The 137,337-nt window shown below is 49.8% G+C and overlaps 9 protein-coding genes and 1 long non-coding RNA gene across 29 annotated transcripts in view; 5 read left to right on the plus strand and 5 right to left on the minus strand.

The window, feature by feature from the left end:
• Positions 1-709: 709 nt before the first annotated feature.
• PMVK (phosphomevalonate kinase) lies at positions 710-10,739 on the minus strand. Of its 2 annotated transcripts, XM_007525344.3 has the most exons (5): positions 10,484-10,739; positions 8,606-8,669; positions 8,178-8,330; positions 3,611-3,740; positions 710-1,141 (listed from the first exon to the last, which is right to left on the minus strand). In XM_007525344.3, exons 1-5 carry the CDS (start codon positions 10,576-10,578, stop codon positions 1,005-1,007), a joined length of 579 nt encoding a protein of 192 aa, XP_007525406.1. In that variant the 5' UTR covers positions 10,579-10,739; the 3' UTR covers positions 710-1,004. The 2 variants fall into 2 exon arrangements, with proteins under 2 accessions (XP_007525406.1, XP_060057523.1); XM_060201540.1 differs by lacking the exon at positions 10,484-10,739 and having other exon boundaries at positions 8,178-8,211; positions 8,606-8,658.
• Positions 10,740-16,115: 5,376 nt separating this feature from the next.
• LOC132541211 (uncharacterized) lies at positions 16,116-23,047 on the plus strand. The gene is made up of 3 exons (XR_009552380.1): positions 16,116-16,380; positions 21,806-21,911; positions 22,184-23,047. It is a non-coding gene; the product is annotated as an uncharacterized LOC132541211 (long non-coding RNA).
• A 15,391-nt stretch (positions 23,048-38,438) lies between these two features.
• On the minus strand, positions 38,439-54,041 carry PBXIP1 (PBX homeobox interacting protein 1). 8 transcript variants are annotated; one of them, XM_060201543.1, is made up of 12 exons: positions 53,891-54,040; positions 48,922-49,020; positions 46,479-46,572; positions 46,257-46,321; positions 46,037-46,187; positions 44,522-44,746; positions 44,412-44,435; positions 42,689-42,771; positions 42,463-42,594; positions 41,983-42,045; positions 39,868-41,045; positions 38,439-39,168 (listed from the first exon to the last, which is right to left on the minus strand). In XM_060201543.1, exons 2-12 carry the CDS (start codon positions 48,970-48,972, stop codon positions 39,075-39,077), a joined length of 2,160 nt encoding a protein of 719 aa, XP_060057526.1. In that variant the 5' UTR covers positions 48,973-49,020; positions 53,891-54,040; the 3' UTR covers positions 38,439-39,074. The 8 variants fall into 8 exon arrangements, with proteins under 8 accessions (XP_060057526.1, XP_060057524.1, XP_060057525.1 ...); XM_060201541.1 differs by having other exon boundaries at positions 44,522-44,779; XM_060201542.1 differs by lacking the exon at positions 44,412-44,435 and having other exon boundaries at positions 44,522-44,779; positions 53,891-54,041.
• A 558-nt stretch (positions 54,042-54,599) lies between these two features.
• PYGO2 (pygopus family PHD finger 2) lies at positions 54,600-58,646 on the minus strand. 3 transcript variants are annotated; one of them, XM_007525343.3, is made up of 3 exons: positions 58,302-58,646; positions 57,780-57,829; positions 54,600-57,129 (listed from the first exon to the last, which is right to left on the minus strand). In XM_007525343.3, exons 1-3 carry the CDS (start codon positions 58,402-58,404, stop codon positions 56,062-56,064), a joined length of 1,221 nt encoding a protein of 406 aa, XP_007525405.2. In that variant the 5' UTR covers positions 58,405-58,646; the 3' UTR covers positions 54,600-56,061. The 3 variants fall into 3 exon arrangements, with proteins under 3 accessions (XP_007525405.2, XP_016044724.2, XP_060057530.1); XM_016189238.2 differs by lacking the exon at positions 58,302-58,646 and adding an exon at positions 58,180-58,284; XM_060201547.1 differs by lacking the exon at positions 58,302-58,646 and adding an exon at positions 58,159-58,273.
• Positions 58,647-59,048: 402 nt separating this feature from the next.
• On the minus strand, positions 59,049-74,413 carry SHC1 (SHC adaptor protein 1). Of its 4 annotated transcripts, none has more exons than XM_007525342.3 (13): positions 74,200-74,413; positions 65,777-65,944; positions 65,330-65,400; positions 64,845-64,908; positions 64,646-64,765; positions 64,249-64,302; positions 64,074-64,125; positions 63,835-63,961; positions 61,858-62,059; positions 61,706-61,775; positions 61,498-61,632; positions 61,137-61,375; positions 59,049-60,103 (listed from the first exon to the last, which is right to left on the minus strand). In XM_007525342.3, exons 2-13 carry the CDS (start codon positions 65,939-65,941, stop codon positions 59,975-59,977), a joined length of 1,428 nt encoding a protein of 475 aa, XP_007525404.1. In that variant the 5' UTR covers positions 65,942-65,944; positions 74,200-74,413; the 3' UTR covers positions 59,049-59,974. The 4 variants fall into 4 exon arrangements, with proteins under 4 accessions (XP_007525404.1, XP_016044723.1, XP_007525403.2 ...); XM_016189237.2 differs by having other exon boundaries at positions 61,498-61,629; positions 74,200-74,354; XM_007525341.3 differs by lacking the exon at positions 74,200-74,413 and having other exon boundaries at positions 61,498-61,629; positions 65,777-66,527.
• A 60-nt stretch (positions 74,414-74,473) lies between these two features.
• CKS1B (CDC28 protein kinase regulatory subunit 1B) lies at positions 74,474-79,689 on the plus strand. The gene is made up of 3 exons (XM_007525408.3): positions 74,474-74,755; positions 77,484-77,611; positions 79,177-79,689. Exons 1-3 carry the CDS (start codon positions 74,697-74,699, stop codon positions 79,227-79,229), a joined length of 240 nt encoding a protein of 79 aa, XP_007525470.1. The 5' UTR covers positions 74,474-74,696; the 3' UTR covers positions 79,230-79,689.
• A 2,697-nt stretch (positions 79,690-82,386) lies between these two features.
• On the plus strand, positions 82,387-101,326 carry FLAD1 (flavin adenine dinucleotide synthetase 1). Of its 6 annotated transcripts, XR_009552519.1 has the most exons (10): positions 82,589-82,679; positions 82,872-83,094; positions 87,237-87,981; positions 97,366-97,513; positions 97,839-97,937; positions 98,235-98,424; positions 99,547-99,620; positions 99,719-99,886; positions 100,975-101,027; positions 101,103-101,326. XR_009552519.1 is itself a non-coding variant. In XM_016189233.2 (9 exons), the coding sequence occupies exons 2-8, from the start codon at positions 83,014-83,016 to the stop codon at positions 99,852-99,854; spliced, it is 1,473 nt and encodes a 490-aa protein (XP_016044719.2). In that variant the 5' UTR covers positions 82,589-82,679; positions 82,872-83,013; the 3' UTR covers positions 99,855-99,886; positions 101,103-101,326. The 6 variants fall into 6 exon arrangements, 5 of the variants coding, with proteins under 5 accessions (XP_016044720.2, XP_060057532.1, XP_016044719.2 ...); XM_016189233.2 differs by lacking the exon at positions 100,975-101,027; XM_016189234.2 differs by lacking the exons at positions 82,589-82,679; positions 100,975-101,027; positions 101,103-101,326 and adding an exon at positions 82,387-82,542 and having other exon boundaries at positions 99,719-99,922.
• LENEP (lens epithelial protein) lies at positions 100,054-101,326 on the plus strand. Its single transcript, XM_060201551.1, has 2 exons — positions 100,054-101,027; positions 101,103-101,326. Exon 1 carries the CDS (start codon positions 100,804-100,806, stop codon positions 100,987-100,989), a length of 186 nt encoding a protein of 61 aa, XP_060057534.1. The 5' UTR covers positions 100,054-100,803; the 3' UTR covers positions 100,990-101,027; positions 101,103-101,326.
• Positions 101,327-116,010: 14,684 nt separating this feature from the next.
• ZBTB7B (zinc finger and BTB domain containing 7B) lies at positions 116,011-131,002 on the plus strand. 2 transcript variants are annotated; one of them, XM_007525338.3, is made up of 3 exons: positions 116,011-116,331; positions 127,483-128,642; positions 128,864-131,002. In XM_007525338.3, exons 2-3 carry the CDS (start codon positions 127,489-127,491, stop codon positions 129,327-129,329), a joined length of 1,620 nt encoding a protein of 539 aa, XP_007525400.1. In that variant the 5' UTR covers positions 116,011-116,331; positions 127,483-127,488; the 3' UTR covers positions 129,330-131,002. The 2 variants fall into 2 exon arrangements, with proteins under 2 accessions (XP_007525400.1, XP_060057535.1); XM_060201552.1 differs by lacking the exon at positions 116,011-116,331 and adding an exon at positions 121,537-122,174.
• A 14-nt stretch (positions 131,003-131,016) lies between these two features.
• Positions 131,017-137,337, minus strand: part of DCST2 (DC-STAMP domain containing 2) — a 22,610-nt gene continuing 16,289 nt past the window's right edge. Inside the window, exon 15 of the mRNA XM_007525407.2 lies at positions 131,017-131,215. Within this exon, the coding sequence (XP_007525469.2) occupies positions 131,161-131,215 (55 nt within the window). The 3' untranslated portion in view covers positions 131,017-131,160. The remainder of the gene's footprint in view (positions 131,216-137,337) is intronic.

The raw sequence follows: 137,337 nt of genomic DNA on the forward strand, positions 1-137,337 counted from the left end.
CATGGTGTTTTAGCACCAGTGGTACTAAAAATGGAAACCTTTTCCTTAATGGCTTCCAGGGGAGTGGGGGTGGGGAAGGTGACGCAGGGCAAAAAGTTCATTTTAGACAAGCCACCAGCAGATACCAAAGTGCAGAGGAGAAAACATCTGTGAGAAAGTCCTAACAATGGCTATCCTCCTCCAGGGGTTTTAAGTATCGGTCACATTGTTGGGATCCATCCTTCGCTCTGACCCCTTTCTCAGAACTTACCAGAGGATGAGATACCAGAGGATATCAGAGGATGAGATACCAGAGGATGAGACCCTCAATTACACACACATCTGCTACCTGTATGGCACAGGCCAAGGTTAGCCTCAGAGAATGTGTCCCAGGGAGGTGGGGAATTAAGGGGTTAGTTAGGGAAGCTCAGCAGGACTCCCAGTCTTTCCTCAGCCCCAGGCAGACTAGGTAGCAACTGTTAATGACAATGTCAGCTCTGGGGCCAGATGGTGACACACCTGGTTGAACAGTGCACAAGGACCCAGGTTCAAGCCCCCAGTTCCCATTTGCAGGGGGAAAGCTTCATGAGTGGTGAAGCAGGGATGCAGGTGTCTCTCTGTCTCTCTCCCTCCCCCTCCCCTCTCAATTTCTGGCTGTCTCTATCCAGTAAAGATAATTTAAAAAAAAAACTTTTTAAAAAAAAAATGAAAAAAAAAAAACAGTGCCAGCTTTGAGTGGGAACCCCAAGATTTATTCACATCCAGTTGGGGGACACAGGCTCCAGCCAGAACAAAGAGGATGGACACATCTGGAGTAGGGGAGTACTACCAGAGAGAGGGGCTTTCCGTTTCCCCCAAAGCCAGCCCAGGCCCATGTCCTTGACCTCCTTGAAGGAGCAGAGCTGTGGGCCCTCATACAAATGAGGTGCCCACACAGCACTAGAAGCCAGGCACAGGCTCTGCCTGCTGCCCCTTGGCCAGTGTCCAAGGCCACATGTCCACAGTGGGCACCCCTTCTCCCCCCACTACAGCCTGGAGCGGATGAACCCCAGCAGGTTCTGCAGCTGTTCCTCCAGGAGTTGCTCCTCCCCGTGGTTCTCGATGACCCAGTTGAAGTCTTCGAAGTCATCCAGGCCACACTCTGACTCGGCATCATCCACCCCTGCCAAAGAGGACTGGGGAGTCAGCTCCAGGCTACGCTGCCAACCTGGCCCATAGCCACCGGGCCCCCAGAGTCCAGCTGGCCAGACTCTTCACTCCCCGACACCCCACTAAGGTTTGCAGTTTAGGGGAGGCTGACTGTGTCTACCTCTCTCCCTCAGACTCCAATTCATCACCCCCAGGAGGCAGTAAACCGTACTTTCCCCACAAGAAATATCCACCTGGGTGGCTCAACAGGTAAGCATTGAACTACCATGCCTGAGCTTCCTGGTTTGATCCCCGGCACTACATGTACTCTGGCTTTCTGTAGTGCAGTGGCTAAAGCACTGGACCCTCAAGCATAAATAAAGAAATAATAACAGACTGGTTAAATAGTTCACTAAGCTAGTATGCTGCTTTGCCATATGTGCAACTCAGGTTCAAGCCTGACCCTTACTGCATTGACAGAAGCTTATGTGCTGTGGTATCTCTCTCTTTCTTCAGTCTAAAATAAGTATAAGTTAAAATATAAATCTTAAAAAAAAAAAAAGGTCATGCAAAGAGACTCTCATGACTGAGGGTCCAAAGACTCAGGTTCAATGCCCCATGCCACTCAGCCAGAACTGAGCATTGTTCTGGAAAAGAAAAGGAAAGGGAAAGGGTGAGGCAGTGGTGCACCTTGTTGAGTGCATATGTATGTTACACGCACGAGGACTGGGGTTCAAGGCCCCAGTCCCCACCTGCAGGGGGAAAGCTTTGCAAGTGGTAAAGCAGGGGTGCAGGTGTCTCTCTCCCTATCTCCCCTTCTCTTTCTATTTCTTTCTGTCTTTATCCAATAAATAAAGATTTAAAGAAAATTTAAAGGAAAAAATTAAATTAAATTAAAAAATAAAAGCGGGGGGGGTGGGGCCAGGCGGTGGCACACTGGGTTAAGCACACATAGTACAAAGTGCAAGGATCCCTGTTCAAGTCCCCTGCTCCCCATCTGCAGGGGGCAGGGGTGTTGCTTCACAAGTGGTGAAGCAGTTTTGCAGGTGTCTATCTTTCTTTCCCCCTCTCTATCTTCCCCTCCTCTTTCAATTTCTCTCTGTCCTATCCAATGAAAAAAAGAAAAAAAGGCTGCCAGAAGCAGTGGATTTGTAGTGCAGGGACCATGGGACCAAGCCCCAGCAATAACCCTGTAGGCAAAAAATAAAAAATAATTTTAAAATAAGTTATAAATAAATAAAAGCAGAAAATCAAACCTGCAGTCATGCTTTCACAGTAAAAAAGAAATATTGTTCTAAAAGCACTGAGCACAGGCCTGGCCTGCAAGAGACACCCAAGATGACTTAACTCTCTGCTCTGAACTTCCAAGTCACAAGAACTCAGGGCAGAAAAGAGTCCTAAACTCCGCTGCTTTTTTTTAGATTTATGAGGCCAAGTGGTGGTGCAACCAGTTGAACACACATATTACCATGTACAAGGACCAGGGTTCAAGTCCTTGGTCCCCACCTGCAGGGGAAAAGCTTCATGAGCAGTGATGCAGGTGTCTCTCTCTCCCTCCTTCTCTTATCTCCCCTTCCCTCTCAATTTCTGTCTCTATAAAAAAAAAAAAAAAAAAAAAAGAGTGGTCTGGGACATGGCACAGTGGATAAAGCACTGGATTCTCAGCCATGAGGTCTGAGTTAAATTCCCCAGCAACACATGTACCACAGTGATGTCTTTCTTTCTCTCATTCCTATCTTTCTTATGAATAAATAAATAAATTCTTTAAAAATAAAATGCCAGGAACAGTAGAGTCACTGAGTCCCAGCAATAACCCTGGTGTGAATTTTTTAAATAAAATAATAATAATTTATTTACTTAACATGGGGGGCCACAGCATCACCCTGGTACATGAAATGCTGGGGATTAAACTCAGGACCTTATACCTCAAAGTCCAGTGCTTTATCTAATGCACCACCTCCTGAAAAGTCAGGAGTCACTGCTTCTTTTCTACATTTTCTTCTTCTTAAAGGAAGAAACACCACACATGGAAGCTTCTCCTGACACAGGGTGACTCTCCTATGTGGTGTGCTGGAGACTGGAGTATGGGTCATATACATGACAAGGCAGGCACCTCCCCAGGTGAGCTGTCCTGCCATTCCCTGAGTTCTGTTTCGGCTTGGTTGGTGGCACTGAGGCTGAGTAGGGTGTCCTCTGCTGTGCCACTCTCCCCTACCACTGTACATTGATAATTAGAAGGGACCATTGGCAGGTCTGCCCTTTGATCTGCAAAGGAGAAAGACCTCAGACAGAGCCAGAAGGCACCAGGCCTAGGGAGATACTCTGGGGGACCTGGCCAGGTCTGGGGACCCTTTTACCTGAGGCTGGCCCCAACCCCACTTTCCAACCCAGAGTTGGGAGTTCCTTTCCATACCTTCCCACAGCCCCTCCCCCGAACCCCCAGAAGTGCCAGGAAACAGGAAGGGGCACTGAATCTTGGGCTCGGCTCTGCCTAGCTGCACACCTGGTGTGAATACCCAGCCCCGCTGCTGGCGGCTCTGCTCCAAGGCCACCACGCGCACCGTCTGCGTCACGGGCCCATAGGCCTCCTGGAACCACTGGATGTCGGATGGTCTTCGGGTGTCACTGACCAGCTGAGGGAAGGAACAGAGAAAAGGGACAAAAGGATCCCTGCTGGGAACAGAAGCAGAAACAGAGTGGGAAGAGAGGGCAAATCCTGTTCTCTCTGAAACAGGCCACATAGCCCAAATCCATCCTCAGGGAGTCTCCTCCTCTAGGTAACCCTCCGCCGATGGCCATATGAGTAACCTGTGGTTACCTGGATCACTGTGTGGTTGGGAGACCTGAGGCTGTACAATCATACCAGCTGCTCCCAGGTGCCATCTCTCAAACTTGCCACCTGTTTGCCATCACCAGCCCACCAATGGAGGCTTCAGGAGGGGGTTGGGGAGGCAGTGACACAGCAGCCCCACTATCAACCTCAGAGCCATGGTGCCCACCAGCAATCGCCTCAGCTTGACACAGCCCAGAGACCTGGCCTTCTCATCAAACCCACCTGTCTCAGAAGCTTTCTTTTCATCTTCTTTTTTTCATATTTATTTATTTATTCCCTTTTGTTGCCCTGGTTGTTTTATTGTTGTTGTTGTTGATGCCGTCGTTGTTGGATAGGACAGAGAGAAAATGGAGAGAGGAGGGGAAAACAGGGGGAAAGAAAGATAGACACCGCTTGTGAAGTGACTCCCCTGCAGGTTGGGAGCAGAGAGCTCGAGCCAGGATCCTTATGTGGGTCCTTGCGCTTTGTGCCACCTACACTTAACCCACAGTGCTACCGACCAACTCCCTCAAGTAAGACTTCTAACCTCAGGGGAGTAGGGCGGTAGCATAGCGAGTTAAGTGCAGGTGGCACAAAGCATACAGACTGGTTGAGGATCCCGGTTCGAGCCCCCAACTCCCCACCTGTAGGGGAGTCGCTTCACAAGCGGTGAAGCAGGTCTGCAGGTGTCTTTCTCTCCCTGTCTCTGTCTGCCCCTCCTCTCTCCATTTCTCTCTGTCCTATCCAACAACATCAATAGCAACAACAATAACTACAACAACAATTAAAAAAAAAAGAGCAGCAAAAGGGAAAATAAATAAATATAATTTAAAAAAAAAAAAAAGACTTCTAACCTCAGTTCACATGGTCCTAGAAGTGGTGTTGTTGGAAAAACATTGGACTCTAAAAACATGAGGTCCCAAGTTCAATCCTGGGCATCACATGTTCCAGAATGATGCTCTGGTTTGTGTTCTCTCTCTCATGTTAATAAATCACTTCACAGGCGGTGAAAGAGGTCTACAGGTGTCTTATCTATCTCTCACCCTCTCTGTCTTCTCGTCCTCTCTCCATTTCTCTCTGTCCTAACAATAACAACATCAACAACAAGAACAATAATTACTACAATAATAATAAAAAACAACAAGGGCAGCAAAAGGAAAAATAAATAAAATTTAGAAATATTTTTTAAAAATAAATTTTAAAATTAATTAATTAAATTTTTAAAATACATATTTTTGGAGGCCAGGCAGTGGCACACCTGGTTAAGCACGCACACTACAGTGCACAAGGACCCAGGTTCAAGCCCCTGGTCCCTAGCTACAGAGAAAAAGCTTCATGACTGGGGAAGCAGGCCTCTCTCTTCTCTTTCCCTCTCTATTTTTCCCACTACTCTAAATTTCTCTCTGTCTCAATCCAATAATAAATAAATAAATAAAATATTTTTAAAACATAATTTTTTAGAAGATTTTATTAATGAGGAAGGAGGAAAGGGAAAGAACTAGATATCACCCTGGTACATGAGCTGCTGGGGCTTGAACTCAGGACCTCATGCTTGAGAGTCCAGTGCTTTATCCACTGAGCCATCACCCAGACCACAAAAAAAAACATAATTTTTAAAAAGCAGAGAAGACTGCAGAAGGATGCTAAAAGTACAGCAGAAGGCAGACTATTCAAGGCCCAGGACTCTGGGTTAAGAATTCTGCTACAGGGAGTTGGGTGGTAGCTCAGCAGGTTAAGCGTTGGTGGCGCAAAGCGCAAAGACCGGCATAAAGATCCAGGTTTGAGCCCCGGGCTCCCCACCTGCAGGGGAGTCGCTTCACAGGCGGTGAAGCAGGTCTGCAGGTGTCTGTCTTTCTCTCCTCCTCTCTGTCTTCCCCTCCTCTCTCCATTTCTCTCTGTCCTATCCAATAATGACAACATCAATAACTACAACAATAAAACAATAAGAGCAACAAAAGGGAATAAATAAATGTTTAAAAAAAAAAAAGAACTCTGCTACAACCCTCCTCACCTACTTCCTATTACACTTCCCTCAGTCACTCCAAAGCTGACTACAAAAGCTGAATATGGGCAAGAGGTTAGCACGCTTTAATGATTACTCTTCAGTCACTATCAGGCCACCTTATCAGCTAGGGCCCTTGTCGGGGAGGCCTGGGATTCCCATACAGACGATGAGCCTAGACCTCAAATAGATCCCTCTCTCCATTATCACTGGTCATCTCCATCAGGAACGACATAACGGACCCCACCCCCTGCAGGTGGGGAGCCAGGGGCTCAAACTGGGATCCTTATCTTGTGCTTCGCACCATGTGCGCTTAACCCATTATTGAAGGACCACAAAAAAACACATAATTTTTAAAAAGCAGAGAAGACTGAAGAAGGATACTAAAAGGGCAGCAGAAGGCAGACTATTCAAGGCCCAGGACTCTGGATTAAGAATTCTGCTACAGGGAGTCGGGTGGTAGCTCAGCAGGTTAAGCGCAGGTGGCGCAAAGCACAAGGACCGGCATAAGGATCCAGGTTTGAGCCCTGGGCTCCCCACCTGCAGAGAGTCGCTTCACAGGTAGTGAAGCAGATGTGCAGGTGTCTGTCTTTCTCTTCCTCCTGTCTGTCTCCCCTCCTCTCTCCATTTCTCTCTGTCCTACCCAACAACAATGACATCAATAACAATGATAAAACAACAAGGGCAACAAAAGGGAAAAAGAAAAGAAAAAGAAAGAATAGGAAAGCTATCAGGGGAAGGGGTGAAATATGGAGTTCTGGTGGTGGGAACTGTACCCCTCTTATTCTTTTATTTATTTATTTAAAAAGGAGACATTAACAAAACCACAGGATAGGAGGGGTACAACCCCACACAATTCCCACCACCAGATCTCCATATCTCATCCCCTCCCCTGATAGCTTTCCTATCCCTTATCCCTCTGGAAGCATGGACCCAAGGTCATTGTGGGATGCAGAAGGTGGAAGGTCTGGCTTCTGTAATTGCTTCCCCGCTGAACATGGGCGTTGACAGGTCAATCCATACTCCCAGCTTGCCTCTCTCTTTCCCTAGTAGGGTGGAGCTCTGGGGAAACAGAGCTCCAGGACACACCAGTGGGGTCGTCTGTCCAGGGAAGTCTGGTCGGCATCATGCTGGCATCTAGAAACTGGTGGTTGTACCCCTCTTTTTCTATGGTCTTGTCAGTGTTTCTATTTTATAAATAAATTAATTAATAGGAGTAGCGCACCATGTTAAGCACACGTGGCGCTAAGTGCAAGGACCAGCGGCATAAGGATCCCAGCTTGAGCCCCCCGCTCCCCACCTGCAGGGGAGTCACTTCACAGGCAGTAAAACAGGTCTGCAGGTGTCTAGCTTTCTCTCTCCCTCTCTGTCTTCCCCTTCTCTCTCCATTTCTCTCTGTCTTATCTAACAACGATGACATCAATAACAACAACAATAATAACTATAACAACAATAAGAAACAAGGGCCATAAAAGGGAAAATAAATAAGTAAAAATAAAAACTAAAAAAAATAACAGTCCCCCTTACCACCATAAGCCATAGCTAAGCAGTGCTCTGGAAAAATAAATAAAATACCACCATAAGCCATAGCTAAGCAGTGCTCTGGAAAAATAAATAAAATAATTTTTTTTAAGTAAGTAAAAAAAAAAAGGACTCTGCTACAGAAGGCTGGATTGTGGAGCGCCAGTGGCACAATCAACGCGCGGTACTTATACAGAAGGCTGGGTTGTGACATACACAGTAGAGTGCACACATTACCATGTGTAAGAACCTGTCAAGCCCCTAGTCCCCACCTGCAGTGGCAGAAGCTTCAAGAGTGGTGAAACAGTGCTGCAGGTGTCTCTCTCTCCCTTCTAACTTGCCCTTTCCTCTCGATTTCTCTCTGTCTCTGTCCAATAAATAAATAAAGGACTTTTTTTCAGGACCTGAGAACACTGGGACAAAGCATCCTATCCCCAGAGCAGAACCAGTGCTGGCTTCTGTGTGCAGGTCACTCTGGCTGCCATGTGTGCTTCATCAGAGGGTGAGAAGCAGAGTCGGACCAGTGTGGACTGACCCACTGATTGGGTGGTGTGGGGTAAAGGTATGGGCTCTGGGGCCAGGGTGATGGTAATGGAGGGGAAGTCTGTGTGGAGAGAGTGAGAGGGAGGAGTGGAGAGAGTGTGTCTGCTAGAGTGTGTGTGTGTGTGTGTGTGTGTGTGTGTGTGTGTGTGTGTGTGTGCATGGGTGTTTCCCCAACCACCTGCCCCAGCTTACCCAGACAGGCTGGGAGACACCCTCCACCACTTTCCTGCAGAAAAATCCAGGGTCTGCACAGCGCTGCTCTTCACCCCAGCGGATCATGTCCTTCCGGAAAGCTTCCTTATAGGTACTGGCATCCAGGAGTCTCTGAAAGTCCAGGCCGTGCTCCTGCCCAAAGCATAGCATGTCAGGACCCCACCATCCTGCCCTCACTCGCCCAGCCCCAAGACATGCACAGAACAATGAGGTCTCCCCAGTTATCAGGCTTTCAGGGAGCAGGGCCCTGGAAGCAAGGGTAGAAATTTGAGCTGAAAATGCCCCCCAAAGAAGTCAACCCCCAGAGAACTGACAGCTGGTGGCCACCCTGCTAGAGATTCAATCATAACCAAAGGCCAGGAGCTAGCATCTGCCCAGCCACCCTCAGTCACAGCTCTGCCACTTACTTGAGCATACTGCTCCTTGAGGGGACCAGAGAGGCGGAGGATGGCACAGACATCGGCACCAAGCCTAGGGGACAAGAAGGGGACAACTCAGTTAACCTGGAGCCTTTAGGTGGCACCAAGGTGCCATCTGTGTCACTGTCTCACCTCCCACACCTTCCCTGGCCCTGCATGCACATCTCCACAGTGAGGGTCACAGTTGCTTCTCAGTCTCCCTCTGGATTATTATGGCACTCAGGAGTAAAAGAGCCCTGAAACAAATAGGCAGAACAAGTCGACATATAATGACAGTATGTCCCCTCAGCTGGGGCTCTTAGCTACCTGTCCCACAGCCCAGATTCTCTCAGGCCCTGTCAACTTGTCACCCTCTACAAAGTGAATATGTCACCCATCTACTCACCCAAGCACTTACTGGGATCATGGTGACACTGTGTGACTAAGAAGCCAGGGAGCAGGGCCAGCAGGGCGCACCCCATTAAGCTCAAAGAATAGTATGCACAAGCACCCGGGTTTGAGCCCCTGCTACCCACCTGAAATGGGGATACTTCATGAGTGGTGAAGCAGGTCTTCAAGTATCTCTCTGTCTTTCTCCCTCTCTAACTCCCCCCTTCTCAATTTCTCTGTCCTATCAAAAATAATAATTAATTAATTAAAATTAAATAAAAGGGGGCCGGTGGTAGCACAGTGGGTTAAGCACAAGAATCTCATTTAAAGCCCCCAGCACCCTACCTGCAGGGGGGGTCGCTTCACAAATGGTGAAGCAGGTCTGTAGGTGTCTATCTGTCTCTCTCCTTCTTCCCTGTCAAACAAAAAAAAAAAAAAAAGAAAGAAAGAAAGAAAGAAAGAAAGAAAGAAAGATGTCCCCTAGGAGCAGTGGGTTCATAATGCTGGCACCAAGCCCTAGCAATAACCCTGGAGGCAAAAAAAAAAGGGGGGGGTAGTTCTGCCACTTAAAACCTGACATAGACACAAGTGTTCTGATTTTTATGATTCAGATGATAAAACAGGTTTGGTGAGGAAAAGGGACAACCCCAAAGCCACACTGCAAGGGACAGAGCCAGCAAGGAAAGGACGAACTTGACCCACATTTAATCCCTGTGCCAAGAGCTCTTCTTAACCTTTCCCATGCATTATCTGATTTAATCCTTTCAGTCAACTGGTCACTCTGCCCATTTCAAAGATGGCAAAAGAAAGCACAGAGCAAAAAAAAAAAAAAAAAAAAAACACAGAACAGATAAGGGACTTGTGCATGATCTCACACACATAGGTGGGGAGCCAAGTTACTAGTCAAATTACAATTGAAATGGAGGCATTAATAATGCCACACTTTAGCCTGGGAGGTGGCACAGTGGATAAAGTGTCGGACTATCAAGCATGAGGTCCTGAGCTTGATCCCCAGCAAGGAAAGTGCCAAAGCGATGCTCCAGTTCTCTCTCTCCTAAATAGTAGGATTAATAATGATGATGATAGTAGTAACGATGACATTACTAATAAAGTAATTTAAAAATAAAATATTGTATTATTATTATTTCACTCTGCAGCAAACACAGGGGTTCCGAGATTGTCATGAAATAGTAGAAACAAATAGTGCCTGGCACAGTAAATCCAGCTCCCAGAATTTGTCTCAGGGGTCAGACACAGTGGGGACGTGCTCTGGGGACAATCTGGGCTCAGCCTCCCGAGAGTCCTGTCCTGTGGGCAGGAAGGGCTGCACAGGTGGTCACTGCCGTTGCCACCTTTCCCTGGAGAGAAGCTCCACAGCCAGGCATCTCAGTGCGGTGGGCTCTGTGCTTGGGGTGACATCCTGCACCCCGCCTCCCGCTGCCCGGAGCTCCTAGACACCCCGTCCCCCGTGTCCCTCGCGCTCCCGCCCCGCTACACCTGCTGTGCAGAGCGTCGGTCACGAAGTCTTTGCCGGATTTCCTCTTTCCGCTGAACAGCAGCACCAGGCGCGGGGCGCCTCCCAGCGGGGCCATGGGACCCTGGCCGCCAGCCCCTAGCCCCCAGCACAGGGCTTCTTGGAGACTCCGACCCCGCCTCGCGGGTGGACGCGCCCACTGAGAGGGGGAACCGGGACGGCAACGGAACCCCACTCCTGCACCCCAGAGTCACGGAGGGGCTTGTCAGTTTGTAGTGAACCCTTAGGCATCCCAGCCAGTGTCCGCAGGAACTGAACGCGCGGGAAGGGGCACGCCTCACCCCCCCCCGGACAGCCCCACTGGGGCTCCCCCTCCTCGCAGAACTGGAACAGTCCAGCCCGCCCAGAGCGGCCTCCGCAGCCCCGCCCCCAGGCGCAACTATTCAGCTCCTGGTGGGGAGATCCCGTCGCACCGCCCGCCGGGACAGTCCCTCCGGCCAGCACCGCTCTCCATCCCCAGTGTCGCCTTTAGCGGAGCGGCTGATTGGTACTGGGTGGCTCCCGGGCCGAGCTCCGAGCCACCTTGGTGGCGCTCCCTCGAGAAGGAACTGGCCAGCCGGTAGCAACCCCCCCCCCCCGCCGCGCTGACAGCTGATCTGCAGCCCCGGTGGAGCGAGGGCACCCGATGGGCAGGGCTGCCGTCACGGGGCGTGGTTGGACGAAGACACCGGGCGGGGGCACGGCCCGCCGGCCGTCTCGCGGGTTTTACCACCATCGAGACGTGGCTTTCGCCTCCCGGCAGGTTGCAGCCTTTTCTGCGGTTGGATCGGGGCCGGGGGAGCTTGCGGTGACACTGGTGAGAGTCACAGCACAGCCGTCGCTCATAGGGTACAGCGCACACTTTGCCACTTGTGAGGGGGGACCCGGATGCACCGTACAGGGGGAGTTCCACCAAGTGGGGAGAGGTGCTGTGGTGCCTCTCTCCTTATCTGACTCTTCCTCTCCCTGTCTCTCAGACTGGTGTTGACAGGAGGAAAAGAGTGACCCTGGAGCTGGCTCAGGGTCTAGAGCTTAGATTTGGAAGATGAGGTCCTGAGTTCGATCCCCAGCATTGCCTGTGCAGGTGTGATGTTCTGATTCTCTTTGGCTCTTACTCTTGTCTCTCACCTTCTCATCAGTAAATGAATCAAAATATAACAATAGTGATGGAATGAATCAGGTGGTGTGAAGTGGATAAAGCATTGGACTCTCAAGCTTGAAATTTAAGAGTTTTATCCCCAGCATCAAATGTGTCAGAATGATACTCTGGTTCTCTCGCTTTCTCTCTCTCTCCCCTTCCCTCTCCCTCTCCCTCTCTCCCCTCTTTCTCCTCTCTCTCATAAGTAAATAAAAATATTAAAAAATAAAACAGGCCAACGCCTATGTCCAGTGGAGAAGCAATTGCAGAAGCCAGACTTTCCACCTTCTGCACCCCATAACGATCCATACTCCCAAAAGGATAAAGAATAGGAAAGCTTCCGGAAGGGTGGTGGCACAACTGGTTGAGTGCACACACTACAATGCGCAAGAACCAGAGTTCAAGTCCCCGGCCCCCTCCTGCAGGGGGAAAGCTTCACAAGTGGTGTATCAGTGCTGCAGGTGTCTGTCTGTCTCTCTCCCTCTCTATATCTTCTCTCTAGATTTTTGGCTGTCTCTATTCAATAATAAAGATAATAAAAATACATTTAAAAAATAATAAGAAAGCTTCCAGTGGAGGGTAAGGGATGCAGAACTCTGGTGGTAGAATTATGTGGAATTGTACCCCTCTTATCCAACGGACTTGTTGTTCATAATTAAATCAATTTAAAAAACATTAAAAAAATAAAATAAAACAAGAGCTGGGAAGCTAGCATAATGGTTCGGCAAAAAGCCTTTCATACCTGAGGTCCCAGGTTAAATTCCCAGAACCAGCATAAGCCGGAACTGAGCAGTGCTCTGGAGAAGTAGAAGAAAAAAAAAAATCCTCTGTTATCTCTCTCTCAGGCCTGCATGTGCTTATGTATTTCCTCTCCTTTTGTTTTAAATTTTTTAAATCTTTATTTATTGGATAGAGACAGGCAGAAATCAGGAGGGAAGGGGGTGATAGAGAAGGAGAGAGACAGAGAGACACCTGCAGCCCTGCTTCACCATTCACATAGCTTTCCCCTTGCAGGTGGGGACCAGGGGCTCGAACCTGGGTCCTTGTGTATTGTAATACATGCACTCAACCAGGTGCACCACCACTTGGCCCCTTTCCTCTCTTTCCTATCTGTGCTTTGCTCCCTGAAAAAAATGATAAGTAAATTACAAACAAATAAAATGAAGCATGAACGACCTAATCCCAAAGATGGAGACAGAAAAATCATATGAATTTTGACATTTCCAGAAAGTTTCATACTAGTTCTGGCTGACTGTCCCGCTGCCCTAGAGAATCCTGCCTATCTTCTTTTTGTAGCAACACTGACTTGAGTTTCAGCACTTAGTTTTCCTTGCTCTACAGCCTAACCTCTTACCCAGTGTGACTCAGATTCTTATCCCTGTGCCTCTGATATGCCCCATGCCCTCCCATGGCATGACTTCTTACACCACAGTTAGCAACTTATTCACCCCCTCTCTGCCAGAGTGAACAGTTAACATTTACTGAGCATTTATTATGTGCCAGATCTTTTCTCAAGCATAGGTCATAAACACTATTATCCCTGCTTAAAGAAGAGACAATCAAGGATCATCATAATAAAAAGATTGGTTCAGGGAGTCGGGTGGTGGCGCAGTGGGTTAAGCATACGTGGCGCAAAGCGCAGGGACCGGCGTAAGGATCCCGGTTCGAGCCCCCGGCTCCCCACCTGCAGGGGAGTCGCTTCACAGGTGGTGAAGCAGGTCTGCAGGTGTCTATCTTTCTCTCCCCTCTCTCTCTGTCTTCCCCTCCTCTCTCCATTTCTCTCTGTCCTATCCAACAACAAAGCAATGTCAACAATGGCAATAATAACCGCAACGAGGCTGCAACAACTAGGGCAACAAAAAGGGGAAAAAATGGCCTCTAGGAGCGGTGGATTCATGGTGCAGGCACCAAGGCCAGCAATAACCCTGGAGGAAAAAAAAAAAAAAAAAAAAAGATTGGTTCAGACCTGACAAAATAGCTCACTTGCTTTGCCATATGCACCCAGATTCCAGTTTTGCCCCCACCACAGTGATGACAGCTTTGGTACTATAGCCTCTCTCTCTCTCTCTCTCTCTCTCTCTCTCTCTCTCCCTCCCTTCCTCCCTCCCTTCCTCCCTCCCTTGCTACCTCCTTTTCTCCTTCCCTCTCTGTCTCTGTCTGAAAAAGACATCCCAGAAGGGGAAGCCCCAGTGGTGACAAAAAGAAAATGAGATTACTCCAGACATTTTTCCATTCTCTCTTCTTTTTTTTTTAAGTTTATTTTTATTTGATAAGAAAGAGAAGTTAAGGGGCCACATGATGGTGCACCTGGTTAAGCGCACACAACTGTGCACAAAGACCCAGGTTCAAGCCCCTGGTACCCACCTGCAGGAGGAAAGCTTCACAAGTGGTGAAGCAGGGCAGCAGGTATCTCTCTGCCTCTATCTCTCTGTCTCCTCTCTCAGTTTCTGTCGCTATCCAATAATAAAATTAATAAAAAGTATTAAGAAATAGTTTTTAAAAAAAAAGAAAGAAAGAGAGATTGCGAGGGGAAGAGGAGATAGAGGGAGGCCTAGGGACTTGCATCCAAGCCTTTGTGCTTGATAACAAGAGCACGTAACCTGGCCTGCCACTACCCAGACCCTCTTTTCTCTTTTTTAATATTTTATTTATTTATTAATGAGAAACATAGAAGGAGAGAGAAAGAGCCAGAGGGCTAGACATCACTCTGGTACATGTGCTGCCAGGGATTGAACTCGGGACCTCATGCTTGAGAGTCCGATGCTTTATCCACTGTGCCACCTCCCGACCACTTTTCTCTTTCTTTCTCTCTTTCTTTCTCTAAATGATTTGTTGGGGGCTGGGCAGAGGTACACCCAGTAGAGATCACGCATTACCATACACAGGGACTCAGATTCAAGCCCCTACATTTGGGGAAAACCTCATGAACAGAGGAGCTGTGCTATAGGTGTCTGTGTGTCTATCAGAAAAGAAATTAAAAAAAAAAAGGAAGGGGGGTGGCTGCTAGGATTCGTGTAGTCATCATGCAAGCCCCAAGCCCTAGCTGTAATCCTGGTGAAAAAAAATTAAAGATTTATTTATAGGAAAGAGGGAGGGAGAACCAAAACACCATTCATGTGACATCAAGGATGGAATTCACGACCTCATGACTAAGTATCTAATATTTTATCCACTGTGCTACCTCCCAACCATAGCCCAAGCACTTTTTCAAATTGATTATTATTCAGACACCTCCACACCTCTACTAGAGAGAACAAAAGAAAGAAAAGAGAAAAAAAGAAGGAAAGAAAAGAGATCTCAGTGGTCCGGGAGGTGGCTTTGGACTCTCAAGCATGAGGCCCCGAGTTCAATCCCCGGCAGCACATATACCAGAGTGATATCTGGTTTTTTCTCATCCTATCTTTCTCATAAATAAATAAAATCTTTTTAAAAGAGAGAGAGAGAGATCTCAGCAGTGGCCCAGGAGGTGGTATAAGATTCTGAGTTCAATCCCCAGTATCACATGTGCCAGAATGACACTCTGATTCTCTATTTTGAAGATACTTAGGACGCTCTCCTTTCATGAACAACCTCCTTCACACCCCCTCCTCCAAATACTTAAGTGCCTGAGAAGGGCATAGCCAGAGAAAACAGAGCACTGGCCACATCTGATTTTACAGAATTATCTTTATTTTCAAAGTGTCCCAAATGTCCAGAAGGTGACTCAGTTGGTGAGGCTTATGCCTTTTATGTGTGAGGTCCCGGATTCAATCCCTGGCACCAGATGAGAGCACCAAAGAAAAAAGCAAATGGTGGGGGAGGGGGTGGGTTATGGGGATTGGGTGGTGTGGAGTTGTACCCCTCCTACCTTATGTTTTTGTTCATTAATCCTTTCTTAAATAAAAAATTAAAAAAAAAAAAAAGCAAATGGTGGAAGCTGGGTGGTGGCGCAGCAGGTTAAGCGCACATGGTGGAAAGCACATGGATGGACATCATGATCCCAGTTAGAGCCCCCAGCCCTCCACTTGCAGGGGAGTCGCTTCACAACCAGTGAAAGCAGGTTTGCAGATGTCTGTCTTTCTCTCCCCCTCTCTGTCTTCCCCTCCTCTCTCGATTTCTCTCTGTCCTATCCAACAACAATGACAGCAATAACAACAACAATGATAACAAAGGCAACAAAAGGGAAAAATAAAAAACAAAAGAAGGAAGAAAGAAAGAAGGAAAGAAAGAGAAAAAGAAAAAAGCAAATGGTGACTGGGAAGATGAGACAGTGGATAAAACATTGAATTTGTGACAGGCTAGGTGGTGGCACAGCGGGTTAAGCGCAAATGGTGCAAAGTGCAAGGACCCTGTCAGGATCCCAGTTGGAACCCCAGGCTCCTCAACTGCGGGGGGGGGGGGGGGGGGTCACTTCACAGGCAGTGAAGCAGGTCTTTAGGCATCTATCTTTCTCTCCCCTTCTCTATCTTCCGCTCCTCCCTCAATTTCTCTCCGTCCTATCCAGCAACAATGACAGCAATAACAACAACAACAAATAACAAGGGCAACAAAAAGGAAAAAAAAAGCCTCCAGGAGCAGTAGATTCATAGTGCAGGTAAAACATAAAAATTTAAAACTAAATAAAGAAAAACAGGCGGGGCCACGAGCAGCAGCAGATCTCTTTCTCTCCTCCCTCTCCCGAGTCAACTAGGAATACCAAAGGAGACCACCTGGGACCAAAACAAGACAGGACTAGAACGACTACAGGAACCCACCAAATCACCAGTGAGTGCAAACACGTGTGGCTCATGGACAGAGAGGAGCCTAGGGAGAGATTAAGTGGCTGGTAACATTCTGGCAGTTTATCAGTTGAGACACCACCTCCAGTCTGTTCCACCAACAAGGGGACAGCTGAAGGGAGGAGAGGACTCCCCAGAGACTCACCACGTGCAACTCTGAGTTTCCATTGCTACTGCCCTCAGAATCTGGAGCAGCAGCAGGGAGGGACACCAAGGGACAGAGATCTAACCAGGAAACTCAGGAGAACACCTATACGGCCATGGCCTAGCAGTGGGGCTGTGAGAGTCTTTGCATAACCACTGGGTTATCTCTGCCACACCCTGCTTTATCTCTTGGTCAAGGAATCAGTGACTAAGCTAAGAAGCCTACTTTTAGTTTAAAAGCCCTAAGGCTCCCATAGCCTACAGGGAAGAAAAAGCACAGAGGCTTTTAAGACACTGAGCTCCAAATCAGGGATTAAAATACTATTGAAATAACTGTTAACTTCCACCACTGTAAAACCTTTAACTTACTTAGACACAAGTCATTCCAGGCAATAGTGATCAGTAATTTGAAAAGTACTGAGAGAGGGAACTCATAATATATAAAATGGTTAAACCAACAAGAAGAAATGCTGCTATGCTTCACATTGGTTTGGTCTCACCCCCCCCCCACCCCCGCCTCTGGGAGATTGTGGTTTAGCCCCTGCTGGTTTCAAGCTTCCCCTTCTCCCCGCCCCCTACCCTACGTACTTCCTGAGTCTCTCTCTGCCTTGGGAGGAGAAAAACAGGAGAGCACATGTTTGCCCGCTCGTGAATAAGGATTAAACTGCGTTCTCAGCTCAGCCATGTGTCTCTGGTCGTCTCTGTTACCCGCCCATGAAGCCAGCCCGGCGATAACAACATATGGCGCCTACAATGTGGGACGTGACCTGCCCATCCCCCAGATAAGTGACAATTTGGCTACCTATACACTATGGCCTTCTCTTCTGCTTGTGAAGAGATCTCCAAAGGCCTCTGCCCTTTCTTCACAAGACTGCTTAGCTGTTTCTGGAACATTTATCTCTGGATCACTCTGTGGTTTCCGCCCAACGCCAGCCCGCATGAGCCAGCTTTCCACCGCATGGCACGGGGCAGTGGGCTCCCCCCACGCTGCTCGGCTGCCGAGAGCAGGGCAGCAGGCATGGCAGGTAGAGCTGCAGCCCATCCTGGCCGCCACCCCGGGGCACCTCAGTCCGCGCCTTCTGCACGGCCAGCCCGCCCGCCCTCCTGCTATGAAGTCTGGACAGATCCTAGAACACCCAGAGACCACTGGCTCCCTGCCAAAACTGGGCCTCCTGGCCAAGATCCCCAACTCAGCTCTGAAGTCAGAAAAGCTAAATACGCAGAGATCCCTGCAGAGATCCCTACAGAGATCGCAACCTGCAATTCCTGGAAGTGAAGCTGCCCAAGAAGCCACCACTGGACAATGCACTCCCCGAACGGCTAAGACAGTATAGATCTAAACTCGTGTTTAAAATGACATGTCTTTGTAACAAAGTTTTTTTCCTTGTGTGTTGAAGACCATGTTTACGTGTGTGTTTAAAGTTTTGTAAACATTAAGGTTAAAAATGTAACTTTAAGGCTATATTCTTACCAGACAGAGTTAAATGAAAAAGGTTTTCAACATAGTTCTCATAAAGGTAAAATTAACTTACATTTAAAGTCTGAGTTAAAAATTAGTTAAAAATCAATATATTTTAACTAAGTTAGTCTAAAAAAAAAAACCTGCGCACACCTAGGGTGTGTCTCCATCTTCAATGGGTGTAACAAAAGGTTAAATAGACTTGTTGATATGTAAAACTCTTGAATCCTTCTCAATTAGAAATGGTAGATTGCACAATGGTTATGCTAATGATTCTCATGCCTTAGGTTTTTTTTTTTCCCATGGTTCTTCTGTTTACCTTTCCACATTTTATTGTTTAAACTTTAAACAACCTTAAAACCATACTAAAAAAGACTTCCAATTGTAATAGAGTTATCAATTGTGGTAAACTTCTAACCTGCTACAAGTTTTGTTTCATAAGTAAGTGAATTGCAGCTGTCAAATTCTCTACAGAAAAGTAGAATTCCAACAGCTGACCTTCCTCATACAACATTCCACCCCTGGCATTCTTCAATGGACATCTGCTTTGTACTGACACTTCTATCGGACTCACTGGTACACCTCTTGGACACTTTACACAACTCTACAGCAGCTTCCCTTTATGCTGCTGGGTTTCTCAAAGACTGACTGCAGCCAGCTGCCTTGAGACTCTAAGCCATACACCCCCATGCTAGGTAATGCCCACAGAGAAAAAAAAAATGCCCATCAAGGCAAAAGCCCACAGAGGCAGCAAAGGTTCTTTAGTTGATAAAGCTTTGCCCACAGAGGCAAAAAATGGCCCCCTCAGGCCTTCCCTTTGTAGCACACTGGTTCTTGTTGCTCACTTACATGTTCCTCCATGTTTGTGCCAGTTTCTTTTTTAAAAGTGCCTGTATGATATAGGTTTCTGTTCACCCCACACTCCTGATACTATGGTCATTTAGTTAAAAAGAAAAGGGGGAATTGTTGCTATGCTTCACATTGGTTTGGTCTCAACCCCCACCTCTGGGAGATTGTGGTATAGCCCCTGCTAGTTTCACGCTTCCCCTTCTCCCCGCCCCCTACCCTACGTACTTCCTGAGTCTCTCTCTGCCACGGGAGGAGAAAGACAGGAGAGCACACATTTGCCCACTCGTGAATAAAGATTAAACTGCGTTCTCAGCTCAGCCGTGTGTCTCTGGTCGTCTCTGTTACCCACCCGTGAAGCCAGCCCGGCGATAACAACAAAGAAATATTGGAGAAATGAACCAGGACAAGAATCCAGCTAAAAGCCCCCCAAACGGTGAAGCACAAAATAATGAGGTCAACATCCAAACACTAGCTAAGGAAATAATCACAGGAGTGAGTAAAGAGTTTGAAAGAAGTGTCATCAGAAATGCAGAAACACTATGCAGCTATTAAGAACAATGAACCCACCTTATCTGACCCATCTTGGACAGAGCTAGAAGGAATTATGTTAAGTCAGCTAAGCCAAAAAGATAAAGATGAGTATGGGATGTCCCCACTCATCAACAGAAGTTGAGAAAGAAGAACAGAAAGGGAAACTACCCCCATATCTATGGACATCTAATCTTTGACAAAGGGACCCAGACTATTAAGTGGGGAAAGCAGAGTCTCTTCAACAAATGGTATTGGAATAAATGGGTTGAAACATGCAGAAGAATGAAAATGAACCACTATATTTCACCAAATACAAAAGTAAATTCTAAGTAGATCAAGGACTTGGATGTTAGACCAGAAACTATCAGATACTTAGAGGAAAATATTGGCAGAACTCTTTTCCGCATAAATTTTAAAGACATCTTGAATAAAATGAATCCAATTACAAAGAAGACTAAGGCAAGCATAAACCTATGGGACTACATCAAACTAAAAAGCTTCTTCACAGCAAAAGAAACCACTACCCAAACCAAGAGACCCCTCACAGAATGGGAGAAGATCTTTACATGCCATACATCAGACAAGAGTTTAATAACCAACATATATAAAGAACTTGCCAAACTCAACAACAAGACAACAAATAACCCCATCCAAAAATGGGGGGAGGACATGGACAGAAGAGATCCAAAAGGCTGAGAAACACATGAAAAAATGCTCCAAGTCTCTGATTGTCAGAGAAATGCAAATCAAGACAACAATGAGATACCACTTCACTCCTGTGAGAATGTCATACATCAGAAAAGGTAACAGCAGCAAATGCTGGAGAGGCTGTGGGGTCAAAGGAACCCTCCTACACTGCTGGTGAGAATGTCAATTGGTCCAACCTCTGTGGAGAACAGTCTGGAGAACTCTCAGAAGGCTAGAAATGGACCTACCCTATGATCCTGCAATTCTTCTCAGGGGATATATCCTAAGGAACCCAACATAACCATCCAAAAAGATCTGTGTACACATATGTTCTTGGCAGCACAATTTGTAATAGCCAAAACCTGGAAGCAACCCATGTGTCCAACAACAGATGAGTGGCTGAGCAAGTTGTGGTCTATATACACAGTGGAATACTACTCAGCTGTAAAAAAAAAATGGTGACTTCACCGTTTTCAGACGATCTTGGATGGACCTTGAAAAAATCACGTTGAGTGAAATAAGTCAGAAGCAGAAGGATGAATATGGGATGATCTCACTCTCAGGCAGAAGTTGAAAAACAAGATCAGAAAAGAAAACACAAGTAGAACCTGAAATGGAATTGGCATAACACACCAAAGTAAAAGACTCTGGGGTGTGTGGGTGGGTGGGGAGAATACAGGTCCAAGAGGATTCAGAGGAACTAGTGGGGGTTGTATTGTTATATGGGAAACTGGGGAATGTTATGCATGTACAAACTATTGTACTTACTGTTGAACGTAAAACATTAATTTCCCCCCAAAAAATAAATAAATAAAAAGACACCATAAAGTTAATTTAAAAAAAAAAGAAAGAAAGAAAGGGAAAATAAAAGCAGGACCTGATTAAATCTAGAGCAGGGGGATTCAGGCGGTAGCACAGCTGGTTAAGCACATGTGGCGCAAAGTGCAAGGACTGGAGTAAGGATCCCGGTTCAAGTCCCTGGCTCCCCACCTGCAGGGGAGTCGCTTTACAGGTGGTGAAGGAGGTCTGCAAGTGTCTATCTTTCTCTCCCTCTCTCTGTCTTCCCCTCCTCTCTCCATTTCTCTCTGTCCTATCCAACAATGATGACAACAACAATAACTATAACTATAAAAAAACAACAACAAGGGCAACAAAAGGGAATAAATAAATATTAAAAAAAAAAATCTAGAGCAGGGCACCAAAGGGAAAACCCTGTGGTGAAGGGGAGGGTGGCCATTGGGCTTCCCGGCAGGGCAGTGGGGGAGCAGGGGTGGGTGGTTGGGATGGGACACAGTCTTTTGGTGGTGGGAATGGTGTTTATGTACACTCCTATTAAATTATAGACATATAAACCACTATTTAATTAATATGAGAGGGGAAAAATTGATCATATGTCTAGAACTTCTTAAAACACAGACTGAGTCGTTACATAGGCTGTCTTTGATATGTTGTCTCTCTCAAAAGCCTAGACCAGGGAGAACAGAAGCAACTGGTGGCAGAGCTATATACAAGATGCTGGGTATTATACCCCAAACCCTAACAAAGGGACTTTTCAAAGTTAACCCAATCACCAAATAATGTGATGACAATAACTATCCATTGTCTTCTTGAACCCTAAGACAGCAGGAACCTCACATTTCCAGTATAGAGCCTATATTTCCCCCAGTCCGGGAACCTTAGGGTGGGGCCCACTTTCCTGCATGCTTCTCTCAATCCAAATAAAATAATATTGCATCCACAGATCGCAACCCAATCAACGCAACGAGTGCCACCCCAGCATGCTTCATTTCAGACTGTCTCCAGAGACTTCAGGTGTGGAATGACAACCCATCAGCTTCATCACTCGGGTGGGACCTTTCCTTTCATAGTATTCTCTAATTCCATTCCGGGTGGTCCACTCCCCAATAAAGTCCCCAAACCTAGATATAGTCCAGGTCCCCTGAGATAAAGCATAGGTTCACCCGTGCCCATAAACTAGGGGAAAAATATATACCTGAAAGCAGAAGTACACAAGAGCCTACAGGGAATACCTCCCAACACTTCATCTGCACTATTCCAGTCTTTAGGTCCATGATTGTTCAACAATTTGTTTGGCTTTGTATGTTAACTCTCTTTTCAGCCCCCAGGTTCTGGATGCCACACGATGCCGACAAGACTTCCCTGGACAGACAACCCCACCAATGTGTACTGGAGCTCCACTTCCCCAGAGACCCACCCTACTAGGTAAAGAGAGAGGCATACTGGGAGTATGGATCGACCAGTCAATGCCCATGTTCAGCAGGGAAGCAGTTACAGAAGCCAGACCTTCCACCTTCTGCAACCCACAATGACCTTGGGTCCATGCTCCCAGAGGGATAGAGAACTGGAAAGCTATCAGGGGAGGGGAGGGGATATGGAGATCAGGTGTTGGGAATTGTGTGGAACTGTACCCCTCTTATCCTATGGTTTTGTTAATGTCTCCTTTCTTAAATAAAAAAATAAATAAGTCAGAAACAGAAGGATGAATATGGGATGATCTCACTCTCAGGCAGAAGTTGAAAAACAAGATCAGAAAAGAAAACAGAAATAGAGCCCAAAATGGAATTGGCATATAGCAACAAAGTAAAAGACTCTGGGGTGGGTGGGTGGGGAGAATACAGGTCCATGAAGGATGATAGAGGACCTAGTGGGGGAAACTGGGAAACTGGGGAATGTTGTGCATGTACAAACTATTGTATTTACTGTTGAATGTAAAACATTAATTCCCCAATAAAGAAATAAAATAATAAAAAATAAAAAATAAAAATAAATTAAAAATTAAAAAATAATAAAATGAAAATAAAAGAAAAGAAATGCAGAAACAACCGATGAGACTCTGGAAGAAAACACTATCACAAGGTTATTAGAGAGCTCAAAGCTGAAATAGCTAAGGACACAACTAGCTGAACAAGCTAAAACAGTATCAGAACAGGGTAACAAAATAGATAAACTCCAGAAAACAGTAGAGGGAACAGAGAATAGAATCAATGAGGCTGAAGATAGAATTAGCAAGATCAAGGACAAATTACAGACTACTAGAAAAGAAGTAAGAGATCTCAAAAAGAGATTAAGAGATACTGAAAACAACAACAGAATCCAATGGGATGACTTCAAAAGAAATAATATACACATTATTGGCTTACCAGAGGAAGAAAGACAGGGAGAGGAAGACAGCATTCTTCAGGCCGTGATAGCTGAAAACTTCTCTAGTCTAGACAACATCAAAGACATAAAGATTCAAGAAGCCCAGAGGATCCCAAACAGATAACACAGACTTAAAGACACCAAGGCACATCATATTTAGAATGGAAAGGAATAAGGATAAAGAAAGGATCCTGAAGGCTGCAAGAGAAAAACAAAGAGTCACCTACAGAGGAAAACCCATAAGATTAGCAGCAGACTTCTCCACACAAACACTACAGGCCAGAAGAGAATGGCAAGATACCTATTGAGTACTCAATGAGAAATGCTTTCAAAGAAGAATACTGTATCCTGCTAGATGGTCATTCAGACTAGATGGAGGCATCAAAACTTTCTCAGACAAGCAACAATTGAAGGAATCAACTATCACTAAGCCTGCCCTGAAAGAAGTTCTGAAAGGTCTCCTATAAACAGTCAGACCACGATAAATAGGACATATATCAGAACACACTAAAACTCTACAAGAATGGCGTTAAAATATCTTCAATCGTTGATATCAATAAATGTCAGTGGCCTGAATTCACCTATTAAAAGGCACAGAGTAGGAAGATGGATCAGATAACACAACCCAACAATATGCTGTCTACAGGAAACCCACCCAACTCAACAAGACAAACACAGACTTAAAGTGAAAGGATGGAAAATTATCATACAAGCCAATGGCCCACAAAAAAGGGCAGGAACACCCTTCTTCTTCTAGCGTTTGCCCTTCTTCTGTAGCCAGTCAACAGGTCAGGTTGAAAGCTGTCAGGAGCTGCTTGTTGCTGGCTTTGAAAGTGACTGGGATCCATGTGGATTCAATCGGCTAGGAAGGATCGTCAGTTTCCCCAATGAATGGGTACTCACGGGATGCACCTGAGAAGGTCGATCCAATGCATCCCAGGAACACCCTAAAGCAACCAGAAGGACAGAAATAGCTAAAGTTAGGGCAGAAATCAATAACATTGAAAATAAGAAAACCATACAAAAGATCAACGAAAGTAAATGTTGGTTCTTCAAAAGAGTGAACAAAATCGACAAACCTTTACCTGACTCACAAAAAAAAAAAGGGAGAAGACCCAAACAAATCATATACTAAATGAAAGAGGTGATATCACAACAGACACCACAGAAATTCAACATATTATGTGAGGCTTCTATGAACAACTATATGCCACCAAGCTAGAGAACCTGGAAGAAATGGATGATTTCCTAGATACCTTCCAACTTCCAAAACTAAGTAAAGAGGAAGTAGATAAAATGAACAGGCCCATGACAGCTAATGAAATTCAAACAGTTATCAAAAACCTTCCCAAGAATAAAAATCCTGGACCAGATGGTTTTACAAATGAATTCTACAAAACCTTCAAAGAAGAACTAATACCTCTACTTTCTAAAGTCTTCCAGAAGATTGAAGACACTGGAATACTCCCTGCCAGCTTCTATGAAGCCAACATCACTCTGATACCAAAAGCAGACAGGGACACAACCAAAAAGAAAACTACAGACCAATATCTCTGATGAACATAGATGCTAAAATACTGAACAAAATTCTAGCTGACCAGATACAGCAGTATATTAAAAAGATTGTTCATCATGACCAAGTGGGGTTTATCCCAGGCATGCAAGGTTGGTTTAATATATGTAAATCAATCAATGTGATCCACCACATCAACAAAAGCAGACCAAAAACTACATGGTCATATCAACAGATGCAGAGAAAGCCTTTGACAAAATACAACATCGCTTTATGATCAAAATGCTACAAAAAATGGAAATAGGGTTAAGCGCAGGCATGGCGCAAAGCACAAGGACCGGCATAGGGATCCCGGTTCGAACCCCGGCTCCCCACCTGCAGGGGAGTCGCTTCACAGGTGGTGAAGCAGGTCTGCAGGTGTCTATCTTTCTCTCCTCCTCTCTGTCTTCCCCTCCTTCTCTCCATTTCTCTCTGTCCTATCCAACAACAACAATAAAACAACAAGGGCAACAAAAGGGAATAAATAAAATTAAATTTAAAAAAATGGAAATAGGTGGAAAATTCCTGAAGATAGTGGAGTCTATATATAGCAAATCTACAGCCAACATCATACTCAATGGTGATAAACTGTGAACATTTCCCCTCAGATCAGGTACTAGACAGGGTACTATCACACCACTATCACTATTGCTATTCAACATAGTGCTGGAAGTTCTTGCCATAGCAATCAGGCAGGAACAAGGAATTAAAGGGATACAGACTGGAAGAGAAGACGTCAAACTCTCCCTATTTGCAGATGACATGATAGTATACATAGAAAAACCTAAGGAATCCAGCAAGAAGCTTTTGGATATCATCAGGAAATACAGTAAGGTGTCAGGCTACAAAATTAACATTCAAAAGTCAGTGGCATTCCTCTATGCAAACACTAGTTAGAAGAAATTGAAATCCAGAAATCAATTCCTTTTACTATAGCAACAAAAACAATAAAATATCTAGGAGTAAACCTAACTAAAGAAGTGAAAGACTTGCATACTGAAAATTATGAGTCACTACTCAAGGAAATTGAAAAAGACACAAAGAAGTGGAAAGGTATTCCATGTTCATGGGTTGGCAGAATTAACATCATCAAAATGAATATACTACCCAGAGCCATCTACAAATTTAATGCTGTCCCCATCAAGATCCCAAGCACATTTTTAGGAGAATAGAACAAATGCTACAAATGTTTATCTGGAACCAGAAAAGATCTAGTATTGCCAAAACAATCTTGAGAAAAAAGAACAGAACCAGAGGCATCACTCTCAGATCACAAATTGTATTCTAGGGCCATTGTCATCAAAACTGCTTGGTACTGGAACATGAATAGACATACTGACCAGTAGAGTAGAACTGAGAGCCCAGAAGTGAGCCCCCACACCTATGGGCATCTCATCTTTGACAAAGGTGCCCAGATTATTAAACAGGGAAAGTAGAGTCTCTTCAACAAATGGTGTTGGAAACAATGGGTTGAAACATGCAGAAGAATGAAACTGAACCACTATATTTCACCAAATACAAAAGTTAATTCCAAGTAGATCAAGGACTTGGATGTTAGACCAGAAACTGTCAGATACTTAGAGGAAAATATTGGCAGAACTCTTTTCCGCATAAATTTTAAAGACATCTTCAATGAAATTAATCCAATTACAAAGAAGACTAAGGCAAGCATAAACTTATGGGACTACATCAAATTAAAAAGCTTCTGCACAGCAAAAGAAACCACTACCCAAACCAAGAGACCCCTCACAGAATGGGAGAAGATCTTTACATGCCATACATCAGACAAGAGTTTAATAACCAACATATATAAAGAGCTTGCCAAACTCAACAACAAGACAACAAATAACCCCATCCAAAAATGGGGGGAGGACATGGACAGAAGATTCACCACAGAAGAGATCCAAAAGCCCGAGAAACACGTGAAAAAATGCTCCAAATCTCTGATCGTCAGAGAAATGCAAATAAAGACAATAATGAGATACCACTTCACTCCTGTGAGAATGTCATACATCAGAAAAGGTAACAGCAGCAAATGCTGGAGAGGCTGTGGGGTCAAAGGAACCCTCCTGCACTGCTAGTGGGAATGTCAGTTGGTCCAACCTCTGTGGAGAACAGTCTGGAGAACTCTCAGAAGGCTAGAAATGGACCTACCATATGATCCTGCAATTCCTCTCCTGGGGATATATCCTAAGGAACCCAACATAACCATCCAAAAAGATCTGTGTACACATATGTTCTTGGCAGCACAATTTGTAATAGCCAAAAACTGGAGGCAACCCAGGTGTCCAACAACAGATGAGTGGCTGAGCAAGTTGTGGTATAAATATATTACTCAGCTTTTAAAAGTGGTGACTTCACTGTTTTCAGCCGATCTTGGATGGACCTTGAAAAATTCATATTAGTGGTCCAGGAGGTGGCATGGTGGATAAAGCAGCGGACTCTCAAGCATGAGGTCCTGAGTTCAATCCCGGCAGCAATTGTACCAGAGTGATGTCTGGCTCTTTCTCTCTCCTCCTATGTTTCTTATTAATAAATAAATAAAACCTTTAAAATAAAGAAAAGAAAAATTCATATTAAATGAAATAAGTCAGAAACAGACGGATGAATATGGGATGATCTCACTCTCAGGCAGAAGTTGAAAAACAAGATCAGAAAAGAAAACACAAGTAGAACCTGAACTGGAATTGGCGTATTGCACCAAAGTAAAAGACTCTGGGGTGGGTGGTGGGGAAAATACAGATTCTAGAAGGACGACAGAGGACCCAGTGGGGGTTGTATTGTTATATGGGACACTGGGGAATGTTATGCATGTACAAACTATTGTATTTATTGTTGAATGTAAAACATTAATTCCCTAATAAAGAAATTAAAAAAAAACAAACAACCCTGACATCAGTAAGAGAAAAAAAAGAAGAAAAACACCCCACAGAAGGGACTCAAGTGTCATTTCTATCCCGAGGCACAATTCCAGGGCTCATAGATATCCTGAGGGCTGCTAGGTCCAGTTTTCACCAAACACTCTTCTCCTTGTCAGTTTCTTTGCTTATGGATGACTGATGTCTGCCTTCTTCAAGCTTTATTTCTCAGGTGAGATAAAGGTATAAGTGGACTTAGAGAAATTAGCAGTCCAAGTGGAGAGAGGCTTTGTTGGCCTGACAAGATAGATCACCTGGACAAGGTGTCTGCTTTGCCATGCACCTGACCCAGGTTCAAGCCTGGCCCCCTTTGCACTTCTGTGCTTTGCACTTCTCTCTGTATATTTGGAAATGTTAGTTTAGAGCAGAAGGCTGGAGAGAGAGAGAGAGAGAGAGAGAGAGAAGGAAAGAAAGAAAGAGAAAGAAAGAAAGAAAGAAAGAAAGAAAGAAAGAAAGAAAGAAAGAAAGAAAGGAAGAAAGAAGAGGCCATTTCCTTTGCAGGTTCTTGCCTCTCTTCTCAACCCAGTGAGCACCCTGGCTCCAGGTAAGCCAGCATGCAGGGCCCGCATGTGACCAGCTAACCCCTTCTCTGGAGCAGGTGGCTTCAGGCTGCTGCCTGTCCTGCTCCTACCTCTACCCCCATGACCTGTCCCTTAAGCTCAGAAAGAGTTCGGGCAAGGGCCCATTAAGGATATCTCCAGGGGGCCAGGCAGTAGCACAGCCCCTAGTGCAAGGTCCTGCATAAGGATCCTGGTTCGAGCCTCTGGCTCCCCACCTGCAAGTGTTTACCTGTTTGTTTGTTTGTTTTTAAGTTTTTGTTTATAAAATGGAAACACTGAAAAGACCATAGGATAAGAGGGGTACAATTCCACGCAATTCCCGCCACCGGAACTCCATATCCCATCCCCTCCCGATAGCTTTCCTATTCTTTAACCCTCTGGGAGCATGGACTCAGGGACAATATGGGGTGCATAAGGTGGAAGGTCTGGCTTCTGTAATTGCATTCCCGCTGAACATGGGTGTTGACAGGTCGATCCATACTCCCAGCCTTGTAGATGTCTATCTTTGTCTTCCCCTCCTCTCTCAATTTCTCTCTGTCCTATCCAACAACACCAACAGCAATAACAACAACAACAAAGGCAATAAAAATGGGAAAAATGGTCTCCAGGAGCAGTGAAGTCATAGTACAGGCACCAAGCCCTAGCGATAACCCTGGGGGCAATAAATTAATAAATTAATAAAAATGAAAAAAATAATGCAAAAATAAATTCTCCAAGTGGCCAGCAGGGGGCGCAGCAGTAGTTGTACGCTGGGTTTACAAGTATGAAGGTCCTTTGTTCCATCTTCTGAGTTGCATGTGCCAAAGTGATGTTCTGGTTCTCTCACCAACAAATACATAAATCTTTAAAAATAAATAAATAAAAGTTATTAGGGGGTCTTGTGGTAGCGCAGTGGAGTCAAGTGCACAGGGCACAAAAGGCAAGGACCAGCACAAGGATCCCAGTTCGAGCCCCCAGCTCCCCAACTGCAGGGGGGTGGCTTCACAGCTCTGCAGGTGTTATCTTTCTCTCCCCCTCTTTGTCTTCCCCTTCTCTCTCCATTTCTCTCTGTCCTATTCAACAACAACTACATTAATAACAACAACAATAATAACCACAACTATAATAAAACAGAGGCAACAAAAATGTTAAAAAAAAAAAAATGCCTCCAGGAGCAGTGGATTTGTGGTGCCAGCACTGAGCTCCAGCAATAACCCTAGAGGCAAAAAACAAACAAAAAAAAGTTATTTAAAGGACAGTGGTTCTGCAAAAGATTTTCATACCTGAGACTAAGTTCAATCTCCAACACCACTGTGAGCCAGATAAAAAAGGGGTGGGGTGGGGGTGGAGGAAGAGGGTGAGCACAATAGCTCATTTGGATGGTGTGTTGCTGTGCTCACTTTGCTTCGGCAGCACATATACTCAAATTAGATAGTGTGTTGCTTTGCCATATGCATAACCTAGGTTTGAGCCTGGTCTATACCAACTGAAAGAAGCTTCAGTGCTGTGGCCTCTTTCAGTTCCTCTCTATCTAAAAGTAAATAAATACAATACCTAAAAGTAAAGAGAGCCTGAGTGGTAGCTCACCTAGTAGAGCACTCATGTTACTGTGTGCAAGGACTTGCGTTCCAGCCCCCTGTTCCCATCTGCAGGGGTCTTCACAGGTGGTGGTGTAGTGTTGCAGGGGGTCTTCACAAGTGGTGGTGTAGTGTCGCAGGTGTCTCTTTCCCTTCTCTGCCTTCACACTTGCATCTCAATTTCTCTCTGTCTGTATCCAAAATAAATTTAAAATCAATAAAATATTTAAAGTGGGGAGTTGGGCGGTAGCACAGCAGGTTAAGCGTAGGTGGCTAAAGCGCAAGGACTGGCTAAGGATCCCGGTTCAAGCCCCCGGCTCCCCACCTGCAGGGGAGTCACTTCACAAGTGGTGAGGCAGGTTTGCAGGTGTCTGTCTTTCTCTCCCTTTCTCTGTCTTCCCCTCCTCTCTCCATTTCTCTCTGTCCTGTCTAACAACGACGATATCAATAACTACAACAATAAAAAACAACAAGGGCAACAAAAGGGAATAAATAAATAAATATTTTAAAAAATAAATTTAAAGTGAAGGGAGTCGGGGGGTAGTGCAGAGGGTTAAGTGCATGTGGGGCAAAGCACAAAGACCGGCATAAGGATCCCATTCAAGCCCCTGGCTCCCCACCCACAGGGGAGTCTTCTCACAGGCGGTGAAGCAGGTCTGCAGGTGTCTGTCTTTCCTCGTTGTCTTCCCCTCCTCTCTCGATTTCTCTCTGTCCTATCCAACAATGACAATGACATCAGTTGCACAACAACAATAATAAAAAACAACAAGGGCAACAAAAGGGAAAATTTTTTTTAAGTTTAATATTTAAAGTGAAAAGAATTTTTTCTAGCCCTGGGAGGTGGCATGGTGGATAGAATCTTGGACTCAAAGGTCCTGAGTTTGAGCCCCAACATTTTGTATTCCAGAGTGATGCTCTGGTTCTCTCTCATTCTGTTTCCTTTTCTCCCCCTTTCTCATTTTTTTTTTCTTCCAGAGCATTGCTCAGGTTTGGCTTATGGTGGTGCTGGGATTGAACCTGGGACTTCAGAACCTCAGATATGAAAGTCTTTTGCATAATCATTAATTATGCTGTTTCCCCAGCCCATTAGCACTCTCTCTCTCTTTTATTTTTTTCACCAGAGCACTGCTCAGCTCTGGTTTATGGTGTGTGGGGGATTGAACCTGGGACTTTGGAGCCTCAGGCATGAAAGTCTCTTTGCATAACCCTATTATGCTATCTACCCCTGTCCCCCAGTAAATCTTTAAAATAAAATTTAACAAGAAATTTGCCCGAAGGTACTGCTGGGGTGATAGTTCAGCAGGTAGGGCACAGGACTTACATGCCTAAGGCTCCCAGTTCAATCCTCAACACCACATGTATTGTACTGGACTGTTGTTCTGGCCTATCCATCTGTCATCTGTCTCATATGATATAAAATAAATCTTGTGCTGGGGAGATAGCACAGTAGTTCTGCAAAAGACTTTCATGCCTGAGGTCCCAGTGTCTCAGGTTCAGTCCCCAGCACCACCATAAGCCAAAGTTGAGTAGTACTCTGGTGGTGGTGGTAATAATAATAAATCTTTTTTTTAATTCTTTTTTATATTTATTTATTTTCCCTTTTGTTGCCCTTGTTGTTTTCCATTGTTCTTGTAGTTATTGGTGTCGTCATTGCTGGATAGGACAGAGAGAAATGGAGAGGGGAGGGGAAGACAGAGAGGGGGAGAGAAAGATGGACACCTGCAGACCTGCTTCACCGCTTGTGAAGCGACTCCCCTGCAGGTGGGGAGCCAGGGACTTGAACCGGGATCCTTATGCCGAATAATAATAAATCTTAAACCCTAAGGAGGAAGGAGGGGACGTGGGGACATGGGGGGGGGGGGCATGCAACTTGGTGGCTCTGACATCAACTGCCCAGGACACTGCTCTGGTTTTAATGAATCCTACAGAATCCAAAACAGCCCATCCCCCTCATCTACCTTGGAGGACCAGCGCTAGCCTCTCCTCCTTCCTCCTCAGCTCCTCCACTACCCTGATGCTGGGAAGCAGATTGCATCGCTGCCCTGTCTGTCCTGTCCATCCTAACTCACTGCTCTGACCAGGCTGTGCCTTCTATCTCCTATCCCCAGGCAGCCTCAAGTTCACATCTCTGCCTTCTGCCCTTGGGCTGCCCAGGAGCACCTTCATGGGGCAGCCATGTTCCCAGTGCCTATAGTGGCACCCTTTCATCTATAAGGCCCCCACTTAGAACTTAAAGCAAGGGGGGTCGGGCGGTGGTGCAGTGGGTTAAGCGCACATGGCACAAAGCACAAGGACTGGCGTAAGGATCCCGGTTCAAGCCCCCAGCTCCCCACCTACAGGGGAGTTCCTTCATAGGCTGTGAAGCAGGTCTGTAGGTGTCCGTCTTTCTCTCCCCCTCTGTCTTCCCCTCCTCTCTCCATTTCTCTCTGTCCTATCCAACAATGAATGACATCAACAATAAACAATAATAACCACAACAAGGCTACAACAAGGGCAACAAAAAGGGGGGAAAATGGCCTCCAGGAGCAGTGGATTCATGGTGCAGGCACTGAACCCCAGCAATAACCCTGGAGGCAAAAAAAAAAAAAAGAACTTAAGGCAGGAAGGGAGCAGTTGGGAACTAAATCAGCAGGCAGAGCATAGGACTTGCATATGTGAGATATATGAGGCCAAGGTCAAATCCCCTGCCAGGCTAGCATGGGGGTGTCTCTTCCCGGACATGTACTCTCTGGGTTGGAGAGAACTCAACCAGAGCCAGCCTGGGCTGCTACTCACTCAGCGACCGCAAGGGAGATGACTCAGTAACAGACTCGTGGTGGCGAGACAATTCAATTCTTTATTGATCAGAGATCCAAGGCTTTTAAAAGGCAGACCCGGAAGTGGCAAGTTGGAAATGGAAATGGCTAGGAAAGGGGCAGAGAAAGGCAAAAGGGGCTGGAAAGGTAGGAACTTCCTTAGCAACTGTTGTGAGGGTTTTAACTAGTAGGATTAATAATATCCTGCAGGCAGGGAGGGTCTTGAGGGTAGAAAGAAGATAGATCAAAGGAATGGACTGGGTGGGGATCTTTCAGGCAAAACAATGATTATGTAGATAATAAATCTGATAAGACGAGAGGATGGATGTCCCCTCAAGTCAAGCCCTGCCAGGGTCAACCACATCCTCACAATTTTCTTACATCTTTTTACCTTTCTTTTTATCTAATGGTCATAGTATCAGGGATGCAGGGTGCTTTGTGAGGCAGGGAGTCTAATAAGATGGGGCAAACCTTTGGGGTTACTCCTGTCCCTCCTTGCTCAACCTCTCAGTAGAGAGAGAGACTGACAGGATAGACGCACTCCTCAGGTCAAGCCCTGCCAAGCTCTACCACATTCTCACAATTTCCTGACAATCCCCAGCACCACACAGGGTGCTTTGGTCCTTCTCTCTCATTATATAAATCTTTGAGAAGAAAAAAAATAGAGCAGGCCAGGTGATGGTGCAGCTAGCTTACATGAGGTCCTGAGTTAGATCTCTGGCATCAAAAAATGCCAGACTGATGCTGTGTTTTTCTCTCTCTTCCTTTTATCCTCTCTCTTCTATCATTAATTAATTTTTTTTTATTTTTACTTTTTTATTATTGGATAGAGACAGAGAGAAATTGAGAAGGGGGAGTTAGAGAGAGAGAGACAGAGAGACATCTTCAGCAGCTCTGCTTCACCACTTGTGAAGCTTTTCCCCTGCAGGTGGGGACCAGGGTCTTGAACCTGGGTCCTTGTTCATTGTAATGTGAGCACTTAACCAAGTGCACCACTGTCTAGTCCCACAAATAAATATTTCTTTCTTTTTTTTTTTTTTGCCTCCAGGGTTATTGCTGGGGCTCCGTGCCTGCACCACAAATCCACTGCTCCTGGGTTTTTTTTTCCTTTTGTTACCCTTGTTGTTTTATCATTGTTGTGCTTATTATTATTGTTGTTATTTATGTCATTGTTGTTGGATAAGAAGGGCAGAGAGAAATCGAGAGAGGAGGGGAAGACAGAGAGAGGGAGAGAAAGATAGACACCTGCAGACCTACTTCACTACTAGTGAGGCAACCCCCCAGCAGGTGGGGAGCCGAGGAAACCCAGATCCTTACACTGGTCCTTGGGCTTTGTGCCATGTGCGTTTAACCTGCTGCTCTACCACCTGGCTCCCAAATAAATATTTCTTAAAAGAATTGAGGGGCCAAGTGGTTGCACAAATGGTTGAGCACACATATTACAGTATGCAAGGACCTGGGTTCAAGCCCCTGGTCCCCACTTGCAGACAGAAAGGTTTGCAAGTGGTAAAACTGTGCTGCAGGTATCTTTCTCTTTCCTTCTCTGTCTCTTCCTTCCCTCTGGATTTCCGGCTGTCTCTATCCAATAATAAAGATACTTCAAAAAATGATAGGAGTCAAGCAGTAGTGCAGCAGGTTAAGTACACGTGGCACAAAGCACAAGGACCGGCATAAGGGTACCAGTTCGAGCCCCCGGATCTCCACCTGCAGGGGAGTCGCTTCACAGGCGGTGAAGCAGGTCTGCAGGTCTGCAGGAGTCTATCTTTCTCTTCCCCTCTCTGTCTTCCATCTCTCTCCATTTCTCTCTGTCCTATCCAACAATGATGACATCAATAACAACAAAAATAACTACAACAATAAAAAACAACAAGGGCAACAAAAGGGAAAATCAATCAATAAATAAATAATAACATTAAAAAAAAAGAAGAACTGACTGGGGACTGGTTGGTGGTTCCCCTGGTTGAGTGCACATGTTACAAAGCACAACCCCCTGTCCCCATCTGCAGGGGAGTAGATTTGCAAGCAGCGAAGCAGTACTGCAGATCTCAGCTTCTCTCTCTCTCTCCCCCCTGCCTCCCTCCCTCCCTCTTATCTTCCCTCTTCCCAGTCAATTTCTCTCAGTCACTACCCAAAACAAACAAATCAACTTGGTACTTCAGAGCCTTAGGAAAGAAAAAATTGGGAGTCGGATGGTAGCTCAGTGGGTTAAGCGCAGGTGGCGCAAAGTGCAAGGACTGGTGTAAGGATCCTAGTTCGAGCCCCAGTTCCCCATCTGCAGGGGAGTTGCTTCACAGGCGGTGAAGCAGGTCTGCAGATGTCTTTCTCTCCCCTCTCTGTCTTCCCCTCCTCTCTCCATTTCTCTCTGTCCTATCTAACAATGATGACATCAATAACAACAGCAATAAAAACCACAACAATAAAATAAGGGCAACAAAAGGGAAAATAAATAAATAAATATTAAAAAATTTGAAAGAAAAAAAAAAGGAAAGAAAAAATTGGTATCAAGGGGCTTCCATGATCTAGGTGGTAGGAATAACGATGTGAAGGGTAGGGATAGATAGCATAATAGCTATGCACGGGGACTTTCATGCCTGAGGCTCCAAAGTCCCAGGTTCAATCCTCTGCACCACCATAAGCCAGAGCTGAGCAGTGCTCTAATAAAAAAATATAAATAAATAAATAAATAAATAAATAAATAAATAAATAAATAAAAGCTATAGGAATAGTGATGTGAAAGGGGAGGAACCATTGTCTGGGTCTAGGACAGCAGCCCCATCCCCCCATTCCTTGTGGCTGTATAATGTGTGACATGCCAGGAACATGTCCCTGCATGGAGGTGACCCTAGGAGGTTTCCATGACAACAGTCAGCCAGCCCAGGGCAGGAAGTGTATCTCAAACACCACACCCTCCTCTGATCCTCCAGGAGCTTATGGGGGTGGCAGGACTGAAGGCGACTCCCTGCTCCCAACTTTGTCCTCCCAAAATGGGGAGAGGCTAGGGTCTGGAGGACCTGGGAAGATGGGGAGGCAGAGATGGTCCTGAAGGGGGTGACAGGGCCAAGAGCCACAAGAGCCTGGTCTTCAGTTCCTCTAGCAGAGCCCTGGCTGGACTGGCTGGACTGGGGGGCGGGAGTATGTAAGTGGGTACAGAGGGTGCCGCTATGCGCAGAGGTTGCAGCCGCCTGTCAGTCCATCTGTGGGAAATCCCACGCAGTGTCCCTGCCCAGCCTCCTTGGGTCCCCTCCACTCTCCAGGTCGGCTCTGAAGGCTCTGAACAGAGCCCTGGAGGCCCCCTCGCTGTCACACCGCTGTGGGGGTGGGGACATCCGGGCGAACCCCAACATATTCTTGGGTTCCAGGCTCTTCCACCGACTCAGCAGTTTCAGAAACCTCCAGTGCTCGGTGCTTACTAAGGAGGGGAGCTGGTGTGCGGACTGTGAGCCTCCCCCGAGTTCGTTATGCAAACAAAGGAAACAGGGGCGTGCCCAGAAATAAAACCAAGAGGTCCCCAGCGGCCCATAGCTTCTGGGAACCTAGGGCAGGGTTGTGTCCCCACCCCAGCCCCCCCCCAGAGTCCTTCTAGCCCAGCCTTCTCCTTGAGGACTGCCAGGCCCTGGCCACACCCAGCGGCCCTGGGGAATAGCAGGCCCTTCCTGCAGCACCCAGTCCACTGCCGCCTGCAGGAAAGTCTCCTTAATTCTAATTCCAGTCCCCCGCTGCTGCAGGAAACCCCTGAAACCCCCAGCGCACGCTGTGTGAATGTTGCTTGGTCAGAGGTCCCCACTGCCCCACACCCGCACCCGAATTGAGTGACACGAGGCATTCGAAGGTCTTTATCTGCAGTGCCCAGATGTCTAATTTTTTAATGTTTATTTATTTATATATTTATTCCCTTTTGTTGCCCTTGATTTTTTACTGTTATAGTTATTATTGTTGTTATTGATGTCATCGTTGTTGGATAGGACAGAGAGAAATGGAGAGAGGAGGGGAAGACAGAGAGGGGGAGAGAAAGATAAGACACCTGCAGACCTGCTTCAGGGCTTGTGAAGCGACGCCCCTGCAGGTGGGGAGACCAGGGCTCGAACTGGGATCCTTATGCTGGTCCTTGCGCTTCCTGCCACGTGCGCTTAACCCGCTGCACTACCTCCTGACTCCCCTAATATTTTTTTTAAGATTTGTTTTGTTTATTACATATTAGAGAATTTCATATGGGCCAGAGAGGAGGAGAGAGAAACCACAACACTAGTCCAGTACATGTGGTGCCAGGAATTGGACTGGGAACCTTGGGCGTTAACAGTCTGATGCTCTACCAGTTGTTTTTGTCTTTTACCTTTTATTTTTTTATTATATATATTTTTTTGTTTTTTACCTTTTAAATTTATTGAAAAAAAAAAAACAGAAACCGAGGAAGGGGGGGATCGAGAGGGAGGAGAGAGGACGGTAGCATTGCTTCACTGCTCCTTAAACTCCTACAGATGAAGAGTAGGGGGGGTCCTCATACGGAGATCTGGTGGTGGGAATTGTTTGGAGTTGTAGCCCTCTTATCCTATGGTTTTGTCAACGTTTCCTTTTTTATAAAAAAAAAAAAAAAAAAAACTCCTACAGATGGGGACCAGTGGTTTGAACCCCAGTCCTTGTGCACTGTAAATGTGTGAGCTCAACCAGGTGCACCACCACCCAACCCTGACACTAATTTTGTTATTTTAACTTTTCTTTTTTACAATGATGGTAGTGTTGCAATTTTTTTCACTGATTTCCTTTTTCGTATTTTGTTCTATTGTATTTTATTACTTATTTATTGCAGCTCTATGCCAGCAATACGAATGCATTACTCTGGTGGCCATTTTTCCTTTTATTTATTTTTATTTTTAATGTGATAGGACAGAGGGGAGAAGATAGACACTTGCAGATCTGCCCCACTGCTTGTGAAGCTTCTTTGTGGAGGTGGGGAGTGGGGGCTCAAACCCAGGTCCTTGCACATGGTAACCTGTGCATTCAACTACGTGTGCCACCACCCAGCCCCTTGTTTTACTCTAATGAAGGAGATATAGAGATCAGAGCACTATTTAGCTCTAGCTTATTATGGAGGTACTGACATTGAACCTAGGACCTTGAACCTCAGAGCCTTAGCAATGAATCCTTTTGCATAACCATGATGCTGTCCCTCTAGCCCTATTTTATTTTATTTTTTAAAAGATTTTTTTATTTATGAGAAAGATAGGAGAAAGAACCAGACATCACTCTGGCACATGTGCTGCTGGGGATCGAACTCGGGACCTCATGCTTGAGAGTCCAAAGTTTTATCACTGCGCCACCTCCCAGACCACTAGCCCTATTTTATTTTTATTGCCATCGGTGTTATCACTGGGTTTTGGTGTTTGCACAACAAACCCACCGCTCCCAATAACTTCTCCCTTCCCTCCCCACCCCCTTTTCTTTTGATAGGAGAGAAACTGAAAGAAGGGGAGACAGAGAGACACCTGCAGCACTGCTTTCTTTCTGCTTTACAGCTCAAAGCTTCCCTGCTGCAGGTAGGGGCCAGGGCTTGAACCCAGGTCCTATGCATGGTAATGTATACTCTCAAGTAGAAGCTAAATGACCTGCATCTCCCCCCGCCACATTTTTCAGGTGATGAGTAACACAGACCCCCCCCCCAAAGGTTCCTGGGACCTGGCACCAGCACCAAGACAATCAGGAAGTGCACCCTGGAAATTGGGGTGGGGGGGACAAGCCCAAACTCAGGGCCACAGCCCCACCTAGTGGCATTTCCCTCCCCAACCCCAGAACCATGGTGAAGGAAGGGAAAAAACTAAGGCCACCAGAGGTAGATCCACAGTTCTACATGGCATATCCAAGGTTTATTCACCTGCCCTCCAGCCCTGGGTACCCTGGGCACACTCATCCACATTCACTTGGCCTGGATTTGCACCCAAGGCTCCCTACACAACCCAAGCAACACGATGTCTGTCTACACCAGGGAGGTAGCAAAACAGGGAGTGGGGAGGAGGGTAGGTTTGCTGGGGAGTTAGAGGGTTATGTGAGTGGCAGTGCCTAGGATAAGTTTGGGGACTCCTCAAAGCTTAGAACCTCTCATGTCACAACTCCAAAAGCATGGTATAGCGAACTGCACAGAAAGTCCTGTGGGGTGCCTAGTCACAGTGTGAGGTGAGGGTTGCCAATTTTAGGAGAGCCCAAGGGAGAGGCCTGGTGCTGGGCCTCCCACCTGGTCTCAGGCAGGTGGAAACACACACACACACACACACACACACACACACACACACACACACGAAGGCTTCATGCTCAGAGGGCCAAACTCCTCTCCTCCACGACACGCAGAGCTTCTCTCCCACAGCCTGCACAGTCAGCTGGCCACAGGCCTGAGTAGAGAAAGGCAGTGGCTCTTTCTGGTGAACCAGCAGCATCCTTCGGGCAGACTGGCAGCCCCCAGGCCAGGGAGGCGCCTCAGCTCAGTCCCGGTGCCGAGGGCCATGCTCCTCCCAGGGCCTTGCCACTTTGGAGCTCCATGTGTGCTTGTGCTTGTGCTTATCCTTCTTCCCTGACCTGTGTGGAGACAGGAGGAGGCCTTCAGGACCAGCCTAAACAGGGCAGCCAGGCACCAGGGCAGACTCAATCCCAGGTGGAGGGCCCCTCTGGGGATATAGGTGGCAGCAGGGTTGGGCAACCCAGGGGGAAACTCCCTCCAGCCCACAAGGGGACTCCCCAGGACTTCGGTGGGGGTGACTTGTGCAGCTTCTTGCCCTCCAGGGAGGACTAGGTTATCTCTAGACAAGGGAAAGGTAGAGCGGGGAGAGAGGCTGAAAATGGAGACTCAAGGGGATGGGGAGGAGACAGCTCACTGGATAGGGACCCAGTACCACATAGGTGTGCCAAGGTACCGTGGGAAGCTGGGGTATCTCCCATCACTTTTTTTTTCAGAATTAGGGCCTCACATGTGCAGATTTCACCAATGCTTCCTCTGGTGCCATGGGACTTCCCTAGGTGGCACCAGGGCTCAAACCTATCAAGCCCCCGACCTAGTGAGCTGTCTCTCCAGCTTTGTCTAATACAAGTCCAAGACAGGTCTGAGGTACTGGCTCTTCTCTGTCCCTCTCTCCACCCCCTCCTCTTTCATAAACATACACATACACATCATACACAGAAGAGACAAGCCATTTTCAGGGCCCCCACTTGACCCTTATCTCTGTCTCCTCCCCCTCCTCCTCCTTTGTCCCAAGCTCCACCCTCCTGGCCCCTTCCCACCTCTTCTTCTGTGCTCTCTCTCCAAAGAAGTGCCTGTAGATGAAGTCCTCAAAGTCATCCACCTCATCATCATCACCAGTCTGCTGCACAGCCACCTCCTCCAGGCTGTCCTCCAGGGCATCCACAAAGTCCCGGAAGTGGAGGCGGTCATGGCGGAAGAACCCATCCTCCCCGAAGTAAGTAGGTGACAGGGGCAGCTCCTTGCTTAATGGCCTGGCCCAGGGCAGCCGGGCCAAGTAAGTTGTCAGCAGGGAGGCCAGCTCCTGCTGCTTCACGGGGGCCAGCTCAGTGCCAAAAAAGGTCAGGCCCTCCTGCCTTGCACACTCCCACACCCCCGAGCAGCCCTGGGGCGCTCGGTACTTGTGCCTAGACAGCTCGGCCCAGAGTGACAGTGCCTCCCTGTCTTTGGGACCTTCCTTCCACCGGGGATGTTCATGTTTCTCTCCAGAATGGGGGCCCCGGCTTTTCCAAGGGTGCTCCTGGGAACCCTGCCACTTGCCCTCCTTCCTCTCACCTCCCTTCTGCCCCTGGGGCTCCCTGGCCTCATCGCCCCAGTTCTTCTTGCTCTCCTCCTTCTTTGACTTCCAGTGCTCATGCCTCTGGTTTCTCTGGTCGCCTGGCTTGCCATCGTGCCACATCTCCCTCCTACCCCTCTCTCGGGGTCTTGCAGTGCGGGGTTCCTGCTGCCAGGCCCCTGAAGCATTGGTGGAGACCCCAGCCTCCCCTGGACCCCTGTGCTGGAGGGCCTCCAGCTTCTGGGCTAGCCTGCGGCCCAGCTCAGCCAGACCAACCCGAGTCAGGTCCCCTTGGCCGGCGTGCCTCAGGCCCTGCTCCAGGTCCTGCTGTACTGCCCCCAGCAGCTGCCGCTGCCGCTCCAGCTCTCGCCTCAGGGCCTGCGCCTCATTCTCCAGCCGCTGCTGTGCCAAGCTGGGGCCCTGCTGCTGCCCTGGGCTCCCTGGGTTGCTCCGAGGCTGGGAGCCCCAGCTGAGACACACGCCATCAGGGCCCCGGGTACAGTCAGCTTCCAGCCCTTGCAGCCTCGCCCGCAACTGCTGCAGCTCCAATTCCAGGGCCCGCTGAGAGGCCTCACCCTGCAGCAGCGCACCCCGCAGCTGGGCATTCTCCTCTTCCAGCCCTTTGGGTTCCAGCATCAGGCTCTGCAGCTCTTCCTTCTGGGTCTGGGATGGGGGTGGAGGGGATACTGGAGGAAGGATCCTTGTCAAGAAAGACCCAGATTCTTCCACCCCAATGGCATTCTAACATTATTTTAATGGGGGGGGGGAGAGGATAGAGATAGAGAGAGCTGAGTCCTACTCAACTTTAGCTGATGGTGGTGCTGGGGATTAAACCTGGGGCCTCACAGTCTTACAGCAGTCTTTTTGCAGAACCACTATGCTGTCTCCTCAGCCCTAGGTTTTAGTTTCTTTTTTTTTAATTAATTAATTAATTTCCTTTTTGTTGCCCTTGTTTTTATTATTGTTGTAGTTACTACTGTTGTTGTTATTGATGTCATCGTTGTTGGATAGAACAGAGAGAAATGGAGAGAGGAGGGGAAGACAGAGAGGGGAGAGAAAGACAGACACCTGCAGACCTGCTTCACCGCCTGTGAAGCGACTCCCCTGCAGGTGGGGAGCCGGGGGCTCGAACCAGGATCCTTATGCCGGTCCTTGCCCTTTGCACCACGTGCACTTAACCCACTGCGCTACCGCCCAACTCCCTAGGTTTTAGTTTCTAGGTCTCTACAAAGCACACACTTCTTAGACCCACCAAAGGATAGCTAAGGGGTTCTGGACCCTGTTTCCACCTCCCCTTCACAAAGCAGACATGACTAATTAATCAAAGTACATCTTTCCCACCTAGCGGCTGCAGACTATACAACCAAGGCTCGTATGTCCTATGCAGCACATAGGCTAGAAGTACATAGGCACCAAGGTGGAAACCTCAGTCTGAGGAACACTACAGAGAAGAGAGGACTAAGGGCAGTGACACACTGAGTAGAGAATGAGGGAGATGACCAGACTTGAACATGGAAGGCACAGGTTTAAGGTATGTGAACAGAAGGAACTTTGATGAAAGGGGGAAGACAGCATAATGGTTTTGCAAAGACTTTCCTACCTGAGGCTCCAAAGTGCCAGGTTCAATCCCCAGCACCACCACCAGACAGAGCTGAGTAGTGCTCTGGGGAAAAAAATAAAAATAAAACAAGACCGCTTCCCCAGAGACTCACCCTACTAGGGAAAGAGAGAGGCAGGGTGGGAGTATGGATTGACCTGTCAACGCCCATGTTCAGCGGGGAAGCAATTACAGAAGCCAGACCTTCCACCTTCTGCAACCCACAATGACCTTGGGTCCCTACTCCCAGAGGGATAAAGAATAGGAAAGCTATCAGGGGAGGGGATGGGATACGGAAATCTGGTGGTGGGAATTGTGTGGAGTTGTACCCCTCCTATCCTGTGGTTTTGTTAATGTCTCCTTTTTAAAATAAATTAAAAAAATAAAAAATAAAAAACCAAGATAGGACATGGCTTGGGGGAGGTACACAGACAAGAGTCTGGCCCGGGAGGGCTGTCTAGCCTGGCCCTGTGCTCTGCCCACCTGTAGCTGGGCCTGTAGCAACCGGATGTCCTGGTTCTCCTTGGCCAGCTTGTCCAGCAGAAGCACCATGCTCTGCAGGCTGGGGACACTGTTGGGGGCTGCCGCAGCTAGTGGCTGCTGTGATGCTCCATTCTGAGGGCATAGGAAGCATCAGGTCACCCTGCCACACAGCCCTGTCTCTCCCCACTGCCCCCCCATACGCCCATGCAGGGGGGTTCACTCAGACCTGCTGTTTGTGGACGGCATCAGGCAGTTCGGTGTCAGAGCCAGAATCTGGAAAGACCTGCAAATCTACTTCCTCCCCAGGTCCTGGGGAAACAAGAGGCCTGAGGTGGGCCAGGACACACAGAGCTACCTCCAACCACATGCCTGTCCTGGACCCACCCTGCCACTGAGGTATAGGAAAGCAAAGGGCCAAGGGCCACGGCTAGGCAAGATGGCTTAACTGATAGAATAGTGGACTCTCATGCCTGAGGTTCCTGCTTTAACCCCCAGCACCTCATGTACCAGAATAGTGCTCTGACTTCTCTCTAGTCTCCTCTCAGAGAAACTCTCTCATGCATGTCTTTATTTTTAGATAAAGTTAAAAAGACAAAGAGAAGAGTCAAAAAATTACAGCATCAAAGCTTCCTTTAATGCAGTGGGGCCACACTTGAACCTGAGTCACATACATGGCAAAGCATTGTACTACCCAAGTGAACTATTTCACTGACCCTGTTTTATGTTGTTTAAAGATTTTATTAATTAATGAGGTGGGGGGGAGAACCAAAGCATCACTCTGGCACATGTGATGCTGGGGACCAAACTGGGTATGCCATGCTTGAGATTCCAATGCTTTATCTACTGCACAACTTCCTGGGCCACCATAAAGTAAGTCTTTAAGAAAATGTTTTCATTTTTATTATTTATTTATTCCCTTTTGTTGTCCTTGTTGTTTTATTGTTGTAGTTATTGTTGTTGTTGGACAGGAGAGAATTGGAGAGAGGAGGGGAAGGCAGAGGGGGGAGAGAAAGACACTGCAGATTTGTTTCACCACCTGTGAAGTGACTTCCCTGCAGGTGGGGAGCCGGGGGGCTTGAACTGGGATCCTTACACTGGTCCTTGTGCTTTGTGCCACCTGCGCTTAACCCGCTGCGCTACCACCCGACTCCTGGTTTTTTGTTTTTTTTTTTATATTATCTCTCTCTCTCTTTTTTTTTTTTTTTTTTTTTTGCCTCCAGGGTTATTGCTGGGGCTCGGTGCCTCCATGCTCTTGGAGGCTTTTTTCCCATTTTGTTGCCCTTGTTTGTTCTTGTTATTGTTATGGCTGTTGTTGTTGTTGGATAGGACAGAGAGAAATCGAGAGAGGATGACAGGGAGATGGAGAGAGGGAGAGAAAGATACACCAGACCTGCTTCACCACTTGTGAAGTGACCTCCCTGCAGGTGGGGAGCCGGGGACTCAAACCCGGATCCTTGCACCAGTCCTTGTGCTTTGCACCATGTGTGCTTAACCCAGCCTCCTATTATTATTATTTTTAAATGTTTTACTTATTTATTTTCCTTTTTGTTGCCCTTGTTTTTATCATTGTTGTGGTTATTTTATTGTTATTATTGATGTCATTGTTGTTGGATAGGACAGAGAGAAATTGCGAGAGGAGGGGAAGACAGAGAGGGGGAGAGAAAGACACCTGCAGACCTGCTTCACTGGCCTGTGAAGCGACTCCCCTGCAGATGGGGAGCTGGGGGCTTGAACCGGGATCCTTACGCTGGTCCTTGGGCTTTGCGCCATGTGTGCTTAACCTGCTGTGCTACCATCCAACCCCTTATTATTTTTTTTAAAAGGCATAGGGGTCCCCTGAATATGTGACAAGGCCACTGAGGGGTTAGCAGTGCTGCCTAGCCTCTCTCCTCCCAGCCCACACCACTCACTGCTGCCTGCCTCCCTCAGGGCCCTGCCCACTCACTCACCATTCTCAGATTCTGACAGGCCACCTGAGGAGACAGAGGCATCAGATAAATGCTACTCACCCCTCCCAAGGATGGGACAGAGTGAGGAGGGCAGGAGAGGAAGCACTCACCAGAGAAGAGAAGGATCCCTAGGCCCAGCAGAAGCAGGGCCCCAAGAAGGCACATGTTGAGGGAGATGCCCAGCTCCCAGCTTGCACCCTCGTCCCCGGCCTGCTCCTCCACACCCAGGGATGCCACAGGCTGATGCTCCCGGCCCCGCCGTCTCCGAAGGCCCTCCACATCCACATCGGTGTCGTCCTCACTGCTGGTACACCGGCCCTCTGTCTTCGGCCACACTGGAGGGAGCGGTGGGGACAGGGCTGTGAGGCCTTGGGGAGACAGGACACGGAAAATGGGGAGGGAGGACAAGTCACAGGAGCTGTTCCCACTGCACCAGAGGAAGCTTTAGGACGGGGTTTCTGTGTTTCTGCCTCTCCTTCTATCTAAAGAACTCAGAGGGGGCTAGCTGGTGGCACACCTGGTTAAGTGCACACATTATAGTGTGTAAGGACCCAGGTTCAAGCCCACAGTCTCTCCCTTTAGGGGAAAGCCTCACAAGTGGTGAAGCGGGCTGCAGGTGTCTCTCTACGTTTCCCTCCACTCTTTATTTCTCTGTCTCTAATGATAAATAATTAATATTTTTTAAAAAGTCAGAGGAGAGCTGGGGAGACAGCATAATAGTTCTACAGGTTCAATCCCCTGCACCACCATAAACCACAGCTGAAAAGTGCTCTGGTCTCTCTATATCTTTGTCTCTCTGTGAATCTCTCTCATTAACATGAAATAAATAAGACAATAATAATAATAAAGTCAGGGGCTGGGTGGTGGCACCCAGGTTGAGAGCACATATTACAGTGTGCAAGGACCTGAGTTCAAGCCCCTGGTCCCCACCTACAGGGGGAAAGTTTTGCAAGTGGTAAAGCAGGGCTACAGGTGTGTCTCTGTCTCTCCCTCTCTATCTCCCCCTTACTTCTGGATTTATGACTGTCTCTATCCAATAAATAAAAATAATTTTTTTAAAGTTTAAGTGAAAAACAATAATAAAGTCAAAAGGGGCTGAGCAGTGGCACATCCAACAGAGTGCACACGTTACCATGTCCAAAAACCCAGGTCTTGCAGGGGGGGAGTTTCATAAGCAGTGAAGCAGTATTCAGGTGTCTGTCTTTCTCTTTGGGTCCCTATTTTCTCTATGAGAAATAATAAGTAAATATAAAAGAAAAGAAAAGAAACACAAGCAGTGACTAAAATAGCAATGATGATGATGGTAGCAGTAATAATAATGGTGGTGATACACATGTTACCATGCATAAGCACCTGGGCTCAAGTCTGCAGGGAGGAAGCTTCACAAGTGGTGAAGCAGGTCTGCAGGTGTCTCTCTTTCTCCCTCTCTATCTCTCCTTCCCTCTCAATTTCTCTCTCCTATAAAATAAAAGAAATAAGAAAGAAGAAGAAAGTAGTCACTGGGAGCAGTGGATTTGTGGTGCAGGCACCAAGCCCCAGCAATAACCCTGGTGGCAAAAAAAAAAAAAAAAAAATAGAAAGAAAAATATATAATAGTAACAACAGAAGCCAAGGAGGCAGCTCACCTGTTTTAGGGGAGGAGGGCAGGCTTGGTGAGGTACTCTGACCCTCTGGGTCCTGTGTATCCAACTCTGCCTCCAGTGGGGTCTTCTCCAAATCACCTTGGGTCACTGTGTTCTCAAGGCCAGGGGATTCCACAGCAGTATCTGGGGTTCCCTGAAACAGACTTGGCTGTGAGCTAGAAAACTCCCTCCCAATCCCACCTTCCCTGATGGTAGGCCTCACCTTGGCCTTCTCCTCCTTGGGTGGAGTTGGGTCAGCCTGGACACTGTCACGCTGAAGGGTGGGCTCTGGCAGAGAAAAGGCCCAGGAAGCACTGGCCCCCGCAACTTCCTCCACAGTCCTGTACATGCCAGGGGCCTCTCCAAGGTTCCCACAGGTAGGAAAAGCCAGCCACCCCCCCCAAAAAAAAAAAAAAGAAAGAAAAAGAAACAACAGAGCTGTTACCTTCTCCAGCTGAGGGCCCATCAGCCACAGGAGAAGCTCTCTCTGCTTCTGGGTCCATCCTAGACTCTGGGCCCAGGGTCTCCACAGGCAGGCTCTGGGGAGAAGCACAAGCAGAAGTCCAGAGTGTGGGGGAACAGCAAGACCAGACCAGGGGCACAGGCTAATTAACTGACCAGGGGCACAGGCTAATTAACTGGGGACCCCAGGGCCAGCTGCATGTATCAGAGACCACAGGACAGCTCTACGGCTGAGGTCTTGGCCTTTCCCCACCTCAGTGGCTGCTCTGGGAGCTCTCAGAAGACCAGCTCCTACTGATAGAAGTGCCACACTCTGCCTGACAGCCTGGCACCACCCCCACCCCCCATTTTCCCCTATTTCCCAGACCCCCAGGCTTCCCAACAGCTGTCAGCCAGATCATCAGTGTTTCCCTACTCCATCCCCACATGTGACTAACCCGGTTTCTGGTCAGAGTGAAAGGATAACAGGAGGGCACCAGTCCCCTGCATGCCCAGGGTGCAGAGTCATGCCCCTAACAGCTGCCCTGTCTGCCCTACCTCTTCTTCCAAGCTTTCCAGGTTCTTCCCGCTGTCCCCCACATGGTCCTGCTCACACACACCCCAAACCAGCCTGTCTGCCAGGGTGCTATCCACCTGCCCCCTCCTCAGCCCCATCTGTCCTGTGTCCCATAAGAATAATAAAGGGTTCTGCTGAGTTGGTGCCTCATGGCTTTTTTCAGTAAGTCAGACAGACAGACAGAAAGACCACAGCACTGGAGCTTCCTCTGGTAAGCACATAGCACCTGCCATGTGGTGCCAAGACTCAGATATGGGCTGAGCACATAGGAAAGCACACACCCTACCTGGTGAGTCTTTTTTTCTGGCCCCCTAAGAATGACCTTTTTTGGGCTCTCTCCAGGGCTTCACTGCTCCAGGCTGATTTTTTTTTTTCCTCCAGGGTTATTGCTGGGCTCAGTGCCTGCACCATGAATCCACCACTCCTGGAGGCCATTTATCCCCCCTTTGTTGCCCCCGTTATAGCCTCATTGTGGTTATCATTATTGCCATCGTTGATGCTGTTCGTTGTTAGATAGGACAAAGAGAAATGGAGAGAGGAGGGGAAGACAGAGAGAGGGAGAGAAAGACAGACACCTGCAGACCTGCTTCACCGCCTGTGAAGCGACTCCCCTGCAGGTGGGGATCCAGGGGCTCAAACCGGGATCCTTACATTGGTCCTTGTGCTTTGCGCCACATGCGCTCAACCCACTGTGCCACCGCCCGACCCCCCCCTTTTTTTTTAGCTGATCAGCTGTTGTTTATGGTGGTGCAGGAGATTGAACCTGGGACTTTGAAGTCTCAGGCATGGCAATCTGTTTGTATAACCATTATGCTATCTACCCCTGCCTCAGGCTGACTTTTTTTTTAGATAGAGACAGAGAAGCAGGAATGGAGAGGTGGGGGGGGGGGACACCACAGCATGGGAGCTTCCCCTAGTGCAGCGGGGGCCTGGCTCAAACCTGGGTCATATGTATGGGTAGGTAGCGCACTATCCAGGTGAGCTATTCTGCCAGCCCACTCCATGAGCAGTTCTCATCCTTCCTATGCTTCTTTGTGATTGGAAAATCATTTTGCCCTCACTGCTGCCCCTACAGTGAGAGTCACAAAGTGTCCTTTCCAGGGAATGATGGAGCCTGTGCAGTGCCACCAAAAGATATTCCAAAAGGAGGTCAAGATAATGTCTGACTGCCCCGTACCCTGTCAGCCCCCTTCTGCCCGGACAGTAGCTTCACACAGGAGATCACTGGATCCTAATTCCCCACCCCTGTCACATTAAATATGTTGGGGACTCAACCTCTGCCACAGGCAAAGCCTTCGGGAGGCAGGTGGGGTGAATGCCAAGCTAGGTCTCTTCTGGGATTCCCAGCTTCTGCCCCAACCTCAATGCAATACTGGTTCCAATCCCTATCTCCACCTCACCCAACAGACCTCCTCAGCGGCACCCCCCCACCTCCCCTCACAGTGACTTCAGGGCTTTTGCTCCTGCTGGCCTCCCTGATACTTTTGTTCCTTTTCCTTAAAACTCACTGCAGGGGTGTCTCCACCCAAAGCAGGGTGCACAACCCACACCTGACTCCCAGTCATGAAAGGACCTCTCACAGCCATACATATGACCCAGGTTTGAGCCAGGGCCCCACTGCACTAGGGGAAGCTTCCATGCTGTAGTGTTACCCCACCCCACCCCCCCATTCCTGCTTCTTTCCCTCTATCTAAAAAAAGTCTGCCTGGAGCAGTGAAGCCCTGGAGACAGCCCAAAAAAGGTCATTCTTAGGGGGCCAGAAAAGTGACTCACTGGCAGTGCAGATCACCAGGATGAAGGAAGGACCAGGTCTCTAAAGCAGTGCAACCCATCAGGGGCCCCCTTCCATATGGGCCCTGCTTTCTCCTACCTCAGATCCAGCAAGCACCCAGCTGTTGTCGGAGTCTGGGCTAGCGGCCATGACTGCATGAGGATGCTACCTCTGCTGCTCTGCTGCTGAGGATGCTACCTGTAGGGACAAGCTCTCTTAAGAACCCTGATCCCTTCACAAGAGGCAGGCTGCAAAGGACAGTCTAGGCTGGCTTTCAAAGGCCCCAGGGGCTCTGGACAGCCACCATAACTAGCCAGGCTCTGGCCCTGCTGCCTCCTTCCCTGCTGATTCCCAGACTTCAACTGTTCCAGGCAGTGTCAGCCCTGCAAATCACACCCTGCCAACAGCCAGGAGAGAAGCTGGTCTCTGAGAACTTCAAGGCCTCAGAACTGGAACTGACCTTGAAAGATCAAAGCAGCCCAGGACAGGGGAGGATATAAAACCTCATCCAGGGAAGGGAACAACCTCATCTGGCAAGGACCACTGGCTACACAGAGTGAGGAAAAAAATATTCCCTCCCCCTGCCCAACATGTAAGGCACCTTACAGTCCTTGTCCACTCCCTCAGAAGAGAAGACACAAATGCCTCCTTCAGGCCTAAGTCTCCCTCCCTCCCTCCCACCCACTCATTAGTCCTTTCTTTGGTCTAGTTGGGGAAAAAGAGTGTCTCAATAGTGGCAGCACAAATATATATATATATATTTATATATAGTGGCAGCACACTAGAATCCCTTAAGATTTAAGGGATTGGGAAGACAGCATAGTGGTTCTGCAAGACTCTCCTGCCTGAGGCTCTGAGGCCCCAGATTCAATCTCCAGCACCACCATACACCAGAATTGAGCAGTCAGTCCTCTGCTTAAAATAACAATGCTAATTCTAAGTCAACAGGTTCAAGGTCAGGCTCAGGGTAAGGGAAGTTCAGACCTCAGCCAGAATCAAGAAGCACTAGCCTAGCTGAGATCCCAATGAGTGTCCCCTTGGAAAGCCACTTGTTGTATATATATGTAAATCTTTAAAAAATTTTTGTTTTTCTTTTTATTTGTGATTGGATAGCGACAGAGAAATTGAGAGGGGAGATAGAGAGACAGAGAGACACCTGCAGTCCTGCCAGAGGCTTGAACCTGGGTCCTTGTATACTGTAATATGTGCACTTAACCAGGCCTCAAATATATTTTTTCATGCCTGAGGCTCCAAAGTCCCAGGTTCAATCCCCCACACCATCATAAGCCAGAGCTAAGCAGTGCTATGGGGAAAAATTAAAATTTTTAAATGTTTTATTTATTTTATTAGATAAAGACAGAAATTAAGAGGGGTGGGGGAGACAGAGAGGAAAAGAGACAGAGAGACACCTGCAGCCCTGCTTCACTACTCTTGAAGCTTCCCCCTGCAGGTGGAGACTGGGGGCTTGAACTTGAGTCCTTATACACTATAATGTGTGTGCTTAACCAGGTGTACCACCACTTGCAGCCTGCCCTTTTTAAAAAAAAAAATTATTTATTTATTTATTTATTCATTATTGAGAGATAGGAGAGTGAAAAGGAACCAGACATCACTCTGGTACATGTGCTTCGGGGGACTGAACTTAGGACCTCATGCTTGAGAGTTCAGTGCTCTATTCACTGTGCCACCTCCAGGACCATGCAGTCTGCCTTTCTTTCTTTCTTTCTTTCTTTCTTTCTTCCTTTCTTTCTTTCTTTCTTTCTTTCTTTCTTTCTTTCTTTCTTTCTTTCGTCTCCAGGGTTATTGGTGCCTACACTACAAATCCACTGCTCCTGGCGACCATCTTTTCCCCACTGTTATTGTTGCTGTTGCTGCTGCTGGATAGGACGGAGAGAAAGACACCTGCAGACCTACTTCACTGCTTGCAAAGCGATCCCCCTGTAGGTGAGAAGCTGGGAGCTTGAACTCGGATCCTTGTGCAGGTCCCTGTATTTTGTACTTAACCTGGTGTGCTATTACCCAACCCCCTCATTCTCATTTTCCATTCTAAACCTGTTCCCCTCCCCAATGAATCCAGAGTTTGCAGTTGGCTTAGGAACCTTGAAAATGATTTGGGAGGGGGTTGGGGAACTGATGACAGCTATTAGGAATAAAGTACTTTCTAGTTGGCAAAGCGTTGGCAATAATCAGGGCTGTGGTCTAGCCCACAACAGTCACTCCCACTGCTACACAGTAAGAAGAGAGGGAAGGTAGGGGATAGACTGCATAATGGTTATGCAGACAGACATTTATACCCGAGGCTCTGAGATCCCAGGTTCAATCTCCCATACCACCATAAACCAGAGTTAAGCAGTGCTCTGGTAAAAATAAAAGAGAGAGAGAGAGAAAGGAGTCGAGCAGTAGTGCAGTGGATTAAGTGCATGGGGAGTTGCTTCACATGTGGTGAAGCAGGTCTGCAGGTGTCTCTCTCTCCTCTTCTCTGTCTTCCCCTCCTCTCTCCATTTCTGTCTGTCCTATCTAACAACAACATCAATAACAACAATAATAACCACAACAACAATAAAAAACAAGGGCAACAAAATGGAAATAAATAAATATAAAAAAATAAAACTCAAAAAAAAAATAAAAGAAGGAAATGAGGCAAGACAGTAGCCCTGGACGTGGCAAAGTGGATAGAGCTTTGGACTGTCAAATTTGAGGTCCTGAGTTGGATCCCTAGCATCACATGTGCCAGAGTGATATTCTAGTTCGTTCTCTCTCTCTCTCATAAATAGTTTTCAGAATTTTTCTTTATAATAAACAAAATACAAACTTAAAGGACTTATTTATGAAGGAAAAGGGAGGCAGGGAGGGGGAGAGAGAGAGAAGCAGATATCCACTGGAATATTCAATGCTAGGGATCAAACTTGGAACTTCATGCTTTAGGGTCCAACGTAATACCTCCCTGGCCAAAAACAAATATTAAAAAATAAATAGGGTGGGGGTATAGCATAATAGTTATGCAAAGAGACTTTCATGCCTGAGGCTCTCAAGTCCCAGGTTCAATCCCCCACACCTCGATAAGCCACAGCTGAGCAGTGTTCTGGCAAAAATAAATAAATAGGGAGTCGTGCTGTAGCGCAGCGGGTTAAGCGCAGGTGGCACAAAGCACAAGGACCGGCATAAGGATCCCGGTTCGAACCCCGGCTCCCCACCTTCAGGGGAGTCGCTTCACAGGCGGTGAAGCAGGTCTGCAGGTGTCTATCTTTCTCTCCTCCTCTCTGTCTTCCCCTCTTCTCTCCATTTCTCTCTGTCCTATCCAACAACGACAACAACAATAATAACTACAACAATAAAAAAAGGGCAACAAAAGGGAATAAATAAATAAAATAAATATTTAAAAAATAAATAAATAAATAAATAAAGGTAGACTGGGAGACAGCATAATAGATATGCAAAAGACTCATGCCAAAGGCTCTGAGGTCCTAGGTTTAATCCCCAGCAGTGCTTTGGTTTCTCTCTCCCTCTTTCATTTAAAAATTAAAATATTTTTGGGAGTCGGGCGGTAGCGCAGCGGTTAAGCGCAGGTGGCGCAAAGCACAAGGACCAGCATAAGGATCTCGGTTCAAGCCCCCGGCTCCCCACCTGCAGGGGAGTCGCTTCACAAGCGGTGAAGCAGGTCTGCAGGTGTCTATCTTTCTCTCTCCCTGTCTCCCCTTCCTCTCTCTATTTCTCTGTCCTATCCAACAACGAAGGCATCAATAACAACAACAATAATAACAACAACAATAAAACAACAAGGGCAAAAACTAAGGGAAAATAAATAAATATTTAAAAAATTAAAATATTTTTACAAATTTAAATTTGGCATGCTGAACATAAAATGGGAATAAGATAAGCCGAAGCGGACACCTCCTCCCTCTCCCCCGCTCCAGTCTTGGACTGTCATCCTCAGGAGGTGAGGGACTGTTTACTGAGGGGCTGGGAGGGTGGCTGGGTAAAAGGTGGGGGGAAGGAAGCAGAGCAGCTCTTTTGGGGTAGGCCACTGAGCTGCCAGCTTCCCTCAGGGCTGGGCCAGTCCTGGGCCCTGAGAATGTCCTGTAGTCTATCGGTGGAGATTCCAGCCTGGGACAGATGAAGGACACCTCTCTCACATGTCCACGCTGCCCAGGCACATGCAGCCAGGCCACGGGAGACAGGAGCAGGATAGCTAGCGGTCAGCTTCTAGAAGCATCCACAGAGCGCGGTCGGTTCTGGGCCCCACCCCCACATGTCATCAGCTGCTTGTCCCCTGCTGCTGCTCCTGGCTGCTAACAGGTGGTGGCAGGAAGGAAGTGGCAGTAGCTTGCGCTGAGTCCCTGTTTGTTTCTCTTATCTGTGTATAGCCTGCTCAGGTTCACCCCCTAACCAACTAGGCACCATGGCAACCGGGGTGATGTCAGACACAGCATCTCCATGGAAACCAGCAACGGTATTTGGGTCAAACAGACAAAACACGCCCGAGGCTCAAATAGGAGCTGATCTGAAATCCGTAGACACAGAGTCCCGACCCCTAAGAACTCTCTTGGCTGAGCTCACCCGAGATTCCGAAAGATACCCTAGTTCTTAGCAGCGGCGCCTCACAGCCTTATCAGGAAGTTCCTTCTGCTGTGGAACCCCCAGCCTTCCCCGCTGTGTTTTCAGATCTCTCCCTCCGCCCCCACCTCTAGGAAACCCCCCTGCCCCCTGTAAGCCACCCCCCCACCCCGCGCAACCAGGCAGGATTAATACAACAAAAATATCCTTTAAGGGGGGGCAGCGACTTTTGGTATTTTTCAAAGGCGGCCGGAGGGGAAACTCTCCCGCCCTCTACAGAGCCGGGAGGGCTGGGGAGGCTCACATCCAGACTGCAAAACCTTGCTCCCCCAGTTACAAAGCAGAGGACGCGGGGACGCTGGAACGTCTATCCTGGGCAGCCCCACAGCAAGTTCCTGTTTTGTCCCCAGTTCCCGGTTCGGAGCGACAGGCAGCTGGGCAGCTCCCAGTGTACCCCCAGTCTCCGCCCTCGACCCCGCCCGCTGCGGCGACCCTCGCCCGTCTGCTGCCTCACCTGGCCGCGCAGCCCTTGCTCCGCGAAACTTGTTGCCTCGGCGGCCCAGAGTCCCAGCCCAGGCAGGAGGGCTCGTCATCTGACCCGAGACTGGCCAATGGGAAGTCGAGTCCCCCGAGGGGGCGGAAACTTCGGGCCAGTAACAGCAAAGCATGTAGGTGGGCTGAGGGGGATTCACGCTGCGCAGCGCCTAGTCAGGGCTGATCTCCGGTAATCTGGAATTGGGGTACCCGCGGTTTACCCCAAGGCCTGCGGTTTCTAGAGAAGCCCCCAGCCTGAATGGTTCAGTTGGCAACTGCAAAGATGACGAGGGCGAGGGCCAGTAGGGGCCGTGGACGGACGAGGACAGCTGCAGGGGCGGGGGAAGCGGGACAGCGTCCGAAATAACTCCTGCTGTTTGGAGGTGCGCCCAAGGGGCGTGGGGGGGGGGGCGTGCAGAATTGCTTAAAGGAGGCCAGCTCGATGAGATCGACCCTGCCCCACCCCTAACCCAACACTCCTAGGGGAAAGGGTTCTGAAGCCAACAGAGGAGGGTGTTATGCAGCCTTCCTGGGGTCCTGGCTCCCACTGGGCCCCAGCATGTGCTTGAAAAGATAACTCAGAAGCCTGAGCCTTCTTCTGCACCTACAGGGGTACACTTAATCCTGGGGCCCAAGTACCCACTCCACTTCTCCCTCCAGTGGCGACTGAGCTTCACAAATAGCACGTCTTGTCCAGATTTTCAAGTTTTTACTAATCCAACCGTACAAAATAATCCCACATTCCTGCCACTCATGCTCCCAAAAAAGCAGCAGAGGGCAAGGAGCAGAACTGGGTGGACACTCCCCTAGAGGCCATCTTACAAAATTGGGGGTGGGGCAAGGACACAAAGATAGCAACAAGAGGAGCGAAAAGAACAACACAAAGTTGGGGGGAGGTGCCACCTGTGTTGTGGTGGTGCGGGAAAGGGCGGAGGGGCGCTGGAAGGAGCCCTGAGACATTCTCTCCTTCAGGGACTGCTGGCTCCACCCAGTGGGGGCTGTACATTGGATCTCGTCTTTACAAAGGGTCTGAAAAGTGGGGGGCATGGGGCCCCAGGCCTCCCACCCCACTGAGGAACATGTGAGTTAATTTTAAACATGAGGGAGAGCCGACATCCATCTACCATTCTCTGGCAGGCAAAACAGCCAGGCCAGGTCTGGGGCAGAGAGGAATGAAAGCTGCTATTTCCATCAGGCTCGGGAAGACAGGAGCAGCACTTGGGAAGAGAAGCAAGGTCCATGCCAGCTCTGGATTGCCTTGCGTACGGCAGTGAGGGAGGGTCCCACTACTGTCCCTGGCCATGAGGTCTCACTTGGACCCTTTAAACAGAAATGAGAAGAAATGAGGTATAAGGGCACTATTCCTTTTCAAGCTCTCCCTCAAAGGAGGCCATGTGGGTGTGCCAAAGGCCAGCCCCAAAGATGGTGTGCGAGAAATGGGGCAGTGTGGTTAACAGCAAACCCTCTGCTTCTAATATTCTAGTTAGGCTTCAGATCCCAGTTTTTGGCAAAGACATGGTTGTCCATCAGGAACTGAGCTCAAGAGGCTGAGGAAGGACCAGCAACTTTGGTATAAGATGATAAATCCTGACACCACCTCCTGCCACTGTCAAAAAGCAAGAAGCCCCTGGTCCCTGGGAAAGGACCCCAGACAAGAACTCCCATGGGGAGGAACTGTGAGGTCTTTAAGGAGCCACTGGGGAAGGTCAGAAAAATGGGGACACTTCCATGCATTGCCTAAAGCTGACATTAGGCCTGAGAAAGGATTGTGGCAGGGTTGGGGAGACCCCCAACTTCTCTAAAAAGAAACCTTTAACGCTGGAGCCGTGGAGCCAGAGGGGAGCATCAGGCACAGGAACTGGGGTATCTATCCTCTGTAAAGGGGACACCCCATCCTTTCAGATTTTTTTCTCCAGCCTCTTCCTCTTACGCACCTTCCCCACCCCCTCCGAAAATGGCTATGCTCAACACAGCTTTGGTTTCCTGGATCTGTAGATCAGAGTATAACTTTCCAGAAATGTGAGTGATCCAGACTCTCCTGCTGTCCCCTTCCCCCCTTAGGAGCCACTGTTTTCTGTCCTCAGGGGGGTGGGCAGCAGATGGGAATGAAGATGAACTGCGGGAAACACGGGAAGGGGTGGGGCACCGTCTTCACCCATCGTTGGCTGCCACCAGCTGTCCCATGCCCTCTCGTATGTAGACAGATTGGATCTCCTTAGTTTTGAGGCAGAGGTCGCAGGCCCAAACAGCGGAAGCTTCAGTGGTCAGCAGACCGTAGGCACTCTCTGTCATGCCCGTGCACTCTCGGTGGAACCACTTCTGGCAGGAGGCCTCGCATAGGATGGCGTCCTGGTCATCATTCACCTCACTCCGGCAGGCGCCACACGGGTACACCAGGCCTGGTGGAGGCTGTGGCCCTGAGCCCCCACTGGCTTTGCTGGGGGGGGGCAGGCTGTTGGCATCTGGGGTGCCTCCACCCCGCCCACCACTGTTGGGGGGGAAGCTGGGTTGATTCCCATTCACAGCAGCTGCTGGGGAGCCTGAGTGGGGCTCCGGAGGAAAAGCTGTGGGGGCAGGTGGGTTCAGCGGTTTCCCGCCATCCTCACCGCCAGGGCCAGGGAAGCCAGGGTCTGGGCCAGGGAAGGGGCTTGTATTGGGGGGAAGGCTGGGGAGCCCTTGATTAGGCCTCTGGAGAGGAGATGGACCGAAAGGTGCCCCTGGCTGGGCAAAACGCTGGGGGAGAGTAGGGGGGCCTAGCTCCCCTCTGGATGGCTGCCCCATGGTGGGGGAAATCATGGGGCCAAACCCACCCACCGTGCCAGGCATCATCTGCCCCCCAGGAGGGCTAAAGTTCTGGCCCAGGGGCTGGGTGAAGGGCTGGCTGGGAAAGTTCATGTTGCCAGGTGGCGGGTAGCCAGGCCCCTGGGGGGGCATGCTGAAAGCTGGGCCCATGGGGTTGGGGGGAAATGGAGGAGGCTGTCGACGAAGAGGCTGGGGGCCCCCTCCACCAGGGGTACCATAGCCTGGGGGAACCTGGCCAGCCATGCCTCCCTGTATACGGAAGCCCCCAAAGGGTACCGGGCTGCCCAGGAATGGAGGGGCTGCGCCCCCAACCTTAGGAACACCAAAGTCATCCTCGAAAGGGTTGGAGGCCACCAAGTGATCCACCATGGGCGTTGGGGGCGGCGAGAACTCCGTCAGGTGGGAGTATGCGGGTCCCTGGTGTGGGGGAGGAACAGGATGGGAAGAGTCAGTAGAAGGAGCCAGGCAATGGTACACCTGGTTGAGCACACACATTAGCATGCACAAGGGACCTGGCTCGAGTCCCCATTCCCCTCCCGCAGTGGGGAAGAGTCACAAGTGGTAAAGTACTGCAGGCCATCTTGTTTCTCTCCATACCTACCTCTTCCCTCTCAATTTCTCTGTTCTATAAAGTATGGAGCTGGGTATGGGGGGAAAAAAGGGAAAAGAAAAAAAAACGGCTATCAGGACCAGGAGGCTTGTAGCATGGGCACAATGCCCTAGAGATAACTCTGGTGGAAAACAAAAAACAAAAACCTCAAAGCCCCCCCCCCCACACCTCAGCTTGCTCATCTGGAAAGTAGGCATGATGCCCAGCCCCCCATTGTCCACATACTGATGGAGCACTGCAGTACAAACACCAGCAGCTAGAAAGGGGGTGACATGGAGGGCAGGGCAAATCCATTGGGGTAGGAGGAAGAGGTGTGTCCCCCCCTCACCATAAACATGTCAAGAGAGTAAAATAGACCAGAAACACAGCGAGACACAGCTAGCTCCCTCTGCTCTTCACAAAGCAGAGGTGGGTAAGTGGCCCTCACACCCCAGCCCAGCCACGAGAAACAGCTCACCTGGGTGTTGGATTTCCTGCGCTTCTTTTCCGGACTCTTCATTTGTAGACCTGGAGGAGCAGCAAAGAGCAGATGGGGGAAAAGTGGAAAAAACTTCCCTGAGGTTCCCCCAAGTCCCTGCTCCCCAGCCCTGCTCAAGCAGCCTTCCAGCTTCAACATATACTTGCCTGCTTGCTCACAGTAACAAAGGTGGAAAAGCCATTGCAGCCACTCTCTCCACTCTACGCATTAATTTTAGAGATATCACAGCACACAAGCTCCCTCCAATGGGGTGGGGGCCAGGCTCCAACTTGGGTCGCGTATATGGCAAAGCAATGCACTATGCAGGTTAGCTATTTTGCCCCCCCCCCCGACTCTTCCTTTAAGAGATACTGCATACCTGACACCCCCAGACTCCCACCTGTGTCCCCAAGAGGCTCAATCGGGGTCTCCCGTCCCCATCCCTGAAGGGCTGCAACTTGGCAGTCTCCACACCCGAATCCCTCCCGCGCCGCTTAGCCCCAGCCCCCCGGGCGCTCTCACCGGCCTTGCCCTGCTTCCTCCCGGTGCTGGGCGGTGCAGGGGGCGGTGCGGGGCCGCCACCTCCCTCCAGCTTGTCCGGTGGGGGCGGCGCTGAGGCGGCCATGGAGCGTAGCCCGGGTCAGCGGCGGCTGGGGGCGGCGGGCGCGCCCACGGATAGCAGCATCGTCGAGCAGGGAGCCAAGGGCGGAGGCCCAGGGCGGGCGAGCAGTAGCGAGAAGAGCCGCGCTAGCCGCGCAATCCCGGCCTCCCCGCCGGAACCGGAACCCGGCTGGGACGCACCACCGCGCAGGGCCCAGGACTCGATGGGGGCGGGCCCAACAAGCTCTCCGCCCCGGACTGTACCACCCGGCCAGGAGCTCCCCACCCCTGCCGCTTGGCGGATCGCGCCCCGGTGACCCAGGGACAGTAATAGGTTGCAAGCGATAGGGACTCGGGAGACCCAGATAGAAGAAATACGGACTTTAATGAAGACGACTTCCCTTTGGTATAAGTGAGAACCATGACAGCTCAACACAACAGAAGGTGACACCGGGTCGGGACAGAGTGCTGCGCCCCCCCCACCCCCCACCCGTGACCTCAGGTCTCTGTCCCCACCCACTAGGACCCCGCCTCCCAACCCAACCGCAGAAAGCCCATGGTGTTTTCCCAGCTCCCCGCCACTCCCAGGAGTCTCTCTCGTAGAAAAGATGCTGCTGGACCCTCTGCCTCAAGGGCAGGGAGAAGATGCAAGTTTGTAGGAGGGCTTGGGGGGGGGGGGGGAAGGTGATTTACAAGTGGAACTGATTATCATCCTGTGCGCTCAAGAACACACCATAGAAAAACAAGAGTCAAGAGTCAGCCTGCAGTCTTAAAAATAGATGCGTATAAAAGAAGACACAAGTGAACGTCTGCAGGTGGTGGTAGTGGGATTGTCGACTGCTTTAAGAGTGTCAAGGCCCCTGTGCCCACTTTCCCCAAACCCACCTGAGGGAATCAGTGGGGTTTGGAAGGCTTTGGCTGTAGAGTGACATACAATATGGCATAGGTGGGGCCTAAGGGCAGATGCAGACCCCAGCGGAGAGGGGGGGTCCCAGGAGGCACTAAGAAGGCAAGAGAGGGACTGAGGCCATGTTAAGGCTGTAGGTCCCCTGGAAGAGGCCAGCTGCTGTGCCTGCCTCACATCTCCCGACCTAAATGGAAGGGGGTGCTGAGGGGGGGAAAAAGGACAAGAAGCAGTCCCAGATGCCACCTGTCCCCTACTCTTTGCATAAAATATTGGAAAGACCTAGGATATGGTCAAAGGCACAAGTTTCAACACGGGGGGGGGGGGCCTGTGGAGAGGGGTCTGGGGCACCCTGAGCCCAGAGGTGGAACAAAGGTGTGATGCATTACCCCTACCTGGGAGGGTTACTGCCCCTAAGATTCTATCACATGAGATGCCCCATTCCAAGACACTGCCTAGGCCTGCAGTCTAGTTGGCACGGGAAAGGCCCAGGGAAGGGGCCACCATCCAGTAATACTTTGGTGAGGCATAGGGGGAGCAGATGCTGTTCCAGGCTCCTGATGAGACACTCTTAGCTGGAAGCTGAGCCCCAGTGTCTGCTCAGCCCCATCTCCTGGGGCCCCGCCCAAGGACACGCCCCCGGGCGGGGCCTGAGACCCAGTAGTGGAGGAGTTGAAGGGCAAGGGTGAGGTCACTGCTTGCGCTCCACTGGCTGTTGCAGGCACAATTCACTGCCGGCAGAGATGATGGGCAGGTGATTGTCCATGTGATGGCTAATGAGGTGACTAACGCTGTCAAAGCGATGATCCTTCGTCCGGACCTGGGAGGCGGGGAGGAACAGTTAAGGAAGCTGGACAGAGGAGAGAGAGATGGAGAGATGGCAGGGGAGCAGGGCCTGTGGCCAGCCCTGATCTGATTGGCCAGCCCTAATCTAATAGTATGAAGTCTCTAGAAAGGAGAGCCAGAGTAGTTAAGGACTAGGGGGAAAGGTGAGGGGAATTCCACCTCAGACTGTGAGGCTGACGGACCCTGAATCCTCCTTTGGCCTAGAAGAGAGTGATGTGTCTGAGTGGGACAGGATGCAAAAATGACATAAAAGGAGGGCTGGAGAAATAGCTCACAGAGTAGGGTGCAGCCTAGGTTCAAGCCCCAGCACTACATGGGAGGGGCCAAGGCACTGTGGGGAGCGCTGTGTGTTTATGTAAACATATACATCATCATCATCTCATAATAAGGTAGCTGGGTGATGCTGTACCCAGTAGAGCACAGTGTGCCATGCATGAGGATCTGGGCTCAAGACCACTGTCCTACTGGCAAATGAGAAGCTTCATGAGTGATGGAGCAGTGCTAGCTCTCCCTCCCTCACCCTCTACCAAATACACACACACACCTACCTGAATGAAAAAGTCAGCCTAGGAGTGGTGAAATCAGTCATATATAATAAGGCCCTGACTTCACCAAAAAAAATAAGATTTGGAAGGGAGACTGAGATTGTTGCAGCGAAGGGTCCAAAGTTGTGAGAGTGGTGGGCAGTGTAGGGAGGAAAAGCCTCACTGCTCTGAGCCCTGAGTCTGGAAGTGTGTATGTGGTTCTTGGTTCCTCTTGGAAACAAAATCTTGGGGTGTCTAGACTCTAACCCCTCTCCAGGACAGTAGCCTCTTATCTAGAGAGGTGGGCAGCAATGCGAACCTTCTAGCACTGAATAATTAATGCCAGGCCTGGGGGAACACAGCCCAGGAACCCTACATTGCTGGGGGGAGATGCCAAGTGCCTTGAGAGCACGAGGGGCCCAGCAGGGAGATCCACTGAACAGGTAAGGAGGGAGGACTGCACCCTGACTTGGCCACACTCACCACTCCCTCGGGGTCCACCAGGAGCAGGTGCTTGGGCTGCCCGCTCTGCAAGCCAGTCAGCACGTACTGGCCAGGCGTGGTGGTGCTCTCCCGCACCAAGAAGTCCCCATTGACCTGTAGCAGGGCCTCAGCTTCCCGCCGGTTCAGCTTGCCATGGAACCAGGGCTCCCCTCGAAGCTGCTCAGCCATAGCTGCAGTCTGTAGGGGTGGAGGCACCCGCAAGGCATCTTCAAAGGGCTCTGGTAGTGAGCAGAGAGAGGCTGGAGGCAGTTGCTGGCACCACATAGGCCCACCCAGACCCTCAGGGAGTGGAGGAGGAGGGAGGTTAGGGTTGAGCAGGAAAAGACACAGGAGGACTCACTCATGTCAAAGAGATCTCGGGGTGCACTGCCATTGATGATGGCATTGGGGGGCCCAGTCCCGCCCCCCACTTGCCGGGCCTTGTCCAGGTTCTGGACATTGACGTAGGAGGGGTCATCAAAGAGTTCTCTGCCTGCTAAGGAAAGGAAGTGTCCAGCGCCCCAGACTTGCCTCCCTCCCCAGCCCCCACCCAGGAGACCCCCTTTTACCTGCACATGGCTGTGGAGGTGGCACCTGCTTGCGGGCCTCCAGGTCACCCCCCACAGGCTGCCCCACAGGCTACAAGGACAGACACAGCGTGAGACCAGAGGCCACAACCAGCCCCCACCCCCACCAGCCCACCTCTAGCCCAGCAACTGACCAGTGTGGCTCCCAGGTGGCTCGGTGGCTGGGTACTGGGCACAGTGGGCCGAAAAGCCCCTGAGGGGACCCCTTCCCGAAGCCTCACATCCACCATCCCCCCAAGAGGGGGGTCCTTCCCAGGAAAGTCATTGTAATATTGGTGGTCAGGTGGCTCCTCCTCCTCCTCCTCGTCCCAGGCTGAGCCATCAAAGCCTGCCATCCTGAGAGAGACAGGGACAGATCATCCAGGTGTACTGGGGGACTACTGGGAGGCAGGGCTGAGGCTGGATGCTGCACCCAGTCAGTCCCCCTTCCTGGCAACCTGGAAGAGACAACTTCTTTCCTCAACATCACTGATAAAGAAAATGAAGGTCAGAGGTGAAAAGATTTGCCTGAAGTCTCCCAAGAAAGGGGGGATGGAGTGAAGGTGTTAATTTGGATCTGACTTTGAAGTTATACTCTGATGTCTACTCCAGCTCCCAGGCCCCAGGAAGCAGGAAAAGTTCCAGTTTCAGGGATACAATAGACTGGGACATTTTCTTTTTTTTCTTCACCACAGCACTGCTCAGCTCTGGCTGATGGTGGTGCTGGGGATTAATTTAAGAATATCATGCAAAAAAAAAAAAAAAAAGAATCTCAGGCATGGAAGTCATTTGTATAACCATGATAGAATTTCCACAGCCCAATCCAGGGTATCTCAACTGCATGGAAATGCTCAGCATCTGCTAGTTGAATGAGGGACAGGCAGAGACCTCAAGAAAGAGACATTCTCCTTCACCCAAATTCTCCATGGCTTCCAAGAGCAGGGAATCTAAGAAGTAAGAAGGCTAGGGAAGCAGGAGTGCAACAGACTTTATTTCCTGAGGCTCTGAGGTCCCAGATTCAATCCCTAGCACCACAAGCCAGAGGTGGGCAGTGTTCTGGTACAAAAAAAAGAAAAAAACCCAAAAACTATAGGGCTGGAAAGATAGCATAATGATTATGCAAAACATGCATGAGGCTCCAAAGTTCCAGGTTCTATCCCCAGCATCAACATAAAATAGAGGTAAGTAGTATTCTTATAAAAAACAATTTTTTAAAAAAAGTTAATTAGGGAGTTGGACGGTAGGTCAGCAGGTAAAGCGCAAGGACCGGCGTAAGGATCCAGGTTCGAGCCCGCGGCTCCCCACCTGGAGGGGAGTCATTTCACAGGTGGTGAAGCAGGTCTGCAGGTGTCTACCTTTCTCTCCCCGTCTTCCCCTCCTCTCTCCAATTCTCTCTGCCCTATCTAACAACCACATCAATAACAACAACAAAAATAACTACAATGGCAATTAAAAAAAAAAACAAGGGCAACAAAAGGGAAAATAAATAATTTTTTTAAAAAGTTAATTAAATAAGATTTTTTTTCTCCTTTTCTTTGTCAGAGCACTGCTCAGCTCTGATTTATAATGGTGGCAGTGACTGACCCTGGGGCCTCAGGCATGAAAATCCATTGCATAAACCAATTACAATCTTATAAAATATACTTAAACCAATTAAGACCTTTATATTTTTTAGTTTTTTTACCAGCACATTGTTCAGCTCTGGTCCCAAGGGATTGAACCTGGGGCCTTAAAGCCTAAAGCATGAAAGTTTTTTGCATCATCACTATGTTATCTCCCTGGGTAAGAAATCTTTTAAGAAATAAAAGAGCCAGCAGGTAGTTCACCTGGATAGTGTGACTGCTTTGCCAGTATGTGACTCAGGTTAGATCTAGCCCCACTATACTAGAGAAAGCCCTAACTAATGCTGCATGTGATAGCTTTCCCTCTCTCTCTGAAAAAGCCAGCCTGGAGGGTGAAAAACAACTAAGGCTGGAGAACTGGGAAGAAAACAGGCCATGCCAGGAAAAGCAGGCTGGAGCAGTGGAGGAAGAGCTGGCCCAGGCTGCAGGAAGGGAAGAATAGCAGGAAATGGGAGGCGGGATTCCCAGGGGCCTCTTTCCCTCCACCTTGGACTCCAGTTGCTGGCTCACCTGTCGTGGGGGGTGACCAGCTTGGGTGGGTTCCTGAGGTACTGTTTGAAGCGCAGCTCAAAGGCCTGGCCGATGGTGCTGATGACATCCTGAGCTAGTCCTTCAGGACACTCCAGGATATGGCAGGCTGCAGGTACATGTTCAGAGATGCTCAACGAGCTCTGGGCTGTGCCTGCCAGCAGGGAAAAGGTCCCTAGTCCTGAGGGCCAGCCCACCCTGAGTTTCCCATGATGTCTCACCTCGCTGGTTCACTGGGTCTTTGGCAACATAGGCAACATACTCAGCTGTATCCTGGGGCAAGCAGAAAGGCCAGTGAGCTGGGGCTCACTCCTGAGCCCCCAAACCCTTTTCAGTCAGTCTCCCAATGTCTAGTCCGGGCTAGATCCACCACCCCTGCTTTGTGCCCCAGCTCACCGGGTCCCCGCCAGATGCAAAGGAGATGGATTGCATGTGGTGGTTGGCGATGATCTGAGGTGGTGGGGGGAAGAGGAAAAGGTTAACTCAGGATAACTCAGACCCACCTGGGTGACCCCCTCCTGGTCTTGGACCTGAGTCCCTATTTCATCTTGGTGGTTCGTTTCTAACCCCTTATCTTCCCCTTCACAGCACTTCCCCCTGACCCATCTTACTGTGCCCAAGCTCTTTCCTTTTTCTTAGTTTACAAGGGAGCACAGCAGGGCTGAGGAGGCCTCCTGTATGCAACTCCTAGCTCACTCCGCAGGGCTACCTCCTCAGTCCTGCTTCTGCCAGTACCCTGCCCTTTAGACCCTGGGAACCAGCCACACTCCTCACCCTCCCAGCGCAGCCCCACCTGCTTGCAGTCTGCGGCCATGAGATTGAGGCTGCTGGTGGAGACAGTGAGGGTGATGGGCATACCAGCGAATTTCAGGTTACTCCTGCCCAGGATGGAGCTCAGTGGACGGCTACAGGGCTGGAGGACCACAGGGTCTTAGAAGCTCATCCCCTCCTCTTGCCTCTCCCTGCCCCTCCAAATGTTCTAGCCCCCATACCTTTCTTCTTCTGGTTGCCCCCTTAGCGCCTGGCACAGCCTCACACACCAGACTGATGGCCTCCCTAGGGAGACAGGGGCTACTCAGACCCCAGCCTGCCCCCCACCCTGGCCAGGGCTACCACAGGGCTGGGGGAGGGTTAGCCAGATTCTGCGAACACTCCCTCCCACCCTCCCTCTCATGGCTCTTTGTCATAGTGGATTGAATTAAGGGCCTTTAATATTTGATGACACAGATTCCTGGTAGATTGAGTTAGGGCCTCAATGGGTGCAGTACCAGCCCATTCCAGCCACCGAATGTCCCCTTTCCACCCCAAAGCCGGGACACCCCAGCCACCCGCTCCTTCATACTCCAGTTCCAGCTGCCTGGGCATCCCCACCAACTGCTCCCAAGGACTCAGACTGACTCCCCAAACTTTCTCTCCATTCTCCCAGCACCCAAAGACAAGTCATAGAAAGCAGCACCCCAGAGTCACCCTTGCTGACCTGGTGACCTGAGTCCGGGTGTTGAAGTCCAGGGCACGCATGGACTGCAGGACCTCCACGCAGCCCATGTACTGGGGGGACCAAGCAGGGGACAGCCAGTCAGCCAGCTCCCCTAGCCCTGCACAAAGAGCCCCTCCTCTCTCCTTTGGATCCCTGGGGTGTGGAGTGAGGACAAGGCCCTGTCTACTGCCTGTGCCCACAGGAAGGGGGTGTGACACGACACACTGATGGCACAGTGATATCAGAAAAAGGGAGAGATGGGGGGACCCAGCCACTACACTTTTGGGGGGGCCTCCCAGTGAAGAATAGGAAGTAGGAGTCAGGAGAAGGAAGGAGGAGGGGGCTGGCACTACAGGGGCACAGTCTCACAGGAGGAGCAGGAAAGACTCCAGAAACTGGACCCCAAAACCAAGGGCAAGAGAGACTGTGACGGGGCAGCTCACTCACCCGGACCAGGTAGGAGACACCGGGCCCCATGACTTTGTCATTGGGGTGCAGCCAGCCCCGCGTGGGCTTGTTGACGAAGCTGCCGTGGCGGGTCCACTCCTCGCCCCCCAGCTGGCCCCCCTCCACCCGCGTCCGGCGCCCTCCGCCTCCGCTCAGCTTGTTCATGTCCTGCGGGAGGGGCGGGGGCGCTGAGTCTCCGGCCAACCCCTCCGCAGCCTCGGAGGCCCTGGCAGGGTCCCCCCTGAGGCTGGGCCGCCCCCCGCCCGAGTTGGCCAGCTTCAGGGTGCTCATCTTCGGGAAGAAGGAGCACAGGGTGGTGGGGCTGTTGTCGGCGGGCAGGGGTGGCAGCATGGGCCCCAGCGAGGAGGCAGACGGGGACGCTGGCTCCTCGGGCGGGGTGGAGCCCGACGCCCCATCCTCCAGCGACGATAGGGACTCATTCCTGAGCGGGTTGTACTTGGTCTTGGGGGGCAGCAGGTCCATGGCTGGCGTGGGAGGGAGGCCGCTGCCCGGCCCGGCCCCCCTGCCAATCTGGAGGCAAGGGGGCCAGGCAGGGGGCATCCCCGGGCCCTTAGCCCGAGCTGACCGCCATGCCCGGGGGTTGCAGGGGGTCCCCGGCAGGAGAGACACACGCGGCTCCTACTGGCAGCACAGAGCCCAGCCGCAGCGGGCCTTTCTCCGCCCAGCTGCAGCCGCTGCTCTGCCAGCCAGGAAGCAGAGCCTGGGACAGTGGCCCAGCTCCTCCCCAGGGCGGCGCCCGCGGGTCCCAGCCAATCCCCGGGCCAATGCTGACTCACAGGCTTGGGGGCAGGCTTTGCCCCCACCGCCCACACCAACCCGGTAGCAGCACAACAGGACCGGCAACCACCTCACAGACCTAGGAGGCAAGCCGAGAGGGGGAGGGAGCAGGGGGGAGGCCGGGCCTGCTGCGGCGAACTCCACCGGACGGACGTGGCAAGCTGGAAGGAGCAGGAAGCCCAGGGAGGGGACAGAGAAGGCGGGAGGAAACAGAGGCAGCCTGTGGGGGGTGGAGGGACCCCTGAGCTCAGCATTTCCCTTTCTGGCCCCGCGAAAGACACAAAGTCCCCTGTCCTCCAGCCCCACCCCCAACTGCCAGGCCCCAGGGGTAGTGGCTCCTGGGAGTCTGGGCCATTAGTGGCCTCTGCTACCACAGCTGCGGACAGGGGCTGAAGAAGAGAGAGAAAGGAAGGAGTCCCAGTGGGTGCAGAAGAGGGAGGAAAGCAGGGCTGGCCAGCTGGTCTGGGCGGGAAGGCAGGAAGGTGAGGAGGGGAGGCCATGCCTCCATCCATGCCAGGGCAGAAGCCATGGGCACACCCTCTTCTGCCCCCACACCAAGCCTGGTAAGGAAAAAGGATAGAAGTAGGGTGCAGAGGACTGGGAGGTGCTTGACCTACAAGCATGGGGTCCCAGATTCCATCCTTGCATCACACGTGCCAGATAGAATAACTGGTGTTAACAAGTTCCAGATGCTACTGTGATGCCAACTGGACCCCACCAATGTGTCCTGGAGCCCTGCTTCCCCAGAGCCCTGCCCTACTAGGGAAAGAGAGAGACAGGCCAACGCCCATATTCAGCGGGGAAGCAATTACAGAAGCCAGACCTTCCACCTTCTGCACCCCATAATATCCCTGGGTCCATACTCTCAGAGGGATAAAGAATAGGAAAGCTGATGGGGGGGGGGGGGAAGAATACAGGTCCAAAAAGGATGACAGAGGACCTACTGGGGGTTGTATTGTTACATGAAAACTGGGAAATGTTATGCATGTACAAACTACTGTATTTACTGTCAAATGTAAAACATTAATTCCCCAATAAAGAAATTAAAGAAAAAGAATAGGAAAGCTATCAGGGGATGGGGATGGGATAAGGAGTTCTTTTTATTATTATTTTTTTATTATCTTTTTTTATTGGATAGACAGCCAGAAGTTGAGAGGGAAGGAGGTGATAGAGAGGGAGAGGGACAGAGAGATACCTGCAGCCCTGCTTCATCACTTGCAAAGCTTTCCCCTTGCAGGTAGGGACCGGGGTGGGGGGTGGGACTCAAACCTGGGTCCTTGCACATTGTAACATGTGGGCTCAACCAGGTGCGCCACTGCCTGGCCCCTGGGATACAGAGTTTTCTGGTGGTGGGAAGTGTACCCCTCTTATCCTGGTTTTTGTCAGTGTTTCCTTTTTAAAAAATTATTTTTTAAAATATTTATTTATTTATTCATCCCCTTTTGTTGGATAGAACAGAGAAATGGAGAGAGGAAGGGAAGACAGAAAGGTGGAGAAAAAGATAGACACCTGCAGACCTGCTTCTGCGCTTGTGAAGCAACCACCCTGCAGGTGGGGAGCTGGGATTCGAACTGGGATCCTTAGGCAGGTACTTGCATTTTGCGCCACCTGTGTGTAACCCACTGCGCTACCACCCAACTCCCCAGTGTTTCCTTTTTATAAATAAAGATTTTTAAAAAAGAATAACATGCACTAATTCTCTTCCTTTCCTCTCTAACAAACTTCTTTTTTTTTTCTTTTATTTAAAGATGTGACTATCTAAATCATGGGAGTTATGTGGTTTATGCAATAAACTCTAATGCCTGAGGCTCTGAGGTCCCAGGTTTAATCTCCAGCATCACCCTAAGCCAGAGCTGAGTAGTTCCCTGGTTACAAAATAAATAAATAGAATAAAGTAAATCATGGTAGACATGGTTACTTAAGAGAGAGGAGTTAAGAAGCAGAGTGTACTCTGGTACATATGGCAAGAACAAACCAAGAACCTTGGGCACGCAAGTTCTGTGCTCCACTGGCTGAGCTAGTTCCCTGGCTGCATAACTGTATCTTTTAAAAAAAAGCAAAAAAAAAAACAAAAAAACCTGTGGTGCTTACTAGGAAGAAGCACTTGGCCCATTCCCTGGAGCTGCCAGGTGTAGAGAGGACCAAAGGAAGGTGGTGGAGGTCACCATAGCACAGTAGTGAAGGAGGTGGGAGAGGGGGACAGCTCTCCCAGAGAAGCAGGGGAGCAGAGTTCATCTGTGTTAAGAGCACAGGGTGCCAGGAGGAAACGGGTTCTGACAATAGTCCTTGGTCTGTTCCTTCCAAGCAGCCACTGGTCACAGTTCTGCTTAACGGAGGCAGAGAGAAAGCAGGGAAAGGGGCTGGGTAGTGATGCACCTGACATTATAATGCAAGGACCTGGGTTCAAGCCTGGTTCCCACATGCAGCGGGGGAAACTTCACAGGTGGTGAAGCAGTGCTACAGGTGTCTCTCTCCCCCTTCCTCTTAATTCCTCTCAATCTCTATCCAATAAATAAACACACTTACTAAAAAAAAAAAGAAAAAAGAAAAAAAAGAAATAAAAGAGGGCCAGGTGGTGGCGTACCTTCCTCACCTGCAGGACGTTCACTTCAGGAGTGGTGGAGCAAGTGCAGGTGTCTATCTTTCTCTCCCTCTCTAGCTCCCCTTTCTCTCAATTTCTCTGTCCTATCTAATAAAAAGAGAAACCAAAAGAAAGTAGGCTAAAGGCCACAAAAATGTGAAAACACACTCAGCTTAGAAGCAGATCTTGTACCTAGATCTGCATCCCAGAAAGAATGTACTCAGCCATAGAACTACTGTGATGGAAATAACCAGCACTTAACCTGTTATGTGCTCCCCTTCCTTGTCCAAATCCTAGGAGAGCTCTGGTCTTCCCAGTCCACTACCCCAGAAGGCATACTATACTTCTCCCCTAACTTCCTAAATCCTCACACTCTAGATGTCCTTTTCTTTAAAGCGGGGTTTTTTTTTTTTTTTTTTTTTTGGGGGGGGGGTAAACCCAGAGGGAAGGGAAGGACCCACAGGTGCAAGCATTAGGAAAGAGGAAGCAGGATTCTAAATTTCTCTAAGAAAGGATCTGTTTCTGGTTTGGGTGTGGGGGAGACGCTGCTAAAGGCCCAGCCCAGAGGGGAGAGGAGGAGGCCTGAGGGGTGAAAATAGCAGGAAATGGCAAAAGCCTCAGATATGTTTTCAGAAGGGGAGAATGAGCAAGCAGGACCTGAAGGAATGCCCAAATGAGAAATCCAGTTAGGGGGGAGGTGCAGACTCAGAGCAGCACTATGAGCAAAGTGGTCCTTTAAGCAAAGAATAGGATAGGGGTAGATAGCATAATGGTTATGCAAACAAGACTCTCAAGCCTGAGGCTCCGAAGTCCCAGATCCGTCCTCCACATCACCATTAAGACAGAGCTGATCAGTGCTCTGGTTAAAAAAAAAAAGGAAGGAGGCTGGGTGGTAGCGCACCAGGTTAAACGCACATAGTAGCACAAGGACCCACTTAAGGATTCTGGTTGAGCCCAGGCTTGCCGCCTACAGGGGGGTCACTTCACAAGCTGTGAAGCAGGTCTGCAGGTGTCTATCTCCCCCTCTTTGTCTTCCCCTCCTCTCTTTCTGTCCTATCTAACAACAATGGAAAAAAAGATGGCCACCAGTAGCAGTGGATTCGTAGTGCAGGCACCGAGCCCCAGCGATAACCCGAGGCAAAAAATAAATAATTTTTTTTTAAAAAAAAGGAAAGAACGGTCCGTGAGGTGGTGATAGTGGATAAACTATTGGACTCTCAAGCATGAGGTCCTGAGTTTGATCCCCTGAGTACATGTACCAGACTGGTTCTTTCTCTCATATCTTTCTCATTAATAAATAAAATCTTAAAAAATAAAAAAGAGTGGTCTGGGAGGTGGCACAGTGGATAAAGCAGCACATGTAGCAGAGTGGTGTCTGGTTCTTTCTGTCCTCCTATCTCTCTGATTAGTAAACAAAATATTTTTAAAAATAAAATAAAAATAAAAAGAATAGAACAGGGACCAGGTAGTGGCACAACTGGATAAGTGCACACATTACAGTGCACAAGGACCCAGGTTCAAGCCCCTGGTCCCCACCTGCAGGGGTGGAGCAGGGCTGCAGGTGTCTCTGTCTCTCCCTCTACCTCCCCCTCCCCCTCTCAATTTCTGTCTCTATCCAATAATAAATAAATAAATAAAAAGAACAGAACAAGACATAAATGAATACTATCTTTGCATGTATGAGATCCTGGACTCCGTATTTACATGTGTGTGTGTGTGTGTGTGTGTGTGTGTGTGCGTGTGTGCGTGCATGTGATACAGAGGTTTTAGGCAATAGACTTTCATTCCTGAGGCTCTGTGGTCTCAGGTTCAACCCGCCCCCACCCCCCCCCAGCACCACCATAACAAGAGTTGAACAGTGCTAAGGCAAAAAAAAAAAAAAAAATTCAAAAATCAAAATCAAAACCAGAAAAGGCAACCTCTTCCACACATTCCAAGCCACTGTTTTCTCCTGGAAGAAAACTTCTGCTCCCTATAAACAACTATATGCCACCAAGCTACAGAACCTGGAAGAAATGGACGATTTCCTAGATACCTACCAACTTCCAAAACTAAGTAAAGATGAAGTGGATAACATGAACAGGCCCATCACAACTAATGAAATTCAAACAGTTATCAAAAATCTTCCCAAAAATAAAAGTCCTGGACCAGATGGTTTTACAAATGAATTCTACAAAACCTTCAAAGAAGAACTAATACCTCTACTTTTAAAAGTCTTCCAGAAGATTGAAGACACTGGAATACTCCCTGCCAGCTTCTATGAAGCCAACATCACTCTGATACCAAAAGCAGACAGGGACACAACCAAAAAAGAAAACTATAGATCGATATCTCTGATGAACATAGATGCTAAAATATTGAACAAAATTCTAGCCAACTGGATACAGCAGTATATTAAAAAGATTGTTCATCATGACCACGTGGGGTTTATCCCAGGCATGCAAGGTTGGTTTAATATACATAAATCAATCAATGTGATCCACCACATCAACAAAAGAAAGACCAAAAACCACATGGTGATATCAATAGATGCAGAGAAAGCCTTTGACAAAATACAACATCCCTTTATGACCAAAACACTACAAAAAATGGGAACAGGTGGAAAATTCCTGAAGATAGTGGAATCTATATATAGCAAACCTACAGCCAACATCATACTTAATGGTGATAAACTGGAAGCATTTCCACTCAGATCAGGTACTAGACAGGGCTGCCCACTATCACCATTACTATTCAACATAGTGTTGGAAGTGCTTGCCATAGCAATCAGGCAGGAACAAGGAATTCAAGGGATACAGATTGGAAGAGAAGAAGTCAAACTCTCCCTTTTTGCAGATGACATGATAGTATACACAGAAAAACCTAAGGAATCCAGCAAGAAGCTTTTGGATATCATCAGGAAATACAGTAAGGTGTCAGGCTACAAGACTAAGGCAAGTATAGACCTATGGGACTACATCAAATTAAAAAGCTTCTTCACAGCAAAAGAAACCACTTCCCAAACCAAGAGACCCCTCACAGAATGGGAGAAGATCTTTACATGCCATACATCAGACAAGAGTTTAATAACCAACATATATAAAGAGCTTGCCAAACTCAACAACAAGACAACAAATAACCCCATCCAAAAATGGGGGGAGGACATGGACAGAAGATTCACCACAGAAGAGATCCAAAAGCCCGAGAAACACATGAAAAAATGCTCCAAGTTTCTGATTGTCAGAGAAATGCAAATCAAGACAACAATGAGATACCACATCACTCCTGTGAGAATGTCATACATCAGAAAAGGTAACAGCAGCAAATGCTGGAGAGGCTGTGGGGTCAAAGGAACCCTCCCACACTGCTGGTGGGAATTTCAATTGGTCCAACCTCTGTGGAGAACAGTCTGGAGAACTCTCAGAAGGCTAGAAATGGACCTACCCTATGATCCTGCAATTCCTCTCCTGGGGATATATCCTGAGGAACCCAACACACCCATTCAAAAAGATCTGTGTACACATATGTTCTTGGCAGCACAATTTGTAATAGCCAAAACCTGGAAGCAACCCAGGTGTCCAACAACAGATGAGTGGCTGAGCAAGTTGTGGTCTATATACACAATGGAATACTACTCAGCTGTAAAAAATGGTGACTTCCCCGTTTTCTGCCAATCTTGGATGGACCTTATTAAGTGAAATAAGTCAGAAACAGAAGGATGAATATGGGATCATCTCACTCTCAGGCAGAAGTTGAAAAACAAGATCAGAAAAGAAAACACAAGTAGAACCTGAAATGGAATTGGCATACTGCACCCAAGTAAAAGACTCTGGGGTGGGTGGGTGGGGAGAATACAGGTCCACGAAGGATGATAAATGACATAGTGAGGGTTGTATTGTTAAATGGGAAACTGGGGAATGTTATGCATGTACAAACTATTGTATTTACTATTGAATGTAAAACATTAATTCCCCAATAAGGAAATAAATTAAATAAATAAAAAGAAGGATCAATATGGGATAATCTCACTCTCAGGCAGAAGTTGAAAAACAAGATCAGAAAAAAAAAAAAAAAAGACAAGTAGAACCTGAAATGGAATTTGGCGTATTGCACCAAAGTAAAAGACTCTGGGGTGGGGGTGGGTGGGTCGGGAGAATACAGGTCCAAGAAGGATGACAGAGGACCTGGTGGGGGTTGTATTGTTATATGGGAAACTGGGGAATGTTATGCATGTACAAACTGTTGTATTTACTGTTGAATGTAAAACATTAATTCCCCAATAAAGAAATAATAATAAAAAAAAACTTCTGCTCCTAACACTTTTTGAGACAAAAAAGAAAAAAAGAAAGAGAAAGAAAGATAGAGACGCACGGTTGTTTCTGGGGTGAAGCTGGTTCTAGGAAAAGAACCTCAGTAAGTAGATGTGGGAATCTATGAGCAAGTCCAGTCCACCGTTGGATAGGAAAGGGGGTGTCTGGAACTAATTTTCCACCCCCAGGAGAGCCTGAGAGCTGGGGGTAGAAGGGATACCAATGGGAGAAAATGGGGGGGGATATAAGTAAGCAGGTGCAGCTTCTGGAATTGGAGACAACTGCGAGGACACTGAGGGGACGTCCAGGGACTGCCCTGACAGAGCTCCGAGGGGGCGTGGCTGCCTGAGACGCTCCCAGGCCCGGCTTCGGAACCCCCGGGTCGGGCTCGGAAGGGGCGGGACCCAGGCGGGGCGCGGCTTCACAGGCTCCCTCGGTTTCCAGAGGGGCCGGCGCTACTCTTTCGGGAGACGGGCGGTGATGAGCGCAGGAGGGACCAAGTGGGGCATCCCGGAGAAGGGCTGGGCAGCTGCCCAGAGGCGGGACTCCCAAAAGTGACAGGGTGTGGCCGGGACTGGAGCTCCACCAAAAGTCGGGGTCCGGGGAGCCCCCTGAAGTTGGGAGGTGGGACTTCCGGAGAAGGGGGTCTTGGGGGCGGGACTTAGAAGTGAAGACCGGAAGTAGGGTCCCTGGAGAGGGGGTTCCGGGGTGGAGGAGAGGGTCACCAAGTGGGAAGAAAGAAAGAACGGACTCACCAGGGCCTCATGGAGTCTCCGCACCGCACCGCGGGTCGATATGGTTCTGGATCACGGTACTGCCTCCTGAGGTCCCCGCTCCAACTTTCTCCCGGAGCCTGGCCTCCTTGGAGAAACTTTATTGCACTCACTTCCGGCCTCACTGACCCTTGACCCTCTACCTCAGCGTCCCTCCTCCGCCCGCCCCATTTTCCAGGGGCGACCAATGCCAGCCCGGGAAGCAGCACGAGCTTGGTGACAGCCAATGGGGGGCCCAATTTTTACCCACGCTCAGTCTAGGGAAACGTGAGAGCTCCCCTCCAATGAAGATGTGAGGTGCTGCAGTTCTCCCCCAATCGGAAGCGTGAAAGTAGAGCTGTCCCGCCTTAAGCCTGAGCGACCAATAAGAGACGCCGGCGGCGTGTTTGAAAGCGAGGCCAAAGAGGGTGCGAGCGTGTGCTTCTGGGAGTTGTTTGCAAGTTGGTCGCACGGGCCGAACGGTCTCCGACAGCGCGACTATGTCGCACAAACAGATTTATTATTCAGACAAATATGACGACGAGGAGTTCGAGTACCGGTGAGCGCCGGCGTGGGAGTGGGGACGAGGTCGTCAGCATTCCTGAGTGAGGGGCCCAGAGGTTGGGGACGGGGACTGGAACGCTAGGGCCAGCGCATGCGCTGGGGGCTGTCTGAGCTGGTATCCGCAGTAGGCGTCCGCGGAGCGCGTGCGCGAGCCGAGGGACTGGAGGAAGGAACAAAGCGGTGGGCGTGGCCGTCCGGGCGAGATCCGGTGTCCAGTGCTCTGGGCTGCAGGTGGACCTCCCCCCCGCTGCGCCAGCTCCCCTCCGCCTGCTGGGGAGTCTCGGGGAAAGGGCGTGGTTGTCTGGCATTGGTGAAGAAGGGGGCGTCCAGGCACTGGAGTGCCGTGGAGTGGAACTGACCAGAAAAGTGGAGGATAGATTGAGGGCATGGTGGTCTGGGAGGTGGCTCAGTGGATAAAGCACTGGACTCTCAAGCATGAGGTCATGAGTTCAAGCCCCAGCAGCACATGCACCAGGGTGATATCTGGTTCTCTCTCCTATCTTTCTCATTAATAAACAAAATCTTTAAAAAAAAAAAAATGTTGAGAGCATGGAACTAAGAGATGCTATTGGAGCAGCCGCAGGACATTGTATTAGAAACAGTGATGGGCTGCTTACAGGTTTCAGGTGCTCTACTAAAGCGCCTGCATAAGCTACGGTCCGTTTTCAGCAAGGCTGGGAAAGCCTGGCACCCTTCAGGGAGAAGGGCGTAAATGGTCTGAGAGATGCAAGTATTGGCGAAGCACAGGGACTTGCGGAGAGAGGAACCCACACAGTGGTTGCCTTTGATAACGCCTAGAGCCACCATTCTGAATTGGGAAATTAGAGGAACAAGGGATGTTTTTTTCCTGTAAATGCCGACATTTCACTTATTTTTTCCTCACTGTCTTTTTTTTTTTTAAGTTTATGGTTTAGTTATGTATTCTATTTTTTTTATTTACCGGAGGACTACTTAGCTCTGGCTTATAGTAGTGCTAGGGACTAAACCTAATACCTCAGAGCCTATTTTGAATAGAGACAGAAATTGAGAAGGAAGGGAAGGAGGAGAGACACCTACTGCGCCGTTTCACCACTACTGAAGCTTCCTACGTGCAGGTGGAGACCGGGGGGATTGAATTCAGGTCCTTGTGCATGGTTATGTGTGCTCTCTACCAGGTGCGCCGCTGTTTAGCGCCAGTTCTTTGAAAATATTTATTTTTTTATTTATTTATTGGGCAGAGAAAGAAATAGGTTGACAGATACACACCTTAGCACTGCTTCACCACTCGTGAAGCTTCATCCTCTGTAGATGGGGCCTTGCATGGTAATGTGTGCACACCACCTGGTCCCCTCACTGTAGTAGTATTTAAAACGACTTCCTAGCTTGCTTCTTGTCAACTGAAGAAAATAAAATGCAAGCTTGCTTTTCTTTGTGATTCTCCCCCAGTATGGGACAGCCTCCTGGAGAATTTGGGGTGTGCTGACCATCTGTGTCCCTGGTCCTTGGAGAAAGACCCCAGCCGCTCCTTCCTCTGATCAAACTAGACAGAAACTCTATGCTTATGACACCTTTGTAGAGTTAGGGGTTTTTTTTTAGATTTTTTTACATATATTTATTTTTCCTTTTGTTGCCCTTGTTTTTTATTGTTTTTGTAGTTATTATTATCATTGTTGGATAGGACTGAGAGAAATGGAGAGAGGGAGAGAAAGATAGACACCTGCAGACCTGCTTCACTGCCTGTGAAGCAACTCCCCTGCAGGTGGGGAGCCGGAGGCTCGAACTGGGATCCTTATGCCAGTCCTTGTGCTTCACGCCACCTGTGCTTAACCCGCTGTGCTACCAGCCAACTCCCTCAGAGTTAGTTTTATCCCCTGGAAGATTTGTAAGTTTTGGAATCCATGCTGTTAGAGACATTTAGGGGGTCAGGTAGTGGCACACCTGGTTGAGTGAGCATGTCCCATGCTGGAGGGAAGCTTCACAAGCAATGCTGCAGGTGTCTCTCCTCTCTTTATTGCTCTGTTTCTCATCCTCTATCAAAAAGAAAGGAAAAGTAAAAGGATGGCTGCTGGGAATGAGGAAGCTCTGCAGGCATGAACCAAGAGAGGTTTTGTTGCTTATTTTGGTCTAATGACAGACACTTGGGCAGGAATGATCTGGGGTGGGGTGGCACTTGGTGCATTTTAATTGATCATGATAAAGTTGAGTTAGGGTTGCCCAGTTCAAGCCAGCAGTGACTTCTTGGCTATGAAGGAGGTCTGTCCTTGGTTGGGGAAGCACAGAGTTGGCCAGAAGAACATTTACAGCACACCCCTTCCCTTCAGAAGTAGGGCAGAGAGATTGAGGATCACTCGTAAAGGATCAGCTCGTTAACACTCCCTTCTTTGTGGTACTCTTTTACACAGCTCTCCCTAATTGGCCCTTTCTCACCAATCTTCCTCCACACCATCTTCAGCTCCCGCGGGTGTGCTGAGTGGCTGCCGTGGCCCTGTTTAAGGGTAAGCAGACACTGAAGTGCAGGTTAGGGGCCTGGAGACTAGGTGTGAGGTCACTAGTCACTCATTAACTTGTACTTTTTCACATACTTTTGTGAGGGCTCCCATAACATCCTTTCATTTTTAGTTGCTTCTCTCTCACACGATCCTATGGACTCCCTGTCTTTGGAAACTGGGTTCTTTTTTCTCCTTTGGAATTAACTGTGCTAAGTCCTAATACAAGCTCCCTGCCTTCTCCATGTTTTTTTTCAGGCATGTCATGTTGCCCAAGGACATAGCCAAGCTGGTCCCTAAAACCCATTTGATGTCCGAGTCTGAATGGAGGAATCTTGGTGTTCAGCAGAGTCAGGGATGGGTCCATTATATGATCCACGAGCCAGGTTAGTGTGGTGCTGGAAGTGATCGTTCTCTTCTGCTTCACTGAGGGGGTAAAGGGATCTCATGGAAATAGGGGGCAAGAGGTGGTTTAGTAGTTCCTTATGCCACTGCTGTTTATAAGAACTTGAGTGATTTACTAAGAGTAAAGTACTGATGAAATTCAGAGACAGTCCCCCACAGCAAACCCTCCTTTTATCTCCTGTCCTGTCAATTACTCTTTTTTAGAGAGTTTATTTATTCATGAGAAATGATAGGAGAGAGAGAAAGAACCAGAAATCACTCTGGTACATGTGCTGCTGGGGGTTGACTCTGGACCTCATGCTTTCGAATCCAAAGCCTTATCCACTGCGCCACCTCCCCGACTACAATTACTCTTTTTTAGTGACCTTGGTCAAAGTCGTAACTCCTATTTCATTCTTTTTAAAATATTTTTATTTATGTATTTCTGAATAGAGACAGATCGAGAGAAGAGGAGGAGATATAGTGGAAACACCTGCAACCCTGCTTCATCTCTCATGAAGCTTCCCCACTGCAGATGGGGACCAGGGGCTTGAACCTGGGTCCTTGTGCACTGTAATATGTGTTGAACCAGATATGCCACCAGCCCCCTCTACATTACCTTTTTTTTAAATTATTGGATATTTTTATTATTGGGTAGAGAACAGAGAAATTGAGAGTGAGGGGAGATAGCGAGGGAAAGAAAGAAACCTGCAGGGAGTCGGGCTGTAGCGCGTTGGGTTAAGCGCAGGTGGCGCAAAGCACAAGGACCGGCATAAGGATCCCGGTTCGAACCCCGGCTCCCCACCTGCAGGGGAGTCGCTTCACAGGCGGTGAAGCAGGTCTGCAGGTGTCTATCTTTCTCTCCTCCTCTCTGTCTTCCCCTCCTCTCTCCATTTCTCTCTGTCCTATCCAACAACGACAACAACAATAATAACTACAACAATAAAACAACAAGGGCAACAAAAGGGAATAAATAAAATAAATATTAAAAAAAAAATTTAAAAAAAAAAAAGAAAGAAACCTGCAGCTGCTTCACCACTGTGAAGCTTCCCCCCTGCAGGTGGGCAACGGGCTTAAACTGGGGTCCTTGTGCATTGTATGTCATGTGAGCGCCTAACCAGGTGCACCACCATCTGATCCCCCTTCGTTCTCCATTCTTTTGTTCCAAATAAGCCAAGGAAAGTGCACTTTCTTGATAAAACACCAGACATCAACTGCCAGGCACAACAATGAAGAGCACCCTGGCAAATAGGAGACCAGATGCTAAGGGTTCTCTGCTTAGCTTCTTGGTCTGCTTCCATGTCCATGTACTTAAGTCTTTGTCTTTTATGAGAGAGAGACCAGAGGGCCCCTCTGCTGTGACATATGCCCTGCCAGGAAGTCCTGCATTCTACCCACTTAGTTATAAAGACAGGTGGCAAGGGCAACAAAAGGGAATAAATAAATAAATATTAAAAAAAAAAGAAGGAAAAAAACAAAGACAAGTGATAGCTGGGAGGTGGGAGTATGGTTGTACAGTACGTACAACAGGGTGGGCTTCTCTCTCAGATTTCACTCATTCTTGCAGAGCCTCACATCTTGCTGTTCCGGCGGCCACTGCCAAAGAAGCCCAAGACATGAGAAGTCGGAAGCCCCTTGCCAGCCTCGAGCTTCCCATAGCTGTCCTCACTTGCTACCATCTTTCCGATAATGTTGTGTCACCCTTCTGTCTCTCACTTTGATATTTAAAAGATGTTCGGTGCACTGTCTGGATGTGTTGGTGGCTGCTTTGCAGCATCAGCAGCAACCCTGGTAACCGGTTGCATGCATGCTTCTGGGGCTGCAGTCCCTGCTGAGTGCCACCCCGTCGGCCTGCATAGTGAGGTCTGCATCTGCAGAGCACGGGACAGGGCGGGACAGCCAACCTAAGCATCCTCCTGTCCCAGGGAGCCTCTAAACTGTCTGTTTTGGGCGTTTTCCTGTTGGGTATTGTATTATGTATGGGGATTTCTGTTTCAGTGTTTTGGAAGCATTCCATTTTATTCAAGAAACCTGTTCTGTGTTACAAGCCTTGATTAAAGAGGAAGTTTTTATAACTGAATTTTCTCTCCTTAATATTTTATTTATTGGTGGGCGGGGTTAGATAGCATAGTGGTTATGCAAAGAGACTGTGGTGCCTGAGGCTCTGAAGTCCCAGGTTCAATCCCATAAGCACCACCATAAGCCAGAGCTGAGCAGTGCTCTGGTGTTTCTCTGTGTCTTTCTCTCTGCATCTCAAACATAAAATACTTTTAAAAAAACTTTTAAAAAACTCTTTATTTATTGGATAGAGACAGAAATTGAGAGGGATGGGGAAGGTAGCAATAGAGACATCTGCAGCACTGCTTCACCACTGGTGGGGGTCCCAGGGCTTGAATCTTGGTTCTTGCGTATTGTGATCGATCAACCAGATGCATCATTACCCGGCCCCTAACTGATTGCCCCTCGTGGGGTGAGCATCCCATTTAATGTGGTTGTAGTTACATGCTCTTCGTTTAGATAGTTCAACTCCACTTTCTTTATATAATAAAAGGACTATTTCAACATTCACATAACTGGTCTTTAATCTCTTCTAGGCAGATATATATACTGCAAAACATCCAGTGAAACGAGTCACTCTTAACTGCTAATCTGGCATAGAAAGATGACACTGACTCTTCCTCATTTAGCACAAGCTAGCACATGAAGGAAGAGGGACAGGGCTGCCTGCCAGTGTCCACCACTTCCTCCTCTGCCTGAGACTTGGACACTTTGACCAATACAGCACCTTGGTTCTCTGGCTGTCAGTTTAATTGAGCATTGGGATCACCCAGTAGCTTTAAAAGTAATGATTAGAGCTGTGGGCTGAAGTTGGTCGGGTGGGTCCTGTATGGAAATTTCAAGCATTCTCCCTATTTATTTTTGCCTCCAGAGTTATTGCTGGGGTTATTGCCTGCACCATGATTCTACTGCTCCTAGAGGCCCTTTTTTTTCCCTTGTTGTTTTATCATTGTTGTGGTTATTATGATTGTTATTGATGTCACAGGCCTCTGAAGCACTCTCCTGCAGGTGGGGAGCTGGGGGCTTGAACCGGAACTCTTGCGCTGGTCTTTGCTTTTCGTGCCATGTGAGCTTAACCCGCTGTGCCACCGCCCGACTCCCAAATTATCCCTTTTTAAAGAAAGTATTAATGAGAGAGAGAACCACAGCATCACTGAGACGCATGATGCCAGGGACTCAACTCAGAGGCTCATGTTGGTTTTTTTTAACCAACTGTTCATCTCTGGTTCATGGTGGTATGAGAGATTGAAACTGGGATTTTATAGCCTCAGACTTGACTCTGCATAACCATCATGTTACGTCCCCTGTGCCCTTGTACTTTTAAGTCCAATGTTTCCACGCTGCATGATTTTTCAATCATTCTCACACAGGTGGTAATGCAGAATTAACATTTGAGTAAACAAATGTAAACTGTTGTCTACCCACTTATTTTCTAGAGTAGTAGTTCAAGCATAGCACCCAGATGAGATGTGTCAGCATTAACTAAAGCTCATAAAAAAATTGAACTCCACTGTAAACCTGTAGTCAAACTAAGGGGGTGGGCCCAGGGCCATTTTAATAAACCCTCCAAGTGATATTGATGCGCATGCAAGCTTGACACCTACTGGTGGAGGACTGAAACAGAACAGATGTCTGAAAGGCCAGGAGAGCAGGGAGGAGTCAAATATCACTATAATCACTAATAAAGAGAATAGAGCATATGGCTATGCCATTAAGCAAGTGAACTTTTGTTCTGCCCGTATCTCCCCCCTTTTTAAATTGAGGTTCTTGTTAACTGAAAACAGCTTATGGAAAAGAATTATCTAGAAGCCTCACTCATTATTCATTTCAACTTTTCTGAACTGGTTGCCTATAATATGTGTGCTGTATCTTTAAGGGGGGTTCACAGAAAACAAAAACTGCTGAGTGTCCTCAGAATGAAGAGCTTGTTAAAGGTGGAGCTCATGCCCCACCCAAGCTTGAATTGTGATTCTGCATGTTTAAAAGGTCCCCAGATGATCAGTGTGAACATTAAAGTCTAAAGTACTTTTTGACTGCAGGCAACTGGAATGGGAGGGAGAGAGTATAATGTGAGACTTCAGAGTGGACACAATGACACTCCCTGGTTGCTGTCCTCACATGTCTCTGCAAGACCCATAATGGGAGAGGCAATGAGTAAGCAGTTTCTTGGCAGTGAGGTTTAAAGTAATTCGCTTTTGTCTTTAACTTAAAGACAAATGGAAATTTTGTACCCTAAAAGCTCACCTCTAAGACTTCCCTACCTCACAGGCAATGCTGACAATCATTCTTGGTGTCCTACCTTCATCTGCCTCTGTATAAAATCCCTTAAATTTCAGAATTATTTTTAATATTAACAGAACCAGAACATCTGGCACATGCGATGCCAAGTAAATAGAATTTCACATGAGAAGCCAAAGCAGCACTCATGCAAATACAGCCACGCACCCTCACCAGCTGCAGAGGCTTCTTCCTTGTCAACGAAAACCTCATAAGCACACAAATTTGAACGCAACGGAGGCGAGAGGCCGGCCTGGTCTTCCCTATCAGAAGATCTCATCCCAAAGTCTCCAATCCAGCTCCTTTGGGGCCCGGGTTAATTTAGTCCCGCCTGGGAATCCGACGGGCCCGCCCCTTTACTTCCGGGTGGGGCAACCTCGTGCTTGTCCTTTATAACAACCCGGCTCTGCTCCCGCCCTCTGGCTCAAGTTAGGGAGACAGCGGGCCACACCAACGGCCCCTTGGAGACCATCCTGAGCGGCAGCCGCAGTAGCCAGTTACACAGAGAGGAGTGGCGTCTAAGGCGGGGCCTGAGTACGGAAGCCGTGCAGGGACGGCAGCGAGGAAGAAGGAAAGACCTGGTGAAAGGGCAGGCGAGGCAAGTGACAACCTAGAGAAGCTCAGGAGCCTGCGGCGCCTGGGGGAGTAAAGGTTCCAAGGGGTTCGACGTCTGCAGAGGCCTGAGTGTGGTCGGGTGGGAAGCTGACACTTAAGGGAGCCCAGGCCAGGGAAAAGGTGGGCATTTAAAGGGGCAGATGCCCAGGAGAGACCAAATATTTAAAGTCGTGAGTGCCCAGAAAGACAGGACCAGTCAAGCTTAGAAGGCATTTAAGAGAGGCCTGAGCTGGAGTTTGAAATCAGGATGACCTGTCTAGGGCCTAGTTAGGAAGAACTGCTGTACCCCATTGTCCTTTCTGTCTTCTCCAGGTTCCCTGGACCACGGACTCCCTGTGCAGGCTATGGGCCCCAGTGCCCTGTAGACCTGGCGGGGCCCCTAGGCTTGAGACCCCTATTTAGGGGTCTAGGCGGCTGTTGGAGAGCGTGGCAGAAAGACAGAGGAGACAGAAACATGGCGTCTGTGGCCTCTGAGTCTCCCCCAAAGCGCAGCGTAACTGCAGGCATCATCATTATTGGAGATGAGATCCTCAAGGTGTGTCGGGAGATGGGGAGCCTGGGTGGGAGCCCCTACCCCCCAAGCTGCAGTGAGCCCCACATAATGGAGAAAAACCACCTCTCTCATTTTTCCAACTATGTTGAAAAAAATGTAGCCAAACTATATGGTGGGTGGGAGGGAGAACTTTATAGAAATGACGAGAAAGTACAGATGCATGCATTACTAATGTAGTTTCCCTTTAGTTAAAAGAAAAGGGGGGAGTCAGGCGGTAGCGCCACGGGTTAAGTGCTGGTGGTGAAAGCGCAAAGACCTGCAGAAGGATCCCCCCCACTCCCCACCTGCAGGGGAGTCGCTTTACAGGCAGTGAAGCAGGTCTGCAGGTGTCTTTCTTTCCCCCCTCTGTCTTCCCCTCCTCTCTCTCCATTTCTCTCTGTCCTATCCAACAACTACAACAATAAAAAAAAAAAGGGCTAAAAAAGGGAATAAATAAATATATTTTAAAAAATTTTTAAAAGTCCCCATCTTCAGGGGGAATCTTTACAACTGAAGTAGAGCTGTAGGTGTCTCTGTCTTTCTCCCTCTTCTGTCTCTCCCTCCCTTTCAATTTCTCTATATCTATTCAATAACAAAATAAAAGGGTGGGGGGTAGATAGCATAATAGTTATGCAAAGAGATTCTCAGGCTTGAGGCTCTGAAGCCCCAGGTTCAGCCCCCACGCATCACCATAAACCAGAGCTGATCAGTGCTCTGGTAAAAAGTAAATTAATTAATTAAATTTTTAAGAAGTGAACACAGTTTTTTTTTTTTTTTTTTCTTTACTGAGCACTGCTCAGCTCTGGCTTACATTGGTGCTGGGAACTGAACCTGAGACCTCAGAGACTTAGGCATAGAAGCCTTTTTTGCATAACCAATATGGTAGGTCCCCCACCTAGTAAAAAAAAAAAGTTACAGCCTAATAGAGGCCAGGTAGTGGCATACCCCTCTAAGTGCACATATTACCATGCACAAAGACCCAGGTTCAAGCCCTACTTAAAACCTGACAGGTACTGCTTCACAAGCAGTGAAGCCCTGCTGCAAATGTCTTTCTTTCCACTTCCCCCTCCTCCCTCAATTTCTCTGTCCTATTAAATAAAATGGGGGGGGTATCTATAGCCACGTTGTTTAGAAAATGATTCTAGGGGGCTGAGGAGACAGCATAATGATTATGCAAAAGGCTCTCAGGACTGAGGCTCTGAGGTCTCAGGTTCAATCCCCAGCCCACCATAGACTAGAGCTAAGCAGTGCTCTGCTATTTGTGTGTATGTGTGTTTCTCTCTCTCCCTCTTCTTCTCCCTCTCTCTCTCCCTCTCCCTCTCTCTCTCTCATTAAAAATAAATAAAAGGGGCCAGATGGTGGCACCCCTGGTTGAGCATACATCTTACAAAGCGCAAGGACCCAGGTTCAAGCCCCTGGTCCCCAAAGAAAATCATTCTAGGCACTCAACAGAGTGGATAAGAAAGGGTGGAGGTAGATAGCATAATGGTTTCTTCTTCTAGCGTTTGCCCTTCTTCCGTAGCCAGTCAACAGCATCAGGTTGAGCCTGATGTAAAGTTTCAAGACCTCCTTTGAATCTGGAGAGGTGGCAGTCGTTGACTATGTGGGTCATAGTCTGTCTGTAGCCGCAGGGGCAGTTCGGGTCGTCTCTGGCTCCCCAGCGATGGAACATAGCGGCGCACTGGCCATGGCCTGTTCGATAGCGATTGAGGAGGGCCCAATCATAACGTGCTAGGTCAAAGCCGGGTTGACGCTTGCAGGGGTCTGTGATGAGGTGTTTGTTCTTTACCTCAGCTGACTGCCAACTCTGTTTCCAAGAGACTGGAACAGAGAAGTTCAGTGTAGGCGTAGGGGACCAGATTGGGTGACAAGACGTCAAGCGTTGGACAGGATGGGCAAAGATATCCGCATATATTGGCAGGTCCGGTCGAGCGTAGATGTGGGAAATGAACTTAGATGATGCCGCGTCCCGACGAATATCTGGCGGGGCAATGTTGCTAAGAACTGGCAGCCATGGAATCGGGGTGGAACGGATGGTTCCAGAAATTATCCTCATGGAGGAATATAATTTGGAATTGACCAAGTGGACATGGGGGCTGCGGAACCATACTGGGGCACAGTATTCTGCAGTGGAATAGCATAATGCCAGAGATGACATCTGCTGTGCAACTCAGGCATCCAAGTTCAACATCCTCGAGGAAACACTCACGAAAGACATGTCTCTGATATCTGATTACTGTAAAAAATGGCGACTAATCCCTAGCACTGCAAAAAACGGTATCATCTGTTTTCCATCTACACCATGCCTCGGCCTCGCGTGAGCTTAATGTGCAGCTTGGCGGTACGAGAATGAAGCCCAGCCAGTCTATCTTGGCGTTATTCTCGATCGCACTCTGTCATTTCACAAACATCTCATAAAAACTGCAGCAAAGGTGGGCGCGAGGAATAATATCATTGCAAGACTGGCCAGCTCCTCATGGGGCGCGAGTGCTTCCACACTACAATCATCATCTCTGGCATTATGCTATAGCATAATGGTTATGCAAAGAGATTCTCATGCCTGAGGCTTTCAAGTCCCACCATAAGCCAGAGCTGAGCAGTGCTATGGAAAGAAAACAAACAGAAGAAAAGTATCAGAGAGAAGTATCAGAGAAGCCTTAGCAGAGGACATGGTAGTAATATTAACCCCTATTTTATGAGTACTCTTTATATCATGTGCATGATTTTTCTAACCACCAAAAAAACCCCTGTGAAGTCAGTAATTTTTTTTTAAAAGATTTTATTTATTCATGAGAAAGATAGGAGGAGAGAGAGAACCAGACATTACTCTGGCATGTGCTACGGGGAACCGAACCCAGGACCTCATGCTTGAGAGTCTGGTGCTTTATCCACTGCGCCACCTCCCGGACCACAGAAGTCAGTGCTTTTATTATAAATCTCAGCTAATAGATTATGAGAGCAAGGCTGGTATGAGAGCAAGGCTGGGAGAAGTTAAGAAATCTGTACCAGCAAAGAAAGGAAGTAATAGAGGTGAGATTCCAGTATACTCTTATTCAATCTCAGCCCTTAACCACTGAACCCCGAGTGGAGAAGTAGAATGTGCTGGAGCTGGGTGAGCTCATTGGACACACGCCATAGGCAGCCTCAGATACTTTGCAGGGGAATTTGAACTTTATTCTGCAGGCAATTGGAAACACAAATAGCTCATGATGCCAGGAGCAATGCAATCCCAGGGACATGTTAGGAAGGTTGTTGGCAGCAGAGCACTGTGGCCCATGGGCCATGAAGGTGAAAATGCCCAAGACCTACTCAGTAGCAGTGTGACAGAGATGATGTTTCAGAAGTAGAGAATAGGGTGAAGGGCCTAACTAGCTGTGGATGATCTCTGAGGCTGCCACTGGCCAAAGTGGCAACAGCTCAGGGTAAACACAGATAGCCAGTAAGCTGAAACAATCAGGGCTGGTGAGAAAGTGGGTGAGTCATCCACATGGAATTGATCATTGTATCTCCAGCACAGATGAAGTTGGGAATGAAGGGAGACAGCATAGTCTGATGCAAAAAGACATTAATGCCTGAAGCTCCAAGGGCCCAGGTTCAATCCCAACACTACCATAAGCCAGAGCTGAGCAATATGTTGACCTCTCTCTCTCTCTGCCTTTCTCTCTCTCATTAAAATAAATTGGCTAATCAAAAGAGAGAGAATGAAGTCAAGGTCAGAAGTGTACAAGGAGGCCCAGGTGGGTCATTATTATCCCTGATTCCATTAAGAAGCATTTCCTGGGAGCTGGGCGGTAGCACAGCAGGTTAAGCACATGTGGCGCAAAGCACAAGAACAGGTATAAGGATCCTGGTTTGAGCCCACAGCTCTCTCCTGCAGGGGAGTTGCTTCACAAGCAGTGAAGTAGATCTGCAGGTGTCTATCTTTCTCTCCTTCTGTCTTACCCTCCTCTCTCCATTTCTCTGTCCTATCCAACGACAACAACAATAATAACTACAATTAAAAAAAAAGAAGCATTTCCCTGGGAGTCAGGCAAGAGATCATGCCCCTCTAAAAAGACAATGACCCCCTTCATCAGACAGATGCATCCCTCATCTTTTGTCCTCTGCCCTTGATCATAACACCCTTCTCCACCCTGAACCCACAGGGCCACACACAGGACACCAACACCTACTTTCTGTGCCACATGCTGCGCTCCCTGGGTGTCCAGGTGTGTCGTGTCTCCATTGTGCCTGATGAGGTGGCTGATATTGCGGCCGAGGTCGCCGCATTTGCCAGCCGCTTCACTCATGTCCTCACAGCAGGGGGCATTGGCCCCACTCACGACGACGTGACATTCGAGGCGGTGGCACAGGCCTTTGGGGAGGAACTGAAGCCCAACCCTGAACTGCAAGCAGCTGTGCGAGCCCTTGGTGGGCAGGGCCTGGATAAGCTGGCCGTGGTACCTGCCTCTGCCCGCTTGCACTATGGCACCGACCCTCGCACAGGCCAGTCCTTCAGGTTCCCGCTGGTCTCTGTTCATAATGTCTACCTCTTCCCCGGCATCCCTGAGCTGCTGCGCCCTGTGCTGGAGGGACTCCAAAGCCTGTTTCGCAATGCAACCATGCACTTCCACCTGCGCCAGCTGTACGTGGCGGCCCCTGAAGCCTCCATCGCCCCCATCCTGGCAGAAGCGCAGGCCCACTTTGGGCGCCGGCTGGGCCTGGGCTCCTACCCTGACTGGGGCAGCAACTACTACAAGGTGAAGCTGACGCTGGACTCAGAGGAGGAAGTCTGTCTGGATGAGTGCCAGGCCTACCTTGAGGCCCGCCTGCCCCCGGGGGTGCTTGTGCCCTATCAACCTCATGCTGTGGAGCAGGCCAGTGAGGCAGTGTACAGTCTCACAGAGTCAGGTAGGTACCACACGCCTGGGCCACTGCTGCTACCTTATGCAGGAGCAAGGCACTAACCATTAGTGCCTGTTGATTTGCTCAGCCTTCCAATCAGTGTGTGTGTGTGTGTGTGTGTGTGTGTGTGTGTGTAAGTAAAGATTTTTTTTCATATTTATTTATTCCCTTTTGTTGCCCTTGTTTTTATTGTTATAAGTATTGTTATTGCTATTGATGTCGTTGTTGGATAGGACAGAGAGAAATTGAGAAAGAAGGGGAGACAGAGAGGGGTAGAGAAAGAGAGACACCTGCAGACCTGCTTCACCGCCTGTGAAGCGTCTCCCCTGCAGCTGGGGAGCTGGGGACTCGAACTGGAATCCTTGCTGGTCCTTGGGCTTTGCACCACCTACGCGTAACCTGCTGCTGTCCGATTTCCGTAAGTAAATATTTTATTCATAGGGCTGAGCAGAGGTGCACCTAGTTGAGTATATGCATTATAGTGCACAAGAAACCAGGTTCAAGTCCCCACTCCCCACCTGCAGGGGTGAAGCTTCCTGAGTGAGTATTGAAGTAGTGCTATAAGTATCTCTTTTCCCTATCTCACCCTTCAGTCTCTTCTTTTTAATGTTTTAATTTATTCTTAATATTTATTTATTCATTCCATTTTTGTTGCCCTTGTTTTATTGTTGGAGTTATTATTGTTATCGTCGTTGTTGGATAGGACAGAGAGAAATGGAGAGAGGAGGGGAAAACGGGGAGAGAACGATAGACACCTGCAGACCTGCTTCAGTGCTTGTGATGTGACTCCCCTGTAGGTGGGGAGTCAGGGGTCTGAACTGGGATCCTTAAGCTGGTCCTTTGTGCCACCTGCTCTTAACCCTCTGCGCTACAGCCCGACTCCTGTTTTATTTTATTTTTTTAAATTATCTTTATCTATTGGGTAGAGACAGCCAGAAATTGAGAGGGAAGGGGGTGATAGGGAGAAAGATAGAGACCCCGGCAGCACTGCTTCACCACTCACAAAGCTTTTTTTTTTTTTTTGCCTCCAGGGTTATTGCTGGAGCTCCAGGCCTGCACTAGGGATCCACTGCTCCTGGAGGCTATTTTATCCCTTTTGTTGCCCTTGTTTATTGCTGTTGTTATTGCTGTCATTGTTGTTGGATAGAACAGAGAAGACAGGAAGATAGAGAGGGGGAGAGAAAGATACCTACAGACTAGTTTCACCGCTTGTGAGATGACCTCCACTTCATGTGGGGAGCTGGGGGCTCAAATTGGAATCTTTGCGCCAGTCCTTACGCTTTGCGCCGTGTGTGCTTAAACCGCTGGGCTACCGCCCAGCACTCATATTTTATTTAATATACATATATAATTTTATTTATAAAATGGAAGTATTGGGGAATCGGGCAGTAGCGCAAAGCACAAGCACCGGCATAAGGATCCCGGTTTGAGCCCCGACTCCCCACCTGCAGGGGAGTCACTTCACAAGCGGTGAAGCAGGTCTGCAGGTGTCTATCTATCTCTCCCCCTCTCTGTCTTCCCCTCCTCTCTCCATTTCTCTCTGTTCTATCCAACAACAATGACAGCAATGATAACTACAACAATAAAACAAGGGCAACAAAAGGGAATAAATAAATTAATTAATTTAAAAAAATATATTTAAAAAAGTGGAAATATTGACAATAACATAGGATAAGAGGGGTATATTTCCATACATTCCCACCACCAGAACTCCGTATCCCATCCCCTCCTTTGAAAGCTTTCCTATTTTTGTTTTTTTTCTTCCTATTTTTTTATCCCTCACGGAGTATGGACCCAGGATTATTATGAGGTGTAGAAAGTGGGAAGTCCAGCTTTTGTAATTGCTCACTGCTGTTCTTTTTTTTTTTTTAATTTCTTTATTAGGGAATTAATGTTTTTCATTCAACAGTAAATACAATAGTTTGTATATGCATAACATTCCCCAGTTTCCCATATAACAAACAATACAACCCCCACCAGGTCCTCTGTCATCCTTCTTGGACCTGTATTCTCTCCCCCCACCCACCCCAGAGTCTTTTACTTTGGTGCGATACGCCAATTCCATTTCAGGTACTACTTGTGTTTTTTTTTTTTTTTCTTCTGATCTTGTTTTTCAACTGCTGCCTGAGAGTGAGATGATCCCATATTGATCCTTCTGTTTCTGACTTATTTCACTTAATAAGGTCCATCCAAGATTGGCAGAAAACGGTGAAGTCACCATTTTTTACAGCTGAGTAGTATTCCATTGTGTATATATACTACAACTTGCTCAGCCACTCATCTGTTGTTGGACACCTGGGTTGCTTCCAGGTTTTGGCTATTACAAATTGTGCTGCCAAGAACATATGTGTACACAGATCTTTTTGGATGGATGTGTTGGGTTCCTTAGGATGTATCCCCAGGAGAGGAATTGCAGGATCATAGGGTAGGTCCATTTCTAGCCTTCTGAGAGTTCTCCAGACTGTTCTCCACAGAGGTTGGACCAATTGACATTCCCACCAGCAGTGTGGGAGGGTTCCTTTGATCCCACAGCCTCTCCAGCATTTGCTGCTGTTACCTTTTCTGATGTATGACATTCTCACAGGAGTGAAGTGGTATCTCATTGTTGTCTTAATTTGCATTTCTCTGACAATCAGAAACTTGGAGCATTTTTTCATGTGTTTCTCGGGCTTTTGGATCTCTTCTGTGGTGAATCTTCTGTCCATGTCCTCCCCCCATTTTTGGATGGGGTTATTTGTTGTCTTGTTGTTGAGTTTGATAAGCTCTTTATATATGTTGGTTATTAAACTCTTGTCTGATATATGGCATGTAAAGATCTTCTCCCATTCTGTGAGGGGTCTCTTGGTTTGGGAAATGGTTTCTTTTGCTGTGAAGAAGCTTTTTAATTTGATGTAGTCCCATAGGTCTATACTTGCCTTAGTCTTCTTTGTAATTGGATTCGTTTTATTGAAGATGTCTTTAAAATGTATGCGGAAAAGAGTTCTGCCAATATTTTCCTCTAAGTATCTGATAGTTTGTGTTCTAACATCCAAGTCCTTGATCTACTTGGAATTTACTTTTGTATTTGGTGAAATACAGTGGTTCAGTTTCATTCTTCTGCATGTTTCAAGCCATTGTTTCCAACACCATTTGTTGAAGAGACTCTGCTTTCCCTATTTAATAGTCGGGGCACCTTTGTCAAAGATAGGTGTGGGGGCTCACTTCTGGGCTCTCAATTCTATTCCACTGTTCAGTGTGTCTATTCATGTTCCAGTACCAAGCAGTTTTGATGACAGTGGCCCTATAATACAATTTGAGATCTGGGAGTGTGATGACTCCAGTTCTGTTCTTTTTTCTCAAGATTGTTTTGGCAATTCTAGGTCTTTTCTGGTTCCAGATAAACATATGTAGCATTTGTTCTATCTCCTAAAAAATGTGCTTGGGGTCTTGATGGGGATAGCGTTAAATTTGTAGATGGCTCTGGGTAGTATATTCATTTTGATGATGTTAATTCTTCCAACCCATGAACATGGAATATCTTTCCACTTCTTTGTGTCTTTTTCAGTTTCCTTGAGTAGTGACGCATAATTTTCAGTATACAGTCTTTCACTTCTTTGGTTAGGTTTACTCCTAGATATTTAATTGTTTTTGTTGCTATAGTAAAAGGAATTGATTTCTGGATTTCAATTTCTTCTAACTAGTGTTTGCATAGAGGAAAGCCACTGACTTTTGAATGTTAATTTTGTAGCCTGACACGTTACTGTATTTCCTGATGATATCCAAAAGCTTCTTGCTGGATTCCTTAGGTTTTTCTATGTATACTATCATGTCATCTGCAAAAAGGGAGAGTTTGACTTTTTCTCTTCCAATCTGTATCCCTTGAATTCCTTGCTTCTGCCTGATTGCTGTGGCAAGAACTTCTAACACTATGTTGAATAGTAATGGTGATAGTGGGCATCCCTGTCTAGTACCTGATCTGAGTGGAAATGCTTCCAGTTTTTCACCATTGAGTATGATGTTGGCTGTAGGTTTGCTATATATAGACTCCACTATCTTCAGGAATTTTCCATCTCTTCCCATTTTTTGTAGCATTTTGATCATAAAGTGATGTTGTATTTTGTCAAAGGCTTTCTCTGCATCTATTGATATCACCATGTGGTTTTTGGTCTTGCTTTTGTTGATGTGGTGGATCACGTTGATTGATTTACGCATATTAAACCAACCTTGCATGCCTGGGATAAACCCCACTTGGTCATGATGAACAATCTTTTTAATATACTGCTATATCCGTTTGGCTAGAATTTTGTTCCGTATTTTAGCATCTATGTTCATCAGAGATATCGATCTGTAGTTTTCTTTTTTGGTTGTATCCCTGTCTGCTTTTGATATCAGAATGATGTTGGCTTCATAGAAGCTGGCAGGGAGTATTCCAGTGTCTTCAATCTTCCGCAAGACTTTAGAAAGTAGAGGTATTAGTTCTTCTTTGAAGGTTTTGTAGAATTCATTTGTAAAACCATCTGGTCCAGGACTTTTATTTTTGGGAAGATTTTTGATAACTGTTTGAATTTCATTAGTTGTGATGGGCCTGTTCATGTTATCTACTTCCTTTTAGTTTTGGAAGTTGGTAGGTATCTAGGAAATCGTCCATTTCTTCCAGGTTTTCTAGCTTGGTAGCATATAGTTGTTCATAGAAGCCTCGCATGATCTGTTGAGTTTCTGCTGTGTCGTGATAGCTCCTCTTTCATTTAGTATATGATTTATTTGGGTCTTCTCCCTTTTTTGTCTTGTGAGTCTGGCTAAAGGTTTGTCTATTTTGTTCACTCTTTCGAAGAACCAACATTTACTTTCGTTGATCTTTTGTATGGTTTTCTTATTCTCAATGTTATTTATTTCTACCCTAACTTTAGTGATTTCTGTCCTTCTGGTTGCTTTAGGGTTCCTTTGTTCTTCTTCTTCTAGGTCTTTAAGATGTGCAGAAGGTTGTTTATTTGTGCTTTTTCTTGTTTCCTAATGTGTGCTTGTATAGCTATGAACTTCCCTCTCAGTACTGCCTTAGCTATGTCCCAAATATTTTGATAACTTGTGTCTTCATTTACATTGAACTCTCGAAACATTTTGATTTCTTCCTTGATTTCCTCTTGGACCCAGAAGTTGTTAAGAAGTGTACTGTTGAGCTTCCACATTTTGGGACTGTTACTAATCTTTTGTTGATTGTTAAGTGTTAGTTTCATTCCACTGTGGTCTGAGAAGATGCTTGGGATGATTTCAGTGCTCTTGAATTGGCTGATGTTGTCTTTGTGGCCTAACATATGGTCTGTCCTTGACAATGACCCATGTGGATTTGAGTAAAATATGTATTACAGTTTCTTGGGATGAATGACTCTGAAAATGTCCAATAGTTCTGGTTTATCTATCTCTTCATTTAGCTCCCTTATATCTATTGATTTTCTGCCTGGATGATCTGTCAAGTTGAGATTAGTCCCCTACTATGATTGTGTTGCTGTTAATATATTGCTGTAGCTCTTTCAGTAGACGTTTAATGTATTTAGATGGCTTCTCATTGGGTGCATAGATGTTAATAATTGCTAAGTCCTCTTGATTGACTGATCCTCTGAGCATTAAGTAGTGTCCATTCCTATCTTTTTTAATCTTATCTATTTTAAAGTCTGTCATGTCAGATATGAAAATAGCTGTCCCTGCCCTTTTTTTTTTTTTTTGGTCATACAGGCTATTGGCCTGTATGATAGTTTTCCATCCTTTCACTTTGAGTCTGTGTTTGTCTTGTTGAGTTAGGTGGGTTTCCTGTAGACAGCATATTGTTGGGTTGTGTTTTCTGATCCATCTTCCTACTCTGTGTCTTTTAATAGGTGAATTCAGGCCATTGACATTTATTTATATCAAAGATGGAAGATATTTTGACACCATTCTTGTAGAGTTTTAGAGTGTTCTGATATATGTCCTATTTATGATGGTCTGACTGTTTATAGGAGAGCTTTCAGAACTTCTTTCAGGGCAGGCTTGGTGATGGTTGCTTCCTTCAACTGTTGCTTGTCTGAGAAGGTTTTGATGCCTCCATCTAGTCTGAATGACAGTCTTGCAGGATATAGTATTCTTGGTTGAAAGCCTTTCTCATTGAGCACTCAATAGATATCTTGCCATTCTCTTCTGGCCTTTAGTGTTTGTATGGAAAAGACTGCTGCTAATCTTATGGGTTTTCCTCTGTAGGTGACTCTTTGTTTTTCTCTTGCAGTCTTCAGGATCCTTTCTTTATCCTTATTCCTTTCCATTCTAAATATGATGTGTCTTGGTGTCTTTAAGTCCGTGTTATCTGTTTGGGACCCTCTGGGCTACTTGAATCTTTATGTCTTTGATGTTATCTAGAGTAGAGAAGTTTTCAGCAATTATGGCCTGAAGAATGCTTTCTTCCTCTCCCTCTCTTTCTTCCTCTGGTAAGCCAATAATTTGTATTTTGTTTCTTTTGAAGTCATCCCATAGGACTCTGTTGTTGTTTTCAACATCTCTTAATCTCTTTTTGAGATCTCTTACTTCTTTTTTAGTTGTCTCTAATTCGTCCTTGATCTTGCTAATTCTATCTTCAGCCTCATTGATTCTATTCTCTCTGCCCTCTACTGTTTTCTGGAGTTCATCTATTTTGTTACCCTGTTCAGATACTGTTTTAGTTTGTTCAGCTAGTTGTGTTCTTAGCTCAGCTATTTCAGCTTTGAGCTGTCTAATAACCTTGAGATAATCAGTGTTTTCTTCCAGAGTCTCATTTTTTGTTCCTGTATTTCTGATTACAATTCTTTCAAATTCTTTACTCACTCCTGTGATTATTTCCTAGCTAGTGTTTGGATGTTGAACTCATTATTTTGTGCTTCACCCTTTGGGGGGGCTTTTAGCTGGACTCTTGTCCTGGTTCATTTCTCCAATATTCTTGTTGGTTTACCCATTTTATATAATATGTTATGAGTTCCCTCTCTTAGTACTTTTCAAATTACTAATCACTATTGCCTGGATTGACTTTTGTCTAAGTAAGTTAATTAAAGGGTTCACAGTGGTGGAAGTTAACAGTTATTTCTAGTATTTTAATCCCTGATTTGGAGCTCAGTGGCTTAAAAGCCTCTTTGTGCTTTTTCTTCCCTGTAGGCTATGGGATCCTTAGGGCTTTTAAACTAAAAGTAGGCTCCTTAGCTTAATCACTGACTCCTGACCAAGAGATAAAGCAGGGTGTGGCAGAGATAATCCAGTGGTTACGCAAAGAGACTTTCACAGCCCCACTGCTGTGCTACTGTGGAGGTATAGGTGTTCTCCTGAGTTTCCTGGTTAGATTTCTGTCCCCTGGTGTCCCTCCCTGCTGCTATTCCAGATTCTGAGGGCAGTAGGAATGGAGACTCAGAGTTGCACGTGGTGAGTCTCTGGGGAGTTCTCTCCTCCCTTCAGCTGTCCCCTTGTTGGTGGAACAGACTGGAGGTGTTGTCTTAACTGATAAACTGCCAGACTGTTACCAGCCATTTAATCTCTCCCTAGGCTCCTCTCTGTCACCAGCCACACGTGTTTGCACTCACCGGTGATTTGGTGGGTTCCTGTAGTGGTTCTAGTCCTGTCTTGTTTCCGTCCTAGGTGGTCTCCTTTGGTATTCCTAGTTGATCTGGGAGAGGAGAGGAGAGAAAGAGATCTGCTGCTGCTTGTAGCCCCGCCTCCAGACGTTGCTCCTATATTTTTAATATTTTTATTTTATTTTATTTATTCCCTTTTGTTGCCCTTGTTGTTTTATTGTTGTAGTTATTATTGTTGTCATTGTTGTTGTATAGGACAGAGAGAAAAGGAAAGAGGAGGGGAAGACAGAGAGGGGGAAGGAAAGATAGACACCTGCAAACCTGCTTCACCGCTTGTGAAGTGACTCCCCTGCAGGTGGGGAGCCAGGGCTCGAACGGGGATCCTTAGGCTGGTCCTTGTGCTTTGTGCCACCTGCGTTTAACCCGCTGCACTACAGCCCGACTCCTCCATGTTTTATTTTTTTATTACTGGTTAAATATTGATTTACACGGTTGTAAGGGTTATCTTTTTTTAAAAAACTATTTTAGTTATTTATTAATGAGAAACATAGGAGGTGAGAGAAGGAACCAGGCATCACTCTGGTACATGTGCTTCCGGGGATTGAACTCAGGACCTCATGCTTGAGAGTCCAATGCTTTATCTACTGCACCACCTCCCGGACCACAAGGGGTATAGTTGTTATGGGGTATAATTCCATACAGTTCTCATCACCAGAGTTCTGCGTCCCATTCCCTCCACTGGAAACTTTCCTATTGTTTATCCCTCAGGGAGTCTGGACCAAAGATCTTTATGGGGTGCAAAAGTTGGGAATTCTGGACATGAGCATTGGCAGGCAGATCCATCTCCCAGCCTGTTTCCCTAGGGGGTAAAGCTGCGGTGAGGTGAGGCTCCAGGAAGCATGGTGAGGTCATGTGCCCAGGGAAGTCAGAATGGAGTCATAGCAGCACCTGGGGTTTGGTGGCCCTTCCCTCTCAGTCTCTCTGCCTCTATCAAACAATAAGTCAATAAACATTTTAATCAATTGCTAGATTTATCTATTTATTTATGAGCCCTATAAGGAGAGAAAGAAACCAGACATCACTCTTAAACACAGGTTGCCAGAAATTGAACTCAGGACCTCATGTTTGAGAGTTCAATGCTATGTCCCGGACCACTCTTTTTTATTGGATAAAGACAGAGAGAAGTTGAGAGGGAGAGAGAGAGAGAGAGAGAGGCGCCTGCAGCTCTGCTTCACCATTTGAGAAGCTTTCCCTCTGCAGGTGGGGTTCAAGGACTTGAACCTTGGTCCTTGGGCATTGTAACATGTTTGCTCAGCCAGGTGTGCCACCATCCGAGTCTCCTCCCTCTTTTTTTTTTTTTTAATAGAGACAGAAATTCATAGGGAAAGGAGACACACCTGCAGCCCTGTTCCACCACTCACAGATTTCCTCCTGCAAGTAGGGACTGGGGGCTCAAACCCAGGTCCAAACGCATGGGGATATATGCACTCTATAGGTGCACCACTGCCCAGCCCCCCACTCACAGTCAGACCAGATCAGGTGCCTATTTGCAGTGCACCGAGTTTTGGCCACAGTGACATGGTGGGGAATCCACACCAGTGAGATGAGAGAACAGAGAACACATCCCAGAGCCAAATGATGAGGATGTGGTCAGGTCAGGAATTGGGCTAAATTGGGGTGGGGGCAGAGAGAGATAAGGTTTGGAAGGAAGGTTTGGAGGAGCACGAGGCTTAGTGAGTGGAAATGAACCTAGAGCCCTGAGGGAGAGGGAGGCAACCTGTGACTGTGTGGCAGGCCCTTCGCATGCCCCACCTCTGCTGGCCTGTCTCTGATGCTCATTCCCACCTCCTGGCAGGGTCTTCTCTAGGGAGCAAGGTGGCTGGGGCTCTGCAGACTATTGAGACCGCCTTGGCCCAGTACAAGCTCAGCCAGCTATGTGTCGGCTTCAATGGTGGCAAGGACTGCACTGCCCTCCTGCATCTGTTCCATGCAGCTGTACAGAGGTGAACCCCCCTCCTCAGACCAAGCCCTTGGACACCCCTCTTCCAGCTCCACAGCCCAGGGAGGAAACCAGTAGACACTTAACCACCCTGTATATTGAACACTTAATATATGTCGGGCCCTGGGTGGGGGTGCTTGAGTGCTCCTGCTAAGGAGGAGAAACCTACTCACCTAAAGTGGGGTGTGCATTCCGGATCGGAGAGGAGCAATCCCTGTGGGCTTCCTGGTGGAAGTGGGTTCTAATACATGGAAGGGTGTCTACCCCTGAGCAGAGAACATCAGTCATCTTTGGCATCCTGGTGAGCCTGTGGGTTCCCTCCCCTCCAGGAAGTGCCCAGATACCAGAGAGCCCCTCCAGATCCTGCATATCCGCAGCATCTCCCCTTTCCCCGAGCTGGAGCAGTTCCTGCAGGACACCATTAAGAGGTATGGGGATGGGGGTGGCGCACCTGGTTGAGCACACGTTACAGTGCACAAGGACCCAGGTTTAAGCCCGCAGTCCCTACATGCAAGGGGGAAATGCTTCAAGGGTGATGAAGCAGCGCTGCAGGTGTCTCTGTCTCTCTCCCTGTCACCCCTTCCCTCTCGATTTCTCTCTGCTTCTATCCAATAAACAAAATGAAAGGAAGGAAGGGAAAAAGCAAGCAAGTTCATTGGAAGACTAAGGTCTGGGCTGCTAGAGAACCTTGGTGGGGCCCCACCCTGACTCACCTCCTCCCTCAGGTATAACCTGCAGGTGTTGGAGGTACAGGGTGACATGAAGCAGGCCCTAGGTGAGCTGCAGGTGCGCCACCCCCAGCTGCAGGCAGTGCTGATGGGCACTCGACGCACCGACCCCTACTCCCGCAGCCTCAGCCCCTTCAGCCCCACCGACACTGGCTGGCCCACCTTCATGCGCGTCAATCCATTGCTGGTAACTGGATGGGTCTGCTGCCTCTGCCAATGGCCAGTGCACCCCAGCTTGGGGCAGGGTGGGGGTGGGGTGGGGTGCTGGGGGATAAATGGAGGGACCAACTCCCAAGGGAGCCTGTGCTCTGGTCATTCTACCTTTGGCCTTTGTTTACTGAGCGCAGTTTTAGTGTGGTAAAAAGATGGATTGTGTGTGACTGGTGACAAGGTAAATTTTGTTTTGTTTTATTTACACAAGAGAAAGAGAGAGAGAGAGAAGCAAAACATCACTCTGACACATGTGATGCTAGAGATTGAATTCCGGACCTCATGTTTGAGAGTCTAGTGCTTGCACCACCTCCCAGACTGATATATATTAAATGGCTTAAAAATAAAAAAGTAAAATGTATTTATTAATGAAAGCAGGGAAGGTGAAAAGAGAGCAACACACACACACACACACACACACACACACAGAGCATCACTTCGGCACATGTAATGCTAGAGATCAAACTCAGGACCTCATGCTTAAGAGTCCAGCACTTGATCCACTGTGCCACCTCTTGGGCCACATGTAACAAGGATAGCTGGAAAGACAGTATAGTAAAAAAAAAAAAAAAAAAAGAAAAGAAAAAAAAAAGGGCGGAGAGTAGATAGCATAATGGTTATGCAAACAGACTCTCATGCCTGAAGCTCCATAATCCCAGGTTCAGTCCCCCACACCACCACAAGCCAGAGCTGAACAATGCTCTGGTAAAAAAGAAAGATGGGGGGGACCCAAAAAAAACAAAGACTCATGAACCTTGAAGCCTCAGGTTCAGTCCTCAGCATCACCATAACCCAGAGCTAAGCAAAGATAATAAAAATGAAATAATAAACAAAACAGTTCTTTGGTGGCCCTAGCTGAGTTTTGAATGATCTGCACACTGGGCAGAACTGTGCCAGAACACAGCCATAGTCACAGAAAGTTCCAGCACAGGGCACTGCAGGGCTCACATGCCTGCCAGAGGGCCCCAAAGTGGAAGAGGGCATGGAAGGCAGGTTTCCTCCTCCTGGATCCAAAGACCCAGATGACAGGCCCAGGGGAGGTGTAGACAGGGGCGGGGTACAGACCCATGATTCCCTCTCTGCCTCCCTGACCTGCCAGGACTGGACCTACAAGGACATCTGGGACTTCCTGCGCCAGTTGTTCATCCCCTACTGTATCCTGTATGACCGAGGGTAAGGCTGCTGGGGAGAAGGGGGCAAAGAGGATGGGGGTGCTGGGGAGGAAAACCTCCACTCCACACTCTTACCCCATCCCTGTCCCCTCACTCCAGTTACACATCCCTGGGGAGTCGTGAGAACACTTCGCAGAACCCAGCCCTCAAGTGCCTGAGCCCAGGAGGACAACCCACCTACCGCCCCGCCTACCTGCTGGAGAATGAGGAGGAGGAGCGCAACTCCCGCACTTGAGCCCCTGCACCTGGAGGGGGTGTGGCCCAGCTGTATGTAGCCTATCAGTAAACAGTCCCCAGCCCTGTGCTCTGGCTGTGTGTGCTAGGGAGGTGGGAAGGGCAAGTGGGCCAGACTCCCCTTCCAGCACTGAGCTGGCCATGCTCAACCTAAGGCAAGGGCAAAATGTTCCAGAATAGAGTTCTTGATGATTATTCTCTTTAATTTATTTATTTACATGAGAGAGAGAAAAAAAAAATCCGAGCATCACTCTGGCACATACAATGCCAGGGATCAAAGTCAGGACCTCATGTTTGGTGATGACCCACTCTTATTTATGAGAGAGAGAGACCAAAGTCCCTGGTTCAGTCCCCTGCCCACCATGTGCCAGAGCTGAGCAGTGCTCTGATAGTAGTAGTAGCAGCAGTAGTAGTGATGGCGGTGTAATAATAACTAATAATAATAAATTTAAAAATAATTTATAGAGAGTGGAAGCAGAGCATCACTTGGGCATATGCAATCCCTGGGATCTAACTCAGGACCTTATGCTTGAGAGTCCAAGGCTTTATCTACTGTACCACCTCCAGCCCTACTAGGTAATAATCCTCAACTTCAGCCTGAGCAAAACCAGTGGCTGGGAGCAAGGAGGACCCTGTGCCAACCTCCAGGGGACGGGACAACAGACAGGGCACTGAAGCTTCACAGGCAGCTCAAGCTGGAAGTGAGCTGAGCTGGCCAGTCCCCCCACCACACACACACACACACACACACACACACACACACACACACGCAGCCTGACCCCTCTACCCAGTCCATAGGGGCTGACTCAGCCTGACTCAGGCCCAGAGCCTTCCCTGCATAGACCCAGGGGCCTTTGTCCCCCATGGTCATGAGGCCTGAGGGGGTTGGGAACAGTTGATAAAAGGCCCAGGAAGTGTCTCCCCTGCTCTGCCTCATAGCTGATGCCCACATGCAGGCCCGGACACAGCCCCTGGCCCAGGCCCTTCCCTTCACCCTCGGAGGGGCCCTGGGAGACTTGGGGCTCCGGGTGCCCATGGTAAAGATGGGCACAGTCTGGGATAGCCTGCAGTGGACCCTGAAGGAAGTTGCTTACATCCTGCTATGCTGCTGGTGCATCAAGGAGCTGTTGGACTGACTGACTGATGTAGGACCAGAGGCCACCACACAGCTCAGGTGGGCAGGAGGGGACAGGACTTGGGCAGCAACTTCCAAGATACCTTCTTCTCAGCACCCTCTTCTCTTCTTTAGTGCCTGCCAGCACCCGTGAGACTACTGGGACCCCCATGCTGGACCAAGGATGGACCCACATGTATGGATCCTTTGTGCTGTCTGCCTCAGCTCCGGTCTCCTCCCCAGCCCCTGCTTCTGGCAGATTCTAGGGCAGGGCTAGGGCCTGCTGTCTGGGACCAGTGACATCTCAGCAAGGCAGCCTAGGAGGTGGTGTAATGGATAAAGCATTGGCTGCTTAAGCATGAGGACCCAAGTTCTGTGCCTGGTATCGTGTGTGTCAGAATGATGCTCTGCTGCTCTCTTCTCTTCTTTCAAATAAATGAATAAATCATTAAAGGAAAAAAAATCTCAGCAGGGTAGATAAGATGCTGAACTCCTAAGCTAAAAAGTTGTTGGGGGGGCAGACAGTGGCATACCTGGTAAAGCACACACATTATATTATGACATTGAGGAAAACCCAGGTTCAAGTCCCCACATGCAGGCTGGGTGGGGGAAGCTTCACGAATGATGAAGTAGTGCTGCAAATATTTTAAAATAAATGTTTAGGGAGTTGGGCGGTAGTGCAACAGGTTAACTGCAGGTGGTGCAAAGTGCAAGGACTGGCGTAAGGACCCGGGTTCCTCACCTGCAGGGGAGTCGCTTCACAAGCGGTGAAGCAGGTCTAGGTGAAGCAGGTCTACAGATGTCTTATCTTTCCCCCTCTCTGTCTTCCCCTCCTTTCTCTGTTTCTCTCTGTCCTATCCAACAACAATGACATCAATAATAACTACAATAAAACAAGGGCAGCAGAAGGAAATAAATAAATAAATATTAAAAACAAATGTTTAATGAAGATAGAGGAAGTGAGAGGATAGACACTTGCAGACCTGCTTCACTACCTGTGAAGCAAACCCCCTGTAGTGGGGAGCCAGGGCCTTGAACCAGGATCCTTATGCTGGCCCTCGCACTTCTTGACATGTGCGCTTAACCAGCTGCACCACCGCCTGGCTCCCCAGAACTCTTTTCCATATAAATTTTAAAGACATCTTCAATCAGTGAAATGAATTCAATAACAAATAAAACAGTCGGACTGTAGCAAATTAAAAAGCAAAGGAAGCTACCATCCAAATAAAGAGACCTCTCATAGAATGGGAGATCTTTACATGCCATACATCAGACAAGAAGCTAATAACCAAAATATATAAAGAGCTCACCAAACTCAGCAACAAGAAAACAACCCCATCCAAATATGGAGAGAGGCTATGAACAGAATATTCTCCATGGAAGAGACCCAAGGGTGGCATACCTGGTTAAGCACACACATTAAAGTGTGGAAGGACCCAAGTTCAAGCCCCTGGTCCCCACCTGTAAGGGGAAAGCTTCACAAGTGGTGAAGTAGGGCTGCAGGCTCTCTATCTGCCCCTTTCCTCTCAATTTCTCCATCCAATAATAAATAAAAATACTAAAAAATATATTTAAAAAGGAAAATATTGGGAGTCGGGCAGTAGCGCAGCAGGTTAAGCGCATGTGGCGCAAAGCGCAAGGACCGGAGTAAGGATCCCGGTTGGAGCCCCCGGCTCCCCAACTGCAAGGGAGTCCTTTCACAGGAGATGAAGCAGGTCTGCAGGTGTCTGTCTTTTTCTCCCCCTCTCTGTCTTCCCTTCCTCTCTAGATTTCTCTCTGTCCTGTCTAACAACAACATCAACAACTACAACAACAATGAAAAAACAGCAAGGGCAACAAAAGGGAAAATAAATATTAAAAAAAAAAGGAAAATATCTTTTAAAAAAAAAGAGATCCAGGACCAGGTGGTGGCGCACCTGGTTGAGTGCACATGTTACAGTGTGCAAGGACCTGGGTTTGAGCTCCTGGCCCCCACTTGCAGGGGGAAAGCTTCACAAGTGGTGAAGCAGGGCTGCAGGTGTCTGTCTTTCTCCCTCTCTGTCACTCCCTTCACTCTAGATTTCTGGCGTCTCTATCCAAATAAAGATTAAAAAAAAAGAATTTAAAATAAGTATGGCTAGACATACAAATATATCTTGTCTCAGAACTAAAATGCATTTGCTCAACTATTACAGTATCAAGAGAAAGAAAAAAAAATCTGAGGATGACTAATAAAATCAAACCAGAAAAAATAAATAAAATCAAACCAGATTGGAGAAGATAGCATAATGTTTATACAAAGAGACTCCCATGTCTGAGATTCTAAAGTCCCAGGTTTAAATCAGAGTTAAAAACAATGTTCTCATATAAAATAAAATAAAAGAGAGAGAGAGCCAAATGGCCAATAAACATGAAAAAAAGTTCCAAGTCATTGTTTGAGAAATGCAAATAAAGACAACAATAAGATGCCACTTCACTCCTGTGAGAGTGTCTTATATCAGTAAAGGTAGCAACAAATGCTAGAGAGATTGTGGGGACAAAAGGACCCTCCTGCACTGCTGGTGGAAATGTGTATTGGTCCAACCCCTGTGGAGAGCAGTTTGGAGAACTCTCAGAAGGCTAGAAGTGGACCTTCCCTGTGACCCTGCAATTCCTCTCCTGGGGATATAAATAAGGAACCAAACTTACCCATCCAAAAAGATTTGTGTATACATATGTTCTTAGGAGCATACTTTATAATAGCCAAAACCTGGAAGCAACCCAGATGTCCAACAACAGATGGCTGAGTAAATTGTGGTCTATATACACAATGGAATACTATTCAGCTATTAAAATGGTGATTTCACTCTTTTTCACCCCATCTTGCATAGAGCTTGAAGAAATCATGTTATGTGAAATAAGTCAGAAACAAAAGGATGAAAATGGGATGATCTCACTCATAGGTAGAAGTTGAAAAACAAGATCAGTATGGAAAACACTAAGCAGACTGGAGTTGGTGTATTGCACCAAAGTAAGACTTTGGAGTGGAGGGGGAGAGTTCAGGTTTGAACATGATGGCAGAGGAGGATCTAGTGGGGGTTGTATTGTTATGTGGAAATGTTATGCATGCATAAGCTATTGTATTTTACTCTCAACTACAAGCCATTAATTCCCCAATAAAGAAATTTAAAGTGGGAGCCAGGTAGTGGTGCAGAGGGTTAAGCGTACGTGGCGCAAAGACCTGCAAAAGGATCCTGGGTCTGAGGCCCTGGCTCTCCATCTACAGGTCGCTTCACAGGCAGTGAAGCAGATCTGTAGGTGTTTATCTTTCTCTCCCCCTCTCTGTCTTCCCCTCCTCTCTCCATAAACAAAAAAGTAAACAAACAAAAAAACATGTTTTTTTAAATATTTATTCCCTTTTGTTGCCCTTGTTTTATTGTTATCGTCGTTGTTGGATAGGACAGAGAGAGAAATGGAGAGAGGAGGGAAAGACAGAGGGGGAGAGAAAGACACCTGCAGACCTGCTTTGCCTGTGAAGCAACTCCCCTGCAGGTGGGGAGCAGGGGGCTCAAACCGGGGTCCTTACTCTTCGCGCCACATATGTTTAACCCGCTGTGCTAACGCCTGACTCCAATACAAATGTTTTTTAAAAACTGAATTTGTGGCTTAGGAGATGGTATAGTGGCTAGAGCCCTGGACTCCCAATATGATGCCCTGAATTCAATCCCTGGCATCATGTGTGCCAGGGTGATACTTTGATTCTTTCTCATTCATTAATAAATCTTTGGGGAAGTTGCTGAGTGGTGGTGCACTTAGTCAAGTTACCAAGCATTAAAGCCCAGGTTCAAGTCCCTAGTCCCCACCTGCAGAAGGGAAGCTCCACAAGTGAAGAAGCTGTGCTGTATCTGTCTGTCTTCCTCTCTATTTCCCCTTACCTCTCAATTTCTCTGCCTTAGCAAATTAAAATAGTATTTTTATTTATTTAGTATGGATAGAGACAGATAAATTGAGAGGAGAGGAGGAGATAGAAAGGGAAAGAGACAGACACCTGCAGCCCTACTTCACCATTTGTGATGCTTTCCCCCTGCTTGTGGGGACCACCGGCTTAAACCTAGGTCTTGGGGGCTGGGTGGTGCCAAGCACAAGGACTGGCTCTAGGACCTGGGTTTGAGCCACTGGCTCCATACCTGCAGGGGGGTCGCTGCACAGGAGGTGAAGCAGGTTTTCAGTTGTCTATCTTTCTCTCCCCTCTCTGTTTCTCCCTCCCTTCTCTATTTCTCCTTCCCTTCTCTATTTCTTTCTGTCCTAGCCAACAACAACAGCAATAGCAACAATAACAATAAGGGCGGCAAAATGAGAAAAATGGCCTCCAGGAGCAGTGGGTTCGTAGTGCAGGCACCGAGCCCCAGCAATAACCCTGGAGGCAAAAATAAAACTAAACCTAGGTCTTTGCACATTGTAATTGTGTGCTTAACCAGGTGTGCCACCACCTGGCTCCTTTAATTTTTAAAATTTTTTTTTAACAGAGCACTGCTCAGCTCTGGCTTATAGTGGTGCTGAGGACTGAACCTGGGACCTTTGGTGCCTCAGGCTTCAAAGCCTTTTTGCAGAACCATTATGCTATCTCCCCAGCTCAGCCTACACCCTCTGGGCCAGCACCAACCCTTGTCAAACTCTAGCACAATTCCACCACCCCTGGGGGGAGAGGGCTTTATTAATTTTTTGGCAGATATTGAGAGACAAAGGAGAGACAACTGCAGTACTATCCACCACTCATGAAGCTTCCTCCTGCAGGTGAGCACCAGGGGTTTGAACCTAGGTCCTCAGGCATAGTAACCTGTGCACTCTACCGGGTGTTCCACTGCCCAGCATACTTCTTTTTTTCTAAATTTATTTCTTTATTGGGGAATTAATGTTTTACATTCAACAGTAAATACAATAGTTTGTACATGCATAACATTCCCCAGTTTCCCATTTAACAATACAACCCCCACTATGTCATTCATCATCTTTCATGGACCTGTATTCTCCCCACCCACCCACCCCAGAGTCTTTTACTTTGGTGCAATACGCCAATTCCATTTCAGGTTCTACTTGTGTTTTCTTTTCTGATCTTGTTTTTCAACTTCTGCCTGAGAGTGAGATCATCCCATATTCATCCTTCTGTTTCTGACTTATTTCACTCAACATGATTTTTTCAAGGTCCATCCAAAATCGGCTGAAAATGGTGAAGTCACCGTTTTTTTTACAGCTGAGTAGTATTCCAATGTGTATATATACCACAACTTGCTCAGCCACTCATCTGTTGTTGGACACCTGGGTTGCTTCCAGGTTTTGGCTATTACAAATTGTGCCGCCAAGAACATATGTGTACACAGATCTTTTTGGATGGATGTGTTGGGTTCCTTAGGATATATCCCCAGGAGAGGAATTGCAGGGTCATAGGGTAGGTCCATTTCTAGCCTTCTGAGAGTTCTCCAGACTGTTCTCCACAGAGGTTGGACCAATTGAAATTCCCACCAGCAGTGTAGGAGGGTTCCTTTGATCCCACAGCCTCTCCAGCATTTGCTGCTGTTACCTTTTCTGATGTATGACATTCTCACAGGAGTGATGTGGTATCTCATTGTTGTCTTGATTTGCATTTCTCTGACAATCAGAAACTTGGAGCATTTTTTCATGTGTTTCTCGGGCTTTTGGATCTCTTCTGTGGTGAATCTTCTGTCCATGTCCTCCCCCCATTTTTGGATGGGGTTATTTGTTGTCTTGTTGTTGAGTCTGGCAAGCTCTTTATATATGTTGGTTATTAAACTCTTATCTGTTGTATGGCATGTAAAGATCTCCCATTCTGTGAGGGGTCTCTTGGTTTGGGTAGTGGTTTCTTTTGCTGTGAAGAAGCTTTTTAGTTTGATGTAGTCCCATAGGTTTATACTTGCCTTAGTCTTCTTTGTAATTGGATTCATTTCATTGAAAATGTCTTTAAAATTTATGCGGAAATGAGTTCTGCCAATATTTTCCTCTAAGTATTTGATAGTTTGTGGTCTAACATCCAAGTCCTTGATCCACTTGGAATTTACTTTTGTATTTGGTGAAATACAGTGACTCAGTTTCATTCTTCTGCATGTTTCAACCCATTGTTTCCAACACCATTTGTTGAAGAGACTCTGCTTTCCCCATGTAATAGTCTGGGCCACTTTGTCAAAGATTAGATGTCCACAGGTGTGGGCCTCAACCAGCCTACTTCTTTTCCTTTCTTGGGCCTCACTCCCACCAAGCTGGGGCCATGCCAGCAGGTGGCTCCTGGATCCTGAGGTCCAGACACAAAGTTCTTACCAGCAGGAGGGATGTGTGCAATAACCACTAGGGAAGTGGGTAGAGGAAAGAAGGCCCCAAGGGTTGTGGGGAGAGGGTAGTGGAGAGCTGAAGGGTGGAGCAGGGAGTGTCAGAGCTAGTGAGAGAAAGATCTCCGTATGGAGGGATGAGGCAAGGGCTGGAAAATAACAGGAGCCTCCCCATCATTCTCGTGCTCTTTGCATATAGCAAGCAAGGGACTTTGACCACAAGAGGCCACTTCAAAAGTAGCAGAGCAGTACAGTTAGGGAAACAGTATCAGTGGCAGCACAACAAACTCCAGCTTCAGGCTCTGAGGTCCAGGTTTAAGTCCTGGAACCACCATAAACCAGAGCTGAGCAGTGTTCTGGTTAACGCATAAGTAGGAGAACAAAGGTGGTTTTTTTTGTTTGTTTGTTTGTTTTTTGCTTTCCATCAGGGTGGGACAACCCAGGTTCAAACCCCTGGTCCCCACCTGCAGGGGGAGAGCTTCAGGAGTGGTGGGGCAGTACTGTAACTATCTCTCTCCCTCTCTATCTCCCCCTTCCCTCTCAACTTCTCTGTCTCTATCCAATAACAAAAATATTTAATAAGTAATTTTTTTTTTTAGAAAAGGTAGGATTAAGTGCTTGCACAACTCCTCCATTCCTGGTACCATTTATTTATTTATTTATTTATTTATAGCTGACAGAGAAGAGACACCACTGTGCAACTTCCCCCCTGCAGGTGGGGAGAACAAGAGTGGTTATTCCATGTTACCATGTTAATGTGAAGGAAGCATAGGTAGAAAAGAAAAATGAAATGATCTATCTACAGCCCATTCCAATAGGGCAGTCTTTCTTTGCTTTTCTTTAACCAGAACACTGCTCAGTACTGGCTGATGGTGGTGCTACAGATTGAACCTGGGACCTCTGAGCCTTAGGTATGAAAGGTTTTTTTTTTTTTTTAAGATTTTATTTATTTAATGAGAAACATAGGAGGAGAGAGAAAGAACCAGACATAAGTCTGGTAGCTGGGGATTGAACTCAGGACTTCATGCTTGAGAGTCTGATGATGCTTTATCCACTGCGCCACCTCCCGGACCACTTTTTTAAAAAATTTATTTATTTTCCCTCTTGTTGCCCTTGTTGGTTTTTATTGTTGTTGTAGTTATTATTGTTGTTGTCGTTGTTAGATAGGACAGAGAGAAATGGAGAGAGGAGGGGAAGACAGAGAGGGGCAGAGAAAGATAGACACCTGCAGACCTGCTTCACTGCTTGTGAAGCGACTCCCCTGCAGGTGGGGAGCCAGGGGCTCAAACTGGGATCCTTACCGGTCCTTGCGCTTTGTGCCATGTGCTCTTAACCTGCTGCGCTACCACCTGACTCCCCCACTTTTTTTTTTTTTTTTTTTTTTTAGTTAGAGCACTGTTCAGCTCTGGTTATGGTAATGCAGGGGATTGAACCTTGGGCTTTGGAGCCTCAGTCATGAGAGTCTGTTTGCATAACCATTATGCTATCTACTCTGTGCCCCATGAAAGTCTTTTGTATCACCATTATGCTAGCTCCTCAGCCCACTCATCAGGGAAAAAAATTTTACTTATGATACAAAGAGGAAATAGAGAATCAGGGCATTATCCTGGCATGTGTGGTTGACCTGAAACCTCATGCTTGTACATCCAGTGCTGTAGCCACTATACTACCTCCTGGCTGCAGGGTAGTCATTTTATGAATCCCGATTTTCTTTCTTTATTTTTAAATATTTTCTTTATTAATGAGAAAGACAGGAGGAGAGAGAAAGAACCAAGTATCACTCTGGCACATGTGCTGCTGCGGATTGAACTTAGGACCTCCTGCTTGAGAGTCCAAAGCTTTATCACTGCGCCACCTCCCGGACCACAAATCCCAGTTTTCTGACCTCATATTCAAGGTGTTGTCCAGTTAGCCTGCCTTCCACTTATGTATTTGTTACCTGGAAACCAACACTAGTAAACTGATGTCTTTTTTTTTTTTTAACATTTAGTATTATTCTTTTATTGGATAGAGACAGAGGGAAATTGAGAGGAGGAGATAGGGAGACACCTACAGTCCTGCTTCACCACTCGTGAAGCTTTCCCCCTGAAGGTGGGGACCAGGGGGCTGGAACCTGAGTCCCTGTGCACTATAGTGTGTGCACTTAACCTGGTCCTGTAAAATGGTGTTGTAAGAGGCCTAAGAAGCTGGATCAAAAAAGGTGATGTGTAGAATTGCCATTCCCTTTCTCTCTCTTTTTTTTATTGTTGTCGTTGTTGGATAGGACAGAGAGAAATGGAGAGAGGAGGGGAAGACAGAGAGGGGAGACAAAGATAGACACTTGCAGACCTGCTTCACTGCCTGTGAAATGACCTCCCTGCAGGTGGGGAGCCAGGGGCTTGAACCAGGATCCTTATGCTGGCCCTTGTGCTTTGCACCATGTGTACTTAACCTGCTGTGCTACCTCCTGGCCCCCTCCCTCTCTCTCTCTTTTTTCTTTTAGTTTAAGTTTATTATTATTTTATCACCATCAGAGTTATTGCTGGGCATAGGTGCCTTTGAGAATCCATTACGTCTAGTAGCCATTTTCTCCCATCTTTCTTTTTTTAATTTAATTAAAAAAATATTTATTTATTCCCTTTTGTTGCCCTTGTCGTTTTATAGTTGTAGTTATTATTGTTGTCATTGTTGGATAGGAGAGACAGAAATGGAGAGAGGAGGAGAAGACAGGGGGAGAGAAAGACAGACACCTACAGAACTGCTTCACCGCCTAACCGGGATCCTTACACCATTTTGGATAAAAAATAAAATTAACCCCACCTGCAGGGGAGTTGCTTCACAGGTGGGGTTAATTTTATTTTTTATCCAAAATGTGTTTATTGGGTTGGTTTCCCATTGGTCTTGATTCTGGGTGCTTTTAGCGCTGCTTCTATCTGAAGAAGCATCCTTCTGTAAGCCTTGCTTTTCCTCTTGTAGGCTGACAGAGGACAGTGGAGCAGCCAACACACAAAACTATTCTTTGTGGATGACTAAAGACAGTGGTGATTTTTTATTATTATTATTTTTCTCCAGGGTTATCTCTGGAGCACGGTGCCTGCAACATGAATCCACTGCTGCTGGAGGCTATTTTTCCCCCTTTTGTTGCCCTTGTTGTTTATCGTTGCTGTTATCATTATTGTTGTTAGTAGTATTGTTGTTATTTGTTGTTGGATAGGACAGAGAGAAATGGAGAGAGGAGGGGAAGACAGAGAGGGGAAGAGAAAGACACCTGCAGACCTGCTTCACTGCCTGTGAAGGGACCCACCCCTGAAGGTGGGGAGCCAGGGGCTTGAACCAGGATCCTTAAGCAAGTCCCTGCACTTCACGCCATGTGAGCTGAACCCACTGTGCCACCGCCTGGCCCAGCACCTGACAGTGGTGTTTTTATACAACATCCATGAAGAGTTGGGTTCTGCACCAGGTGCTTCTGCTTCTTCTCTTTGGGAGAGGGATGAAGGAAGTCCTTTGCCAGAGGAATGTTGCAGGAAGGCCTTCACTGCTGGAAAGGGCTCCTTCTTCAAAATTATTTATTTAATATTGGATAGAGACAGAAATTGAGAGGGTCAAGGGAGATAGAGAGGGAGAGAGACAGACACCTGCAGCCCTGCTTCACCACTAGCTTCATTTCCTTTCTGAGACAGAAAGACATTGAGAGAAAAGGGTGGTGGCAGAGAGAGATGCTTGCAGCGCTGCTTCACCATTTGTGAAAGCTTTCCCCCTTGCAGGTGGGAACTGAAGATCTGAACCCAGGTCCTTGCATATGGCAGCTTGTGCACTCTACCTAGTGTACCACTGCACAGCCCCATACCATCTGCTTTCATCACCATTTCCTTGCTTTCCTACTTAAACTGCATTTATTCATTTATTAATGAAAGAGTGGAAGAGAGACACAGAAAGACAGACAGAACCAGAGCATCACTCTGACCCTTGCAATGCCATCACTCAGACTTCACACCGCCAAGTCCAGTGCTGGACTCACTGCACACATCCAGGGCTGCTCTGTCCTAAACTCCCCCACTGTTCTTAGTTTGCCCCTCCCCCAACCTCCTTGTCACTCAGTTCATACAGGACATGATTACCTGGTCCTCCTCACTCCTCTAGAAGGAAAAAGATGCTGATGCCTCCAGAAAATCAACATTCTTTTTCCCAATTAGAGTTAAGTTCCAGTGTTAAAAAAATTGAGAATCAAAACTAAAACCTCACCTACCCCTCAACTTTCCTGCGCCCTCTAGTGGCTCCTTGTGTAGGAGGATGGGTGGAGCCAGAGGGGAAAGTGCAGCAGGAAATTATGAACAGGTCCCGCCCCGCCCAGGGTTGGGGGTAGGGTGGGGATGGTGGGGGGTGGTGGGGGTGGCTCTCCTTGTGGGGCGGAAGGCAGCTGAATCAAAGAGGTGATTGGTAAGTGGTCTCAGGAGCCACACTCAGCAAACTGAAAGTTCTAGTAATGAACTTGGGACAGTCCCCTGCCATCCAACAAGGAGAGGCCAGAAGAAAAAGACATGTGACAGCTGTTTGACCAACAGCACAGACCCCCCAAGAGCGACTTCCCTTTCAAGACAGAAGTCCCACCCCTTTCTCAAGTTCTCCCTGAGGTTTAGTTTTGACTCCAGTCTTTACTACTAACTCTAGGGGGCACGCCATTCCCTGGCCCCTCTGACTTCCACTTCTTCGTGCCCTTCTGCCTTTCACCCCTAACTTATCCCAGCTTCAAATCAGCAAGCAGGGCCAAGAGACAGCACAGTGGTTATGCAATAAACTTTCATGTCTGAGGCCCCAGACGTTCTAGGTTCAATCCCTGGCACCACCATTATCAAAATTGGGCAGTGCTCTGGTCAATAGAATATGGTACAGTTGAGTGCAGGGGAAATAGCATAATGATTATGTAAAAAGACTCTCATGCTTGAGGTTCCAAAGCCCCATGTTCAATTTCCCCACACTACCGTAAGCCAGAGAAAAAGAATGTGATACTGTGAATACAGCTATTCTTGGTATCACTTGTGCCACAATAATACCTATGTACATACATAATTTTAAACCCAGAGTACTGCCCAGCTATGCCTTATGGTGGTGACAGAGATTAAATCTGTGACCTCGGGGCCTCAAGCAAGAAAGTTTGCATAACCATATGCTGTCTCCCTGGTCCTTAATTTTTTTTTTTTCCAGAGCACTGCTCAATTCTGATTTATGGTGGTGCTGGGGATTAAACCTGGGATCTCTGATGACTCAGGCATTAAAGTCTTTTTGTGGGAGTTGGGTGGTAGCGCAGTGGATTTAGCGCAGGTGGCACAAAGCACAAGGACTCGCCTAAGGATCCCGGTTCGAGCCCCCGGCTCCCCATCTGCAGGGGAGTCGCTTCACAAGCGGTGAAGCAGGTCTGCAGGTGTCTTTCCACCTCTCTGTCTTCCATTTCTCTCTGTCCTATCCAACAATGACATCAATAACAACAACAATAATAATAACTACAACAATAAAACAAGGGCAAAAAGTGGGAATAAATAAATATTTTAAAATATTTTTTTAAAAAACGTCTTTTTGTATCACCATTTTTGCCATTTCCCCAGCCCTAAATAAATCTTTAAAAAGAAAATGGCCCAACAAGAATGCCTCCTGGGTCAGAAGAGCAGCCATGCGCCTCCTGGTGGTCGGGCAGAGGGAGGGTGGGGGAAGTGGAGGTTTGTTTGCCTACTCCGGGATGTGGAGTTTTGGAAAATGTTCCACTGAGCTTCCTGAGGCTAAATTTATCTCCCACGGCCCTGGGGGGCGCAGAGATGCCGGCGACGATTAGCACAGCGCAGCGGCGGGCTCCAGCCCGGAGGCCCTGCACAGGCGCCAGGTTATAAATAGAGCCGCCCGCAGGTGTGGGGGGAGTTGGCGGGAGGGGGCACCCCTGTCAGCCACGGCCTCTTCAGGTGGGTTGGGCGGTCGCGGTGGGGGCGCTGGGGGGCGGCAGGTGGGGGGCCTGCGGTCTGAGCGCCCCCAGCGGTTTCCTGGGCGGCGGGTTTTTCGAGGGAAGCGGAGGCAGCTGGGGGAAGGGGGGCACGGAGAAGAGGTGGGCGCCAGGCGGCCGCTGCGCCCTGCTTCCAGCGCAGCCCCCCCAAGATTCCAAAACAGCTACTTCCCTCCGGACTCTGGCTCCCGCCTTTGCAAAGCCTCGTCTTCGCTTTCGCCCTGCTCCAGCGCAGCGCTCCGGTGCGCACGTGGCCCTGACAGCCCGGCACTTAGCCGCCCCGTACTGCCGCACACAAAGCTCTCTAATGGGAAGACATCCTCCTCCAGCTGCAGCGTCCCTCTCAATTGATCAAATTACCCATCTCCAGCTAGCCCACAATCCCCCCCCCAATAAAATAAGGTTAGCGGGCCGCCCGAGTAATTAAGTTTGAATGTGCAAGGCTGGGGCGCTCCCCATTCCCCAGAGGCCCCACACCTGCCTTGCAGCCCCCTGCTCCAGCCTGGCTCCTTGGTGCGGCGGGGGAGGCGCAGCCCTAGGGCCCAGTCGTGGTTCTTGGGAGGGGGCGGGCCGTCGCTGTCTGGGTGGTTTGGCGCCATAAGGGCGGGCAGCTGGTGATGGGGGGTGTAGGCGGGAATTTCAAGTCGGGGTTCCCCCTCCGACCTATGAGCTAGGAAGGGAGCGGTGAGGACAGAAAGGAGAAACGGGGTACGAGGGGTGTGTAGAGTGGGGATTGGCTTGAGAGTTTAGCAGGGTTCTAGCACTGTTGCTCCGGCGGCTGAAAACGCCAGGCTGAGTGCAGCAGGGGTTGTGCGCGCCCCCTGCGGATAGGGTGATGCTCGGCCAGCCCGAGGGTCTGCGCCTCTGCTGCTTGGTATCCAATGGCCGAGGACAGCGCGTCCGCCCCTGGAGGCCGGGCTCTAGCCTCCCCAGCCCCCTTCCTTCTCCGGGCAGTCCCTCCGCAGTGGCTGTGCGTGTGCCAGCCTCTTGGCACGGCCTTGCTGCTGGCCAGCGAGACCCCCCGACGGCTGGAAAAGGGAAGGAAAAACCCTGGTCAGTACCTCACCACCTCCAGGCGCTCGCCAACCAGAATCACCCGAGAGGAGCCGGCCAGCGGCGGGACCCTGGTGGGGGCGGGGGGCGCAGGGAACGACCAGAAAACCTGTAGCAGCCGACTAGTCGAGCGGGAGTACCTCCTGCTGCCCCCCGCCTCCCAGAGCCCCCTTGATCCTCCAGTGAGATAATGTCTGGGGTGGGGGGGGTGTTTGGTTTGGCCCAGGCGCTCAGGGGTGCCTCACACTTTCCGCCCCTGGCTGGGGCGCAGGGCAGAGGCCCCGAGGCTGAGTCACTACCCGAGAGAGAGAGGGAGGGGCCGGCCTCCGCCCCTCCCCCTGCGCGGGGATCCCGGGTCACCCCGGGTGAGGGCCAGAGCCCCCCTGGCGCCGCCCATTGTGGTCCAACAGGTTGAGCTGGTGTCCCGCGGAGCCACCTGCTGGAAAGGGAGGGAGGCCCCCCGTGAAGGGGGATGGGAGCCGAAAGAGTGCGACTCGGTTCGGCCAGTGCGCCGCGGGGATGCGGAGCGGGACCCGGAGTGGATCTCGTTGGCCACCAGTGGGAGTGGCCCTCTGGGGGCCGCCAGGCCGCAGGCTTATGTGGCTGCAGCTGTACTGGCTACCTCGCTCAGTTTGGGGGGCAGTCAAATCAGACTACTGATCCCCCACCCCGCGCACCCGCACGCACCCCAAAACGACCAAGCCGCCCCCCGGGTTTCAGTGAATCCGAGTCAACACGTCCCTCCTCCGAGACTCAGTTTCTCCAGTTAGGGGACAGGCGGGAGGGAGAAGGGGAGCAGAGCGGGAGCGCACCGCTCCTCCCCTGCGGCCGCCCTTTCCCCTCCGACAATGCCAAGGCCGCAGCGGGAGCGCAGGGGCCGCCAGCCCTTCCTGCGGGGTGCCAACACGCGTGGGGAGGGGCGCAGGGTACCCGCTGTGTCCACCGCCCTGATCCCGCGGAGGCTGGATGGGGCAGTGGGGTCCAAGTGGAGGGCCTAGGAGGCTCCCGAGGCCCTGACCTGATTAGAGCCCCTTGTGGGACCCATCCTCCCGTAACCCTGAAGTCCCCGCCTCACCCCTACCCGGCCTGCCTTTCACCTCCAACCCTGCCCTCCCGAGGTGCCAGTCTGCAGCTACAAGGCTCGTAGGAGTGAGAACCCTCGACTGGGGTGCAGGGTTCCCAGGCCGCTGCGGACACTACCCCCTCCCCCTTCGCTCCCGCTGCTGCAGGCCCGGCCCTCGACCCCGCCCCCTCCACTGGACGGGGCCTGTTGGGACGGACAGGCGTCCAAGCCAATGGGCGGCCTGGGCGGTGGTGCGCAGGGGGGTGGGGCCGTGGCGGAGGGCCGGCCAGGGCGGGGGCGGGGCTCGCGTTAAGGTGGACTGAAAGGGATCGGGGTTAGAGGCGAGAGCTAGGGAGAGAGAGAGAGAGAGAGAGGAAAGCAGGGAGGGGTGAGCGGCAGCGGCAGGTGAAACGAGGCGTCCTGGAGGAGGGAGTCGAGGCAGTGGGAAAGGCTTGGGGAGCGGAGACGGGAGAAGGAAGCGCACTGGGAGGGAGGAAGCCAGTCCCCACCCCACCCGCGCCCTGCGGGGACTGGCTGGACCGAGGGGTTGAAGTTTATGTCCTTATTGGGCGGAGGGAGGGGGGCCTGGGGGGGCGGGTGAAAAACCAGGAAGTGACAGGGTGTTGCTAAGGGTGTGTGTGGGGGGAGTCTAGGGGGTGGCAGGGGGCGGGGGGAGGGAGGGGAGGGATGGGGGGAGAGCCAGCAGGAGGACAGGTGAGACAGCAGGACAGGTGAGGCGGGCCCTAAGGGGGGGCGGGTGGGAGCCAGGTGAATGTAGGTTCTCGGCGGCCGAGGGGGGGGCGGGAGGCAGGAGGAGGCCAAGGGCTGCGGAGGAGGAGCCCCCCAGCAGGGAGCGGCGAGCGACTGACCGCGGCCTTCTGACCAGGACCGGAGCAGGGCCCTGAGCCCCCGAGCCTGGCGGGGGACGCGCTGCTCCCCGAGCCCTGCGCCCCAGCAGCTCCAGCCTTCAGACCCGACGGCTCAGAGGTGAGTGGACCCCACTTTGGTCTCCCTATTCGGGGTCCCCGAGACTCGATACTACTGCAGTGTCCTTCGTCCGTCCTGTGAGCGGGACCCCCCCACAGCCGCGCGCACACGAGCGCCTGCGGACCTTCTTCCCACCGCAGCGCCTCCCCAGCGCCCCGGGGCTCCCGACTTGCTCAGAACTGGGAGCAAAGGGAGAAGAGGCTTTTCGGCTGCCCCTCCCGCAGCCGGGGCGGAGGGTCTCCAAAAACTTTTCTCTGCACTTATGGGAGCAGGATGGAGAGAGGACGAGACGGTGCGAGCGCTCCCCCAAGCTAGTGGCGACTTTCAGTAGAGCCCCCCGAACGGAGGGCATGGAGAGGCTGCCGGGCTCTAACTAGGACAGCGCGCTCCCCCTCCTCGCCCCCCTGGCGCGGTGGGTTGGAGCCAGGCCGGCAGCACGGGGGGGGGGGGGGGGGGGAGCGCAGGAGGAGTGGCGGCTGGGGGAAAGTTACCGGCTGGACTATTCGGTTTCTTGCGCTCCTGGAGCGGGCTTGCTCTCAGCTCGCAGGTTCCGCGACAGCGCTGGAGCTGGCGACACAAGGACGCCCCCCTCCCTGCCGTCCCTCATGCCCCTCCCTGCCTTCAGGCGCGGGCTGCAGAGCAGCACAGCCCCCCGCGCCCCAGGGCGAGGGTGGGTGACTCGGCAGAGCGATTCCCCCTACCTATGCTACGCTGTCACCACGCACCTGCCCGATCCAGAGAGAGGGTCCCTCTCTCTGATGCAGGAGAGCCCCTACTGGGGCTGCCACTCAGAGCTGAGGGTTGGGGGGCGCTGCTTTCAAGTTCCAGCTTTCCCTCTCCTCTCACCCCACCCCAAGTCAGAGAGCGACGTGTCCTGGCCCGAGGGGGGGGCGCAGTGGGGGAGGCGGCGTGGGCCGCCGGTTGTGCCCGGACACGTGCCTGCCCGGGCGCCCCGGCCCTGCCGGTGTTTGGAGAGAGGGCGGGCCTCCTGCCCCCCACCCCGTACAACCCCCACGTATCAAAGGGCGGCTGAGACATGGTGAGACCTCGGGGCGCCCTGGGGGGGGGCGGGGAGCCCGGGTCTGGAGCTGGGGAGGGGAGGGGCAGAGGCTCCGGTGCTCACTGACCCACAGGAAACAAGCACTGCTGACCTAGTTTGGGACACCGGAAGTGGGTGCCGGGAGAGGGGGACCAGCAGGCTGTCCTGGCTTCCGGACCAGGTGGAGGGTCCTTCTGGAATTGCCCCCACCTCAGTCCCTGGGGGACCCCTGATTGGAGCCGAGAATGAGAATGAGTCAGCGCAGCTAGTCCCCCTGCCCCCAGCTTATTCCCGGAGGACAGCAGTCTGGCAGGGGCAGGGGCAGCCAGATTGGGTAGTAAGGAGTTAAACTGAAAGGAAATTCTGTTCCCTGAGGGGTGTGTATGTATGGAGGGGGCAGGCCTGGAGGATTATTATGGAGTTGACTCCTGTTCCCCCCCACACACACCAACTGGTTTGGTCACCCCTGGACCCGCCTGGCACTGCTTTGAGAGCTGGCATGGAGGGGGCATCAGGCTGGGAGTGGTGGATGGGCACAGGGAGGCTGGAGGCTGTCAGCTTTGACTATATTGGGGGTGCTTAGTGTTCCTGTTCAGTGGTGACGGGGGAAAAGGGCAGGGGGCTCCCCCTGGAGCAGCTGATGAAATAAGAAGAAATCTCTGCCATGCCTCCTGGTCTGGCCCCCGGGACCCCAGCTCCCCCAGCGTGCCTCTATTACACCGTTGCTGTGGGCACCGGTGCAGCCTGCTGGCACCCCCAGACACTGTCCGCTCCCCTGGGCACTGTACCCCCCAGCCTGAATGCAGGGTCAGGAAAGGGTTAATGCCACCTGAAGGGGCTCTGGGGAAGCAGGTGGTTATTGCCCACTAGGCTCAGGTGTCAGACCGACTGCCCTGCAGTCACCAGGCATGCTCCTCACTGCTTGCCTCCACTGGTCCTAGACCCCAGGGTCTGGGACACAGGTGGTGTTGACCTAGCCCCCCAGCACATGGTGCCCCCTGGCACCCAGGGTCCCCAGCTCCTCCTTGGCCTGGTGCCCGCCCTGGGAGGGCGCGGCGGGCAGCGGGGGCTGGGCTAACAATGCACCATCGGGCCCTTTGTGTGCTTGCACTTGGCACCCTGGGGAAGGGTGGGGGAGGGGGCCCTGTGGGCATGGGGGGCGGAGCACATCTGGGGTGGGGACAGTCATGGCTGGAAGAGTCAGCAGGTGGGGAGAGGAGGGAAGTAGGACACATAGGGCATTGCCCCCCACATTGCCAGCCAAGGCTGAGCCTGGTAGCCCCTGGCACTATGGCTGCCCAGGTAGCAGCATGGGGTCAGAAGTCATTGCTCAGGGGACTGACAGATGGAGAGGGCAGAAGCTGGTACTGCCCCCTTCATGGTGGCCCAGAGTTCCAGTTCTGGGTCCAGGCCAAGGCCCCAGTATGGGCAGTGAATGGGCTGCAGATTGGACACTGCCCTCCCTGAGCAGCCACTGCGGGACTTCCTGCCTCCAGCCTGCCTGCTACCCTGGCCACCCTGACCTTCTGAGGATTAAGCCCTCTGAACCACCAGGCCTTGGGGCCTCAGCCTGTTTTAGCCTAGGGCTGAGGAGGAGGGTGGAGGAGGAAGGTGGGTACAGACCAAGGGATAGGACCCTGGCATGGGGTGTGCCGGCCCTGGCCTCTCCCCCTCCTTCTGCTGAGTAAACTCGTGAGTAAACTTGACGTTTTGCCCGGACAGTTTGAAGTTGCCTCGCTGCCCCTCCTCCTGTCCTGCCAACTCACAGGTGGCCAGGTGCCAAGGCAGGCCTGGGGGGCTGGAGGGATCGGGGACAGGGGGAAAGCCACTGTCATCTACTAGCAAAGGCTTCTGAGGGGCAGAAGAGAGCAGCAACTCCCCACCCCCCAACACACACACTCAGCTAGAGCCAGGCCTTGGCAAGAGTCTCCTCTAGAGTCTGGAATCATCTGTCCCAGAGCCTTGAGGAGCCCTGGGAGGTGGTTGCCTCTGCCTACTCTGACCTCCAGCCCCTGGAGGGAGCAACGCCTGCTGTTCTCTAATGCTCACAGGCAGTAGGCCGGGGTTCCCCAGGGAAACCAGAGAGGGCTCTTTTCCTGAGCACGCCCCACAGCCTAAGGTGGGGGGAGGCCGGGAGTCTTGGCTGAGGCCTGCCAGCTGCCCTGGCCTAGGCCCTGGGGATGCAGCAGTCTCTCACACTTTGGCCTAACCCTCTGCATATGCCTCCCTTCCTGCTTAAACTCCCCCAGTCCCTTCCTCTGCCTGCCAGCATACCCAGAACCTAGTCTGGGTTAAGGGTTCCCAGCCAGCGCAATGCACCTGCACTCCATCCAGTGACTGAAGGCACCCCAGGCCAGGGCAGACAGAACTGGGGGTGCCCACAGTACCAATTCCGCTTAGGCCTCCCTTGTCCACCAGCAAGCAGGGGGAAAATGCCTTCCCAGTCCCTGTCAGGCCTCGGATGGGGCTCCCCCAGGCCCTTGCTTTCGACTTCATGTCTCTGGCTTCAATTTCCTTCCTGTTTCCACCTCTCCCCCCCCACCCCCAACTCCTCCCCACCCATATGCCCCTTTCAACAGACATCCTCTCCTCCTTCCTTCCTCCTCTCCTCTCCCTTTGCCTGGGAGTGGGGGTCCACACCCCCACCATGGATCTCCTTCTCGCAGAGTGCACCTCTTGTCAGCACAGTGCCCTTAGAGCTGCCAGTCTGGACCCTCCCCAGCATCAGCTGTGTTCCACTCAAGGGAAGAGGCAAGCATAGGGCTCCCTGAGGATACTACAACTCCCAAGGTGCCTGCAGATATGCCGCGGTGCATTCTGGGAGTTGTAGTCCTCCAGGAGCTGGCAGCTTGGCCTAGCCTGGAAATGCTTCTGACTGGAAGTAAAATCCACGTTTGGGGGCGGGGGGGGGGGGCGGGGGGAGGGGTGTTGGGCGCGGGTCGTCTTCTGCATCTGCAGTCCCTATTCATGCCTAACCTGGTACGTGGCACCATATGTCCAGGGTGACCTTCTTCCCTGCCTTGGGGGCGTGCCACCCCTTTACCCCCTCCAGGCTCCACCTAGGAGATGCCCACACCCTACCTGGCTGCCCTAGTGCTGGGAAAATGGAGGGGCCCTGTGGACTCCCTACCTGCCTCTGCCCTCTGGGCTGGCACCCTCCCTTTATGGGGATCAAAGGGCAGAGAGCAGCCCTACCTCACTCCCGTGCAGGCCACAGGCACTAAGGCTCTCAGGAATTGCAGGGACTTTGGTGCCCAGGCAAATGCTGGAGCAAAGAGAATGTTGGGAGGCTGTGCCTGGTGACAGGAGAGACAGCAGCTCTACCTTGGGGGCCCACATAAAGTGGGAACACATACACACCCCTTTGTGCAGGCCAGACCTCTGTGCCTGACCTGTCTCCAAAAGGAGACTATAATAAAGGGTTTTGGGCCTGATCTGCAGGACCTGGGGGGGGGGGAGTCTGGACCTGCCTGGCTGGCACCAGGGATCAGGGGTGACCCTCCCCCCATGCCAGGCTCTCAGTTGGCATAGGGCACTAGGAGCAGGGGGGCAGGAGAGAGAGGAGGGCAGGGTTGCCAGCATCCTGGTGGGTAGGTGCCAACCGGGCTGGGAGCTGGTGAGGGGCAGCAGGCCAGCGGCATGGAGCCAGCAGCTGTTGGGGGGGAGAGGGAGGGGAAACTATAGGGGCCAGTCCTGTGTCGCCCCCCACCCCCCCACTCCCCCACATTTCAGTAGGATCTAGAGTAGCCCAGGGTCTGAAGGACACCAGGGCAACCCCTGGGAAGAAGAGTGGCCCCAGCATGACTGGGGGTGTGGGGGGGTTATTTGGTGGCCCAGCCCTCTCTAGGTTCCTGGCCCTCCTGAGTCGCCCCTCAGGCCCAGGCGGGTCCCACCCAACCGGCCAGGGTGGCAGCAGCTTGCGCAAGGGGTGGGGCTGGGCGCTTCCCAGCAGATGCCCCCTCCCAGCTCCTTCCTCTTTCGGTGCCCACAGCTGCCCCCATCCACATACCCCCCTCAGGCCAGGCCTGTCCCCCTAGTCCCCCTGGCCATTGGGGGCTGGCACCAGTGCTGCCCCCTGGCCTGGTTGGCAGGGGCCGGCGCCTGGGCAAGAACTGTGGTATGTGAGTGGGTTTGGGGTGAGGCATGGGGAGGGCGGGGTGCTGCCGTGCCCAGCCCCCGAGGGCCCCAGCCCAGCAGAGGGAAGGAAGGATCCGTCCAGCTCCCAGGGGGCTGTGGGGTCTGGAAGGCTGCCTCCCAGGCCCCCATCTTGCCATGTGCCCCGAAGGGCTGGGACCTGGGCACCTGTCAGGCCTGGCACAGACTGTCCAGGGTGCCCCTCCTCCCACTTCTGGCCACCACTGCCTCCTATCCCCACCCCACCCTTCTTCCTTCTCCCAGTCCCACCTCCAGCAGCCTCTCCCAGTGCTCCTCCTCACCTCTGCCCTCCTGGACTGCCCCACTGCCTACCTTGCCTAGTACTCACCTTTTTCCCCTTTAATGCTGCCCAGCTGGGCGGGGGTGGGCACAGCTGGGCACCAGGCACCCGTGGCCGAGGCTCTGGGCCCTCTCCCACGCTGCCAGTCCTCCAATAACACCTCCCTCCAAGCCAGGGGGAGGGGGCAGCACCCTGAGGGTTAAGGCTGCAGGGGGGAGGGGCCGGGCAGGTCGTAGGCGGCCCCTTTGAAGGAGGGAGCTGGAGCGGGGGAACAGCCACCTTGCCTCCCCCTGCCTCCTCCCCCACCCCTCTTAGCTGGCTCCCCCCCAGGGGCCTCGGAGAGTTGCCGGCAGGTCCCCTGGAGCTCAGGTGAGTAGGCCGCTGGGCTTGGGAGATGAGGCCCCAGGGGAGTCAGGCGCCTAGAATTGGCCAAGGGTCAGAGAGGGGCTGGAAAACAGGCAACCCGGTAGGGGCTCAGGGCCCAGGAAGCAGGCAGGCGTGTTGGGGTTGCTGCTGACGCCTTGGTGTCCCGGCACCAGAGGGCCTGGAGGAGCTGCGGGCTGGGGCAGGAGCCGGACAGGCTGGCAGGGAGCTGGACTCCGAGGACCTCTCTGGGGTGTCCTCTGGAGCTGGGGGGCTCAGGTTTCTGCAGGCCGCTTGACGGGTGTGGGGTTACCAGCAGTCTCGGTTACCCAGCCAGAGACTGGGGGGAGGCAGGTGGGCACTAGGCAGACCCTGGCACTTTGGGTTTCTCCTCTGGCCCTAAGGGGGACAGCCCAGGCAGGCCTCACTGGGGGCTCCAATGGCACTGGGTGGACATCTGGGGAAGTCCAGAGCTCCAGCTCTGGAAACTCTGACAGGCAGAGAGGTCTGGGCTGTCCTCCACACCCCACCCAACATCCGTTAGCACTGCACCCCCTCCCAGCCTCTCTGCTTGGCCCCCCAATTCTCATTATGTGCTTCATCCAATGAGGGGTATGGGTGCCCTAAATGGCGCCATTGTCTGTGGTAAGGTCAGGTCTTAGGGGGGGCAGGCCTGGCTCCTCCACTTAGTTCCTGCACCCCCAAATGAAGAAGGGATGCTTGGAGATTGAAGAGAGGAAATGGAAGGACTTGAAGGAGAGACAAAGCTGAGAAGGAAAAGGAGGGAAGGCAGCCAGCGCATGGCCGCAGATGTGGCGAGGGGATGAGAGCAAAGGATGAGCACTCAGAGGGGAGGTCAGGGTTCCAGGATGGGGTGAGGACTCAGAAAGAGAGAGCCCAGAAGAGGGAGCAGCAGTGAGTAGGATTGGTGGCTGTGTCCCCAGAACTAGGGGAGTGAGGGCTGGCCCCTAGTGCTCTCCGCCATCTTTGTCCTTCCTTAGGTTGCCCACTGCATCAAAGGGGCTAAGGGGCCAGGGCTGGAGTCTTGGGAAGACTTGGGGGCCACATGGACATATATAGAGGCACTTCTTTTGCTGGGGAGTCTTTGAGCTGGGAATGGGGGCGTTTGCGTGAGGAAAGGCTTAACCCCCATGGCCCAGCACCGGGAAGCAGCGACTCCCCTTGCCTCCTTCCCCCTTCGCGGCTTGCGGTCTCCCTTCCCCGCCTCGGCCCCCAGGAAGTGTGAGTGGTGGGGGTGGTGAGGTTAGGAGGGGGGAAGCAGCTGAGGGGGGATGGGAAAGACACCGGGCAGCCAGGAGGGGCTGATTGGGAAGAAGAGGCCTCCCCTCAGGGCATCCCTGGGCAGGTAGCTTGGCCTGCACAACCCTCTACAGATGTCCCTTAACCCTTCCACTCTGCCCTCCCAACTGGGCCTTCCAGATGGCTTTGCCCCAGGGCCCCAGAGGCCCTGCCTGGGTAGGGATGAGAGAAACTGAGGAGTCCAGACTTCTGGGTTCCTGGGACTTTGGACCAACTCCTATTTCCCTACCTCCCCCCTGGTCCAGCCTTGGGTCCAAGCCCTGGTGGCTTCCTACAAACTTAACTCCAAAAAAACAGGAAGAGAACCTGAGGCTGGAGTTGGAGGGTGGGAGTTGGAGGAAAGTGGAAAGGAGAAAGAAATCAGGAGGAGGAGTGGCCAGCCCAGGTTTGGGGGTCTCCAACATCTCCCATTCACACAGGATACAACATAACCAGGTGCATCCTCTCTCCCTCACTTTCTCCTGCTGCCCCAGGCTGCTGCACTGCACCTGGAGGAGCCTGGCCAGACCCCTGGGGCTCCCTGGCAAAGCCGGGGGTGGGGTGGGGGGGGTGGGGGGTGGGCGGCTGTGTGACTGTTCTCAGGCCCATATCTATTTTCTCCGCTGCTAATCCTGGTTCCGCCTGCTGCCCCCCACACTAAGCCTCACTCCCCTAATCCCCAGGGCATGGGACAGGGGGGCCAGCTCTACCCAGTCACCCTGCTTGGGGCCCACTCTTCAGCCTGCTGGGGCTGATGTTGGCTTCACTGGAGGCAGAAGCTTCCAGCATTGCACTCTTCTACTGCCCTTTCCCTTTTGCTTTCTTGCTGGTGGACACGCCCTGGCAGGTGCCCTTGGGCACTGAGGGGCAAGTGATAGGGGCCCTCACCTTTGCCCCCCTCCCACCCTTCTTACCCCAGAGCCCCCCCCCCCACCAGATGGGACAGGTTTGACTCAGGGCCCAGTTTCGAGAGCTGCCCACCTGCTTGGCCGGTCCAGCAGGCCTGACATGTCAGTGAGGGGAGCCTGGGGGGGGGTGGCAAGTAAGGGGGGAGGGGTGACTGACAGGGAGGCCCCCCCATCCTTCCCCCTACCAGGCAAACAGACCAAACAGACCTTGCCTGGTTCCCTGGCACAGCTGCCCCCCCACACACACACATCCATGCTCACAAGGTCTCAGCAAGAGGGGGCATGCCAGGCTGGGTGGGGATGGCTTCCCTCATGGGGTGTCGGGGCTGGGCCCTCTGGGATGCAGAGGTGGGAAATGTGCCCAGGGCAGGTGGGCATCCTGGCACCAGTGCCCCCCAGCAGAAAGGGCTTGTAATCCACCCACTCCTGTCAGTTGTTGGGGCTAGAAGTGTCCCCTTGGCTTGGTTAGCACCTGGAAGTTCCAGGTGGCATCTTGGTTGGCAGGCGTGCCCAGCTAAGGGCTAGGGGAGTTTCCCAGAACCATACAAATAGCTCCCCTCCTCCCCCACGTGCATCCTCTGCTTCTCTTCCCATTCCTTGTCACTGTGGTAGGAGAGAGGAGGGAGACTAGAGCTAAGGGGTTAAACATTCACCCTTGGGAGAGCCCTGGAGCGGCATGTGAGTTGCCTGAACTGGCCTGAGCCTGTGACCTGACAGGTGTGTGAGCCAGTTGGGGTCCAGTGCCACCCTAGGTTGCCATGGAGATGGGCCCTGGGTTGGGAGAAGGAGCAGGCTTAGCTGGTGGTCTGGGTGGGGTGAGGAGGGAAGAGGGCGAGGGCTGGGATGAGCCATGTGCCTGCAGGTACCCAGCTCTGGGCCAATGGACATGGAGGATGGCCCTACCCATCCCTACGAGGAGGGACTGGGTTGCCACCCGGGAGGGTGCCCATTGCTGTTTAAGTGGCTGTTGGGACCTGGAAGCATTGGCCCCTTGGACTGTTTGCATATATGTATTTTAAAAAAACATGTGCAGACTGAAAACTGGGGGAGTTCTCAAGCTGGCATCTGGGGACTGACAGTGGCAATGGGGACCTAGGTGTGGTCAGCTCACTCCAGGCTGGACTGAAGGAGATTGACTGTCCCAGGAAGGTGACAGGACACTGGCAGGCAGGGACAATGCAGTTCTTGTGTCCTAAAGAGGAATCAGTGCCCCTTGATTCTCCAGTTCCTCTCTCCTGCTGCTTCCCCCTCCCCTAAAAAAAAAAGTAAAACACCTTTCCCTACCAATGTCCAGAGCTGAGCAGCTATTGGTGGCAGAGAAGACAGTGACAGAAGGTCAGCAGGTCTTGTCCCAGAACCAGCTGGGTCAGCCTTTAATATCATAGTTGGGGAATGGAAATGACTTATCCAAGGTCATGTCCCCTGCGGAAGGGGGGAGGGCTGGCCCTAGCAGTTTTCTGAGTTGTCCTGTTATGTAGTGAAACTATTCCATATTACAGATGAGGTAAGAGACTCAGAGATTAAAGCCCATGTTTTAAGGTCACAGCACCAATCTGGTGAGGATTCTGGAGCCCTGCTCATTGCAGGTCCTAGCTCTGTCTGCCCATCCGTGCCTGCCTGCTTGCCTGCTTGCAGCATGGCTCTAGGCCCACCAAATGTCAGGGTTGAAAGGTTACTGAGTCCTTGGGGCCTCAACTCCCCACCCCACCCCTGCAGAGCAGAGGAAACTGGAGCCCTGAGAGAAATGACTTGTCCAAGGTCATCTAGCCAGATAGCAGCCTGTCCAGACCTGAAGCTGGTCTCCACTTCCATTACTGCTCTATGCCCAGAGTCGGAGGGGCACATAGAGGTTGGGAGGTGGCCCTTTGAGGGGTCAGAGGAGCCCTTCTTGGCTGGCCAGGAATGGGGAAGGCTAGGTGTTGGTGGCCGAGGAGGAGGGCTGGGAATGGAACTTGGCCTGTTGGCAGTGGGGGAGGGGGCGGGGGCGATGCTTATCTGCGGAGCAGGAAGCACCCTCGACAGCGACAGCGACAGCGACACCCTACCAAAGGGTGGCTGCTCCTTGGCCTCACAGGGGAGGGGAGGATGTGGGGGGAGGGATGTCAGGAGCCTGGTTTCCCCCTCAGCCTCTGGAAGGGGGGATCATGAAGGCAGATGGCCTTTTCCTGGATGGGGATAGGCCCACGGAAAGCCAATTATTTGCAGAGCCACATCGGGCCACAAAGCACCTGGCCTTGCTGGGGCCAGGGGCTGCCCTTGAACCAGGAGTTTCCATCCTCTCTCCGCCTGTTCTTTGTTGGCCAGAGTCACCCTGGGGTCCTCTAGCCAGTTCTCTAGGGAGTTTCCAGGCTCCTATCTCCCAGCCCCTGACCACTTCTAGAGGGACCTCTGGGTCACTGAGGTAGTACAGTTGCCCAGTGGGCAAGAACCCTGCACCCACAACCTGGGCTTAAACCTCCCTCTATCCCGGAAGGCCACCCTTCTGGCTGTAAAATGGGCAACAGTCTCTCTTTTAGAACATTCTGGAATACCAGATGGGTACAAAGTACATCTAAGAGGGGCTGGCACAGAGATGGTTGACAGCAAAGGTTGGCCACTTTTGAAGATTTATTTATGAAAGGAGAGCAAGAACCAGAAGGTCACACTCTGGCACATGCAATGTCAGGACTCAAACTCGGGGCTTCATACTAGAGTCCGATGCTTCATCCACTGGGCCACTTCCTTTTGCCTGTCCCCACCCCAAGCAGGGCCCTACAGCACTGAGCTGTCTTGACATACACACCCTTTTTCTTTTTTTCATTTTTTATTTATTTTAAAAAGGAGACATTAACAAAACCGTAGGATAGGAGGGGTACAACTCCACACAATTCCCACCACCAGATCTCTATATCCCGTCCCCTCCCGATAGCTTTCCTATTCTTTATCCCTCTGGGAGTATGGACGCAAGCTTCCCAGAGACACCCTTTTTTTTCCTCATTTTTTTTTTTTTTAACCAGAGCACTGCTCAACTCTGGTTTATAGTGGTGCTAGAGACTGAACCTAGGACTTTATAACCTCTAGCATGTTGGTCTCTGCATAACCATTATGCTGTCTATCCCTTTTTGTAGGAGAAGATGGGGAGCCCTGAGGACGACCTGATTGGGATCCCCTTCCCAGACCACAGCAGTGAACTCCTGAGCTGCCTGAACGAGCAGCGGCAGCTGGGCCACCTGTGCGATCTCACCATCCGAACACAGGGTTTAGAATACCGAACGCACCGTGCTGTGCTGGCTGCCTGCAGCCACTACTTCAAGAAGCTCTTCACCGAAGGTGGTGGGGGCAGCGCGGGACCCCCAGTATCAGGGGCTGGGGCTGGGGTGTGTGAGCTGGACTTTGTTGGGCCTGAAGCGCTAGGCGCCCTGCTGGAGTTTGCCTACACGGCCACACTGACCACCAGCAGCGCCAACATGCCCGCTGTGCTCCAGGCCGCACGGCTGCTGGAGATCCCATGCGTGATTGCCGCCTGTGTGGAGATCCTGCAGGGCAGTGGCCTGGAGGCGCCCAATCCTGACCAGGACGACTGCGAGCGAGCCCGCCAGTACCTGGAAGCCTTTGCCACCACAGCCTCTGCTGCTGCTGCTGCTGCTGCCTCCTCCTCCTCAGGGGTCCCCAATGGCGAGGACAGCCCCCCACCTGAGCCCCTGCTGCCCCTGCCACCCCCACCCAGGCCTGTAGCCCGCCGCAGTCGCAAGCCCCGCAAGGCCTTCCTGCAGACCAAGACTGCTCGGGCCAACCACCTGGCACCAGAGGTGCCCAGTGCACCTGCCCTCGCCCTGCCCTATGACGAGGATGAGCTGGCCAGCAGGGTGGGCAGCAGTGGCCTGGGGGACAGCTACAGCCCCCCTGTGGGCTCAGCTTCACCTGCTGAGGTACCACTGAGCTACGAACCTTATGAGGGTGAGGAGGAAGAAGAGGAGCTGCCGTATCCCACATCCTATGGGCTGGCGCAGGGCAGTGGACCCCCACTGTCCCCCGAGGAGCTGGGCTCTGATGAAGACGCCATCGACCCTGACCTGATGGCCTATCTCAGCTCGCTGCACCATGATGCCCTGACCCCTGGCCTAGACGGCCAGGACAAGCTGGTGCGCAAGCGCCGCTCGCAGATGCCTCAGGAGTGCCCTGTGTGCCACAAGATCATCCACGGGGCGGGCAAGCTGCCCCGTCACATGAGGACACACACCGGAGAAAAACCCTTTGCCTGTGAGGTTTGCGGTGTGCGCTTCACCAGGTGAGCACTGGGCTCTGGGAAGGGTGGGCTAAACCGTACCCCCAAGCAAAAGACAGGTTGGGGGGACTAGAGAGGGTGCTCCAGAGAGAGAAATCAAGGGGTGGGTGGTGGAGCTCAGTTAAGTGGGAAGCAAATTGGGGGACAAGGCCCAAAGAGTTAACCCCTCAACCATGCTGACCCTCCTCTCCCCTGTTGCCTGTCCCCCCACCTACCCACGCCAGGAATGACAAGCTGAAGATCCACATGCGGAAGCACACGGGAGAGCGCCCCTACTCCTGCCCGCACTGCCCAGCCCGCTTCCTGCACAGCTACGACCTCAAGAACCACATGCACCTGCACACGGGAGACCGGCCCTATGAGTGCCACCTGTGCCACAAGGCCTTCGCCAAGGAGGACCACCTGCAGCGCCACCTCAAGGGCCAGAACTGCCTGGAAGTGCGCACTCGGCGCCGTCGCAAGGATGACGCACCACCGCACTACCCGCCCCCAGCGGCTGCTGCGCCACCCACAGCAGGCCTCGACCTTTCCAATGGTCACCTGGACACCTTCCGCCTCTCCCTGGCTCGATTCTGGGAGCAGTCGGCCCCTCCTGGGGCCCCGGTGTCCACCGGGGGTCCCCCAGATGACGACGACGAGGAGGGGACCCCCAGCACACCTCAGGCTGAAGGTGCCATGGAGTCCTCTTAAGGGAAGGGGGGAAGCCGGGCTGAAGCGCAAGACAGGGACCCCCATGCCAAGCAGTGGGAGTGCAAGGGATACCGGCAGGGCTGGGCTGGGGGTGCTGAGCTGCCCAGTCTCAGAAACCAGTCCCTCCCCATACACCCCCTCAGCCTTCATTGCAGTTCCAAGCTGAAAAGATTTGGGGGCGCAGGCTTCCCAGATTGGGGCGACCGCCCAAGGAGTGATACATATATTATGTATATATATTACAGCTCTGTGTAAAGGTGGGGTTCCAGTCCTCAGCTGCTCCTGGGGAGTAGAAGCAATAATGTTCTGATTTCTGGGGTCTCTCTTCGGCTTATGCGGGTTTCTAAGGGGGTAGAGGGGGGCTTGGGACCAAAGCCTTGCTCCGCCTCTATGCCCCCTGGGGTTTGGGCTACGTCAGGGGGTGAAGGCCTGCCCCTCCCTTCCGAGACCCCCCTCCTTCTCCCCCTTCCTGGTTTCAGTTCCCTTTTCCTGGCCGTGACTTATGCAAAAAAGGGGGGCGGTGAAGGAAGGGTAGGTTGGGGAGCCAGGTGGGAGCCGGTAGGAGCGGGGACTGGACCTGTAAGGAAGGAGCCATCCAGTCCCCTCCGCCCTGCTTCCAGCGGGGCGCTGAGTCACGGGGTCCCAGAGCTGGGGGGGGGGTGGGGGTGGCCTGATTGGCGCGCCCGCCCCTGGGGGCAGCGGGGCCCGCCCAGCAGGGGAGCCGGCCCGCCTCTGCTCGCACCCGCCCAGAGTCCCCGGGCAGGGAATGTCTTGTTCCCGCCGCTCCCCGCCCGGGGCCAGAGGGCAGGGCGGGCCGGCGTCCTACCCTCTCCTCCTCCCCGCCCAGGTGCGAGCCGCCGCCACCACGGCCCCTGACTCACGCCGCCCCCGGCTGGCGCTGAGTTGGGTGTGGGACCGGGGAGGCGGGGTGGGGGGTGGGGGGTGGTGGTGGTTGGGGGGTTTGGCAGGCGCCCCCTAGCGGCCAGCTCTCCCCACGCCCGACTTGGCGCTGGGTCGTCTGATCTCCCCACCACCTTCCCACTCTTCTGCCCTTAGAGTTGAATCCACCCTGGTTCTGTACATAGCCTCATCTGTTGGTCTTGTCAAAATCTAGTCCGATTTTTAACTACCCGATTCTGTTGGGGGTGAAAGGGATTCTCCTTTCACCCCCTTACTCGCTGGGTGCTGGACTCCCCACGCTATGCGGCCTGGGCTTTGCCTTGCACTATATCCCCTCCCTGGCCTGGCGGCCCCTCCCTAAAAGGCGAAGGTTCAGGGGGGCCGGGTGCTCCCCTTCCAAGCATCCCATGCCCATTTGCACAGCTGCCCAGGTACCCCCAATAGTGGGGTGGGGGGGTCACAGGGAGGGGTAGCGGGACCAGTCCCTGTATCTATTTAAAAAGTGATGATGTGTAATATATTGGGGTAGGAGGAGGCCAAGGTCTCCTTGGGCCTCATCTTAGCATTTCAGGTGATGGGGGAGCCCAGAGCTGGGGAGTCCTGGGGCCTAGCCCAGGGAGTGAGGACAATGTGGCCTCCCCCCTACCCCCTTGTGGCTTCTCTACTCAGTGCCTTAGGGGGGGAGGCCATCCCCCTCACCTCTTCCCCTTTCCTTGTCTGCCCCCCCACCTTGGTGTAAGCGACAGGAAGAAATAATAATAATTTAAGATTCACACTGTGTCCACCTTTGGTTCCTTTATTTGGGGGTGAGTATGTGGGTCAGCAGGAGAGGGTGATGGGAGGCAGGGACTTGGGGTTCTGAAACTGGTGTGGTGGTGGAGTCAAAGATTTGCTGAGATGATGAGGGATGTTAGAAAACTGATAACTGGTCTCAGCTGGGGGTGACTGCTCCCTCCTCTGCGGTCTCCAGGTCATCATCCAGGTCACTATGAGGAGAAGAGGGGGCCTGACCCACACTGTTTGGGTTGCAGCTCCTCCTAAGCACCTGAAGAGTTGTGCTCATCGTGGTAAGTAGCTAATGATTTGGAGCATTGACTTGACCAAGGTCACACCTCGTAGGGGCAGAAGGCATAGTCAACTTGGTAGTAAAACCTGCCCACAGACCAGGGATGGCTCCCCCAGAAGAACACACACTTTACCATATGTGAGGCCCCAGGTCAAGGCCTGGTACCATATGTGGGCACCATGGTAAGGCGCAGATAGTAAAACAGCACTGGAGGCCTCTTCTGTCTGTCCCTTCCTCTCTCCCCTCTGAAAAAAAATGACAAGAATGAAAACTTGAGCCCAGGGAGCCCTCCCTCTTAGTGGTGGTAATTGGCCCACAAAAGACCCTGGATTAAAAAGAAGAAAAAGGGAGAGTTGAGCGGTAGCGCAGCAGGTTAAGCGCACGTGGCGCCAAGCACAAGGACCGGCTTAAGGATCCCGGTTCTAGCCTCCGGCTCCCCACCTGCAGGGGAGTCACTTCACAGGCGGTGAAGCAGGTCTGCAGGTGTCTGTCTTTCTCTTCCCCCCTGTCTTCCCCTCCCCTCCTCCATTTTTCTCTGTCCTATCCAACGACGACATCAATAACAACAACAATAAAACAAGGGCAACAAAAGGGAATAAATATATAAATAAATACCACTCAAAAAAGAAGAAAAAGAAACTCCAAAGCTCAAGCTGCAAGCCCCCAGGAACCTCAGGAAGTGAGCTCTATTCCCTTCAACCAGGGCCTGCCCACCCCTGCCACCTAGAATGTGTGCTCCCGAGTGGAGGCAAGCCTTGCTCCAACTTATGGGGCAGTGGTGCTCAGCCCAGATTGCAGTGTGTAACCTAGCAGTCTCCTCCTGGAGAGGGTCTTCTGACCTCCCTTATCCTCATAGCAGTCCCCTCTGCTCACACGCAGCCCCCTTCAAGCATGGCCACGCAGAACACTCCAGAATTCTTCCCAAGCAGTGGCCCTCTGCCCCTGCCTCCGCTGGAACACCTTCGTTGTCTGGAGTCTCAGCCCCTTCCCTAAGACCAGGCACCTCAAACACCCCAATTCTCTCTTTTATTTTACCAGAGCACTGCTTAGCTCTGGCTTATGGTGGTGTGAGGGATTGAACCTGAGACACTAGAGCTTCAGACATCAAAGTCTCTTCACACAACCATTACGCAAATTCCCCCACCCCAACACCCCAAATTTTCTCCCCTATCTTCTCTAGCTCTGACCTGCCTAGAGTAAGTTGTCACACTTGACCCCCAAAATGGCATATTCCAGCACCCGGGGCTCAGTCCTCACTGGCTTTGCTTTTCAACATCAGGGGCCCTTAGCACTACCTGGAACTCTTGTCTTGCCTTCCCTGCCTGCCTGCTAGCACACTCCCCAAGGCAGGTATTTCAGCCTCCGCCACCCACCCCCAGAAACCTTTGCTCCACTCCCAGCCCCCTCCACGCTGCCTGCCTGGCCTGTCTCCTCCTCCTCCCCAGAGAAAAGCAGGGCACAGTGCTGGAGCTGGCTCTGCTAAGCACGCTCTCTCCCCTGCTGCCCCAGGCTAGCCCGCTCTGCCTCAAGGTCACCTGGCCACCTGGTCCTGGACCCCATATTACCCGCATCCCTCTGGCCTCCTGTGCTCTGCTCTCTGCCTTGCTCAACTCTTGCTAGCCCAGAGTCCAGAAAGCCTTCTGTGTGGAGTTCCTAACCTCCTCACCATCAAGCTCCCTTTTAAAAATTGTTTTATTAAAAAGAAAAAATTTTTTTGATTATCTTTATTGCATAGAGACAGCCAGAAATTGAGAGGGAAGGGGGAGGTAGGGAGAGAGACAGAAAGATACCTGCAGCCCTGCTTCACCACTTGTGAAGTCCTTGCACACTGTAACATGTGCATTCAACAAGAAGCACCACCACCTGGCCCCCTTTTTAAATTTGTAGCAGTTTCACTATGATTATTTTAATGAGACCACTGCTCAGATCTGGATGATGATGGTACTGCGAGTTGAACCTGGGACGTTGGCCCCTCATGCATAGAAGTCTTATTGTATAAATTGATGAGCTATCTCCTCAGCCTAGCAGTCTATACTTTTTTTTTTTTTAAAGATTTTATTTATTCATGAGACAGGAGGAGAGAGAAAGAACCAGATATCACTCTGGTACATGTGCTGTTGGGGGATTGAACTTAGAACCTCATATTTGAGAGTCCAATGCTTTATCCATTGTGCCACCTCCTGGAACACGCAATCTGTCCCTATATTTTTTTCGATTTTTTTTTTAATTGGGGAATTAATGTTTTACATTCAACAGTAAGTACAATGGTTTGTACATGCATACCATTCCCCAGTTTCCCATATAACAATACAACCCCCACTAGGTCCTCTGAATCCTTCTTGGATCAGTATTCTCCCCACCCACCCCAGAGTCTTTTACTTGGGTGCGCAATCTATATATTTTTTAAAAAAGAATCATCAGTTGTTTTTTAAGATTTTTAAATATTTATTTATTCCCTTTTGTTGCCCTTGTTTTATTGTTATAGTTATTATTGTTATTATTGCTGTCAATGTTGTTGGATAGGACAGAAAGAAATGAAGAGAGGAGGGGAAACGGGGAGAGAAAGACAGACACCTGCAGAACTACTTCACCGCTTGTGAAGCGACTTCCCTGCAGGTGGGGGGCCGGGGGCTTGAACCGGGATCTTTCTGCCAGTCCTTGTGCTTTGCGCCAACTGTGCTTAACCCGCTGCGCTACCACTCGACTCCCCAGTTTTTCTTTTTTGAACTTTACTGAGATTCCACACTTGGCTGACTTTTTCAGAGAGGAATAAATCAAAGCATAAATACTTCAATGCAGTGGGTGTCAGGATGAAACCTGGGTTGAGCACATGGCAAAGCAGATGTTCTCCAAGGTGAGCTCTCCTGGTCCTTACAGAATGATCAAACTCTGGACCAGAAAAATAGCTCACTTGGATGCTGCTTTGCCATGTGCATGTCCAAGGTTTGAGTCCAGCCTCCACCACATTGGAGGAAGCTCTCACTTTTTTTTTTAGGAAGCTCTCACTTTTTTTTTGGAGGAAGCTCACTTTTTTTTTTATCTTTATTTATTTACCCTTTTGTTGCCCCCTTTTTTTTTATTGTAGTTACTGTTGTTGTTATTGATGTCGTCATTGTTAGATAGGACAGAGAGAAATGGAGAGAGGAGGAGAAGACAGAGAGGGAGAGAGAAAGATAGACACCTGCAGAACTGTGAAGCGACTCCCCTGCAGGTGGGAGCCGGGGGCTTGAACCGGGATCTCCTTACGCCAGTCCTTGCACTTCGTGCCACATGCATTTAACCCGCTGTGCTACCACCTGGCTCCCTTTTTTTTTTTTTTTAACTTTTTAAAGATTTTATTTATTCATGAGAAAGATACAAGAAAAGAAGAGAGAGAGAATCAGACATCACTCTGGTACATGTGCTAATGGGGATTGAACATGCTTGACCAGTGCTTTATCCACTGCACCCCACCACCACTCTTACACCCTATGTCTGCTAGGATGACCAAACCTTTTACAGCAGCGATTCACCCTGTTTCTTCCTCTGAGTCTTATCTAACAGCCACCCCTCAAGCCATGTACCATGAAAAGTGATGCCCCTAAACATTCTATCAACCCCCTGGCATCAAACAGGTGTGATCCTTCATGCCCTGTCCTGCTGGAGGTGCCTGTAAGCCCTTGCTGTCCTTGGTGGGCTGACCTTGGTATCTCTCCCCTCCCAGGTGTATGACTGAGACCCTCAGGGTCTGTCCCTGTCCCCTTCTCTCTTGTTCTGCTCCTTTGCAGTCCATCTTCTCTCTTCTAGCTCCCAAGCAAGTCAACAACCCCACCACCACCACCACCACCAAGAGGCCCAAGAGGTAGTGCAGTGGATAAAGCATTGGACTCTCAAGCATGAGTCCTGGAGTTTGGTTCCTAGCATCACATGTGCCAGAGTGATACTCTATGGGTTTGCCTCCCCCCCCCCCACTCTCCCTCATAATTAATCTTTAAAATAAAATAATTAATCTTTAAAAAAGAGAAAAAGAAATGCAACACCCCCCATACATGTCAGGACAGAGCCCTACCCCCTTTCTATATTATTGTTATTATTTTATGGTTTCAGGCCTGTGTGCTTCCTATGCTACTGATGTGATGAACAAAATTTGTTTTCTTTTAAATTCAGGTAGAGAAACACCACAGCATTATTCCACTGCTCATGGAGCTTATTAATACATGGTGCTCCCACATGATGCCTGGAGGTTCAAATTCAGGTTCTAATTTTTCTGTGAGAGCTATCTCTTGGTCCCCTGGCCTAATATATATATATATATATGAGAAAGAAAACACTAGAGCAATACTCTAGCACATGGGATGGCAGGGATTGGAACTCAGGACCTCATGCTTCAGAGTCCAACCCTTAGCCCACTGTACCACCCCTCAGATTGTCCCTTTGCCTGTTCTTTTTCTTTCTTTTTTTATTTATTAATGAGAAAGGAGGAGAGAAAAAGAACCAGAGATCACTCTGGTACATGTGCTGCTGGGATTGAACTCAGGACCTTATGCTTGAAAGTCCAGTGCTTTATACACTGTACCCCCTTCCCAGACCACACCTCTGCCCTTTCTAACTATCCCCAGGCACTTCTAGCTGAATGCCCTACAAAGACCTCAGTGGTCTTAACCAGACCATTTCTCTCCCTGAGACCTGTCCCTGTAATGCCTGGGATCCTGTGTCAAATTCAAGTCATTCTCAGACCTCACTCTCTGTGAGCTAAGAAGCCTGCTCTCTGGCCCCCGGGGTCTCTCACTCCTGCCCTCTTAGCTTATTGTCCTAAGAGACAAGTATGAGCATCACTTTCTGACCTGAGATCTCAAGCTGACAAGCCAGCTCAGCCTGCCCACCCCCATCTGGACTCCCAATCTTATCTCCCACATTCTCCAGAGGGCTCCTCCGAGGAGGGCTCCACCCAGACACCTACCCTACCCGCAGGCTACCCCCCCTCCAGAATAGCTTGCATTCTCCAAACACTGGCCTCCCCCCACTCCCGGAATGCTGCCCTCCCCTCCTCAGTCCTGCAGGTTGCTCCTAACCCACCTGACCTCACTTTGAAAGCTTTACTAAAACAGTCCCTTGGCTTGGGAGATGGTAAAGTGGATAAGGCACTGAACTCTTGAGCATGAAGTCCCAAGGTCAATCCCCAGCATTTCATGTACCAGAGTGAAGCTCTGGTTGTCTCTCTCTTCCTATCTCATAAATAAATGAATTATAATAATAAAAGAATAACTATGAAGCATTGGATTCTTAAGCATGAGGTCCTGGATTTAATCACTGGCATCACATGTGCTAGAGTGGTGCTCTCCTATTTTATAAATAAGTGAACAATAATAAAAGAAAAACTGGGAGCCGGGTGGTGGCACAGCGGGCTAAGCACACAATGAAAAAACAGGTCTGCAGGTGTCTGTCTTTCTCTCTTCCCTCTCTGTCTTCCCCTCCTCTCTCCATTTCTCTCTGTCCTATCCAACAATAAGGACAGCAGTGACAAAAACAATAATAACAACAACGATGATAAACAACAAGGACAACAAAAGGGGAAAAATTTTTAAAAGTTTCTTTTAAAAGAAAAAGAAAAACTGTATAAAACATTGGACTAGCAAGTATTAGGTCCTGGGTTCAATTCCTGGCATCACATATGCCACAGTGATGCTCTGCTTCTCTCTCTCTCTCTCTCTCCCCCTCTATCTCATAAATAAATGAATAATAATAAAAGAATAACAGTATAAGGAGGCCAAATGTCCCTCCTCTTTCCTTTTAAAATCCACACAAGCATTTATTCTCCCCTGGCAGGGCTGGGTGGGGTGAGAGGGCGGAGGGGCTGGGCCTGGGCAGAGCCTGTGGGGGTGGGGAAGACTGGCTGGGTGCAACCTCTGGCCCTGAGGCACCAAGGCCTGGCTCCTCCAGGCTTTGTGGGGGGAAGTGGGGGGAGGGATGGGAGTGTGTGTAGGGGAAGACAACTATGCAAGTCAAACCTGGTTGCACACGCACATTACAATGCACAAAGATTCAGGTTCAAGCCCCTAGTTT

Source organism: Erinaceus europaeus, chromosome 11 (genome assembly GCF_950295315.1).
Source record: "Erinaceus europaeus chromosome 11, mEriEur2.1, whole genome shotgun sequence".
In the NCBI taxonomy this organism is placed as follows: Eukaryota; Metazoa; Chordata; class Mammalia; order Eulipotyphla; family Erinaceidae; genus Erinaceus; species Erinaceus europaeus.

Coding starts and splice junctions, on each gene's coding strand:
- PMVK (XM_007525344.3), bottom strand. CDS start 10,578: ATGGCCCCGCTGGGAGGCGCCCCGCGCCTGGTGCTGCTGTTCAGCGGA. Junction 8,670..10,483: donor ACCGACGCTCTGCACAGCAG/GTGTAGCGGGGC, acceptor CTTGTCCCCTAG/GCTTGGTGCCGATGTCTGTG. Junction 1,142..3,610: donor GGGCTGGGTATTCACACCAG/GTGTGCAGCTAG, acceptor CCTCTTTGGCAG/GGGTGGATGATGCCGAGTCA.
- PBXIP1 (XM_060201541.1), bottom strand. CDS start 48,972: ATGGCCGCTAGCCCAGACTCCGACAACAGCTGGGTGCTTGCTGGATCT. Junction 46,573..48,921: donor GGGTGCTTGCTGGATCTGAG/GTAGGAGAAAGC, acceptor GCTTCTCCCCAG/AGCCTGCCTGTGGAGACCCT. Junction 46,188..46,256: donor CCAAGGAGGAGAAGGCCAAG/GTGAGGCCTACC, acceptor AGTCTGTTTCAG/GGAACCCCAGATACTGCTGT.
- PYGO2 (XM_007525343.3), bottom strand. CDS start 58,404: ATGGCCGCCTCAGCGCCGCCCCCACCGGACAAGCTGGAGGGAGGTGGC. Junction 57,830..58,301: donor GAGGAAGCAGGGCAAGGCCG/GTGAGAGCGCCC, acceptor CTGCTCCTCCAG/GTCTACAAATGAAGAGTCCG. Junction 57,130..57,779: donor GCAGGAAATCCAACACCCAG/GTGAGCTGTTTC, acceptor CCCCCACACCAG/GGACCCGCATACTCCCACCT.
- SHC1 (XM_007525340.3), bottom strand. CDS start 66,337: ATGCCCCCTGCCTGGCCCCCTTGCCTCCAGATTGGCAGGGGGGCCGGG. Junction 64,126..64,248: donor TTGCATCTGGCGGGGACCCG/GTGAGCTGGGGC, acceptor TGCTTGCCCCAG/GATACAGCTGAGTATGTTGC. Junction 63,962..64,073: donor AGACCCAGTGAACCAGCGAG/GTGAGACATCAT, acceptor ATGTACCTGCAG/CCTGCCATATCCTGGAGTGT.
- CKS1B (XM_007525408.3), top strand. CDS start 74,697: ATGTCGCACAAACAGATTTATTATTCAGACAAATATGACGACGAGGAG. Junction 74,756..77,483: donor GACGAGGAGTTCGAGTACCG/GTGAGCGCCGGC, acceptor GTTTTTTTTCAG/GCATGTCATGTTGCCCAAGG. Junction 77,612..79,176: donor TTATATGATCCACGAGCCAG/GTTAGTGTGGTG, acceptor TCATTCTTGCAG/AGCCTCACATCTTGCTGTTC.
- FLAD1 (XM_016189234.2), top strand. CDS start 83,014: ATGGCGTCTGTGGCCTCTGAGTCTCCCCCAAAGCGCAGCGTAACTGCA. Junction 97,938..98,234: donor CTGCAGGACACCATTAAGAG/GTATGGGGATGG, acceptor CTCCTCCCTCAG/GTATAACCTGCAGGTGTTGG. Junction 98,425..99,546: donor TGCGCGTCAATCCATTGCTG/GTAACTGGATGG, acceptor CTGACCTGCCAG/GACTGGACCTACAAGGACAT.
- LENEP (XM_060201551.1), top strand. CDS start 100,804: ATGCAGGCCCGGACACAGCCCCTGGCCCAGGCCCTTCCCTTCACCCTC.
- ZBTB7B (XM_007525338.3), top strand. CDS start 127,489: ATGGGGAGCCCTGAGGACGACCTGATTGGGATCCCCTTCCCAGACCAC. Junction 128,643..128,863: donor TGCGGTGTGCGCTTCACCAG/GTGAGCACTGGG, acceptor TACCCACGCCAG/GAATGACAAGCTGAAGATCC.